Below are 144,179 nucleotides of genomic sequence, written 5' to 3' on the forward strand. Positions count from 1 at the left end.
AGTTTACTCCCTTCCTGCTGACCCAGTGGCATACCTACCATAAGGCTGCAGGTGCTCACAGCCCCAGGTGTAACTATGGCTAGGGGTGCCGCTGTGATACCCGGTCACTGTGTTCTTCCACCTGGGACCTTTTTTCATAGTTTGGGCAACATTCGGGAAATAGCAGCAGGCAGTACATGGGACTGTACTACTTCCTGCACTAGATGTAGCACCCCTCCCCCTTCCTGTCCCATGGGCAATGTGTTTCCTTGCTCTCTACACACTGCCTGCAGTGAGTGAATGTGCAGAGCAGCAGGGTGAGTAGAGAGAATGATTGCTGTGCTGCAGCTGGGACATTAGCAGAGAGAGGTGGCACAATGTGTTTAGTGCTTCAGAAGTTGCCTGTCATTAGTGGTCGTGTGTACTGGCTGCCGTAATACCAGAGTGCCCCAGACTTTTGATTATTTATCCTGATCAGAGTAATTAATTAATGGGGCAGGGCAGTCTCCTGTTGCAGAAGCCAGTGATACAGGTGCTGACAGCTGATTTCTGTAGTGAGCAGAGAAGCAAGCTTCAGGCAATTTAGATTATCTTAATTGTAGGTAATCTTATATCTTTTCCCAGGTCCCCCTCCCACCCTGTTGTCTTCCCCATGACCCTTTCCTCTTTTAAGATTTTAGTGGCTTCTTTTAACAGCCTGGCCCTGCCAAACAGCACTGGTGATGTCTGCAGTCCTGGTGAGAGGTCTTCCTGCCATTTGTCCTCTCCCACCAGGCTCTCTGTCTTGTGCCTCTACCTCCTTATCCCCGTTCCCTCCTCCTATGCATACCCATTTTTCGTATGTCCCCCTTTTCTGACTGTCCTCAGAGGAGCTCACAATCTAACCATACCATAGTCATTGTCTAATGTCCTACCATATTATTATTGTGTAGTTATATAGCTGACATCTTCTGCAGCACTGTATAGAGTGCAGAGTATCACAACGGTTAGCACATTCTGATGACTAATTTCCCCCCAAAATCCCCCACAATTTGCAGCAACACGTTTGGGGCCCCGACCCGTCAACCCTCACATTAATTTTTTGGGTGGTTGGGGGTTGGGGGGGGGGGGGGGGGGAAGGGGGGGTAGCTTCTTTTTTTATTCACTTTTTCACTATTTGTGTAAAAAAAAGTTTAAACACATTTTCACATAACATTCTGAAGTTACATGTTGGGAAGCCCAGAAATTCCGACTTTAAATTTAAAATTGCTAAGTTCCAAAGCAGAATTTGGGATTCTGAATTCAGCAGCTCACACTTGTTGCTAAGGCTTACTACAGCAGGCAGCAGGTGCGTAATAATAGACCCTGCAAGGGATGCATCTGCAGGGGGCCCAGAAGTCACAGGGAGAGACTGGCAACTAAGTGCAAGGAGAGAAAAAAACTTTCTGCTCTCTGCACAGTTGTTCTAATGACTGCATCTGCTCGGCCACTGTTAAGGAATCATACAAAGTTTTGTAGACAAAGATTTGTAAACAGTCCATATTCAATGTGCAGGGGGAGGGGGAGCCCATCCAAAGTTTCACAGGGGGGCCCAGTGATTTCTAGTTACACCCCTGGCAGGCAGAATATTTTCTTTTGCATTATAAAAGCCTAAATGTCTCTAAAATGTTCACACATATTTTTATGTGCTTCTTTCACCAAGGTGATGCCACTGATGAGGAGAAGGTCCTGTCTAGAACCATCATGGGATACTGGGCAAACTTTGCACGGAAGGGGTGAGACAGATCTTCTGGCAGTACCATCCAAAATGTACCTTCCTAAGTCTCCGCCTCTTCAGTACTACCTTCATCACACAAATACCACAGTTTAATTTTAAGTTACAAAGATCCTTATTTTATACTGTGAAAAAGCATCATGTGGCCCAGGGGCACCTTAACCGCCTGGCGGTACAAGCGGCGGCTTGGAGAGGCATGAAAGAGGTAGGCGCTGCCGCGGGGGAGACTGCGGCTGACCACCGCTACTTTCAGCTGCGCTGCTCCTTCTGTCCTGTCATATGCAGGGATCGTGGTTTGTTTACACCACGTGCCGCCGCCTCTATGCCCGCCCCCTCCCCTCGCCCAGCCAATGGACAGGAAATGCAGTGAAGCACACTGCTTTCCATGTCACTAGCTCCCACCCACTCCACCTCCTTCTCATCGTCTGCCCCGCCCCCTCCACAGCAGCAGCCGCACGGTTTATGTTCTGCGTCCGTGCGGTGCTGCCTCTAACTCCGCCCCCCACCTCAACCACCTCAAGGCAACATGACTATCCGGCTGGCGCTGGTAGATACTGGGAGACCACCGAGACACTGACTGTGTCTCTTTCCCCCTCTTGGCTCTGCCGCTGCGGGTGTGTGTGCGCGTGCATCCCCCGCCTTCCCGTTCCCAAACAAGTGGCTGCAGTCTGAGTGCAGGCAGCCTAAGATAAGCTGCATCCTAGGAAAAAAATAAATGTATTTAAAAAAGTGGAACTGAATTTTTGCACAGGTCAGAAGGAAACAGACAAATGCACCTTGTATCACCCTGTATATATGTATATGTATATATATATATACAGAGCTGGGACAAGGTCCTCCAGCACCCAAGGCTGAGACACCAAAGTGCGCCCCTCCATCCCAGCCGTGACACACTGACTAAGGCTAAGAGGCACCCCAGGGCCCCCAACACCTTAATCTCTAGTTATCTGGCTTGTAGTCACTTCCATGTATCTCCTTTCCCTATTTCTTTCTGCTTCAAACACAATTAGGAATGACAGCTGAATGAATTGTGCGCCCCCTCCTACACTGCGCCCTGAGGCTGGAGAGCCTCTCCAGCCTATGCCTCGGCCCGGCCCTGTATATATATATATATATATATATATATATATATATATATATATATATACTGTATATATACTGTGTATATATATATATATATATATATATATATATATATATATATATATATATATATATATTCAGTATTTATATATTCTCCTGTTTAATCCGCCTCATTTGTTTTTAATGCACAGGATGTTAATAATATGTCTGCTTTCCTTTCATGAAAGCAGGAAGTAGAAACAGTGCGGATTTATTTTTAGATTTGTGTCACCTGTAACAAAGAAATGTTTTTGTTTAACATGTACCAGAGACGAGAAGCATCTTTGGTACAATACTTACCTGAGGCTTCCTTAAGCACCATTAGGGCCGCTCATCCCTTGCCATCTCCCTGGGTGACTCCTGTCACCCGCAGTTGACTGGCCGAGTCACACTCCGTTAGGCGAGCTATCTGCGCTTGCGCAGTACAAGTACAGTGCAGAGCATACCTGGTGGGGCCGCATATGTGCGATGGAGCGCGACTTACCCATATTTTCAGAGAAAACTGCAGGTGACAGGAGTCACCCAGGGAGACTGCGTGGAACGACCAGCCCTAACGGTGCTTAAGGAAGCCCCAGGTAAGTATAGAACCTGAGACTCGTCTCAGGTTTAATGTAAAGGTTCTTATGCTGTCGCATATCTTTAAAGAGACTCCGAAGCGACTTTAAAAATATCTTTTTACCTTATATTCAACATATATACATAGGGCATGTTTGCACTTGCTAAAACGCCGCTCTCCCACGGCTGAACGAGGGGTCTTTACCCCCCAAATCCCCTCCGTGGTGCCCGGGGAGTGCTTCCGTGTGAGGCAGGGCTAATGGCCACAGCCCTGCCTCTCAGCGCTGATTGCCGCCTCTCCCCGCCCCTCTCAGTCTTCCTTCACTGAGAGGGGCGGGGGAGAGGCGGAGATCCGCCGGCTGATAGACACGCATGGAGGCAGAGCTACAGCCATTAGCTCTGCCTCCATGAGCAGCAAAATCTACGACCAAGTTGGTAGTGGATTTTGCAGGGGGTATTTAGGGGGTAAAGACCCCTTGTTATGCCGCAGGATAGCAGCGTTTTAGCTGGGGCAAACATGCCCATGTTGACTATAAGGTAAAAAGCAATTTTTAATAACGCTACAGAGTCTTTTTAAGAGCAGAGAACACTTTAAAGTGCACCAGCGATCACGAATTACGTTTTTTTTACTTACCCGGGGCTTCCTCCAGCCTCATAAGCATGGATGCGTCCCTCACCATCCTCCATTTAGCAGTAATCCGCTCCAGTATTCAGCTCAGTGACTTCAGCTGGGGTCTTCTGCGCATGTGCAGAAGGTCCACGCATGTGCAGAAGACCCCGGCTGACTGGAGGGCAACGGGAGGACGGTGAGGGATGTATTCATTCTTAAGAGGCTGGAGGAAGCATAAAACTTTGAAATTTGTGATCTCTGGGTCATTTTAAAACAGCCCAACAATGTCTTATAGTTAGCCTTCATAGTGCAGGGGTCAGTAAACTGTGGGTAGTGGTAAGCTGTGTCTGGAGGCTATGAACTGTCACTGGGGGTGTAGTGAGCTGTCACTAGAGGTAGTATAATGTCCCCCGTCGCTGAGTGGGGCCCCCTGCAGATCAGTGTCGCACTCGTCCTCTGTTATGAGCGTGGCAGTGCAGTAGCCACACAAGCACGGCCGCACATGTGCAGTAGCATGAAGCCCACGGCTCTGGCTTACTGCACATTCGCAGGCGTGCTTGTGTGGCTACTGTGCAGCCATACAAGCACGCCTGCGAATTAGCATGGGTGTTCGAAACAGTTAGCACGTGAAGTGCCGTTGGCGGACTTTTGCGCGTGCAAAGTGCCGCGATTCGCGCGATCACGGACTTTTGCGTGCGCCGCAAATTGTGCATGCAAAAGTCCGCGATCACGCGAATCGCGGCACTTTGCACGCGCAAAAGTCCGTCAACGGCACTTCACGTGCTAACTGTTTAAACTTTAGAACACCTGTGCTAAACAGTTACAGGGGCGTAGGAATAGACCCTGCAGCCCCTGTAGTTGCAGGGGGGCCCCTAGCAAGTCAGGGGCCCGGAGGAGGAAAGGCTGTCACCACCGGCGTACCTACCGGGGATGCGACTCTCTCAGCCGCAGGGGGGCCCGGCCGCCCGGGGCTGCTCTGGGGCCCGCTCACTGTCCGTGGGGGGAGCGCTGCTCTGGACCCCCCAGCAAGGTGCTCAACTGGCCGCAGCGTCTAATAGACGCTGCGCCAGTTCATTCCCCGCAGCCCCGCTCCACCAGCAGCCTGCATAGTCTCCGGCAGGCAGAGCAGGGCTACGGCAAGATGGCCGCCGAAGAAGCCCTACACTGGAGACTTTGTGTCTCTAGTACAGGGCTTCGGCAGCCATCTTGCCGTAGCCCTGCACTCTGCCTGTCAGCGCGGGAGATGTGCTGCAGGAGGACTCGGGGAGCTGCGAGCCAGATGCCGGGAGAGGAGAAGACTTCTGTCAGGTAAGTGAATTGTTTTTTTTTCACAGGTGCATTTTTTTTTCTAGTGTCTGCTGCCTACATTGTGATTTTCAGGTGTCTGCTGCCTACATTGTGATTTTCAGGTGTCTGCTGCCCACATTGTGATTTTCTGGTCACTGCTGCCCACATTGCGATTTTCTGGTCACTGCTGCCCACATTGCGATTTTCTGGTGTCTGCTGCCCACATTACGATTTTCTGGTGTCTGCTGCCCACATTACGATTTTCAGGTGTCTGCTGCCCACATTATGATTTTCTGGTGTCTGCTGCCCACATTGCGATTTTCTGGTGTCTGCTGCCCACATTACGATTTTCAGGTGTCTGCTGCCCACATTACGATTTTCTGGTCACTGCTGCCCACATTGCGATTTTCAGGTGTCTGCTGCCCACATTGCGATTTTCAGGTGTCTGCTGCCCACATTGTGATTTTCAGGTGTCTGCTGCCTACATTGTGATTTTCAGGTGTCTGCTGCCCACATTGTGATTTTCAGGTGCCTGCTGCCCACATTATGATTTTCTGGTGTCTGCTGCCCACATTACGATTTTCTGGTCACTGCTGCCCACATTGCGATTTTCTGGTCACTGCTGCCCACATTGCGATTTTCTGGTGTCTGCTGCCCACATTACGATTTTCTGGTGTCTGCTGCCCACATTACGATTTTCAGGTGTCTGCTGCCCACATTACGATTTTCAGGTGTCTGCTGCCCACATTATGATTTTCTGGTGTCTGCTGCCCACATTATGATTTTCTGGTGTCTGCTGCCCACATTGCGATTTTCTGGTGTCTGCTGCCCACATTACGATTTTCTGGTGTCTGCTGCCCACATTACGATTTTCTGGTGTATGCTGCCCACATTAGGATTTTCTGGTGACTGCTGCCCACATTGCGATTTTCTGGTGACTGCTGCCCACATTGCGATTTTCTGGTGACTGCTGCCCACATTGCGATTTTCTGGTGACTGCTGCCCACATTGCGATTTTCTGGTGACTGCTGCCCACATTAGGATTTTCTGGTGTCTGCTGCCCACATTACGACTTTCTGGTGTCTGCTGCCCACATTACGACATTCTGGTGACTGACTGCTGCCCACATTAGGATTTTCTGGTGACTGCTGCCCACATTAGGATTTTCTGGTGACTGCTGCCCACATTACGATATTCTGGTGACTGCTGCCCACATTAGGATTTTCTGGTGACTGATGCCCACATTGCAATTTTCTGGTGACTGCTGCCCACATGGCGATTTTCTGGTGACTGCTGCCCACATTGCGATTTTCTGGCCCACATTACGATTTTCTGGTGAACACTGTCCACGTTACGATTGTCTGGTGAATGCTGTCCACGTTACGATTTTCTGGTGAACGCTGCCCACATTACGATTTTCTGGCCCACATTACGATTTTCTGGTGAACACTGCCCAAGTTACGATTGTCTGGTGAATGCTGTCCATGTTACAATTTTCTGGTGAACTCTGCCCACATTACGATTTTCTGTCCCACATTACGATATTCTGGTGAACGCTGCCCACATTACGATTGTCTGGTGAATGCTGCCCACATTACAATTTTCTGGTGACTGCTGCTCACGTTACTATTTTCTGGTGACTGGTGCCCACATTACGATTTTCTGGTGAACTCTGCCCACATTACGATTTTCTGGCCCACATTACGATTGTCTGGTAAAATGCTGCCCACTTTACAATTAATTTACAGTGAAACGCTGCCCCATTGCGATTATTTGGCACCTATGGGGGGGCCCCATCCAAATATTCGCAGGGGGGCCCAGTGATTTCTAGTTACGCCCCTGAACAGTTAGCACCGCTTTGTGAATCAAGCCCGTTATGTGCATTTGATCTGTGGGGACATATCTGCATTTGATCTGTGGGGGATGTGTTATGTGCATTTGATCTGTGGGGGATGTGTTATGTGCATATGGTCTGTGGGGAACATATCTGGATTGGGTCTGTGGAGGACATGTTATGTGCATTTGATCTGTGGGGGACATATCTGGATTTGATCTGTGGGGGACATGTTATGTGCATTTGATCTGTGGGGGACATGTTATGTGCATTTTATCTGTGGGGGACATGTTATGTGCATTTGATCTGTGGGGGACATGTTATGTGCATTTGATTTGTGGAGGACATGTTATGTGCATTTGATCTGTGGAGGACATGTTATGTGCATTTGATCTGTGGAGGACATGTTATGTGCATTTGATCTGTGGGGGACATATCTGGATTTGATCTATGGGGGACATGTTATGTGCATTTGATCTGTGGGGGACATGTTATGTGCATTTGATCTGTGGGGGACATGTTATGTGCATTTGATCTGTGCTGACACATCTGTATTTGATCTGTGGGGAACATATTAGATATAAAACATGAAAAGTATAGAAAAAAGATAAAATGTGGAACTTAATCATTATAGTATAATATAGCGTGTGAGTGTGTTTGTGTGGGTGGGGGAGATAAGGGTTGGCACAATGGGGAGGGGTGGTCGGCGCGGGGAGGGGGGGCGCCACAGGTTTTCCCGCCTGGAGTGACAAAATGGATAGAGGCACCCCTGATGTGGCCATGAGGGTAGTACAGTATTATCCGGAACTCAACTAGCCACCAGCAGTCTCAACCAACCAGCACAAATCGCCGGCAGTACTCACAGTGGTGAAGGCCACCTTCTTAGGCTTTTTTTAGGCTCTGCTATGCTTAAAGTCTGAGTTCCATATCTCCCCCAAAGTCAATATACTTCCAATTACTGTAGTTTAACATTTAATACAGCGTATGGTATTACCACAAGTACTATACCAGCTAGGCCTATTTTTAACATTGAGTCTCAAGCAACCTGAAAGCACACTTATCTGTCATCAGCCGATCCCCGTCGGTGTTGGATAACCGAGACTCTACTGTATTTTTCTTGCTAAGTATGTAGTGTCAGGAGCTAATGATATAACCCCCCCCCCCCTTCCTTCCTCAACAGGTAGAGTACGCTATCTCTTCTTCTGTACATAAAACCACAGGTGTAACTATGAGCCAAAGCCAGACTTGTGGCCCTCTGCCTTAGGGACTCTTGCCCCAGGGGTATAAATGGACATGGAAACATATATTCACATAATGAACAATGTACAGTATATACACTGTATGGACATATGGATGTTTAGTTATTCAAACAACTAATGCTCTGCCTGTGAGTTCCCACTGAATTTCTCCTTCCCCACATTGCACACAGTCCCTCTCTGTGTTCCATTCCTTGATGCACAGTAAGTACCAGTGTTTAGCAGTCATAGCGAGAGAGAGGAGCACTATAAATTAAAAACCCAATAAAAGGTTCATCAAAAACTGCCCAAACCCCCCTCTGTTACCACCACCTCTCTTTGGCTATTAGCAGGAAGTTTGGAATCAGGATACTTAAAAAAACTAAAAGGACAACCGAGAGCCACTGATGGTTTAGTATGTTAAAACAAACTGGCAATGTAGTAGAAATGATACTCACAAAACTGGATTGCCACTGATGTTACCACTGTAAAGGTAGGTGGGGCCCTCAAGCCCGACCCCACTCAGGTTAAGACGTTGCTCTCTGTAGATGATAAAATCACGATGGGGTAACACCCCTCCACCAAGGGTGGACTAACAGTGCTTTAGTGATTTGAAACAGAGGCACCACAATAAAATAAAAAACATTAAAACAAGGGAGGGAGTGATGGACTTACCTCCCCATAAAGGACTCAGGTATTCGGTACCCAATAAAAAATTATTTAATTCTGTACTCCAATAAATTGCAACGTATTTCACAGGCGTTCACCCACTTCATCAGGCAGTAGGAAGGAGCAACTTATCTGAAGTTCATCGCAAGTAAGGTGCCTCTGAGGATGATTTGAATCAGGATGTGTAATGATCTGCTCAGCTGCCTGTGCAGGCAGGCAGCTTTTTGACCATTGTTTAGGTTTGCATGCTGCAGGACTCTGGAAAGAAGAGCTTCTGTCAGTTTTGCAGCTTGTGCTTGCTGAGGAATTTGCATACGTTGTCATGCAAATTGCCTGGCCACATTCATTGGAGGCGTGTACTATAAGTACTATGTGTTTCCCACAATGCTTGGCTGGTCATAAGGAGTCTTCCTGTGAAACACTCTGGAGAGTGTCAGCCATGCTCTTTGTTTGAAGATCAGCTTAGAGTAATTCCTGGAAACTGTGCTAGGCAGGTTCCCTAGTGCAGTTAGGATTGTTTATCTGTTTTATTTGTCTGTTGCGATTGTCCTGTCCCAATGGTGGTCGACAGGAAATCGTTCTGATCTCTGTTCTTGGAGTAAAGCTGGTGCAGCGGTTGCTACCAGCTATCTCTTCTGTTCTGTCTCCTTGGATCGCGCTAGCCACTTTGCGCTAGCGTTGTGGATCCTTCTGTTCTGTCTCCTTGGATTGCGCTAGCCACTTTGTGCTAGCGCTGTGGATCCTTCTGTTCTGTCTCCTTGGATCGCGCTAGCCACTTTCCGCTAGTGCTGTGGATCCTTCTGTTCTGCTACTCTGTACCTGTTAAGCTTGGGGGTGTAATCTCCACAGTCAGCATACAACACATAAGCTGACGTGAAGGAGGTACACACACCAGCACAAGGAATCAGGATATCCCCAGTTTAGTGGAGGAGAGGACTGACTCCAATAGGAGATTGTGGTGCACAGAGCCGGTGCAGATCTGAACAGCCACAAACACTTTCGTAATAACGTCTCAGCGCAAAGTAGCGCTGAGCGCATAAACCAGGACTGAGGAGATCAGGACAGGTAGACAGAATGAACGCTTGCTAGCTAGCGATTACTTAGCGACAGCAAGCGTCCAAAACCAGACAGACTGGAATGAGGCAGCCAATGCGTTGCGGCGATGGCGTGCCTCACAAAGACAGGACAGGAGAGACAGGAAATAGCAGGATCGAGATAGATGAACGTAACACAGATAAATATACAATAAGTATGTTTTCCTAGCGTATTACAATTACAGCTATCAATGAAACTATTCGTAACGTCTGACTAACATATGTATATATTGGCAATGAACCGATATATGACATAAGCAGGAACTCTGACTAAGACTGAAGTAATACAGGGAACAGGACTCAGAAGGATTCGCTATCTCTTCGCAGAGATGAACGCAATCCACAAACAGGACCAGGAACAGGATTCAGAAGGATTCGTTATCTCTTCGCAGAGATGAACGCAATCCACAAACAGGACCAGGAACAGGATAACTAGCTCAGCACGGGTGTTCACGATACGCGCAAACTACCAAAACGTGCTGGAAAACTGACTAACTGAACATAGGAAATAAACAGTTCGTGTACGTATATATCAGCGACACTGATATATTAACGTAACACGAATACAAGGAAAATAACAAAATGCGCAAGTATGCGTATATATTGGCGATGAACCAATATATGACACAAGACAAGCAAGTAGCAATTTCTAGAACAAGAGCAGAACTAGGGGGACTCGCTGACCCCTTCGCAGGAGTCAGCGCAGTCCACACGGACCAGGAACGAGGTGGGGCACGAGCAGAGTAACAGATAGAGTCTGAAACTATGATAGCCCATGAGGCATTGCAGGAAGCAGTTCTTTATACTGAGGTCATCCAATGGGAGCAGACCTGCAGATTCCCACACAAGTGAATGGTAATTAATCACAGGCTGATAGCAGGAAAAGGCAGACAATGATATGCAGCCTGCAGGAAAGGGACCGCCCCTCCACTGCAGCAGACAATGTTTGTTTACACAAAAGCATATTAAACTGTCATTAACTTCAGAGCGACTGCAGATGGAATCAGCAACTAGTTTAAGTGCAAACCAAACTATGCAAGCAAATGCATGTAATGACATTAGAACTGCTTGGTTTGCAATACCACTGCAGTCAGCAGAAAACGCTGCAGAAGCGATCATAACAGTACCCCCTCCCTTAAACGCGGCCTCTGGACGCCTATGAAAACTGACATATTTCTCCTGAACCACCCAAACCAAAAAATCAGAAGTGGGAAATCCAGCAAACTGATCTGACTGAAAATTCATGAAGGTCGGATCCGTCCGACAAAACCAAATTCCCGAATCAGTCTCACCAAAACTAGACCAATTGGAACCAGAACCTACCGAACCATGCCCGTCAGTACTACAAGCCTCAGTGTGATACCCATCAGAACCACGACTTCCAGAGAAAAGCCCCCAGAAACTCTCTGAGCGATACCCACCGCCTTCTCGGGACTGTCCAAAAACGCCAAAGCCTTTACAATGCCCACCGGAACTGTCCCCACCAACACAAAACCCACCGTTGAACCAGTCCAAGGTACCAGGACAAGTTTCCTCAGAGATCTCCCAGAACACTTGGAAGCTCCAAAGAGATCCCCACAGGTCAGAACGCCCCTTAGGTTCACATGGAGAACCATCAAGAACCCCTATGGAACCCAGGGCAACTCTAGAGTCAGGGTCACAAGGACAAACATCAAGATCAGGGTTTTTAGGGACCAGAACCATCTCCGGGCATGCAGGCCAACCGGCAACATCAGAACATGTCTCCACTAGGGAAGCCTGTGAGCACGCCAACACAGACACACTTGGGCATTCTGGCATACGAAGCACATCTGGGCACACTGGCACAAGAGAGACTTCTGGGCATGTCAAGGAACTGCAAACCTCAAAGTCAGTCAAGGTAGGACCGAAACCAGGACTGGGCAAAAAAAAATCATCATGACTAGACTTCACAGTTACTGGATTGTCACTAAAAAATGCAGGATTAGACTTAGATGTCTCTGATTCCAGCAAAGTTATTAACAAATCATGTTCAGGGGCATTTACAAGACAGGACAAATCTTCTGATGTATGCACCGAACTAGACAGGGTTCCCATAACTTCTTCTGGACTAGACAGAGACTCATCAAATACACTGGATTGGAGCTCATGAAGGGCTGCAAAACAAGTCAGTAGTGCAGCAATCCCCACTGAACTAGGCAAAACTGAGTAACTCACTGGACAGGAAGGGGACTCAGGAACTTCTGCCACACCGGCCAGAGAACCAGAATTTTCCAGGATACAGGGCTGGGTTTCAGAAACACTCATTAACCCGGACTGAAATTCTGAGATTTCTATTATTTTTTCCAGCGAGTCAGAATTATCCATGTTACAGGGCAAGACTTTTGAAACATTCAGAGGACAGGGCTGGAGTTCCTCGGCTGTTACAACACTGGAGAGGGACTCAACAACATTGGTTAAATCAGACTGTGTACAGGGCAAGGTATCTGACACACTTGCTGACGAGGACAATATTTCAATGGCTTCTGCTTCGCTGGGCAGAAATTCATCAAGTTTTATTAGAGCAGACTGTAATTCCAAAACAGCTGCTAGACAAGTGAATATTACTGTAACACCAACTGAGGTAAGCAGTGCCTCAGACTGTTCTGCTAGAGGGTTTGAAGTATCCCAAGTACTGGGTGAAGCATAAGACTCTGTGACCACAGCTTCACTGGACAGGATCACCGAACAGTCCACACTGCAGGGCAAAACCATGGAAGCACCTGCTGGACAGCATAATGATTCTGTGACCTGAGTTTCATTGGAGAGATCTACTGCACAATTCATGGTACAGGGCAAGTTCACTGGAACATTTTCTGAACACGGTAATAATTCTGCGATGTCGGACTCACATAGCAGACGCTGTGAGTTATTCATGAGACTAGAGTGAGGTGTAGAAACAGGAAGATCAAAACACAATGTTTGCGCATCTAAATCACCATTCAATTGTGAAATTGGAAAATTCAGATGTTGGGGTTCTGAGATTTCTGGACAGGATTGCTGGGACTCAGAAACTGATGTAGTGCATCTATTGGCATCTGCTGGATCAGACAGGAGTTGAACTTTATTAACACAGGTAATTTCTGCAGAAGTATTTGCAGAGACAGGCAAGATTTTTCTGGTGTCTGTTTCACTAAACAAAGACTCATGAGTACTGGCTAAGCTGGACTCAGAAGTCAGCAGGACCTCTGGGTCCTCTGCTGAGAAATTTGTGCATGGCAAGATTAAGGAAGTATTAGTAATTTCTGTCTTACTGGGAAGTAACACTGAGTTATCCATGGTACAGGGTGGAATTACAGGAACTTCAATTTCACACAAAAGGAGCTCTGAATCACTCGCTGAATCAGCCAAAGGTGCTGAAGCAGGCGAGTCCTCAGGAACTGAGGAAGTGGAACAATCTCCACTAGACAGTGTGTCTTCCCTGGTATCAACTGATTGAATCGCATAAAAATCGTCCAGAATCATTCTCCACACATCGATCAATGGAGCCACAAAGTCATACCCACACACACCGGTTTTTATTAGGTTATAGGCAGACTGAATGCATGCATTCAATACTAATTCACTCTTTGCACTGTAAAACTGACAAAATGAACTTGCATCTTTCTTCCATTCATAGACCAGGGCTTCCATCTCTCCTTTCTCAAATGGAGGATCCCATGCATATTTAACAGCTGAGCATTCCGGCTGATCATAGTTTGCAAATGTGTTAGTGGCAGAAACATACATTGGGTTATTTAGCAGGTGATTGGCCGATTTCTTATTCCTAAGGATCTCCAATACCTGTAGCAAGTATTGAACTGTAGTGTATGCAAATTTCCCTTGCTGCACGAATAAATTGATCTGTTCAATACTCTGTAATATATCTTCATAATCATATTCAGATAATTCATTTAAACAAGAACTTTTATTTTCCCTGGCTAGCAATGAAAGTTCATTAGTAGTTTCATAGGTCCATTTGACTCCCCTGAATGGTGACTGAATTTCATTATCTACTACTGGCGGAGTCTCATTACAGATCTGATGCGCAGTCGCCAAGGGCAACGACTCCGCTGATTGTAACGCTTTTCTTTTGGAGCGTTTACGTTTGGCTTTAGACCCTGCTGCCTTAGCAGAAGAAAAGTTATCAGAACAATTATCTGCTTGCTGATTATTTTTGTAGGCAGTAGAAGGAGCAGCTGATTGACAAGCTGCCAGGAGCTTATCAAAAGGGCTAGGCAAATCGGTTTTGCGCAGCCAGTTATGGATCACAAACGCTAGAAATTCCAGTGGTCTTTCTTTTAAATTGGTATGATCCAAGACATCGTAGGCCCACTGAAACAATCTTCCCTTAAATAAAACATAAACTAGCTGGGGGGCCCACGTTGAAACAGGAGTAGCCTGGAGCTCAGGATTGGCCAGGAACCTGGCACATTCAGAAAAAAAATCATTTTCTGTTTCAGAATTGAGCTTCTCAAATTTCTTAAAGGTACAGGAACCATAACAAACAGTGTCATTTTTGCTGGGAACCCCCCCCCACAATGGGGATTGGTAATGGGGCTATCATAATGTTAAGCTTGGGGGTGTAATCTCCACAGTCAGCATACAACACATAAGCTGACGTGAAGGAGGTACACACACCAGCACAAGGAATCAGGATATCCCCAGTTTAGTGGAGGAGAGGACTGACTCCAATAGGAGATTGTGGTGCACAGAGCCGGTGCAGATCTGAACAGCCACAAACACTTTCGTAATAACGTCTCAGCGCAAAGTAGCGCTGAGCGCATAAACCAGGACTGAGGAGATCAGGACAGGTAGACAGAATGAACGCTTGCTAGCTAGCGATTACTTAGCGACAGCAAGCGTCCAAAACCAGACAGACTGGAATGAGGCAGCCAATGCGTTGCGGCGATGGCGTGCCTCACAAAGACAGGACAGGAGAGACAGGAAATAGCAGGATCGAGATAGATGAACGTAACACAGATAAATATACAATAAGTATGTTTTCCTAGCGTATTACAATTACAGCTATCAATGAAACTATTCGTAACGTCTGACTAACATATGTATATATTGGCAATGAACCGATATATGACATAAGCAGGAACTCTGACTAAGACTGAAGTAATACAGGGAACAGGACTCAGAAGGATTCGCTATCTCTTCGCAGAGATGAACGCAATCCACAAACAGGACCAGGAACAGGATTCAGAAGGATTCGTTATCTCTTCGCAGAGATGAACGCAATCCACAAACAGGACCAGGAACAGGATAACTAGCTCAGCACGGGTGTTCACGATACGCGCAAACTACCAAAACGTGCTGGAAAACTGACTAACTGAACATAGGAAATAAACAGTTCGTGTACGTATATATCAGCGACACTGATATATTAACGTAACACGAATACAAGGAAAATAACAAAATGCGCAAGTATGCGTATATATTGGCGATGAACCAATATATGACACAAGACAAGCAAGTAGCAATTTCTAGAACAAGAGCAGAACTAGGGGGACTCGCTGACCCCTTCGCAGGAGTCAGCGCAGTCCACACGGACCAGGAACGAGGTGGGGCACGAGCAGAGTAACAGATAGAGTCTGAAACTATGATAGCCCATGAGGCATTGCAGGAAGCAGTTCTTTATACTGAGGTCATCCAATGGGAGCAGACCTGCAGATTCCCACACAAGTGAATGGTAATTAATCACAGGCTGATAGCAGGAAAAGGCAGACAATGATATGCAGCCTGCAGGAAAGGGACCGCCCCTCCACTGCAGCAGACAATGTTTGTTTACACAAAAGCATATTAAACTGTCATTAACTTCAGAGCGACTGCAGATGGAATCAGCAACTAGTTTAAGTGCAAACCAAACTATGCAAGCAAATGCATGTAATGACATTAGAACTGCTTGGTTTGCAATACCACTGCAGTCAGCAGAAAACGCTGCAGAAGCGATCATAACAGTACCGGGATCGCGCTAGCCACTTTCGCTAGTGCTGTGGATCCTATCTCTCGCTTGTCCCTGTTTTCGTGTGTCTGTCTTGTCTGCTATGAACGCTTGCTGGAGGCTCGGTGAGGTAACCGTTAAGCAAGCGCTCGCGTCCTCTGTTTCATGTTTGTCTGTCAATGGTTAGTTAGGCGTGCTTGTCTCTGTTGTGCGTAACACGCGGAGACCGCGCACGAACGCGTGCACTGTTGCGAATGAGTGCGGTGTTCGCGTTCAGCTAGCGTTTGTTATTTTCCTTATCTCCTCATTGTATGATTTGCTGTGCCTTTGCTATCCTCGTATTCTCTTCTGATCTGCCTTGTGTCACTTCTGGCAATCGCCTTTCTTGCGGTTGCGTTTCTGTTTCGTATCTGCTGTTGTGTGTGCGCGGTCGCGGGGTGGCGACTAGATTGGCGCACACACATACAATCTGTCCCTTTGCTCGTTCTCATTCGCAATCGCTTCTCTTGCGATTGCGTTCTGCGCTTCGTACAATTCCTGTCTGGCATTTGTGGAGGTACAGAGGATTGGTTCCTCTGCACTCCCCAGCGCCATCTGCCGACAGGAATTTACCTCTACGGGTGCGTAGCACCTTTTGCTGAGTGCCTGCAATTATACGCTTGTGGAGGATCTCCGCCGTATCAGCGCACGCGTTGTGCGCTGCTCACGGAGAAAGTTCCACAATCGTTACAGGATGATTGGCTTCATAATGTCACTTGTGGCCGTTTCTTAAGATCCTGCAAAACAATGTATATTTTTCCCAGAAGTATAAGCCATGGAGAAGTCATACTGTTAAATGGCAAATACTTATTAGTGTCCTGTAATACAATCTTGCTTGTTAACCCGGGATTTGTTTCGTTTTGAACAGAGATCCCAATGGGCCAGGCCTGCCAGAGTGGCCCCTGTATGATGAAGATGAGCGTTATCTGGAAATTAACTTGAAGCAGAAGGCATCTGCCCGGCTAAAGGAAGACAAGTATAAATTCTGGACGGAGATTCTTCCTGGGAAGGTCCAGAAGATGGATCACACAGAGCTGTAGAGCTACCCACCATTCATCCTCTCTCTATCTTTCTCTGGATCTCTCCCTTCAATCTGTCTGCTTCCTCCACTTGTTATTTCTTTTATTTCTGTTTCTTCCTGACATCTGACCACAAATAAGTTAGATCCATTGTTGTGTTTGGTAGTCAAGGAGGCAGGATAACTGAAACGTTTATTTGCCAGATTCACCAGCTATCTACTCACACAGTGTCATCTCTGCATATCTCTAGCCAGGGCAGGACAGGAAGCAACAACCCACAGCAGTATAGATACTCATATGCAGTAAAACAACTACAACAGATGTATGTACCACACCCATCACTGATGTATTTCAGTCTTTGGATGTTGGTGGCCATTTAAATTGCGTAACAAATACAATGAGTTCAATAATATGTCAGCGCTGGAGTGACGGCACCAGACACATATTGCCCAAGCATCAGGCACCAAAGTAAGGCCTCGTTTACATCTGCTGCGCTGAAAAATGTGTTAAAGCGCGCGGTAAAAAACGCATGCGCTTGTGCGTGCTTTAGTGCGCGTTTCTGTGCGTTGCGCTGCGCTTCTTTAAAGCACGTTTTGCTTACTGTAGCAGCAGCAGTTGTCAATAAAACTTTGTTTTTGTATGTGAATGTATTTTTTTCTCCAATTAGGGGTAAAAAACGCATGCTCTTCTATGCGCTTGTACACGCTTCTATGCGCTAAAAAGGCGCACCCATTCACTTGCATTGATGTGCGCTTTACAGCTCAGCGCACAGAAATGCATGCAGCACTACGTTTTTGTAACGCTGCTCAGCGCAGCGCATAGATGTGAACCACCTACATTTAGTTACATGAAAAATCAATACCTTGCTGAACGCACAGGGCAGTGCGCTGTGGAAAGCGCACAGAAACGTCCCTGATGTGAACGAGGCCTTACACTCCAGTCAATGCTATGTCAGCCCTGGCAATGTTTGCATCAGTCAGCATGGGCTATAGACTTCTTCATTAGATGTAGTGATGAGAACGAATTCCACATAATTTTTATTTCACATTGTAATTCACAATTACTTTGCAATATCGTAATGCACAATTTTGGGAAAAATCGTTATTGATTTTGTTTGTAAACATAATCAGGAACCTTAATTTTGCATAATTTTGCTGTCGTCACTTTTTCAAACAGACCTTGTAGTTTTTAAGAAAATGGATTTTAAGAATGCAAAGGAAAAACGTTTTTTAAACTGTAATTTTTCTGAGTTTAAAAAAGATTTCTTCTTTGCATTTTTAAATTGGATTTTTTTCAAAAACTACAAAGTCTTTTTGAATTCTTTTTTTTTTTGCCTTATTCCGACAATTCCCCCTAACAGATGTAACCATCTCGGTAAAGATTGAGTGTATGGGAGCTTAGCTGCTATTAACAGCTAAAATGGGCACAGAATTAAAGAGAACCTGAACTGAAATTAAAAAGTCTAAATAATCATAAACAGCTCATACTTACTTTCTGTGTAGTCTACTTCTCAATCTCTCTCTCCTCTCCTGCGTCCTGTTTGTCCACTGTGATCAATGGCATTCTCCGTCCACCATTTTAAAAATGGCCATTAACCCATAACAGCTTCCTGGTCAGCACACTGTGATATCACCCACTTGAGCCTTAGGAAAACATGGACATTACCTTGCACATTCAGTTGTAACTGAAAGCTGATGATATATAACTGACAGCAACGGGTATATTTCAGTTCTGAAAATTTTTTGGCAGAACTGGAAGTGATCACTGCAAGAAAAAAATGGTGAGCTTCTGAGAGGAACTGATGGAGGAGGTAAGTATGTAATACACATTTGCAGCTATGTCATGTGTTTATATGATATAATTTTACTCGTTTCAGGTTCCCTTTAAGCAAAAATTACCTGATATTACGCACAATTGCAAATGGATTACACAAAATCAATTGAATGTCCAAATCCTAATTACGTATGTCCGTAATTGTGAAAATGTACACTACATTTTCGTAATTGTTAAATGTAGATTACAATTATCACTAGTTAGATGTACTAGCCTAGGTGAACATTTTAGGCATTTACAGCTACATTTCGGGGGGGGGGGGGGTTGCCTTAGTTTTTTTGGAGGGGTGGAATAAAGGGGAATTACAGTTAGTGCAGGGTAGATTGCTAGAAGGCATAGAAATCAATAATCAATAAATCAATAATCATAATAAAGGTAGTAATTTACATTAGAGGATTTAAGGTAAGGTGGAGGTCAGAATGGTTTTCTGTGGTTACTTGACATCTGTCATGCCAGAACTAATGGTGACAGGCTGTCAGAGGTGATATGACGCATACTTCCTCTAGAAAACCCCTCTCTCTCTCTATGTCCAGGTATCCATAAACAGCCCCCAGGGGACTCTGCGACCTTCTCACCAAGCCTACCTATCCATAACGCTAACCTTGCTAACTCCTAAAAATCCCCCCTTAACATGAAGAGATTTTAATTTTCCCCTGGTGCTCAAAGCACTGTTCGCTTGTAACCTTTTTCATTTTTCTCCTTGGTATCTTTGGCTTTTTTTTTCTGCTTGTTCTTTGTATGTTTTAGTCCTCTATACTTTTCTATAAAATTAAAGTGCTACCATCATCTACATCCACTGGAAGAAGACATTGATCAGCAAGTGTGGTACTGACTGAATGAGAGACATGTACAATGCATTATGGGAGAAGGAATAAGTGCGCAACAAGTCCCCTGTCTGCCCCTCTTCTCCCAATGCTGTAGGGGTCCCTGAGCTATTCCAGAGTCAAATTATAATATCACTGTAAATAATCACCATTGCCTTCTGCTGCCTCCTGTCACCAAGTGATGGTAGCTTGTTCTCCATGGTCTTGTGAAAGGTCCATCACAACATCCAAGAGGCACCACTCTTACCTCATCTGCTATCATGACAACTTCTCAGCCCTGGAAATAAACTGTGGAAGCACAGAAAGAAGCTTACTGCTGACCATCTGTCATCTTCAGAAGATCCACCAATCACATATGGCAATGGGCAACCCTTGTCCTTCCCCAATGACATGTGATTTTATATGTTTTGTTTTGTTTCAAGTGTGATCTATAAATATAAACTTTGGTATACTTTGATCTTGTGTAGTTTTTAGGGAACATACACAGATTTAATTTTGCTAGTCCAATAGTTAGTCCAATTTTACCAGATACTGGTGCTTTTCTGTATGTGGTACCCAGTATATAACAGTACATAGACGATTGACTGGTTGGATTGGTCAACTCTCCCTCTCCCTAAGTGGATTGGTTAGCTCTTCTTGTTTATCAGAGAGGTATGAAAGAATAGATCATGATGTGTACATAAAACACGCCTCTTTCACCCGTCTGGCCCGCCTTTGTATCCTATTTACCTCCTCTGCCTCTCAGATCTCGCACATTTGCGCCTGAACCGCTTCACTACAGTCCTCAGCAGCGAGTTCTGAGAGTTGGTAACAAGACAGGGTATATCACCTGGCGTCAATGACACCTGGCCTATAAGACGACCCCCAACTTTCAGAACATTTTCAAGGGTTAAAAAGTAGTCTTGTATGTCAGAATATACAGTAAGACACAGGGGCGTTCCTAGGGTCTTCGGAGATCGGGGGCACCTGTAGGCACAAGGTGAAAGGCAAAAAAATGGGCGTGGCCATACAGTGGGTGGGCCAAATTTACATGAACTGAGCAGCGGTGTAAGCTACAGATAACGGGCCTGCCCATCAAAATATTGGATGGAGCCCCATGTCCTTTATTTACAAGACACACAACACAAATAACATTTATATTTCTCCTTGCGGACTCAAAGCGCCAGAGCAGAGCAGCAGCCACTAGGGCGCGCTCTATTGGCAGTAGCAGTGTAAGGGAGACTTGCCAAAGGTCTACTACTGAATTAGTGCTGGCTTACTGAACAGGCAGAGCCGAGATTCGAACCCTGGTCTCCTGTGTCAGAGGCAGAGCCCTTAACCATTACACCATCAGCCAACTGCTGATGGCTTAGATAATTTACAATCAGTATAGGCATAGATCAAAGATGTATATGCACATACAATTTTGATTGGTCAATCACTGACCAATTTTCCCACCCCCATGCAGTAAGTGGGCCAACAGACAATGAATTTAATGAATAGAGCTAAAATTGGCTAATCAAAATTGTATGTGTGTACCAGGCTTTACAGCTAATACTGTACTTACTGAAAGTAGCAGGAATCAGCACACACTGCAGCTACTTTACTATCAGTACAGGTACAGAGTAACAGCTTATACTGTACATACTGGAGGCAGCAGAGATCAGTACACACTGCAGCTAGTTTACTATCAGTACAGGCACAGAGTAACAACTTATACTGTACATACTGGAGGCATCAGAGATCAGCACACACTGCAGCTAGATTACTATCAGTACAGGCACAGAATAACAGCTTATACTGTACATACTGGAGGCATCAGAGATCAGCACACACTGCAGCTAGATTACTATCAGTACAGGCACAGAGTAACAGCATATACTGTACATACTAGAGGTAGCAGAGATCAGCACACACTGCAGCTAGATTACGATCAGTACAGGCACAGAGTAACAGCTTATACTGTACATACTGGAGGCAGCAGAGATCAGTACACACTGCAGCTAGTTAACTATCAGTACATGCACAGAGTAATAGCATATACTGTACATACCGAAGGTAGCAGAGATCAGCACACACTGCAGCTAGTTTACTATCAGTACATGCACAGAGTAACAGCATATACTGTACATACCGGAAGTGGCAGAGATCAGACACACACGCACACAGGATGGGGGAGTGGCACACACACACTAGGGCACAGAGAGAGGTAAAGAACAAACACAGGATGGGACACAGAGGCATACACACAGGCACAGATAGAGGCACACAGCACATGCCCACAGTTTCCATACTACCCCAATTTATACACATACACACACACACACACACACACTCTCTCTCTCTCTCTATATATATATCACTCTTCTCTGCCCGCACACACACTGTTCACAGCACAGCATACACCAGAGGGAGGGAGGAGAAAGGGGGACCTGGGGGAGGGAGAGTAAGAGAGAGAGAGGGGAGAACATCAGAAGGAAAGCAAGACGGACTGACAGCCAGAGGGAGTGCACTACCTCCTCCTTCTCCATGCAGTCTTCAAGATGCTGCTTACTAGCTGCCGCTGCATCCTCCTGGCTGGCTCTGGCTGTAGTCTGTGTTCTCCCCCTCTTCAGTCTGCAGCTCTTGCTCTGTCCTTGCTGGGCTCCTCACAGAACAGGCACAGCCACCGGCCAGTCAGTCAGCGCTCCTGGGCACAATGTAGGCTGCAGAGATGCATCCTCCCCACCTCCACACAGACTGCTCCATCGATCCATGACGTGCCATGGTGCCCGCAGCCCTCCTCTCAGTGAATTTGTGTTGGCTGCACGCAGAGCCGGGACAAGGTCCTCCAGCACCCAAGGCTGAGACACCAAAGTGCACCCCTCCATCCCTGCCTCCCCAGCCATCACACACTGATTGCTATTAGAATAATAGGAGCCCCAGGGCCCACAACCTCCCCAACACCTTAATCTCTAGTTATCTGGCTTGCAGTCACTGCCATGTATCCCCTTTTCTTATTTCTTTCTGCTTCAAACACAATTAGGAATGACAGCTGAATGAATTCTGCGCCCCCTCCTACACTGCGCCCTGAGGCTGGAGCCTCTCCAGCCTATGCCTCGTCCCGGCCCTGGCTGCACGCTCCTGCTCCCCATCAGCTCCAGCAATACCTAAACGCGCTGCATTCAAAAGTTGCTGAGAGGCGGAGCTTCAGCGTGGCTGAGTGACGGAAGTCACAGGGAGAGGGGGCAGAGCGGAATGGCGCTATAGTACTGGCCACTCGGGAGGCAGGGAGCCAGGCGGAGGGAGGTCGACTCGCCATATTGAGGTGGAGAAGTGGCAATGGCACCTGCAGTGTGAGGCGGGCTGTGGCTGTACGGCAAGACGAGCTGGCGACATGCAGGGGTCAGCGGGTGTCGGGCTGGCAAATTCAGTCTCCACTACACATGCAGGGGGTGGAGTTACTCGCGCTAACACGCTCACTCCAGCCTCCTGCCTCTCAAACACGCTTGCAGAGTCCTGATTAGACAGCGTGAAGCCTGTGAGTGCACCGCTGGCCACAAGTTCCGCCCACAACATGGCGGCCGCCGTGTCGAGCCGTTCGCTCGACACGGCGGCCGCCATGTTGTGGGCGGAACTTTTGGCCAGCGGTGCACTCACAGGCTTGGCCGCGCTGGCCAATATATTGGGGGCACTCAAGCTGGGCACCCCAGAGACAGGATTAGGGGCACCCCAAAGGCATAGCCGTGGCACAGGCCACGGTTAAATGACCCTAGCGACGCCCCTAGTAATACATGTTACCATAATTAAAATCCACATTTTATTTTACCATTTGTCCCAGTTATTACACAATTTAAATTATGTCCTTATCACAATGTATGGCACAAATATTTTATTTGCAAATAACGGTGCATTTTTTCAGTTTTGCGTCCATCATTATTTATAAGCTTATAATTTAATAAATAATAGTAATATACCCTCTTCTCATGCATATTAAAAAAAAAGTTCAGACCCTTAGGTAACTATTTATGTTTTGTTTTTTTTTTATTGTAATTTTTTTTTTTATTAAACAAATTATTTGGTTATTTTTGGGAGTGTTGGGGGTAAACAGTTAATTTTAAATGTAATAAATTGTATTTATTTAAAAAAAAAATGTATGTAGATGTAGTTTTACTATTTGGCTACAAGATGGCCACAGTCCCCCCAAAAATTTTTGTCCTGTAAGTGAGCGCTCTCGCTTACAAGATGTGAAGGGAGGACGGGAAACTTTTTTTTTTCTTCAGAAAGATCGGGGCTTCTGAAAGAAGCCGTCGGTCTTTCTAACAGGGACTTAACCTCCCAGGCGGTAAGCCCGTACTGGGCACGGGTGTTCCCATTCACTGATCTCCGGGCTAGTAGGCGGTGGCACGGGAGTGCGCAGCAGCGCTCCGATGCACAGTAGCAGCCTTTTAGACGTAGTAGCTACATCTAAAAGGCAAAAATGGTTAAAGGACTTACGAGGCGAATTGCTTAAAAAAAGTTATGTACCTCATTGCTAAAGCAGACCTCAGGGCAGACGAACAGCACCTTCCTTTTCACTATCAGGTGCTTTATCCTTCTAATCCAGGTTACATTGCAGCTCCCGACCCTCCTCAGGGTCGCCCGAGCAGAATCGCCGCTTTAAAAATCTAACTCCTGCGCAGCTTGCATAGCCGTGGCTGCTCAGGATTACAGCCCCGCTCGTGTCCGCCCTCACTCCGTGCGCTCTATTATACGTCATGTGGGCGGCTCCACATGACCACCCACATGACGAACTACACTGCCAGCCAGCCGCGCCCCCTCGACAGAGAATACAAGCGCTGAGCGAGCAGGTACTCACTCGCTCAGCGCTTGTATTCTCTGCGGAGGGGGCGCAGCTGGCTGGCAGTGTAGTTCGTCATGTGGGTGGTCATGTGGAGCCGCCCACATGACGTATAATAGAGCGCACGGAGTAAGGGGGGACACGAGCGGGGCTGTAGTCCTGAGCAGCCACGGCTATGCAAGCTGCGTAGGAGTTAGATTTTTAAAGCGGCGATTCTGCTCGGGCGACCCTGAGGAGGGTCGGGAGCTGCAATGTAACCTGGATTAGAAGGATAAAGCACCTGATAGTGAAAAGGAAGGTGCTGTTCGTCTGCCCTGAGGTCTGCTTTAGCAATGAGGTACATAACTTTTTTTAAGCAATTCGCCTCGTAAGTCCTTTAAAGACTTAAAAAGTAGCTTTGAAGTTTTATTGTCTCTGCTCAATGACAACAATTTTTATGTGTCTCAGAGCTAAAATATATGAACTATTGACTTTTTTTTATCTATCCTTTGCACTCAGAAGCTGTTCTCTTACAGGAAAGAGTTCCTGGAAAGACAAAAGAGAAACTGTCATTTACATACCTGAATATTTAACTCTTTCATGCAGATAAAGGAACACAACTTAATTATTTGCATGCTTGCCACTTTACATACACATCTCATGTACACTTTAAGGTTTAGCTAGAGTTCTACTTTAATAGCTGGGAACTGTCATCTAATAAGGAAGATCATTTCGAGCATTCACAGGCCATTCTATCTCTATGAAAGGAAACTTCTCTCCTTTAGTTGGAGTTCTTTGTCTCATTCTACACATTACAACTCATTGTTTGTCTCAGGTTGAGGTATCATGCTCAGATTTGTATTCACAGAGCACCTGTGGCTTATCAGTTCATAGATAGTACTTTAGACTGTATTTCTGCTGACCTGTTCGGGTCGTTTCAGTTTAGTGGGATACTGGGTGCGGCTTTTGCATCCAGTAGCCAATGGCAACACTCCCAGATCTTTGTGAGTTTTATAATCCTTCTCCAAATACGACAATCAGCGTGTACAGCAAGTGACTGGGCTGGACTCCTGGGAGGGGTAACATTCGTGCTGTAGAAGGGTGAACTGAGCTCTGGACAGAGAAGGAAAACAACACGGACAGCATGAAGTTCCCAATTCCCTTCATCATAATCGGCTTACCTCTGCTGGTAATAGGTGAGAATAAACCTAATAATAAATAATTGCTAAACTTGTTTAGAGGAGAAGAGGGCTATAAAAAGTCTGATGAAGCAAAACCAAATAAAGCAATACAGCATAATGCAAAATCACAGCAGTGATTAATAAAGTCCCGTCTCTCAACCGTCTGCAGGCTGCAGTGTTGCCTTCTAGAGGTATTTAACTCCTTCTAATCCAACCAATCCAATTTAGCAATCAATCACGTCCTCCCAGCACTTTTTTTCTGCTCTATGGGGGGAAGTGAGGGGATACATGGATGATTGCTGGATTGGTGGAGAGGGAAGAGCTGGAGGGGTTCAGAGGCAACCCCCTCCGCGTGCACAGTAGCTCCGCCCTCATTGCACACACCACCATAATTACACTATTATGCGGCACAGCCTGGTGCCGGATGGGATCAAAGTGCTGGAAAAGGCCAATGTTGGACATAGTCCAATCCAGGATTGAAAGGGGTAAATGATAAAGTATACTTTTAAATACATGCAGAGGCATAGCAATAGGGGATGTAGATTATTACTTATGAGCAGAAATTATGCCTATGCGTAATTAGGCATCGTAATTTGAATTTGCGCATCGTAATGCAAAATTTTGGGGAAAAGCGTAATTAGTTTAGAAAAGAACGCATTCATTTATCCATAATTTACATGTAATTTTGTGCTGAGCTTGGTGGTGAATAGCAAAGCCTCCATACATGCTATTGCTACCGAAATTACTACATAAGTTAAAGAGAATCTGTACTCCAAAATTCTTACAATAAAAAGCATACCATTCTATTCATTGTGTTCTCCTGGGCCCCTCTGCTGCAATCCTGGCTTGTAATTGCCATTTTTATCCAGTGTTTACAAACAAAACACACAGCAAGTGATAGCTGAGAGGATCTCAGTATGCGAGTCATACAGAGTGTGCAGGAGGCCTGGAGAGGGTGTGCATAGCTTCTATCCAATCACAAGCAGCACAGCACATTCCAGCCTGACTGCCTGAGCCCGACAGAGCCGACAGAGGAGAGAAGATTAGATCATATAACCGAGATAATACAGCCATTGTGCAACTAGGAAAGGCTGCAGTTAGACAGAGCACATTAGAACAGTTATAGGAACTTATAGGATAGAAGAAATAAGGATGAACATTTTGTTACAGAGTCTCTTTAAGGAGAAAAAGTGGGTACAAGTAAAAAAAAGAATTTTTCAAAAATACAAAACTGTCATTATTGTGAGTTTAAAAACCATTTTCTTTGCATTTTTAAAATTGATTTTATCAAAAACTACAAGGTATTTTTGAAAAATTATTTTTTTCTACTCGTACCCACTACTCTCCTTGTCATATGTAGCAATATTGGTAGCAATAGCATGTATGGGGGCTGTGCTATTCACTGATAAACTCAGCACGAAATTAGGTGTGAATTACGCAATGCTTATACAAAATCAATTGAATTAACAATGAGTAATTACAGTGGCGTAGCTACAAACCTCTGGGCCCCGATGCGGAATCTGGATGTGGCCCCCCCCCCACGGCAACAACAGCCCCCCTCCCCCGGCAACACCCGACGCACACACATATCCGAATCCCTATAGCCAGCTATAGGTCCCCCCAGTATAGGTAGCCAGGCATAGGTACGCCAGTATAGTTGCCCCCGGTATAGGTTAGCCAGGTAGGTGCCTCCAGCATAGGTAGCCAGTATAGTTGCCCCCAGTATAGGTTAGATAGGCAGGCGCCGCCAGTACAGGTTAGCTAGGTGGGTGCCTCTAATATAGGTAGCCAGAATAGTTGCCCCCAGCATAGGTTAGATAGGTAGGTGCCCCCAGTATAGGTTAGTTAGGTAGGTGCCTCCAATATAGGTAGCCAGTATAGTTGCCACCTGTATAGGCTAGCTAGGTGCCCCAAATACAGGTTAGACAATTAAGTGCCCCCAGGTTAGATAGGTAGGTGCCCCCCAGTATAGGTTAGATTAGGTAGCTGCCCCCCAGTATAGGTTAGATGAGGTAGGTGCCCCCCAGGATAGGTTAGGTAGCTGCCCCCCAGGATAGATTAGGTAGCTTTCCCCCAGGATAGGTTAGGTAGGTAGCTGGCCCCCCAGGATAGGTTAGGTAGGTAGCTGGCCCCCCCAGGATAGGTTAGGTAGGTAGCTGGCCCCCCAGGGTAGGTTAAGTAGGTAGCTGCCCCCCCAGGATAGGTTAGGTAGCTGCCCCCCAGGATAGGTTAGGTAGCTGCCCCCCCAGGATAGCTTAGGTAGGTAGCTGCCCCCCAGGATAGATTAGGTAGGTAGCTGGCCCCCCAGGATGGGTTAGGTAGGTAGCTGGCCCCCCAGGATAGGTTAGGTAGGTAGCTGGCCCCCCAGGATAGGTTAGGTAGGTAGCTGGCCCCCCAGGATAGGTTAGGTAGGTAGCTGGCCCCCAGGATAGGTTAGAGTAGGTAGCTGCCCCCCCCGGATAGGTTAGAGTAGGTAGCTGCCCCCCAGGATAGGTTAGGTAGGTAGCTGGCCCCCCAGGATAGGTTAGGTAGGTAGCTGGCCCCCCAGGATAGGTTAGGTAGGTAGCTGGCCCCCCAGGATAGGTTAGGTAGGTAGCTGGCCCCCCAGGATAGGTTAGGTAGGTAGCTGGCCCCCCAGGATAGGTTAGGTAGGTAGCTGGCCCCCCAGGATAGGTTAGGTAGGTAGCTGGCCCCCCAGGATAGGTTAGGTAGGTAGCTGCCCCCCCGGATAGGCACGGAAGCGCTGTAGGCGGAACTCACCTCCGTCCCTGCGCCGCTGGTCTCCTCCCGCTCTGTATAGATGTTGTTACACACTGCTTCCTGTTTAGCCGGAAGCAGTGTGTAACAGCAGATCTATGCAGAGCGGGAGGAGACCAGCAGCGCTTGGAACGCAGGCAGGTGAGTTCTGCCTACAGCGCTTCCGTGCGCTGCGCACTCTGCATCTGAGGGGGAGGGGGGGGCCCGGGGAGAGGTCGGACTGCCCTCCCCACGGCTGCAGCTCCCCCCTCCCAATAACGCACGCAGGGATCCCATCTCCGAGTCCAAACGGACATGGGCCCCCCGGGACCCTCCCCCGCCTCTTCAGGAGCCGGGCCCGGTCGCCGAGGCGACCGTTGCGACCACAGGCCCTACGCCCCTGAGTAATTACGTATAGGCGTAACTGCAAAAATGTATGCGTAATCGTAATTAGTTGATTACGGTCATCACTAGATGTTATGACAGCACCAGGGTCGCTGAACCTGAAGGGCCCACATGGAGTTCTCTTCCAGTCGCTGCAATAGCTCTTTACTGTTACTATGCTGTATAATAATGACCTATATACTGTACTGCATACATAATGGGCATCTTCAGTACTCTTTCTGGGGGGGGGATGTTGCCGATTGCCTGCGCACCATATGAGCGTGGCATGTTTGCAGAAGCTATCAGTACTGTATCCTCCAGTCATAAGTAAACAAGAGTTCACCATCTTTCAAATGTTTTACGTATCAGGACACAATGCTGGGTACACACAACTTCCAATGATGTTAATCTGATGATTATTTCCAACCTGTCCAAACTGTTTCGATAAAGGGATCGATTTTGTGAAGTTATTTGTAAAAAAATGATCACTTTATCAATCGGGAGCAGTTTGGACATGTACACCCGGTACAACTTCCTGTCAGGTCACCTGTCAATTGGACGGGAAATTGCATCGTGTGTACCCAGCATAATACGAAATCACCTGTCCCCTCATTAGCCCTTGTTAGGTCTTCAAATGAGCTAAATACAACTTCTGGTGAATAACAACGCAAAAAAAATTACACTATATCAGCATTATTTATCAGGGGTTAACTTGTTAACTGTTTTCTTAAAGGGGAACTTCAGCCTAAACAAACATACTGTCATTAATTTACATTAGTTATGTTAATTATAATAGATAAGTAATCTAATTTTTTACCCACCCTGTTTTAAAAGAACAGGCAAATGTTTGTGATTCATGGGGGCTGCCATCTTTTTGGTTGAAAGGAGGTGACAAGAAGAAGGAGACACAGTTCCAACTGTCCTGTGTCCTGATAACCCCTCCCAGCTGCACAAGCTAGGCTTCAAATGTCAAATTCAAAATGTCAAAAAAAAAAAATTGCACCAAAACAGCAGAACGAGAGCAACAACATCAGAAATCCCATCATGCTTTGCACAGCATCAGGGGAAAAAGCCCGGGCAGTTTTCTTCTGTGTAGCTAAAAATGAGGCTTGGATAAGAGAAACAAAGTTCTGATGCTGTGAAACTGTTAAAGAAACACCAAGCCTTTTCACTTCTGCTGAGTCGATTTTTAGTCCAGAGGTTCACTTTAAATAAGGACCAGGGGTGGTTTGCCTGATCTGTGCTGCGTGGACTCTCCAGCCCGCAGCACAGATCAGGATTATGCCAGGGCGATCAGACTTGCCCCCTTTTTTCCCCACTAGGGGGATGTCCTGCTGGGGGGGTCTGATCGCCGCCAGCTTGCTGCGCTTTGCGGGGGGGAGGGCTCTTCAAAGCCCCCCTCCGCAGCATTTTCGGCGGTCCGTCCCTCTCCCTCCCTTCCCCTCTGAGTGGCGCAGGACGGATATGTCCTGCACATTGTAGGATAGGCTTCAGCCTATCATATGCCGCAGCGCCGTATGATGTAAACAGCGGGGATTTCTTCCCCGCGTGTTTACATTTTGCCGGCGAGCCGCGATCGGTGGCTCTCCGGCTGTTCACGGAGACACCCTCTGTGAACTGACATGGAAAGCGGCCGTTTCCATGGTAAACCACTTTAGACCTGCCGACGCCTATGGGCGTTAGCTGGTCGTTAAGTGGTTAATGAAGTCATTTTTTCTGCTCCAAAATCATTGGTATATGAACACTCATCATCAAGCAAAGTCCAAATGAAAACTTATCTGTCATGGTTGACCTTAACCAAGTTTTTACGCTTTTTGTGGAGTTAAATGACCTTTCTAACATAGAGGTTGCTACAGCTAAGGTTAGAGCAATCAGAAAGGTTTGGTAAACAAACAACCTCCCAAAAAATCAGTTCAGTTCAAAATGCGGAAGCCTGGGGCGTAACTAGAGAGGAGCAGCCTCTACAACGTAGGGGGGCCCAGAGCTGTGGGGGGTTCCATCTACTAACCTTCCTTTCCTCCAATACAGGGCTCTATCCTTCGGATCAGGTGTTTTGTAACTACGCTTGTTATAGGTGTAAAAGTTATTATTAGCCACACTTGTTTTATGAAGTTGGAAAGATGGGCCCCCAGACTGTGAGGGACACCAAGGTAGGCAAGTGAGGGGTGTGAACATTGAGAGGAAAATAAAAATGTTGTTGGGGGGCTCCTTGATTTGCAGTTACACCCCTGGCGGAAGCAGTGAACCTCTAATAAGGAATTAAAAAGTGACCTTCTTACGTCAGTAGGTGGAAGCCTCTGGATGCTCCGGCAGCTTGACTGATCCTCCGCGACCCGCTACGCTGCTGGCCAGGGTCCTCTTCATCTTTGTGGCCAAGCTTAGTGATGGGCGAACACCTGGATGTTCGGGTTCGGGCCGAACAGGCCGAACATGGGCCAGATGTTCGGCATGTTCGGCCCGAACCCCGAACTCAATGCAAGTCAATGGGGACCCGAACATGCCGCAATATGGCCCCCCTATGGGGTCGCAGGCATAAGGGGGGAGCATGCCCCGATCCCGGGGGGGGGGTCAAAAATTCCCCCACCCCCTCCGCTAGCGCTCCCCCCTCTGCCCGCTTCCCCATAAAAAAGTTGGCGTAAAGTTAAATATTACCGGTGGTGGCTGCTGCAGTGGCTGGCTGGCAGTGGTGTGAGTGAGGACTAGGAGAAGGAGTCCGAGTATGACGCGTTGAGGCCAGGCAGCGGGCGGTTCAGCGGTAGTACTCTTGTGGTACTTCCGCCCTTTCTCTGACCTCACGTCCTCTACGTGATGACGCATACGAGGGTACGCGTGACGCGTACCCTCGTATGCGTCATCACGTAGAGGACGTGAGGTCAGAGAAAGGGCGGAAGTACCACAAGGGTACTACCGCTGAACCGCCCGCTGCCCGGCCTCAACGCGTCATACTCGGACTCCTCCTCCTCATTCACACCACTGCCAGCCAGCCACTGCAGCAGCCACCACCGGTAATATTTAACTTTACGCCAACTTTTTTATGGGGGAGCGGGCAGAGGGGGGAGCGCTAGCGGAGGGGGTGGGGGGAATTTCCGACCCCCCCCCGCAATCGGGGCATACTCCCCCCTTATGCCTGCGACCCCATAGGGGGGCGGTATTCGGCCGAACAGGGCCCTGTTCGGCCGGGCATTTAGTAGTTCGGGCGAACCCGAACGGTTTGGCCGAACACCATCAGGTGTTCGGCCGAACTCGAACATCACCCGAACAGGGTGATGTTCTGCAGAACCCGAACAGTGGCGAACACTGTTCGCCCAACACTAGCCAAGCTCCCCTCCTGGTGAGAGCACGGCCGCACGGCGTAGGCGTTAGTGGGTTGGCGTCTGTGCAGTAACATATAGCCACTCATGCATGGAGAAAAGAACGTCCGGGAGCAATCTTCTTCCACTTGCAGTATTTGTTATTCAAAACGAGTTTATTGAATAAAGTCATGATAGAACAACTGTTACTGTACAACAACAGCAGGGAACACAGAGAAATATGAAAATATTGTATAGAAATTAGAAAATAGCATACAATACAAAAAATATAAGTATATCATACCCAGGGTATAGAATATAAATATATTGGGGTCAATTCACTAAGGGCTGTTGGGGGGAATGAGGTCAGTAAAATACTGTTTCCGGTATTTCACTTTTTTTTTTTTTTTACAAATTTACAAAGCTTTCCTAACATGGATTAAAAGTTCGATAATTTACCAAAAATGTTGCTTCAGTTCACTAAGCCCTTCTCGGTATGTCTTGCCAGCCATAGAGTTTCAGGCAGCCAGCTAAGTTTCCTCTCTCTGCATGTGCCGTTCATGTCAGTTTGTAAAGTAAAATGCCACCTGTATCCTGTTAGATGTGCATGTAGCCACTAGAGGTCGCACTTCTGTGTATCAGTATAGAAAGAAGAAAGCCTTTTTCAATGTCTCCTCCTTCTGCACTCAGATTTTTTGTTGTTATGTCCCGCCAGCAAGGGCATCGGATCAAATGGGTGAGAAGCAGGGCCAGGGACCAGGAGGCTCCTCCTATTGGCTGTCGGCTGTCTGCCTTGATCAGTGCTATTGCATGGTAATTGTTAGCTAACGTCCAGATAGGTCTTGAAAGAAGAAGATTTGATTTGCTTTACCAACTGCTCTGTACTTTGTGAATTGACATTAGACATGTGTGGTATCTACCCTACAAGTCGGTAATAGCTTTAGTTAACTGTTATTTGCTCAGGTGTTCGGTAAAAGCTCCTGTTTTCTGCATTACCGAATGTGCTTAGTGAATTAACATAAATATACCAAATGGCCTTTATGACAATACAAATCGCGACAGAAATCACTGTAGCAACCACTAGCAAAACACTGAGCATTTGCGACAACTTAAAGGACAATTTGTAACGTGCAGTGCATGCAGATTTGCACTGAATGCAGAATGTCACTGTTGTGGAAATACTGAACACCAAACCACGGGATAAAGGTGAAATAAAGTAAAGGTTTATTTACAAAAGTGCAGGATATGTACAGGTGAAAATGCAATTGGTGCATGAACATACATACAAGCGTATTTAAGCGACTGTACAAAATAACACTACGACTGCAAACAACTGGCAATACGATTGCAGTCGAATGTCTTGCGATCAGACATACAACAAACCAAATATACAGTATATACAGTGGTGTGTACACAGTGAACCCCGGACCCTGTCTAACTAAGCTAACTAACTAATATATATACACAATAATATACATTCAGGCATAGTACATAATGCAGCAGGCAATTGGAACGTCATACAAGCCAAGAACAGATACCAGGAAGTCAATCAAATATAATCGATAATAGAATAGTCAAGCAAGCCAATATCATACACCAGGGAGTCAAACAATCAGGTAACATGGATCAGGAAACAGGTAACAAGTAACAAGTATCAAGGTAACAGGAGCAGTGACCAGAACACAGGCTCTTGGGCTATCCACATCAATGAACTAGCAAAGATGTTCTGTTGGAGCTGGACTTATATATACTGCAGGATGGTCATGTGACAGCTTCAAATGCTGCAGAAACACAGTTCTTGAATACAGAGACCTCTGCTGGTGGGCAGAGGGAACTTCAGGAGGATTGCAAAAATGTTCTTGCTGAGAGAGGGGACATTTGCTGGTGAACAGAGGAAGTCCATGTAAAGGTTCACATATGTCATCAGCAGGAACAGATCGTGACACAATTGAAGCGAGAGAAATATGGAGGTTGCCATATTTGTTTCATTTTAAGGAATACAATTTGCCTGGCTGTCCTGCTGATCTTCTGCCTCTAATACTTTTAGCCATAGACCCTGAACAAGTATGCAGCAGAGGAGGTGTTTCTGACACTATTGTCAGATCTGACAGGATTAGCTGCATGCTCATTTCTTATGCCATTTAGACAATACAGCAGCCAAATAGATCAGCAAGGCTGCCAGGTAGCTGGTATTGTTTAAAAGGAAATAAATATGGCAGCCTCCATATTCTCCTCACTTCAGTTGTCCTTTAAGGTCGCCATATCCCTTAAACCAAATCTGTCCCCCTCCCCCTTACTTCTTGCTTTTAAATAAGTTGAGGACATGCTGAGACTGCAATCACATAAATACTACCTTACTAATTCAGGTACCAGGTACCCCATAATAACAGGAATGAAAAAAAAATCCATGACAGGTTTAAAGTGAACCTCCAGACTAAAAATCTACTCAGCAGCACTGAAAAGGCTTGGCGTTTCACAGCATCAGAATTTTGTTTTTTTTTCCAAAGTGTCATTTTAAGCTGCACAGAAGCTAAGCTCCGCCCTATCAAGGAAAACTGCCCGGGTATTTTTCCCCTGATGCTGTTCAAAGCATGATGGGATTTCTGATGTTGTTGTTCTTGTTGCTTAGCAACTGGAAGGGGTGATCAGGACACAGGACAGTTGGAATTGTGTCTCATGCTCTCTGTAACCACTTTCAACCAAAAAGATGGCTGCCCTATGAAATCACAAACATCGGACGTCCGCCGGGCTGTACTGCGCAGGCGCAGTAGTTCTGCGCCTGCGCAGTACAGCCCGGCGGACGTCCGATGACGTCAGCGCGCCGGCGTGGGACGCAGAAGTGCCGGGCCTTGGAGCGCAGAAGAGCCCGACCTGGCAGCCGGCCTGGCCAGGTCGGGTCGGCCACCGGAGACCACCGGGAGCCTGCGGAGCGGCGGCGAGGGCACCTCCTGCCTGCCACGGGCTGGAGGAAGCCCCAGGTAAGTGGAAATTGATTTTTATTTTTTAGCCACCCTCCCTGAACCTTCCCTTTAAACAGGGTGGGTACGAGATTATATTTCCTATCTATTTTAATTAACATAACTAATGTAACTTAATGACAGTATGTTTGTAGGGTCTCCCCAATCACCCAAAAAAAAGGTCCAATGCAAATGATTGATAGCGATTAGTGATGACCGAAACTTCTCACCTGCATAATTTCACATCATAATTTGCAATTACGATGCAAAATCATAATTTGGAATTATCTACAAACTCGTAATTAATTTACCGGTAGTTGTAATATGTAATATTGTGGAGCGTCTTATATGTTGAAAAATATGATACTATGCAACATAAGACCTAGGTTTAGAGAGCGAAAATCAGGGAAAAAATATATGCTAAACCTGGTGTGTCCATGTTCCAAGAGCGTCTTGTAGATGGTCTCCCCCAATCATTGTTCTCCTGTATACCCGTTTCCCTTTCTGTTCTCCATGTGTCCCCTTCTGTCCCCCTGTGTCCTCCCCTTCCCCCTTCTGTCCTCCTTAGCCCCGTATGTCCCTCTATGTCCTGCTTTGGTCCCCCTGTGTGTCCTCCTTTGCCCTGTGTGTCCCCTTCTGTCCCCCTGTGTCTTACTCCGGTCCCCGTGTCGTTCCCCCCCCCCCCCCCCCCCCCCCCCGCCGGGTCCTCCTTTGCCTCTTTATCCCCCCTTTTGTTCCCCTGTGTCGTCCTCCAGTCTCCCTGTGGTTGTAATTACCGGTACACAAAATTATAAATTAGCTATTACAAAAAAAATCATAATAATAAAAATAACCGCAATTACCAAAATTACACATATACTCATAATTATGCAAAATGTTGTTGAATTTTTTGCAATTATGATTTTGCCTTCTATGATCGTAAATATTCAAATTACGCAAAATTATTAAATTGACCATTACGATCATCGCTAATAGTGATTCTAAGACTGCTTACACCATCTCTGTTCTCTTCTGTTGTCAGGGTGGGCAGAAGAAAGGCCATTGGCACAAATAAAGTATGGGAGGCTTGAAGGGATAACCCTACCGGTGAAGGAAACCTCTAAAACTGCAGATGCTTTTTTTGGAATCCCCTTTGCAAAGCCTCCTGTTGGTCCATTAAGATTTAAATATCCAGAGCCCCCTGAGCCCTGGGAATCTGTCCGGGATGCCTCCAAATACCCCCTCAGGTACGTTACAGCCAGGGCTTTGAAGCCTTATGAGGATGTTAAATGCTCTTAGACTGCCATTATGTCTGATATGCTACAATTTCACACAAACACACAAAGTGCTATTGTTCAATGAAATCATCTGTTTCTGAAATAGTTCACTGAGCAATGTTAGTAAAATTCTGACCACTAGCCAGTGGCACACTTTTTTGGGTGCTAATTGACCCAAGGAAGAGGAAAATACCCAGGAAATGCGTTGTCATCTAACTTTACTGTGTGCAATAAACTTTTGAAACAAAACAAAGTCATACTGGATACTTTGAGACCTTCAGGACAGGTAATACCTCTCCATTTTAAACTGATTTTTATTATTTTATTATTTTGGGCGCCTCCACCAACCAGTATGTACCATTGGGAGGTTGTATTGTTTTTAGATTAGTTCTCGGTTTTTTGTTGGGACCTACCTTACTACCGGGAGTTCGACCATCTGAGGTCCCTCACAGACCCGTATGGGGGATTGAGTCTGACTACTCACTGACAACTCACAACAATTTTGGGGGGTGATAATTGACCTGAGGGAGAGGGAAATACCTACAAAATGCATTGTCATCTAACCTTACTGTGTGCAATAAACTTTTGAAACAATACAAAGTCATATTGGATACTTTGAGATCTTCAGGACAGGTAAGCCAACTATACCTCTCCATTTTAAACTGTTTTTAATATGGGCGCTTCCACTGACTAGTATCTACTGTTGGGACCTATCTTACTACCAGGAGTGCAACCATCTAAAGACCCTCACAGACCCGTATGGTGATGGGAAATCCACTACAAGCCTTATTGGTGGTTGTATATATTGGTTGAAATCTTTAATGTGTGAGTAGATTTAGTGACATGCTTGTTACAGGTCTGTGATCCAGATACTACTGCAGCCAAAGAGATCAGCAGGACTGCCAGGCAACTGCTATTGGCTGGATAGTGTACTGGTTAAGGGCTCTGCTGCTGACACAGGAGACCAGGGTTCGAATCTCAGGTCTTCCTGTTCAGTAGGCCAGCATCTATTCAGTGAGGAGACTTTGGGCCAGACTGCCTAACACTGCTACTGCCTATAGAGTATCAGTGGGAGACATTTATCAAGAGTGTTAGTAGGTTTTTTTAAATCTGCGCATAACTGTCTCAGACTTCCTAAAAAAAAAAAAATCACCTAATAGTGCAGATTCCTTCTTAAACTGTTGAATGAATAGGAGGAGCTAGGAAGGTCTCAGGCAGTGCAGTGTTTGAGGGAAATTACTGTTGCTGAGGTAACCAACACATCTGCTGTCAGCAGGCTCTGAGTGAGGGGAGAGGAGACCTTCACAAATCATGTCTAGCCTGCACAGCTGCATTATCTGGAGAACTGCTATGAAGCACTTCTTAATCTGCAGCAGTTTAGGGATGGATTTGCACTTTTCTTAACTGTAGTGCAGCCCTAGAAATACACGCTAAACTGCCGCTATTACGTAGGATTTGGAAAGTTTCTTACTATCATGCAGAGCAGTTCCTCTGCTGGTTAGAACAGTTTTTGGCCAGAGGGACCCCGAAGGGCCCTCCCTCAACTGCGGTATTAGCTCTCTATTGGTCCTGTGCTCATAATAATCACTTCTATAGATACTTTGAATAGTGGTAACTATTAACAAACTGTTCCCCATTCCCTTCTTGCACTTCTGACACTGTAGTTGCCATTAGCAGGTTTTGATGCAATTGCTATGTATAGAGTGCTTGGGGAGGGGGCCCCATTGTAAAACTTGCATCAAGGCCCACAGCTCCTTAGCTATGCCACTGAGTGTGGCCTAGTGGCTTTTGAGTCTGCCAGGACTGTGTCTTGTCTTGTCTGAAAGGAAATACATATGGTAGCCTCCATATCTTTCTCACCTCAGGTGTACTTTAACTCTACGATAAATGTGCCCCAAAGTATATAATGTGCAAAGAGGTGAGAGGTCTGTGTATGGAGGGGCGATCATCAGGTGATTTCAACAGACATGAGCATCTGTACTTGAATCGCTGTAGTAAAAGAAAGGATAAAAAGGAGAAAGAGCTCACTGTATGTATAGGCAAAGGCCCAATAGAAAGGTCTCACCTGATGTGGTGGGCTGTTGTTTCAAACGGGCTTTTTCGCTTCTGTTCCAACTTAAAGAGGAACTCCAGTGAAAATAATGTAATAAAAAAAGTGCTTCATTTTTTACCATAACTATGTATAAATGATTAAGTCAGTGTTTGCTCATTGTAAAATCTTTCCTCTCCCCGATTTACATTCTGACATGTATTACATGGTGACATTTTTACTGTGGGCAGGTTATGTAGCTGCTTCTAGCTGTTTTGGCTGTTAGAGACAGCTGTAAACAGCTATTTCCTGTCTGTGAACCTTGTTACATTGTAACAAACTGACAAAAGTACCGCGGTCCCAGAGCTTCTTGTGGGAGGGGTTTCAGCACAAAATCAGTCATACAGCGCCCCCTGATGGTCTGTTTGTGAAAAGCATTATATTTCTCATGTAAAAGGGGGTATCAGCTACTGATTGGGATAAAGTTCAATTCTAGGTTGGAGTTTCTCTTTAAAGCCAGGACCAGGCATTAGGCAATGCAATGGAGTGTATATCTCATCTATCCTCTGGTCTTTTGATGGCTTGTTAGTGTTTAAACTAAAGTCCAGTCAAGTTTCCACTGGTTGAATTTTGTGCCAGTAATATAACAGCACTGTGGTGGAGGACTGCTTGCAGTTAGTGCTGTAAGGTGGTGGTGCAGCCAGTAGTGTAAGCCAGATGGGAGAGTGGTACCAAGACAGACTTGAATGTGCCAGCCTAGCATGCCAGTACTTCTCAGTATGAGCGCAGAGGTCTCGGTAGTAAGGTTTGCAGCAGTTCTCAGCCGGGCTGGTGCCATGTTGTCACACACCACAGCTGAGCTGATGGAGCAGCTGCGACTCCGTAGCAGAGAAGAAGCAGTCTGCGGATGCCGCCACTGTATGTGAAAGTTAAAATGCAACCGAGACAATTCTCGGTATGAAAATACATACTTCCCTAAGAAGAATGCCTCTGGTCTGGATCCTATAGAGCTGTGATGGCTAACCTTGGCACTCCAGCTGTGACAAAACTACAAATCCCATCATGCCTTTGCCTCCCCAAATTATGCTTAGAGCTGTCAGAGTATTGCAATGCCTCATGGGACTTGTAGTTCCATCACAGCTGGAGTGCCAAGGTTAACCATCACTGCTATAGAGGCTTCCCACACCATCCTCCAGTCCCTCATTGCAGAGCGAGAACCTCCTACAAAAAATTATCTGCAAGGGCTTGTTGGAAGTCACATAGGGGCACACTGTAATAAAGTGCTTCAGTATTTAGAACAATAAGAAATTCTGAAATATTGTGTAAGAATCAAAGTATTTAAAGGACATGTATTGTGAAAAATTGTGAAATGTAAAATACATACATCTAAGCTGTACATGTCTCCTAGAGTAAAAGGTGCTATAAATTACTTTTTTCTTATGTTGCTGTCGCTTACAATGGACAGTAAAAAAAAACTAACCCTACAGATCTAGTTGGTTTTGGGCTAGTCCATCTCCTCATGGGGGATTCTCAGTATTTACTTTATTTTTTACAAATGCACTCTATGGAAAGGATCTGTACAGAGATGGTGGCTGGCATCCCTACTCACTTGCACACTATTTTGGCAGTTGGGCTGAGCAACTGCCATTCAGTAAAGGTTTAAAAATAAAGAAAACCCTGAGAATCCCATATGAAGAGATGGACTAGTCCAAAACCTCTCAGATGTCAGGTTTTTACAACTTACTGTAAGTGACAGTGTCATAGGAAAAAAGGTCATTTATGGTGCATTTCACTCTGGATCAAATGTACATTTTATACATATGCATTTTAAATATTACTTTTTTGGGATAGCGGTTCTTTAAAACTTCACCATAATATAAATTCTGAAGGACCTATGAAGTATATAAAAAAATATATATATATCTAGGAGTCACTTGGTGCAATAGCAGCTGCTGAGTTCAGTAAATTATAAATATCCCGTGTCCTCTGGGAGAAGATTGTGTTTAATTGGGGGGGGGGGGGGGGGAGGGGGGGGGTACTATCTGATTTTCTTCTGCACAACTGGGGGAAGAATTTATGGTAGTTTGCTCCCTGTATCTGTTCTAGAATAACGGCTTTCAGGAGGCTGAAGTCTACTTTATATGTGTTGAAAAATGTTTGGAATCGCTGTGTTTCAATTCGCCCTAAAGGATATTAGAACAGTGTTTATACAGTTGTTTCTGGAACGTTTGCTTGGTGCGACCTTTATAGTAGATATTACAGGGGCAGGAGAGTAGATAAACAACTCCTGCAGTTCAGAAAGCTGGTGACTGGCCATTGCACCGCAGGGTCCGTACAAAAGGATGGCTCGGTGAAGCTGGCTCCCTACAATCAGTACAAATAAATATTCCATCAACTAAAGTTAGTGCTTCATTTGGGCCCATTTGTACTGAAAAAAAATAAGATTTGTTTTGCTTTTGTTTTGAAGCTAATAGCAATTATTTCTTTCCAGGCAACGACATAACTCCACCCCCCTACCCCACCCAGCACACAGAATAAAGATATAAAAATGATACAGTTTTGTGCTGCAAAAATCACTGCTCTATATGTTGTAGTTTGAGATATTAAAGTTTTTTTTATAACAGTCAAAAGTTAACCTACCCCCTGCCGCCAACTATTGTACAGATCAAGACAATGCGGGGCTGAGCAGCCCATAAAGAGAAAGAGCACATGGACAGGACGAATGTTTGTTCACCAATCTAGTCTCGACCCTGCGACGGTGAACACACATCAGCAGAAACAAAAGTAGGAACGCGATCGCGAGGAAGGCGATCGCCAGAAGTGACACAAGACAGACTAGAACAGAACACAAGAGGAGCAAAGGCACAGCAAATAATACAATGAGAATGATAAAGAAAATAACAAACGCTAACTATACAACGCAACAGCGAACGCGTTTATTGCGCGGTCTCCGCGTGTTAAGCACAACAGAGACAAGCACGCCTAACTAACCACCGACAGACAAACACGAAACAAAGAACGTGAACGCTTGCTTAACGGTTACCTCACCGAGCCTACAGCAAGCGCCCGTATCAGACAAGACAGACAAACGAGAAACAAGAACTAGGCAGAAAGGATCCACCGCTCTTCCGCCAGAGCAAGTGTGATCCAAGCAGGAACACAGATCAGAAAGATCCACAGCCGCTAACGCTAGCAGCTAGTGCGATCTAAACTCAGGAACAAGAAAACAGATCAGAAGGATCCACAGCGCTAGCGCTAGAGGCTATTGCGATCTAGGAAGACAGAACAGAAGGATCCACAGCACTAGCGCAAGACGAGTGCGATCCAGGCAAGACAGAACAGAAGGATCCACAGCACTAGCGCAAGGCGAGTGCGATCCAGGCAAGACAGATCAGAAGGGGCTACCAGTAACAACCGCTGTTCCGGTTAGCACCCAGACACACAGAACGATCTCCTGTCGACCACCGCTGGGACAGGACAATCGCAACAGACAAACAAACAGATATGCAATCCTAACTGCACTAGGGAAACTGCCTAGTGCAGTCCCATGAATTACTCTAAGCTAACTTTAACAAGAAGTAGCATGGCTGACACTCTAGGAGTGTTTACTACAAACCCTGAAGGAATGACCAGCGAAGTACTGTGGAATCACATGGTATTTATAGAGCAAGCCTACAAAGGATGTGGCTAGGCAATTTGCATGACAAACGTATGCAAATTCCTCTGCAGCAGGCAGCAAGCTGCAAAACTGACAAAAGGTCTCTTTTCCAGAGACCTGCAGAATGCAGACCTGAACAGTGGTCAAAAAGCTGCCTGCCTGCGCAGGCAGCCGAGCGGATCATCACAGTACCCCCCTCCCCCCCTCTAGGGTCGGATTCCAGACGACCCTCTAAACTGATATTTGCAAAAAACTCTAACTGAAGACTCATGAAGGTCGGGACAGCCCGACAAGGCCCAATTCCAGAGTCAGTCCAGCCGAAATCGACCTCATCGGAAGCAAACGCCACCGAAACATGTCCATCAGTACTACCAGTCTCAGTATAACACCCATCAGGACTGTGAACGCCAGAGAAGAAGCCATTGACACCCTCCAGACAATACCCACCACCTTCCAGGGAGCGTCCGAAAATAGCAAACCTGCCACAATACCTGTTTGAAGTGTCCCTTACAACACAAAAGCCACTGTTGATCTTATCCAGGGTACCAAGCAAAATTTCTCCCGGAATCTCCCAGAACCTTTTGAAGCTCCACAGAGATCCCAAGAGGGCAGAACAATCACCAGGCTCACATGGAGAACTATCAAGCCCTCCTATGGAACCAATGACTATTCTGGATTCAGAATTACAAGGACACTGTAATGATCTGCTCAGCTGCCTGTGCAGGCAGGCAGCTTTTTGACCATTGTTCAGGTCTGCATTTTGCAGGTCTCTGGAAGAGAGACCATTTGTCAGTTTTGCAGCTTGCTTCTGCTGAGGAATTTGCATACGATTGTCATGCAGATTGCCTAGCCACATCCTTTGTGGGCTTGCTCTATATATACCATGTGATATCACAGACCTTCGCTGGTCATAAGGATTTAGTCCTGTGTAACACTCCTGGAGGAGTGTCAGCCTTGCTCTTTGTTTGAAGATCGGCTTAGAGTAATTCCTGGAAACTGCACTGGGCATGTTTCCTTAGTGCAGTTAGGATTGCTTATCTGTTTTGTTTGTCTGTTGCAATTGTCCTGTCCCAGCGGTGGTCGACAGGAAATCGTTCTGTGTGTCTGGCTGCTAACCGGAACAGCGGTTGTTACTGGTAGCCCCTTCTGTTCTGTCTCCCTGGATCGCACTAGCATCCTGCGCTAGTGCTGTGGATCCTTCTGTTCTGTCTCCCTGGAACGCACTAGCATCCTGCGCTAGTGCTGTGGATCCTACTGTTCTGTCTCCCTGGATCGCACTAGCATCCTGCGCTAGTGCTGTGGATCCTTCTGTTCTGTCTCCCTGGATCGCACTAGCATCCTGCGCTAGTGCTGTGGATCCTTCTGTTCTGCTACTCTGTACCTGGATCGCACTAGCATCCTGCGCTAGTGCTGTGGATCCTTCTGTTCTGCTACTCTGTACCTGGATCGCACTAGTATCCTGCGCTAGTGCTGTGGATCCTTCTGTTCTGTCTCCCTGGATCGCACTGGCCTCTTTTCGCTAGTGCTGTGGATCCTATCTCCCGCCTGTTCCTGTTTTCGTGTGTCTGTCCTGTCTGCTACGAACGCTTGCTGGAGGCTCGGTGAGGTAACCGTTAAGCAAGCGCTCGCGTCCTCTGTTTCATGTTTGTCTGTCGATGGTTAGTTAGGCGTGCTTGTCTCTATTGTGCTTATCACGTGGAGACCGCGCACTAACGCGTGCACTGTTGCGAATGAGTGCGGGGTTCGCGTTCAGTTAGCGTTTGTTATTTTCCTTATCTTCTCATTGTATGATTTGCTGTGCCTTTGCTACTCTCGTGCTCTGCCTTGCTGTAGCCTTGTGTCATGTCTGGCGATCGCACCTCTCGCGTTCCTACTTCATATCTGCTGTGGTGTGTGCACCGTCGCGGGTTGGTGACTAGTTTGGTGCACACGCATACAATCTGTCTCTGTGCTCATTCTCAATCGCCTCTCTTGCGATTGCGTTCCGTCCCTTCGTGCAATTCCTGTCTGGCGTGTGTGGTAGGGCAGAGGAGCTGTTCCTCTGCACTCCACAGCTCCCCCTGTCGACAGGAATTTCCCTCTACAGGTGCATTGCACCTTCTGCTGGGTTTCCGCAAATTATACATTTGTGGAGCATTTCCGCAGTGTCAGCGCACACGTCTTGTGCGCTGATCACGGAGAGAATTCCACAATCGTTACAGACACCCATCAAGATCAGGACTTTCAGGGACCACTTCTGGGCATGCAAGCAGGCAGGCCATATCAGAGCATGTCTCCACTGAGGAAGCATCTGAGCATGCTGGTAACCGAGGCACACTTGGGCTTTCTGGGTCACAGAGCACATTGGGGTACACCAGCACAGGAGAAACCTCAGGACATGTCGGGGAACTGCCAACCTCAGAGTCCGACATGACAAGACCAAAACCAGTACTGGGCAGAAAATCATCATGAATGGAGGACACAGGTACTGGTGTTTCAAAACAAAACTCAGACTTAAATTCAGAATTTTCTGTGACTGTAATATCACCATTGACTACCCATGAGTGAAGCTCCACAAGAGCTGCAAAGGTAGTCAGCACAACAGCAATGCCCACTGAAGTAGGCAAAACCTCAGATGGATCTGGGGGGCAGGAGGTATCGCCTAGAAGTTCTGCACCCTTTAGGAGGGACTTGGAAACCTCCAAAACATCAACTAAGACCTCAGAAATGTCATTTTCTAAGTTTTCTATGAAGTATTCTGAACTATCCATGTTACAGGGCTGAACATTAAATACCTCCTGCAGGCAGGGAAGATGTCCAAGGAATGGTTCCACCATAAGCTGAGACTGAATTTCATCATCATGAGCGGGATGTACAGGAATATTTACTGGAACACACACTGACTCCCTAACTTCAATCTCACTGCACCCAGAATTCTGCATAGCAGTCAAACTAGCTTGTAAGTCCAAAATTGCAGAAAAACAGGTGAGAATAGCAGCAATACCTAGACGAGCCTCTAGGGACACTGCAGGAGATTCTAAGCAAGGCCATACTGACTCATCCAGAGTACAGGGTGGAGAATCAGTACTTTCTCCAGGGCAAGAAAGGGACTCACAAATGTCAGTGCGAGTGGACATAATTTTGTTATTCATTGTACAGGGCAGGCTCAGAGAAACCTTCTCTGGACACAGCAAAGATGCTTCAGTGTCAGATTCGCAAACCCAAAGTGATGTCTCACTCTTAGACTCGGCTAACGATGTCGAATCCGAGGAGACAGAAAGCAAAATTTGCGAATCCAACATCGCAATCGATTGCGAAACTGGACATTCTGAAGACAGGGATTCTGAGGTCTCCAGGCTGGATTGCTGGATCTCAGAAACGCCAGCTGACAATGTGCTTTTACAAACATCAACTGAGTGGATTACACGTTGTTCATTCAAAATCATTTTCCACATACAAATCAGCGGACTCACAAAGTCATATTCACACCCCATTTCTTTTCTTAAGGCGGAAGCAGAAGTTATGCATGCTTTCAAGACAGACTCACTTCTGGCAATGTAGTACTCACAAAACGACTTTGAATCGATCCCCAATTCATACACCAGCACTTCTAGCTGCTTTTTCTGGAACGGGGGCTCCCATTCATACCTGACTAGGTCTGAGCATTCATACTGAGCAATATTAGAAGAAGAAGTTGTGACAACAACATAAGAAACTTTATTAGTCATATTAACCTTACTCTTGAACCTGCATAGTTTGGGAATTCCCCATAGCAAGATCATAGATGGAGGATCTTAAGGTAGTACTGGGAGAGGAAGATCTGTTTTTACATGACAAAGGATCCCACATATCATTGACAAAACCAACACACCCACGCCGATCACAATCGGCAGGAACATCTGAGAAACAGGCATCAGATCGCACAGATTCAACCTCCAAACAAACAGAAGAAACTCCATCAGAATTCACACAGGTGTACACAGTCGAGTCACACCCATTCATTACAGGTTGCACAGTGTCCAAACTCACTTGCTTTATCCCAGAAAGACAGGAATAATCATGTGACAATGGTGTCTCTTTAATGGAAGTAATTGGTTGGTGTGTGTGCAATTCGTCCAAAATAGTCTGCCACACATAAATCACCAGATCCACATCACACTCATCACATTCATCAGAATCAATCAAAAGGTACATAGAGTCGAGACAATCATTCAGGACATCCGCGCTTTTTGCGATATAAAAATCGCAAAAGGCTTTCCAATCAAAATCAAATTCCTCCAACAAGGCCCCAATTTCCCAAGAGGCGGTTCAAATAACCCAGTATCTAGATAATCTCCATATGGGTGGGGATCAGGGACGAGCACAGATCTTTTAACTGCTTTAATATAGTGTGCGATCCTACCTATAATAGGACCCACATATGCTTTCGTCTTAGACAATGACATCTGAAGCAAATCGAAGGTTCCCTCTGCCCTGGGAATTTCGGTTGGGCTGGTCATTCTGTAACGATTGCGGAATCGTTTTCGTGGTCAGCGCACGAGATGCGCACTGACACAGTGAAAACCTTCCACAAGCGTATAATTGGGTGAACCCAGGCTAGGTTCAATGCACCAGCAAAGGGCAATTCCCACCGGCAGATGGCGCTGTGGAGTGCAGACGAGTACAAACGCTGCACGGCCACAGATGCCAGATGGGGATTGTACAGATCAAGACAATGCGGGGCTGAACAGTCCATAAAGAGAAAGAGCACAGGGACAGGACGAATGTGTGTTCACCAATCTAGTCGCGACCCTGCGACGGTGAACACACATCAGCAGAAGCAAAAGTAGGAAAGCGATCGTGAGGAAGGCGATCGCCAGAAGTGACACAAGACAGACTAGAACAGAACACAAGAGGAGTAAAGGCACAGCAAATAATACAATGAGAATGATAAAGAAAATAACAAACGCTAACTAAACGCGAACACCGCACTCATTCGCAACAGCGAACGCGTTTATCGCGCGGTCTCCGCGTGTTAAGCACAACAGAGACAAGCACGCCTAACTAACCACCGGCAGACAAACACGAAACAAAGAACGTGAACGCTTGCTTAACGGTTACCTCACCGAGCCTACAGCAAGCGCCCGTATCAGACAAGACAGACAAACGAGAAACAAGAACTAGGCAGAAAGGATCCACCGCTCTTCTGCCAGAGCAAGTGTGATCAAAGCAGGAACACAGATCAGAAAGATCCACAGCCGCTAGCACTAGCGGCTAGTGCGATCTAAACTCAGGAACAAGAAAACAGATCAGAAGGATCCACAGCACTAGCGCAAGGCGAGTGCGATCCAGGAAGACAGAACAGAAGGATCCACAGCACTAGCGCAAGGCGAGTGCGATCCAGGCAAGACAGATCAGAAGGGGCTAACAGTAACAACCGCTGCTCCGGTTAGCACCCAGACACACAGAACGATCTCCTGTCGACCACCGCTGGGACAGGACAATCGCAACAGACAAACAAACAGATATGCAATCCTAACTGCACTAGGGAAACTGCCTAGTGCAGTCCCATGAATTACTCTAAGCTAACTTTAACAAGAAGTAGCATGGCTGACACTCTAGGAGTGTTTACTACAAACCCTGAAGGAATGACCAGCGAAGTACTGTGGAATCACATGGTATTTATAGAGCAAGCCTACGAAGGATGTGGCTAGGCAATTTGCATGACAAACGTATGCAAATTCCTCTGCAGCAGCAAGCTGCAAAACTGACAAAAGGTCTCTTTTCCAGAGACCTGCAGAATGCAGACCTGAACAGTGGTCATCACAGTATGCTTTTTATTGTAAGAATTAGAGTACAGATTCTCTTTAACGCCTGGTCCTGGCTTTAAGTTGGGAAAAAAAGCCCAAAAGGCTGTTTGAAGCAAACAGCCCACCACATCAGGTGAGTCCTTTCTATTGTGGCTTGGCCCTTTGCTTATCTGTACAGTGAGCACTTTCTCCTCATTGTCATTTCCTAAGTGCAGAAAGAATGTTATTCTGGTGCTTTTGCTTGGAGGAGAACATCAAAATGGAAATGTGTGATAGTTCATATAAAATCTCAATAAGTGATTTCCACTGAGCAGTGTAAAAGATGGCAGGACATGGCTTTTAGTCTCGATTTTCTGCCAAGTAAAACAACAAATATGATCCTCTGTCCCAGTGTAAGGTCCTCTGAGACACAGAATGTGCAGTAATGCTGAGATATAACATTACTCATTAACCCTCATATATATGGATATCTGGGGCTGGAGTTCACAATCATAAGATAAGAAACACGTTTATGAATGTTGTATTGCTAACATGCCAGAATTATAATGCAGGAAGGAAGAATGGCCATTTTCTAAAAACCAGCTATGGAGAATGGACCATACTAAGAGAAAAGAGAACAAGGGGACCTCAAAGTTTACAAGAAATAGGCCTGTCTATAAACAAGTAAACCTGCGAGAAAACGCAGGAAAAGCCGCCGCGTGTTATGACAGCAAGGCGGCTGATTCCGCGTCCAACGCGGCGGTTTGCACGCGGAGGCGTGCGTCTGGTGACATGCCAGAACGCGGAAAAGCCGCCGCATGTACTGACAGCGAGGCGGTTGGTTCCGCATCCAGCGCGGCGGTTTGCACGCAGCAGCATGCCTCTGGTGTGGCTGAGTCTGTTAGTTCACACAGGTTTAGGAATACGCACGTGCGCGCTGAGAGGCAGAACTTTTATGACGGCCAAGAGGGGACCAGCTGACCAGGCTGGTCAGCTGACGCCAGAGCAAGTTTCTATTGGTCCATCACTTAGAGGTGGCGCCAGAGAGTGCTACACTATATATAGTTGCTGCTGGCCAGTCACAAGTTGTCTGCCGTTATGAACACTACGTGGAAGCACTCAGACCTTAGTCAGATCCTGCAGTGTGTTTGAACCAGGTGGACCTGGGAATTCACACTGAGCCAGATTACTTGTATTGTATTCTGTTTATGCTTAGACCAGTTCCAGGGTGTAGAGACCACGGACCTCACACCCAGACTAGGGAACCTGTGTTATCAATCTGTTATACATCAGACTAGTTCCAGGCTGTAGAGACCACGGACATCACACCCAGACTAGGGAACTTGTGTTACCAATTCTGTTATACATCAGACTAGTTCCAGGGTGTAGAGACCACGGACCTCACACCCAGACTAGGGAACTTGTGTTACTATTTTGTTATACATCAGACTAGTTCCAGGGTGTAGAGACCAAGGACTAGAGTTGGGCCGAACCTCCGATTTTAGGTTCGCGAACCTCGTTCGCGAACTTCCGCGGAAGGTTCGGTTCGCGTTAAAGTTCGCGAACCGCAATAGACTTCAATAGGGATGCGAACTTTGAAAAAAAAAAATAATTATGCTGGCCACAAAAGTGATGGAAAAGATGTTTCAAGGGGTCTAACACCTGGAGGGGGGCATGGCGGAGTGGGATACATGCCAAAAGTCCCCGGGAAAAATCTGGATTTGACGCAAAGCAGCGTTTTAAGGGCAGAAATCACATTGAATGCTAAATGACAGGCCTAAAGTGCTTTCAAACATCTTGCATGTGTATACATCAATCAGGTAGTGTAATTAAGGTACTGCTTCACACTGACACACCAAACTCACCGTGTAACGCACCGCAAACAGCTGTTTGTGTAGTGACGGCCGTGCTGGACTGGTGCGCACCATGGCGAGAGTGCAGGTTTTGGTGGCTTTAGAGCCCATATGGTCGCCTGGCTGATGTAGCTGAATGACAGAACAGTGACTGTCCAGCTGATCAAATTTGGTCTGACCACAATGAGGCAACGACCTTATTATCGTGGGTGTGCCCCCCGAGACACTCATCTAGGCGCCGGTCATTGCTTCATTGTGATACGCAAGCCCCTTCACCACGGCAAGGTAATGATCACGAAGGGGAATGGGCGCATGTACATGCCTTTTCTTTTGTTGTTGCAGCTGCCCGCAGTGCAGCCAGAAAAATTAGGCAGTCATGTACACGCACCAGAAAAATTATTACAGCGGCCTAAAAAATTCAGCAATCCGCCTGGAGTCCCGGACCCTGTTGGTGGTGGCGGAGAAGGTAGTCAAGCGGCCTGCAGGCAGACATGCTGTGTGGAGGGACTGGGAGCGACTTAGTCTTCTTGGGGCAGGCCAGGCAGCCAGTCACACGGCGTGCAGGCAGAGATGCTGTGTGTGCGGGGACTGACTTAGTCTTGGGGCGGGCAGCAGCCCTCCGGGATCCATGCCTCATTCATTTTGATAAAGGTGAGGTACTTAACACTTTTGTGACTTAGGCGACTTCTCTTCTCTGTGACAATGCCTCCAGCTGCGCTGAAGGTCCTTTCTGACAGGACGCTTGCGGCAGGGCAGGAGAGAAGTTGCATGGTAAATTGGGACAGCTCTGGCCACAGGTCAAGCCTGCGCACCCAGTAGTTCAAGGGTTCCTCATCGCTGTTCACAGCAGTGTCTACATCCACACTTAAGGCCAGGTAGTCGGCTACCTGCCGTTCCAGGCGTTGGTGGAGGGTGGATCCGGAAGGGCTACGGCGAGGCGTTGGACTAAAGAACGTCCGCATGTCCGACATCACCATGAGATCGCTGGAGCGTCCTGTCTTTGACTGCGTGGACACGGGAGGAGGATTAGTGGCAGTGGTACCTTGCTGGCGTTGTGCCGTCACATCACCCTTAAAGGCATTGTAAAGCATAGTTGACAGCTGGTTCTGCATGTGCTGCATCCTTTCCACCTTCCGGTGAGTTGGTAACAGGTCTGCCACTTTGTGCCTGTACCGAGGGTCTAGTAGTGTGGCCACCCAGTACAGGTCATTCCCCTTGAGGTTTTTTATACGGGGGTCCCTCAACAGGCAGGACAGCATAAAAGACGACATCTGCACAAAGTCGGATCCAGTACCCTCCATCTCCTCTTGCTCTTCCTCAGTGACGTCAGGTAAGTCAACCTCCTCCCCCCAGCCGCGAACAATACCACGGGAAGGTTGAGCAGCACAAGCCCCTTGCGATGCCTGCTGAGGTTGTTCTCCTGCCGCTGTCCCCTCCTCCTCCTCCTCCTCCCCCAAAGAAACACCTTGCTCATCATCCTCTGAGTCTGACTCGTCTTCTGCATACGACTTCTCTTCTTCCTCCTCCTCCCCCCTCTGTGCTGCCGCAGGTGTTGAGGAAACAGCTGGGTCTGATGAAAATTGGTCCCAAGCCTGTTCCTGCCGTAACGGTTCCTGGTCACGCTCATTCACAGCTTCATCCGCCACTCTACGCACAGCACGCTCCAAGAAGTAAGCGTAGGGAATTAAGTCGCTGATGGTGCCCTCACTGCGGCTCACCAGGTTGGTCACGTCCTCAAACGGCCGCATGAGCCTGCATGCATTTTTCATCAGTGTCCAGTTGTCGGGCCAGAACATCCCCATCTTCCCAGACTGTTTCATTCTACTGTAGTTGTAGAGGTAGTGGGTCACGGCTTTCTTCTGTTCTAGCAGGCGGGAGAACATGAGCAGGGTCGAGTTCCAGCGAGTAGGGCTATCGCAAATGAGGCGTCTCACCGGCATGTTGTTTTTGCGCTGAATTTCCGCAAAGCGTGCCATGGCTGTGTAAGACCGCCTCAAATGCCCACAGAACTTCCTGGCCTGCTTCAGGACATTCGCTAAGCCAGGGTACTTTGCCACAAATCTTTGAACCACTAGATTCATGACATGTGCCATGCAGGGTATGTGTGTCAGCTTCCCCATATGCAAAGCGGCAAGCAGATTGCTGCCGTTGTCGCACACCACGTTGCCTATCTCCAGGTGGTGCGGGGTCAGCCACTCATCCACCTGTTTCTTAAGAGCAGCCAGGAGAGCTGCTCCAGTGTGACTCTCCGCTTTGAGACAAGACATGTCTAAGATGGCGTGACACCGTCTTACCTGGCATGCAGCATAGGCCCTGCGGAGCTGGGGCTGTGTAGCTGGAGAGGAGAACTGCCACTCAGCCAAGGAGGAGGAGGACAGCAAAGAGCATGTAGCAGGAGGAGAGGAGGTGGCAGGAGGCCTGCCTGCAAGCCGTGGAGGTGTCACAATTTGGTCCGCTGCGCCCTGTTAGCCAACGTTCACCACCAGGTTCACCCAATGGGCTGTGTACGTAATGTAGCGGCCCTGCCCGTGCTTGGCAGACCGGGCATCCGTGGTCAGGTGTACCCTTGACCCAACGCTCTTCGCAAGAGATGACACCACTTGCCTCTCAACTTCACGGTGCAGTTGGGGTATGGCCTTTCTCGAAAAATAAGTGCGGCCTAGCATCTTCCACTGCGGCGTTCCGATGGCCACAAATTTACGGAAGGCCTCAGAGTCCACCAGCCGGTATGGTAACAGCTGCCGAGCTAACAGTTCCGCCACACCAGCTGTCAGACGCCGGGCAAGGGGGTGACTGGCCGAAATTGGCTTCTTCCGCTCAAACATTACCTTCACGGACACCTGACTGCTGCTGTGGGCAGAGGAGCAGGAACCGCTCAAGGGCAGAGGCGGAGTGGAGGAGGGTGCCTGTGAAGGTGGAAGGGAGAAAGCGGCAGAAGCAGATAATGCACCTGATGGAGGAGGAAGAGGAGAAGGAGGGTGGCTTTGCTTTTGTGTGCTGCTGCTGCATTTGCTCAGGTGGCCATCCCATTGCTGTTTGTGCCTTTTCTCCAGGTGCCTTCGTAAGGCACTTGTCCCTACGTGAGTGTTGGCCTTTCCACGGCTCAATTTTTGTTGGCAAAGCGAACAGATGGCTTTGGTCCGATCTGAGGCACACACATTAAAAAATTTCCACACCGCTGAGCCACCCTGGGATGTGGGCACTATGGGGACCTCAGCAGCTGATGCTGAAGGGCAAGTTGGCTGGCTGTACATAGGTGGCGATACATGGTGCCGGACTCTGCCACCAGCTGTTTCTGACGAAGAGCTGCCCCAGCTTCTTTCAGCAACTTCTCTCCTCCTACTACTCTCTGACTCCCCCTCTGAACTGTCCCCCTCTTCATCTCCTCTATTGGGAACATACAGAGGATCCCTATTACCGTCATCATCGTAGTCATCCTGCCCAGCTTCGCTTGCCTCAGACAAATCCAAACTTGCACCATCAGTAGGTCCTTCATCCTCCTGACACGTTACATCCATAGTGTTGCCGCGTAACTCAGTCATATGAGCTGGTGAAAATTCATCTGGCTGTAACAACAATGGCTGTGCATCAGTGATTTCACCACTAAATAATTCTTGCGAAGTGTCAAATGCAGCGGAAGTGGTGCTAGTAGTAGCGCTGGTGGCTGAGCAAGATGAGGTGTTCTGTGTCGCTAAATACTCAACCACGTCCTGACAATCTTGGGAGGTGATGGGACGTGCCTTCTTCCGAGCACTGTACTGTGGGCCAGGTCCACACGAAATGACATTTACACGACCTCGCGCAGACCTGCCGGGTGGCCTTCCTCTGGCTCTGGCACTACCTCTTCCTCTACCTGTTTTGTCCATATCGGGTATGCACGGAGTGGTATATCACACTGCGTGCACTCACGTAGGTAGGTGGGTTCACTTAACTGCACAGGTATGCGCACTGATGCGGTGGGTTCACTGAACAGAACAGGTATACAGTGGCGGGTTCACAGAACAGGTATGCAGTGGCAGGTTCACTGAACACAACAGGTATGCAGTGGCGGGTTCACTGAACAGGTATACAGTGGCGGGTCCACTGAACAGAACAGGTATGCAGTGGCGGGTTCACTGAACAGGTATACAGTGGCGGGTCCACTGAACAGAACAGGTATGCAGTGGCGGGTTCACTAAACAGAACAGGTATACAGTGGCGGGTTCACTAAACAGAACAGTTATACAGTGGCGGGTTCACAGAACAGGTATGCAGTGGCAGGTTCACTGAACACAACAGGTATGCAGTGGCGGGTTCACTGAACAGAACAGGTATGCAGTGGTGGGTTCACTGAACAGGTATACAGTGGCGGGTCCACTGAACAGAACAGGTATGCAGTGGCGGGTTCACTAAACAGAACAGGTATACAGTGGCGGGTTCACTAAACAGAACAGGTATACAGTGGCGGGTTCACAGAACAGGTATGCAGTGGCAGGTTCACTGAACACAACAGGTATGCAGTGGCGGGTTCACTGAACAGAACAGGTATGCAGTGGCGGGTTCACTGAACAGGTATACAGTGGCGGGTCCACTGAACAGAACAGGTATGAAGTGGCGGGTTCACTGAACAGGTATACAGTGGCGGGTCCACTGAACAGAACAGGTATGCAGTGGCGGGTTCACTAAACAGAACAGGTATACAGTGGCGGGTTCACTAAACAGAACAGGTATACAGTGGCGGGTTCACAGAACAGGTATGCAGTGGCAGGTTCACTGAACACAACAGGTATGCAGTGGCGGGTTCACTGAACAGGTATACAGTGGCGGGTCCACTGAACAGAACAGGTATGCAGTGGCGGGTTCACTGAACAGGTATACAGTGGCGGGTCCACTGAACAGAACAGGTATGCAGTGGCGGGTCCACTGAACAGAACAGGTATGCAGTGGCGGGTTCACTAAACAGAACAGTTATACAGTGGCGGGTTCACAGAACAGGTATGCAGTGGCAGGTTCACTGAACACAACAGGTATGCAGTGGCGGGTTCACTGAACAGGTATACAGTGGCGGGTTCACTAAACAGAACAGGTATACAGTGGCGGGTTCACAGAACAGATATGCAGTGGCAGGTTCACTGAACACAACAGGTATGCAGTGGCGGGTTCACTGAACAGAACAGGTATGCAGTGGCGGGTTCACTGAACAGGTATACAGTGGCGGGTCCACTGAACAGAACAGGTATGCAGTGGCGGGTCCACTGAACAGAACAGGTATGCAGTGGCGGGTTCACTAAACAGAACAGGTATACAGTGGCGGGTTCACAGAACAGGTATGCAGTGGCAGGTTCACTGAACACAACAGGTATGCAGTGGCGGGTTCACTGAACAGGTATACAGTGGCGGGTTCACTAAACAGAACAGGTATACAGTGGTGGGTTCACTGAACAGGTATACAGTGGCGGGTCCACTGAACAGAACAGGTATGCAGTGGTGGGTTCACTGAACAGGTATACAGTGGCGGGTCCACTGAACAGAACAGGTATGCAGTGGCGGGTTCACTGAACAGGTATACAGTGGCGGGTCCACTGAACAGAACAGGTATACAGTGGCGGGTTCACTGAACACAACAGGTATGCAGTGGCGGGGTCACTAAACAGGTATACAGTGGCGGGTCCACTGAACAGAACAGGTATGCAGTGGCGGGTTCACTGAACACAACAGGTATGCAGTGGTGGGTTCACTGAACAGGTATGCAGTGGTGGGTTCACAGAACAGGTATGCAGTGGTGGGTTCACAGCACAGGTATGCAGTGGTGGGTTCACTGAACAGGTATACAGTGGCGGGTCCACTGAACAGAACAGGTATGCAGTGGTGGGTTCACTGAACAGGTATGCAGTGGTGGGTTCACAGCACAGGTATGCAGTGGTGGGTTCACAGAACAGGTATGCAGTGGTGGGTTCACAGCACAGGTATGCAGTGGTGGGTTCACAGCACAGGTATGCAGTGGTGGGTTCACAGAACAGGTATGCAGCCAGACAGGAACAAGTTAAGCCTAACTAATCTTTCCCTGAGAGACAGTCTGCAGCAGCTCGCCCTACTCTCACTAACGCAGGCAGCACACGAGTGACCGTAATGGCCGCCGCTGCCTGCCTTATATAAGGGGGTGGTGGGGCTCCAGGGGCTAGTGTAGCCTAATTGGCTACACTGGGCCTGCCGACTGTGATGTAGAGGGTCAAAGTTGACCCTCCATGTGCATTATGGGGCAAACCGAACTTCCGCAAAGGTTCGCCTGCGGGACGCGAACGCGAACCACTGAAGTTCGCATGGAACCGTTTGCAGGCGAACCGTTCGGCCCAACTCTACCAAGGACTTCACACCCAGATTAGGCATCAGGTATGCAGTGGCAGGTTCACTGAACACAACAGGTATGCAGTGGCGGGTTCACTGAACAGAACAGGTATGCAGTGGTGGGTTCACTGAACAGGTATACAGTGGCGGGTCCACTGAACAGAACAGGTATGCAGTGGCGGGTTCACTAAACAGAACAGGTATACAGTGGCGGGTTCACTAAACAGAACAGGTATACAGTGGCGGGTTCACAGAACAGGTATGCAGTGGCAGGTTCACTGAACACAACAGGTATGCAGTGGCGGGTTCACTGAACAGAACAGGTATGCAGTGGCGGGTTCACTGAACAGGTATACAGTGGCGGGTCCACTGAACAGAACAGGTATGAAGTGGCGGGTTCACTGAACAGGTATACAGTGGCGGGTCCACTGAACAGAACAGGTATGCAGTGGCGGGTTCACTAAACAGAACAGGTATACAGTGGCGGGTTCACTAAACAGAACAGGTATACAGTGGCGGGTTCACAGAACAGGTATGCAGTGGCAGGTTCACTGAACACAACAGGTATGCAGTGGCGGGTCCACTGAACAGGTATACAGTGGCGGGTCCACTGAACAGAACAGGTATGCAGTGGCGGGTTCACTGAACAGGTATACAGTGGCGGGTCCACTGAACAGAACAGGTATGCAGTGGCGGGTCCACTGAACAGAACAGGTATGCAGTGGCGGGTTCACTAAACAGAACAGTTATACAGTGGCGGGTTCACAGAACAGGTATGCAGTGGCAGGTTCACTGAACACAACAGGTATGCAGTGGCGGGTTCACTGAACAGGTATACAGTGGCGGGTTCACTAAACAGAACAGGTATACAGTGGCGGGTTCACAGAACAGATATGCAGTGGCAGGTTCACTGAACACAACAGGTATGCAGTGGCGGGTTCACTGAACAGAACAGGTATGCAGTGGCGGGTTCACTGAACAGGTATACAGTGGCGGGTCCACTGAACAGAACAGGTATGCAGTGGCGGGTCCACTGAACAGAACAGGTATGCAGTGGCGGGTTCACTAAACAGAACAGGTATATAGTGGCGGGTTCACAGAACAGGTATGCAGTGGCAGGTTCACTGAACACAACAGGTATGCAGTGGCGGGTTCACTGAACAGGTATACAGTGGCGGCTTCACTAAACAGAACAGGTATACAGTGGTGGGTTCACTGAACAGGTATACAGTGGCGGGTCCACTGAACAGAACAGGTATGCAGTGGTGGGTTCACTGAACAGGTATACAGTGGCGGGTCCACTGAACAGAACAGGTATGCAGTGGCGGGTTCACTGAACAGGTATACAGTGGCGGGTCCACTGAACAGAACAGGTATACAGTGGCGGGTTCACTGAACACAACAGGTATGCAGTGGCGGGGTCACTAAACAGGTATACAGTGGCGGGTCCACTGAACAGAACAGGTATGCAGTGGCGGGTTCACTGAACAGGTATGCAGTGGTGGGTTCACAGAACAGGTATGCAGTGGTGGGTTCACAGCACAGGTATGCAGTGGTGGGTTCACTGAACAGGTATACAGTGGCGGGTCCACTGAACAGAACAGGTATGCAGTGGTGGGTTCACTGAACAGGTATGCAGTGGTGGGTTCACAGCACAGGTATGCAGTGGTGGGTTCACAGAACAGGTATGCAGTGGTGGGTTCACAGCACAGGTATGCAGTGGTGGGTTCACAGCACAGGTATGCAGTGGTGGGTTCACAGAACAGGTATGCAGCCAGACAGGAACAAGTTAAGCCTAACTAATCTTTCCCTGAGAGACAGTCTGCAGCAGCTCGCCCTACTCTCACTAACGCAGGCAGCACACGAGTGACCGTAATGGCCGCCGCTGCCTGCCTTATATAAGGGGGTGGTGGGGCTCCAGGGGCTAGTGTAGCCTAATTGGCTACACTGGGCCTGCCGACTGTGATGTAGAGGGTCAAAGTTGACCCTCCATGTGCATTATGGGGCAAACCGAACTTCCGCAAAGGTTCGCCTGCGGGACGCGAACGCGAACCACTGAAGTTCGCATGGAACCGTTTGCAGGCGAACCGTTCGGCCCAACTCTACCAAGGACTTCACACCCAGATTAGGCATTGTTTGATATCTGTTATGACTTATTGCTTTCCTGACTACTCCTCTGATCTCTGATTCGGTACCTCGCACATCTGATACTGTGTTGCCAAACCCTGCTTGCCTTGGATACCGAATCAGCCTTCTGTCTATGTACCTTATCTGACCGTGTGTTGCCGACCTGGCTTGCCCGACCTCGAGAGCTATCTCTACTATTAAGAGATAGTTTCCAGATCACTCAGTGACATTTGTCTTTATTGTCATGTCACTCACTCTCTGGACCTTCCTTCTTCCAGCCTGACTCCGCCCCTTGGGGAGTCTCAGGCTACTGGAAGGTTTCCTTATCTTTAGAGCAGTATTGCCCATACTGTCTCTAATTTCCTGTGCTATACTCAAAGTACTACTTTTACACCAAACACTCACATTATCCAGGTGTCCACAGGTTAGCAATATATCTGTATTATCGGTGATTCTGCAGATCATTAATAATCAGGTATATATCTGTATTCTTGGTGATACTGCAGATCACCAATAATCAGATTCTCTCTGCGTGCTGACACCGATCATTACAAAACCAGATTAATTACTCAAAAATGAAAGTTTTGGAAATGATTTGATGGGGGTGGGGGTAGGTTGAAGAGAGCCTGCTCAACGCCACGTATATATTCAGATGTGTGTTTTTATGGGGCTAGTGATACCATTTCCCCCCTGGAATAGCTCTGAAAGACTCTGCCTACCCATCTTCTGCAGCCCACCAACCCATCCCTGATCAATAAGAATGGCTCTGCCCACCCACTCCATTCCACCAACCAATCCACGACTGATCAATAAGAATGACTCTGCCCACCCACCCCCTGCTACCCACCAATCCACCACTGATCAATATGAACGGCTCTGTCTACTACATGCCTCCCAACAACCCACCACTGATCAAGCTTTGCTAACCCACCCCATGCCTCCCACCTACCTATTGTTGATCAATGAAAATGGGTCTTACCACCCCATGCCCCCCACCAACCCACCACTGATCAATAAGAAATGCTCTGCTCACAAGAGATGGCCTGAACTGGTCACCGGCGGACAGTTCATGGCAAACACAGCGTATTCGCATTTGGGTCGACAGGCAAACACATGGAGTGTTAAACCCGCCTCCTCTTTCAAACTGCACACACACACTGTGCTGGAGTTTTTAAAGGGGGGAAGGCTGCCGTGTGCCTGCTAACTCTGGGGTGAGGGGTCAAATTTTGCCAAAATTTGACTGCTATTCCTCCCTCCTGGTCCACCTTCCCCCTCTATAAAATCTCCAGCACGGCAGCCATTTTGCACTCTGCCTGTGTGCTGTGTGAAGGAGTGTAGGGAGAGCTGTGCTGCTGACAGACAGGGATAGCGTTAGTTAGGCCTGTGTTTTGTGCGTTCAGTGCAGTATCTTGCTGCCTGCTACTACAGCGTCCTGATCAACCACCAGTAGCCCTTAAGGGCTGGTTTATTGGTTTTTTCTGCTATTGTTATATTGCAGTTCTGTTGTCTGCAATGTATTCATGGCCCTGGAGCAGAGGGGGCCCAGATGGTACTTGATGTATTCAAAAATAAATTTCTTGTGTTCCTTCACCCTATGAATTTGTCTCAGAGCCCATGGACTATATGCAGTGCAGATTGCATGATAATTTAAATTGCCCAATTAACTCATATCCTTAACTCATATCCATATGGCATGGCTCAAGAATGCCTACATCTTATGGCCCCATGAAAATTTTGCTGTGGGGCCCCATAATCACTAGCTACGCCACTGATTCCACATCTCATGGGGCCTAAAGCTCCTCATCAGATCAATGGACCAGCAATCAGTTTCCATGAAGCAGAACATGAGGGTAGGGCCAGATGATCATATTTTAGCAGCCCTGTTTGGTTCCTCAAAGTAGATCCTCCTGAAGTTCTTTGAAGATATATGCATGTGTTTTTCGGAATTTTACTACAGGGTTCAGTATAGTAACAAAGTGACTGAATGGATCTCTGTCTGTACCGGTAAATAGAAACATTTGAGGAATGCTTTCTGTCATTTCACCATTTCAGCTGTTTGCAGAACCTTGCTATCATGGATGGATTTTCAAGCGTCTTTAAAAGCTCCTTCCAGATGCCCCCTGTCTCTGAGGACTGCCTGTACCTCAATGTCTTTACTCCAAGCAACAGGAGACCAGACTCAAAGTTACCTGTAAGTTTTGCACCACAACTGCTACTGACTCTACAAGCCTAAAATTATAGCTCCCAACTGTCCCTCTTTTGGAGGGACAGTCTTTCTGTCCCTCTGTCCCTCTTTCTTCCTCATTGTCCCTCTTACAGGACTCATTTGTTGCCCAATGCCATACTGTGCATGTGCAGGGCTGTGAGGGGCATGTGTGCATGCACTGACATGTGCGAGGAACAGAGTCGTGGATGCGGCCAGGGCCACCTAGGATTTAGGCCAAGGCCACCTAGGCCATGGCCTAGGGCACCACAGGAGGAAGGGCACCAAAGCAGCAGGCTAAACTGGTGCAGCATTTGCAATGCAGGGAGATCAGCGCCTGTGCAGCAGCCACCTTGCTCTCTGTGCACGTTTGCATTGTGGCCGGCGGCTATGTTCTTGGGCAGCATTGGAGACGGATGGGAAGAGGAAGCTTCTGCACTGGAGACGAGCTTAGTAATGAGTGACACTGATGGCTACTGCGATGTAAAGACGAGCTGGCTAACTATACAGAAAGGGGGAGGGAGGGAGGAAAGGAGGGAGGAGTCACCTGGCTACCTATACTAGAGGGAAGGGGGAGGGTTCATCTGGCTACCTATGCTGGAGAGAAAGGAGGGAGGAGTCGTCTGGCTACCTATACTAGAGCGAAGGAGGGAGGGGTCATCTCGCTACCTATACAGAAGGGGGGGGGGGGGGCTGGTGACAGTGGCCCTGTTCATGGAATGGGCATAATTACTAGTTTGCTACAATTCAGCTTTGCATGAGCAGGAAGGAACTCCCAAAGTGCCTCACTTTGCTCAGTAAGGCCTTTTCAACTCTGGGCACTGTTACAAGGAGATGGTATGCAAAACAGGAAGAAGAAAGAAGTACACGTGCACAGGACCCCGGCAAGTGTGTATTCACCCCGCCGCTGCGTCCCCCCACCCCCCACTTGGCTCTCTATACTGCAGGCACCTATCCTGGCTACCTATACTCCGGCCACTACCTATTCCTGGCTACCTATACTGTGACCACCTATTACTGGCTACACCTATTCCTGGCTACCTATACTGAGGCCAGCTTTTACTGGCTACACCTGTTCCTGCCAACCTATACTGTGGCCACCTATTGCTGGCTGCACCTATCCTGGCTACCTATACTGCGGCCACCTATTACTGACTACCTATTCCTAGCTACCTACACTGCAGCCACCTATTATTAACTACCTATTTCTGGCTACCTATACTGCATGGCAGCCCCGTTATGTCTCTCACTTCAGGTTCCCTTTAAATATGAAAATTATGTCAGTTATGGTATAGTCCCCTATGGTTATGGTATAATCCCCTATGGTTATGGTATAGTCCCCTATTCACTGTTACTACTAACGCAGGAGAGTGAATTAGGGCTGTAAATATAAGTTTATTTAAGTACACACATCCATCTTTGATTGGTCAATTTCTGCCCAATTTTACCACCTCCGTGTAGTATGAGGGCCAACAGATTCTGAATACTATCAACAGATCGTGCCGGTAAACTCTCATACTACACATGGTAAAATTGGTCAGTGATTGGCCAACCAAAGTTGAAGGTGTGTACCAGGCTTTAGCCTCGTTACCTGAGTAATTTTGTTTATTTCCTGGTGTCAGCTGTAAACATATTTGTGTGTTTTGTTGTAGGTAATGTTCTATATACACGGGGGTGGACTGTTGGTCGGAGGAGCCAGTATGAATGACGGATCTGCTCTCAGTGCCTATGAGAATGTTGTGGTGGTATCCATTCAATACAGGCTGGGGATTATGGGATTTTTAAGGTAACACATCCAGTTTAAAAAGAAACCTGTTCGAATAGAAATCGAGGAACTGACATTCCTCAGGTTGTTACCACAAGAGCAAGTTTGATGAGTTTTTTGCAGGCTTCAGTGGCATACCTTGGTAATTTGACACCTGGTGCTGGGTATTAAAAGACACCCCCACCCAAAAAAAAGGAAAGGAGTGAGTGTGGCATGCTAAGCATGCCACGCCGGGGAATGCCAGGTAATAGGTGCCCCCAGTATTGGTAATATAGTGTCCCCAGTATAGGTAGCATAGTTTCCACCAGTATAGTTGCCCCAGTATAGGTAATATAGTTTCCACCGGTATAGTTGTCCCAGTATAGGTAGCTATTATAGTTGCTCCAGTAAAGGTAGTATAGTTGCCCCCAGTATAGGTAGTATATTTGCCCCCAGTATAGTTACCCCAGTATAGGTAGTATAGGTGGCTAGTATAGTTGCCCCAGTATAGGTAGCATAGTTGCCCCAGTATAGGTAATAGTATCGTTGCCCCCAGTATAAGTAGTAGTATAGTTGCCCCAGTATAAGTAGTATAGTTGCCCCAGAATAGGTACCATGGTTGCCCAAGTATAGGAAATAGTATAGTTGCCACCAGTATAGGTAGTATAGTTGCCCCTGTATAGGTAACTTGTATAGTTTCCCCCAGTATAGATAGCATAGTTGCCCCAGTATAAGTAGTATAGTTGCCCCCAGTATAGATAGCATAGTTGCCCCAGTATAAATAGTATAGTTGGCCCCAGTATGGATAGCTTGGAAGGAGGGGCCGCAGGCACAGCATTGGGTCTCCTCCTTCCACACTCTTCCCCCTCCAGATAACAGATCAACGGCAGACGCAGCAGGCACAGGAAATTAATCAGGTTTCGGCTTTCAATCTGGAGTCAAGAAGGAATTCTTCCCTTTTAAAGAGAACCTGAGGTAGTAAGATGGGGGAAATGGGACACAGAGGCATGTTCTCTGCCTCATGACATGCCTCTGTGTCCCCACACTGCCGCTCTCTGCCCCCCCACCACCACCACCACCTGGATGCTTTCCTTGCATTGAAGGACATCCACGGCTATAATTATTAGGTAAGTCCAAAAGAGTTGATCCAGGGATTTATCTGACTGCCATCTGGAGTCAAGAAGGAATTCTTCCCCCTTAAAGAGAACCCGAGGTGGTAAGATGGGGGAAATGGGACACAGAGGCATGTTCTCTGCCTCATGACATGCCTCTGTGTCCCCACACTGCCGCTCTCTGCCCCCCCCCCCACCACCACCGCGCTATAGCCCCCCCCCCCCCCCCCCCCCCCCCCCCCCCCCCCCGAGATTGGCTATATTATTTGTCGCCATCTCAGAGGTAAACACAGGGAGAGGGGTTCCCTGTTCAAAATGCCTGCCAGGTGCGTTCATGCAGGGTTTCCAGAGCTGTCATATGTGCAAATTTAGGATGGTGTTCTTTTTTTATTATTATTTTTTTATTTTTTTCCCGGTTGAACTTGATGCACGGATCTCTTTTTTTCAACCATACAAACTATGTAACTAATAGTAGTCATGATTACGAAAAATGCATGCTAAATTTGGAATAAGCGAAATTAGAACCTATACGATCACTCGTTCTAAATCATTATTTATTTATTTTTTACCACAGTACTGAAGATGATAAGTTACCTGGCAATCTGGGGCTTATGGACCAGGTGGCTGCCCTCCACTGGGTGAAGGAAAACATTGCAGACTTTGGAGGGGACCCCCAGTCTGTGACTATTTTTGGGGAGTCTGCCGGGGCGATCAGCGTTTCAGCTTTGGTAAGTTCTGGTGTAACCCGATTTATCCGTTAGCACTGGGCTCCAGCTGAGAGGAATCACCAGACACTGACTCAGATAAAATGATCAAAGATTTATTAGTGACCTAACAGTGGTCGTAGTTGCAATCAACCTGTAACACTTCAACAGCACAATACACCTCCTTTGCACATCACATGTCAAAATACACAATATCCTAGTCTTCACAGCCGGTGCACCGGTAAAAGCTGCGAAATAAAATGGTTAAGTTACATACAAATTATATATGAAAGTTGAGCTACAAAGGTCTTCTTGTACAACCATCAACCACTTTACAGCATGTTTACTTCACAGTACCATTATTGGGGAATGGGCTGGGAAAGGGGATGGTCTACTGAGCAATTCAGTTCCTATACAGTTCTCAGCCCCTTGCAGCCAAGTCCAAGCTATATTGCTCAGCAAAACCTTGGGGGAACTCGTAACAGTTTTGAAGATGGTACTGAACAGTTTCAAAGTTTGTTGAGTGATCCCAAAAAGGATGTTCACTTTGCTCAGAAGATCTCTTAAACTCTTTACCCTTGGTAATATCCCATCAAACCCACTTTACACTTAGCACCACCTGTCTGGATAGGGCCTCCTCCCAAAATAACAAATGAAATAAAATATAAATCAAATAATAAAAAGGATTAGAAAAATAAAGGTAAACAAAACAAAATATAAAAGTGACCAATGCACCCAGCTATACCACCTAGATCAACCTCCCACAATATAACTTTCTTTTTGTGCACTTTGACTTTTAGGCTGAATGAGCTCTAATTTAGAGTTGTTGTAAAACTTGTACTCCAAGTAAGTTGACTCTGTATCTTGGTCAGATGTAAGTTCACTTCTCACTGTAGCACACTTTAGTATCACAAGACGCAATGTAACTCCTCCTCCTCCACTTATCTTCTTTATACTGTTAGGTTCTCTTTAAGACTGTGTACTCAGGTAGTATGCATAAATCACACTTTGGTTCACTTCTTGTATCAAACTCTCAGTAACACTTCAGAACACAGCACAGAATAGCACATGAACTTTAACTCTTGACTGGAATTGAACTTGACAGGAACAATGTCTCTACATCAGAACTTAATGCAAGGGGGTGGCTGTGTCAGCTCTGCGGGATACTTATGGAGGCTGTTAATGTCTCTTAGTGACAGCAAGGCCTTCACACTCAATACACTTTATATAATCCGCAGATTCCTTCACTCTTGCATCAACACTAAATCATCAACACAAGGTCTCTGTATCTTTAAAGCTTTTGCACACAAGCAGTCTTTAGTAACAGTACTTTGAACAGAATTGGCCTCTTCAGGTTGTGGGTTGCTATATTTCTATCTCAGCAAGCCTCCACTGAACACTGGCTACTAACTGAACACACACTGCAATTTGTAGTTGGCTCTAAGGCCCATACTCATCTGGCTGCCGGATTTCCTTGCTGTCCAGGCTAGCTCGGATGTGCTCCGTGCACGTTGCCTCTGGCCTCCGGTCACTGTCTGGGCCGGTTGCCGCTGTCTTACTTGCATCCGCTGTGGCCTCTCTACTGCCGCCGGGTCCCCTTTTAGCCTCTGGGGTGACTGCTGTGGCCTTTCTCCTCTGTGCCTCTCTCCCGTGTGCTCCGCAGCCTCCTGACTCTCCAAGTTCCTCCACACAAGCCAGTTCCCTCTGGCTCAGCCTCTCCTGCCCTGCCCCTCCAGAGCACCGAAAGGGACAGAGAGAGGACAACCAGCTGCATGACAACCAGGTAAGAAATAGTGTTGTCATTATGCTGGTGCCACCTCTGTCACAACCTTTGCTGTCTCTTTTCCCTGTGTGCAATGTTTAAAATTTTCAAGAAAGAAGCTCCATGCAGCTGTGCAAGCCCCGCCCACTACCACTGCTAAGCCCCACCCACTGCTGACATGAAGCTACGCCTGCTTCTGACTCAAAGCTCCGCCCATTGCCATAGGTAAGTTTTTTGCCCAGGGCTATTTGGAGTAGAGAGGCAGCTCAGTCTCCCAACATCCTCACTGACTTCTCCCTTCCCTGCACCCTCACTGACCTTTCCCTCCCCCTGCACCCACACTGAGCTCTCTATCACCCAGTACCCTCACTGTCTCCCTCCCCAAGCAAACTCATCAACCTCTCCCTCCCCTAGCTAGTACCCTTATTTACCTCTCCCTACCCTAGCACCCTCACTGACCTCTCCACCTGCACCCACACTGACCTCTCCCTTCCTCAGCGCCCTCACTGACCTCTCCATTCCCCAGCGCCCTCACTGACCTCTCCATTCCCTAGCCCCCTCACTGACCTCTCCCCCTGCACCCACACTGACCTCTCCATTCCCCAGCGCACTCACTGACCTCTCCATTCCCCAGCGCCCTCACTGACCTCTCCATTCCCCAGCGCACTCACTGACCTCTCCATTCCCCAGATCCATCACTGATCTCTCCCTTCCCCAGCGCCCTCACTGACCTCTCCATTCCCCAGCGCCCTCACTGACCTCTCCCTTCCCCAGCGCCCTCACTGACCTCTCCATTCCCCAGCGCCCTCACTGACCTCTCCATTCCCCAGCGCCCTCACTGACCTCTCCATTCCCCAGCGCCCTCACTGACCTCTCCATTCCCCAGCGCCCTCACTGACCTCTCCATTCCCCAGCGCCCCCTCACTGACCTCTCCCTTCCCCAGCGCCCTCACTGACCTCTACATTCCCCAGCGCCCTCACTGACCTCTCCATTCCCCAGCGCCCTCACTGACCTCTCCCTTCCCCAGCGCCCTCACTGACCTCTACATTCCCCAGCGCCCTCACTGACCTCTCCATTCCCCAGAGCCCTCACTGACCTCTCCATTCCCCAGCGCCCTCACTGACCTCTCCCTTCCCCAGCGCCCTCACTGACCTCTCCATTCCCCAGCGCCCTCACTGACCTCTCCCTTCCCCAGCGCCCTCACTGACCTCTACATTCCCCAGTGCCCTCACTGACCTCTCCCTTCCCCAGCGCCCTCACTGACCTCTCCCTTCCCCAGCGCCCTCACTGACCTCTCCATTCCCCAGCGCCCTCACTGACCTCTCCCTTCCCCAGCGCCCTCACTGACCTCACCATTCCCCAGCGCCCTCACTGACCTCTCCATTCCCCAGCGCCCTCACTGACCTCTCCCTTCACACTAAATGATCTCTCTCTCCACCAGCACTAAAACTGACCTCTCCACCAGAGCACACATTGACCTCTCTCTCCACCAGTGCACACACTGACCTCTCCCTTTAGCAGCACTTTCACTGACCTCTCCCTTTCCCAGTGCCCTCAATGACCTCTCCCTCCCCAAGCAACCTCACTGACACTGACCTATTCCTCTCCCAGCCCCTCACTGACCTCTACTAGCACCCTTAATGACCTCTCCCTTTCCCTGCGCCCACACTTGTCATAAGTATTTACTTATGTCTCTACATACATTTGGAGAGCAACCTAACATTGGAAGGTATATGTAATTCCCTATACTGGAAGCTAAGTGGCATTTAGGTACTTTACAAAAAAATGGGCGGGGGGTGGGGGGGAGGTTGGAAGGCAATCAAAATTTTGCTATGGGGCCCCATGACTTCTAGCTACGCCCCTGTCCCCTAGGCTAACATCTAAGGCGAAATTTAGCCTTAGATGCTAAAGTTACCATACACATAGAAATACATCAGCAAAACTTTGGCAGTGCTGATACAGGTACTGGCCAGATTATACCTGTCAGCCATTTATAAAAGGGAAGCAAAGGCTGGTTGTGTTGTGCCACAAAGGATAAAATATTCTTTAAAAATATAGAATACATATAATATAATGATACTGTCACAAATAATTCGAGTTTTCTATTCTAATTAGCAAATCAAGTCGGAAAATCAAATCCCCAAATAGCAGGAGTCATTGGAATAATCCAACATTATTAACCCCCTCCCACCATGGGACAATGTGCTGCTCCATAATTGCATCAGGAACTTGATTTCCCTACAGTACATGATTTGTTTATTAAAAAAGCACAAATTATTTTTACAGTATACATTTATAGTTACTAAATTCAAAGAGCCATTTTATTTATTTATTTTTGAATGTTTGCCATAGTGCCCCTATACGTGAAAGCAGCTAATTTTGGCACAAAGTTTCTATGTGGGGTTTCATTCTTATGGGATTACAGGTTCATATGCAGGAGATGCTTGGTTTGGGTTAGGCAGCAAGAAGAGGGTTAATATTATAATTGGGAGGTAGGGTTGGGCATTTGGAGGGGCTTATTATTATTGAAGAGGATCAGTTCATAATTAGGCCCTTCGTTTTCCTGTCTTTCTTTCTTCCTATTGCAGTTACTGTCTCCGCTGACCAAGGGGCTGTTCCACAAAGCCATCGCTGAGAGTGGGGTCATGCTAATGCCCAGTATGGTGGCCAACAAGCCCGAAGATACTCGTTTCTACCGAGAAGTATGTTTTTCACTCCTATCTTATGGAACCTCTTTGCTGCGAGCCCTGCAGACAAGTTCTAGTGATGGTCAGGTCTATGAGAACTCATGGAGAAGCATGTGATTTGTTTGATCATGTGATAAATTTGCAAAGCTCTATTTTGCAGTGATCACATCCTGCTTTAGCACATGATCACGACTAGTAAATCAGAGACTTGCCAATATGTCACCTGACCAAACTGATCACATGCTCCTTCTCCAGGAGTTCCCCCAGACATGACATCACTACAGAAAACCTGTCACAGAATTTTTAGGCAACCTTAAAGGACAACTGAAGTGAGAGGTATATAGAAGCTGCCATGTTTATTTCCTTTTAAGCAATACCAGTTGTCTGGCTATGCCACTGATCCTCTGCCTCCAATACTTTTAGCCATAGACTCTGAACACACATGCAGCAGATCAGGTGTTTCTGACATTATTGCCAGATCTGACAAGAATAGCTGCATGCTTGTTTCTGGTGTGATTTGGACTTTACTGCAGCCAAATAGATCAGCAGGGATGCCAGGCAACTGGTATTGATTAAAAGAAAATAATAAATATGGCAGCCTCCATATTCTTCTCGCTGCAGTTGTCCTTTAAAGTGATATGTTGTATGATGAGATAAGCATGTAATCCTCATTACTATGCTCCAAATCATGAGTCCCCCACTGCAAAGCTTTGATGGGGCCTCGTAGTATTCACACTAATTATCTTGGTGACCCACAACAACCTGCAGGGGTGATAAAAAAAAAGTGTCAAGCCATCATAATCGTTACACCAGTGACGTGTTGCCACAAAAACACCTGATCTGGAGGCTGGACCCCTTTATTGGAGGGAGGGAGGGTTAGCATTTAACCTCTTGAGGACTGCAGGGCTAAACCCCCCTAGTGACCAGGCCATTGTTAGTGAAATTGGCCACTGCAGCTTTAAGGCCGCACAACACAGCACACAAGTGACCCCCCCCCCCTTTTCTCCCCACCAACAGAGCTCTCTGTTGGTGGGGTCTGATCGCTCCCCCCATGTTTATTTTTTTTTAATCAATATTTGTGTTGCTGCTTTTTTAAAAAAAACAAAACTGTTGCTTTAAACCCCTTCCCTCCCTCCCTCCCACCCCACAGCCGGCCAATTACGGTGATCGGCTGTCATAGGCTTCTGCCTATGAGAGCCGATCGCTCTCTTGTCCCCCAGGGGGACAGCCATGTCACACGGCTGTCCCCAGTGCAGCGCTGCTGCTGATCGCAGCGCTGCACAGAGTAAATAGACGGCGATCACGCCGTCTAACAGTCTCCAGAGCGGCAATAGCCACTCGGTGACTGAAGTCGGGGCGGAGCTCCGCCCCTCAAGCAGGAGATGCGCGCGCACCCTGCGCGCAATCTCCTGCAAATCCTAGCCCCAGGACTTTACGCCAATCGGCGTTAGGCGGTCCTGGGGCTGCCGCCGCGCCCACGCCCATTGGCGTGACGCGGTCGGAAAGTGGTTAACCTCCTTGAGGGTTATCCCGAGCTGAGCTCAGGGTAACCTGCGCAGGAGGATTGCTCAGGCCCCGCTGGCCCGATTTTCACAATTTTTTTAATTACACGCAGCTAGCACTTTGCTAGCTGCGTGCATAAGTCGATTGCTGCCGATTCGCCGCTACCCGTCACGCCGCCCCCCCCCCCAGACACCTTGCGCAGCCTGGCCAATCAGTGCCAGGCAGTGCTGATGGGTGGATCGGGATTCCCTCCGATGTCCCGACGTCGGCAACGTCATCCCACCCGATCGCCATGGCGACAGGGGAAGCCCTGCAGGAAATCCCGTTCCCAACGGGATTTCCTGCTTGCGCAGATCGCCGGCGGTGATCGAAGTAGGTAGGGGATGCTGCTTGTCAGCGGCTATCATGTAGCTAGCCCTAGGCTAGCTACATGATTTTAAAAAAAATAAATAATAAAGTGCTGCGCTGCCCCCTTGCTGCAGTAATTGGAACGGCAAGGGGGTTAAGGCCCCTGTGCAGGTGCAAGTGCTGTTCCCCTATAGTTATGCCACTGTTCCTGAGCCGAACTACAGACTATTCAATCCTTATTCTCTCCCTGATCCCAGATAAGAGTTTATAAAACTTATGACGAGGCCGTTCTGCCCATGATACCAAGTGAGGCGACTTCCTCAGGAGGCAGAAGTCTGGGGGCAGCACCAGGCAGAAACAGGAAGTGAGGAGTGCCTGGCCAATCTATACTGGGGGCAACTGTACCTAGCTACCAACACTGGGGGCACCTATAATTAGCTACCTACCTATACTGAGGGTGTTTTTTTTTTTGGGGGGGGGGGGGGGGTTGAGCTCACTGCAGCTATAACGTGCAGTGCAAATTGTCAGGTGCTGTGCGATCATTTTAATTCCGGGGGGGGGGGGGGGGGCACAAGGTTGCCTCAGGCAGAAAAAAGTCTAGAACTGGCCCTACTTCCTTACTTCTGAGTGGCTGTGGGAAGCATTTCTTACAAAAGGGAAGATGGAAAAAGTGAGACGACAATTTCAGTAAGTTATTACTCATGTTATGTACAGGAGAAGGAACGCCTCAATTAAAGCGGAATATAACCCTGCATTTCAACTTTGCTCTAAAATATTATTTACAGCATATTATATGCAAAAAGCATTTTTTTTTTACTAGACCAGCATTGGAAGGGTTAAACACAGAGGTTTAGAGAGATATGCAGAAGTTCAGATAGATAAATTCTATTTAGTTGAATGTATCTATTGATAAATGACACACTTTTGGCTGTCCTCCAAGCTCCTTCTCAGTGAGAGAGAGTGAGTCACATACAACACTTAGATACATTTATGTAAACAAAATGTATCTATTTCAGCTTCGGATGTGTCTGCAGAAATCTCCAGGAACTTTAAAGGGGAACTGAAGAGAGAGGTATATGGAGGCTGTCATGTTTATTTCCTTTTAGACAAAACCAGTTGCCTGGCAGCCCTGCTGATCCTCTGCCTCTAATACTATTAGCCATAGCCCCTGAACAAGCATGCAGCAGATCAGGTGTTTCAGTGGTTCAGACTTATAAGTCTGATCTGACAAGACTAGCTGCATGCTTGTTTCTGGTTTTAATCAGATACTACTGCAGAGAAATAGACCAGCAGGGCTGCCAGGCAACTGGTATGATTAAAAGGAAATAAACATGACAGCCTCCATATACCTCTCTCTTCAGTTCCCCTTTAAAGCCCTGTGTAACCCTTCCAATGCTGGTCTAGTAAAAAAAAATATGCTGGTTGCATATAATATACTGTAAATAATGTTTTAGAGCAAAGTTGAAATGCAGGGTTATATTCCGCTTTAAGAGGAAAAGCAGACACCAGTGAGAGCCAATTATTTTTGTATTTATTTACATTTAAAATAATTTACTTGTTAATCTCATGTGTGTGAATACATATTTCTGTTCCCTGGTAGATGGTGTCGGACCTGTTCGGCTGTAACCTGGCCTCATTGGTGGAATGCATAAAGTTGAAATCAGAGGATCAGATCTTGGATGTTGCTAGAAGAATGGTATGGTCCATCCTTTAGAGATATGCTGTATGTTTTATGACTATTATGCTTTATGTAAAGCTCATCTTCGAGCAGCGATACACATCTACCCTCTGATATCTCAGGCAATGCTACCTTTGTCAAATGAGGTTCCTGCAGCTAAACATCTGGGTTTCAAGGAAAAGGATGGAATGTTTAAGGCTAGTTTCACAACAGCAACCAGTGTTTTGAATGTGTTGTGATCGCATGATCACAACACAACGCTAAATACAGGATTTGTAGATATCTGTGATAATGATAGTTAATGAGCCTTCATGTAATTCTTGGCTGCAAATCAAATCTTAAAGAGAACCAGAGACAAATAAAACAATAGATTTATACATACCTGCGGCTTCCTCTAGCCCCATCAGCCTGGATCACTCCCACGCCGCCTTTTTCCACTGCTTCTATCCACCGGTACCGGGTCCCATCATTTTGGCCAGTCAGGGCCAGTCGAAGCAAGCGCAGTGCACTCTCTCCGAGTCCTGGCTGTGGGAACGTACAACTGGCCGCGTCCGGCGGAAGTGACAGGACCCGGTACCGCGATAGAGGCGGCATGGTAGCGGATGGGGCTGGAGGAAGCCCTAGATATGTATAAAATCTTTTTCCATTTTTCATCCTCATTCGTCTCTGGTTGCCTTTAAGTGAGGCTCTCTAGCGCTCTTTCTGTGGCGGAAATATGTATTGCAAGCAACTGTACTGAAAAAAATTGCTTACGCGCATGCGCACCGTAAGGCAAAAAATATCTGTGGCACCACTGGCTTACCGAGACCTGGCTGAATGACGGCATTCCTGACAACTCCATTGTGGTGCCAGGCTATGACCTTCTCTGCTCTGACCATGACCAAGCACTGTCTGGGAAGAAAAGAGGCGGCGGCATATGCTTCTACGTTAACACCCCCTGGTGCTCCAGTACCACCACCCTCAGTATAATCTGTTCCCCTGATGTTGAGTTTATAGCCATAAACTGCAGGCCTCAGTATTCCCCCAGGGAGTTCACCTCCATCGATCTCTAGGGGTCTATATCCCCCCTGACGCAAACACAAAAAATGCCCTGAGTGCACTCAGCAACAGCACCACCAAGTGGGAAATTGCCTTCCCAGAGGCCCTCTTCATCATCCTGGGAGACTTCAATAGCGCAAACCTGCATCAGGAGATGCCCTGCTTCAAGCAACACATCTCCTGCCCCACCAGGAACCGCAACACCCTGGACCATTGTTACATGACCCTTAAGAATGCGTACAAGGCCACTCAAGGTGCTGCACTGGGGAACACCGACCACAGCCTAATCCACCCGATCCCCACCTATAGAAGGTACCTTGAAACTACAAAGCCTGCCTTAAAGACCGTAAAAAGGTGGACAGCTGAGGCTAAGATGGAGCTACAGGCCTGCTTTGAATGCACCGACTGGTCGGCCCTAGAGGCACCCTCCCTGGAGGAATGGGCAGAGAACATCACCTCCTACATCAGCTTCTGCGAGGAGATGTGTGTCCCATCAAAGACCTTCAAGATCTTCCCGATTAACAAGCCGTGGTTCAACAGTAAGCTGCACTGCCTCCGGAAACTCAAGGAGGTGGCGCACAAGCACGGCACCCCAGACGAGTTCAGGGTTTCAATGAACGCCCTAAGTCGTGAATTGCGCGTTGCAAAGAGGGCCTACTCTGACAAGCTGGGTCACTTCCTCCAGTCAAACAACCCACATGAGGTGTGGAAAGTCCTCAGAGCAGCTACAAACTTCAACCCCCCCCCCCCCCCCCCCAGCATGCGACCCCCAGCACCTTACTGTCGGTTTGAACACCATCCCAAGCAGCTTGCTAACCCAGCACCCTCAACAAAGCCCTCCCCGAAGGTCCAGGTTGACCTAGTGCCAGTAGTGGGTCCAGGAAGCAGATGTTTTCCATCACCTCCGCAGACTCAATGCCAGGAAAGCAGCCGGCCCAGGCGGCATGTTACCAACTTGCCTGAGAACCTGCGCAGACCATCTGGCCCCCACGCTCACCTCCCTTTTTAATAGGTCACTGGCGGAAGGCAGTGTCCCCTCCTGTCTCAAAAGGTCCACAATTATACCGGCCCCAAAAAAGCCTGGCAGCACAGAACACAACAACTTCAGTCCTGTCACCTGTGGCCCTCACCCCCATAGTCATAAAGATCCTTGAACGTCTGGTTCTTGCCCACCTGAAGCGCCTCGCCAGTCCCCTCCTCGATCCACATCAGTTTGCATACATGGCCAACAGGTCCGTGGATGACGCCATCAAAAGACCAAACCTACGTTAGGATCCTGTTTCTGGACTTTAGCTCTGCATTCAATACAATCTGCCCAAACATTTTGATCGGCAACCTGGCACATCTCGGAGTCAACTCCACACTCTGCGCATGGGTAAAGGACTTCCTCTCAAATAGGATGCAACAGGTGAAGCTTGGTAACTGCTTCTCCAGTGTGAGCACTACCAACACAGGTGCTCCGCAGGGGTGTTTTCTGTCCCCTCTACTCAGGGGCGTAACAATAGGCCCTGCAGCCCCTGCACCCGCTGGAGGGGTGGCAGCATGAGGGGAAAGCCTTGCCCACAGTCGGCGGAGAGAGGGGAAGTTCCCCCCCTCTCCCTCACCTCGGGGCTCTCCCCTCTGCGCTCCCCTCCAGCTAGTTATCGTGTGTAGGCAGCGGGCAGCAGCGGCGGCGGCAAGATACATACCTTCTTCCTTGCGGTCCATCGCAGCCTTTTCGCTCTAGCGGCTGACGTCACTTCCGGAAGTGACGTCAGCCGCTAGAGCGAGAAGGCTGCAATGGAACGCAAGGAAGAAGGTATGCATCTTTCTGCCGCTGCTGCCCGCTGCCCACACATGGTAACTAGCTGGAGGGGAGCGCAGAGGGGAGAGCCCCGAGGTGAGGGAGAGGGGGGGAACTTCCCCTCTCCCCGCCGACTGTGGGCAAGGCTTTCCCCTCATGCTGCCACCCCTCCAGCCCCCCAAAACCGGCCACGAGCGGGGCCCCCCGGGGGGGGGGGGCGCTCTGAAATTCTGCAGGGGGGCCCTGCCTCTGTTCTCATTGTACACCAACAACTGTACCTCCTCCACTGACTCCGTAAAGGTCATTAACTTTGCCGACGATACCACTATCATTGGGCTCATCGGCGAGGCGGGGGAACACGATTATCGCAGCGAGATAGAGAGAATCTGCAGCTGGTGCGAGGTCAACAAGCTCATCCTTAACGCAGCCAAAACAGTGGAACTGATCTTGGACTTCAGGAGACACCCCCCCCCTCCCCCACACACACACACACAACAACCAATCTTTATCAACGAGATTGAGGTGTCCAGGGTTTCTAGCATTAGGTTCCTGGGAACAACCCTAACAAGCGACCTAAGGTGGGCACAGAATACCACCAAAATCCAGAAGAAGGCTCAGCAGAGACTATTTTTCCTGCGCCAATTGAAAAAATTTGGTATGCCTTAGGAGCTGCTGTCCAGCTTCTACACTGCCACTATTGAAGCTACCCTCTGCTCCGCCACTATTGTGTGGTATGCAAGAGCAACCGCCAGTGATAAGTATAAGCTTCAAAGAGTTATTAGCTCAGCGGAAAGGAACATTGGCTCTCCTCTGCCACCTTTAGACCGCCTCTACACCACTAGAATGAAAACAAGGGCTAACAGGATCTCCCAGGACCCGTCCCACCCAGGCTTTCGCTTCTTTAAGCTCCTTCCATCGGGCCGACGTTACAGGACCATCCGCCCAAGGACTAACAGGCGTAGAGACACCTTTTTCCCCAAGCAGCCCTCCTGTTGAACTCCTGCCTCTCGTCGGTACGCTAGCCGCATTCAGGTCAAATTAGCCTGGCCGAGGCACAATAGAGCCCGGGCCAGTAAATAACCCAGGTGTCACCCTGGTGCACTTCTTGCTAGAACTCTACTCAAGGTGCTGAACGAAGTCACTTATTTCTTGAGCAGCACAATATCCAAACCCAGAGGACTTCTGCTCATGAGCCAACCGCACATTGTACTGCATCGACAGTTAAAACTGTGTGTTACTTGCCTGTCTTGTTTGTATTATTGTTATTGGCTTATGCCTGTCTTGCTTGTATTATTGTTATTGTCTTATGCCAATCTCTGTCTTTGCTCTGTTGCCACTGCCATGTGAACCACAACCAATTCTGGGTACGACCTCGGTCGCACTTGGTGAAATAAAGATTCTGATTCTGGTTCTGATCAGGTACGAAATGTTCCATAGACTTACATTGCCTTAGCGTTACCCTGCGGTAAAAACGGGTAATGCAACGCAATGAAAACGTTCTAGTGTGAAAGGGGCCTTATTCATGGCCATTGTCACAGGTACACCATAGGTCCCAATTGTCCCTTTTTCAAAGGGACATTTCCTCTTTGGGAGTCATATGCCTATTTCTTCTTCCCTCTTTAACCTCCCTGGCGGTGCATTTGTGTCTGGAATTATGAGTAAAAAGCGGTACATTTTTTTAGAATTTTCGGCCTCCATTTCTTATATCATAATTTACCAAAATATGACAGAATAAAAGCCTGGTAGACATTCTGCATATAAATAAAAGACTAGATTTTTAAATTTTGTGAATTAATTAAATTTATGAAGACACTTAAACATTTTTAAACTGTACAAATAAGAGAGTAGTCAAAATCAGGGCAGAGGTTGTGCAGGCGGCAGACAGAAAGTAGTCAAAATAAGGGCAAAAATCGGTAACAGTATGGCAGAAGCACTTAGCTCAGAAGCAGCTGGGAACCAAATGACTATATTGTTACCATCCTGTGCTTTCAAATAAGCTTTTCTGCCATCTCTGCCATGGCAGTCAGGTGACACAGGGAAGAGATCAAATTGCAACTTGTGATTAGAGACAAATGAGACTAAACTCTCTCTATATATACATGTACATACAAACATGTACATACATACATGTGCATACATACATACATACATACATGTACATACATGAACGTACATACATGTATGTACATGTATGTACATGTATGTATGTACGTACATGCATGTATGTACGTATATGTATGTATGTATGTATGTATGTATGTATGTATGTATGTATGTACATGTATGTACATACATGCATGTACATGTATATATATATATACAGATACACAGGGCGTTTCGCTCTTTACTCATTACTTTTGGACCTGAACATCTTCAGGTGCACTTTAAAAATTAGCCCCGCCCCCACCACGTGATGTCACGATGCCCCCGCCGTCGTGCACTGATTGGTCGCCAAGTCCCCGGAAGAATAGAGGGGACTTGGGAATCCCGGCGGCCCAAAAAATGAAAAAATGCACGAAAAGGTTCGGGGGGAGAAGCCTAGGTCCCGCTGGCAGCGGGACCCAGTGCTACAGAGCAGGAGTCTGATTTTTGACAGCCTGACCTGAGCACGGGCTTACCGCTGCGCACATAGAAATCACAGCCCGTGCTCACGTCGGGCTTACCGCCAGGAAGGTTAAGGACTGATTTACAGATCTATATAAATATATGTATTATTCTACCTTAAATGTTTTATGATAGGGATCTGGTTTCCTGAATTTCTTATCTCAGTTCCCTGAAAATCAGATTCTGGCAAACCAAGAAGAGATAATGGGTCTATTGCCTCTCTTTACAGGGGAAGTTTTACAACTTTACATAAGTAAAGTGTAAACACTTTCCTGACAAACCTTCTACAGACACACTTTGTTTTCTAAGAAAACTCAAACTTAAGGGGAGCTCTGGAGTAAGCCTTTGTGCACATAGTTTCATGTGAATGGCAAATCTGTCACAGGCTGCCAGGCTCAGTTCACACCACAGTCCACACACAAAATCATAATGTTTTCCATAATAGAAATCAATGAATAAACAGACATTTCAATGCATCCACTGTTACATATATGACCCATTCAGACTTGTCTGTTTTTAAGGCCTCTTTCAGGTGGGCAGCTGACAGGAGGTGACTTCACCCACCCCCACCACTGGTCAATGAGTGTGTCTGGGGAGTGTGTTTGGGTGGAATGTGCGTCTCTAGGTCTATGAGTGTAGGAGGGTGCTTAGTTTAAAGATGGCTACACACACTGTAACCACTGTACTCTTGCTCTTCCTCTTCTCTCCTCCTTTTAGTAGACTATATTTTACTCAATGTACCTCATGGTAATTCGAAGATACGGCTGTAACAAATGAAACAATATTTTTCTCTTCATGCAGCAATTCTTACCATTTCCAACCAATGTGGACGGTGTCTTCTTACCCAAACCGGCAGAGAAGATAATGGCCCATAAGGAGATGCATAGGGTTCCTCTCCTGCTGGGCGTGTGTAAACAGGAGTTCGGCTTTATGTTGCCTCAGGTGATTGGCTCTAGCAGTAATTGTTTATCAGAATTAGGGATGTGCACACAAATGTCCTCAAATTCCAATTTTCACATCTGAATTTTGGAATTTCAAGTTGAAAATTGGAAATGAGAATTCCACCATCTAAATTCTGAAAGTCTCATAAAATTACTTTGCATAAGGCACAAACCGTTTCCTGCAAACTAGTGAAAAATGTCTACTAAACATGCTCACATGTAGATTTCCCAACCTGATCTGATGACCATAATCTGCCCAAATCAGATAAACGTTAATAGGATATGTTGGGGCAAAAGTCACACTAGATTTGTTGAGCAAAAGGAGTGGTTCCCTCTGCAAGCACTTTTATAAGCACTTGGAATTTGAAAAACTATTGCTAATTTAAAGAGACACTGAAGCGAAAAAAAAATTATGATATTATGATTTGTATGTGTAGTACAGCTAAGAAATAAAACATTAAGATCAGATACATCAGTCTAATTGTTTCCAGTACAGGAAGAGTTAAGAAACTCCAGTTGTTATCTCTATGCAAACAAGCCATTAAGCTCTACGACTTTCAAAGTGGAGAGGGCTGTTATCTGACTTTTATTATCTCAACTGTTCCTGGACTATTTACTTTTTCTCTGCCAGTGGAGAGGTCATTAGTTCACAGACTGCTCTGAAAGAATAATTTTGAATGCTGAGTGTTGTGTAATCTGCACATATTATAGAATGATACAATGTTAGAAAAAACACTATATACCTGAAAATAAAAATATGAGAATATTTTCTTTGCTGCTAATCTTCTAGTAATTATTCATAGTACACAACCAATTCACTATATCATTTTTTTTTTCGCTTTAGTGTCTCTTTAATTCTATGTGTGTGTGTTCTCACTTGAGTGATGTAATTTTTGTAAAAATCCTCGATCAGGCGGCCAAGTTGCTGCACCATCCCATTCCATAAAATTATCAGTGTGTAGGCACCCTAAATCAGGCCCCACATATCTCGCTCAACTTCCAACAACCGGACAAACTTGACTGATATTTCACTAGCCAATCAGCAGGCACTTCATAGAGGGAGTTTGTTACAATGTTCAGCTGTCATCATAGGTTTTGCTGTGACCTTTTTATTTGCGCTTTGTTGGCAGATCCTGAAATTGCCGGGCACAATGTCAGGAATGGACAGGAGCACCGTGCAGCAGGCACTCAGCGGCCTACACTTGCTGGTAAGTTACATGTATCCCCCACTAGTGGAAGCAGGGCCAGGATAAGGTCCTCCAGCTCTATAATAATTTAAACATTCGCTTTTCTCCTGTTGGACTCAAAGGGTTTAAATCTGCGTAACCACCTGGAGATTTTCCCGACGACCGGCGATTTTCAAACGCCGCGCAAGGTGGGTACAGGCGCACGATCGCGAAAGTCGCCTAGTGTCGCGCTGATGATGACGGACCGATGGACGGATCTCAAATAGGATATTTGAGATCCCTGACGACACCGCGCAAAGTGCCATGATCATGGAAGTCTTGCTCACGCTATGGACAGTTGTCAAGGGGACATCGTGGGAGCCATCAGGCGGCGAGTATGAAGCTTAAGAGCTGCAGAAACGGAGGGCGTGATCAGTAAACCACCCGGCAGTGCCAAGTGGCGGTCGTAAGGTGGTTAAAGAGGAACCTAACTGAACATAGCTTAATGAAAAAAAAATATATTTTTAATAATATTACTTCATAAATGATTTAGTCAGTTTTTGCCCATTGTAAAATCTTGCCTCACCCTTTACATTCTGCAATATATCACAGGTGGCAACATTGTTAGTGCTGTCAGGTGCATCACTGCGGAATGTTTGTTTATTGTGTGTTCTGAAGTCAGAAGATACAACACCAGAGGCCATATGCAATTCACCTTTTCACCTGTGTTTTCTCCTAGGTGATATTTTCAGAACTTGTCATAAAATGCCTTCAAAAGCCACCAGCAAGCAAGAAAATACTAAGAATAAATTTGATAGCATTTTTTCACCAACATTTGGGTACTTTTTCAATTGTAAAATGTTGAAAAGTTAGTTTAAAGAGAAGATAGAACTCAGGAGGAAAAGTTAATTGCATATGGGCCCTGGTCTCCCAGAATACTCTGGGAGTAGAATCCTGCTTAGCTAAGCAGCCTAGGCTAAAGATCCCTGGGAGGGCAGGGCTACATACCAATATACAGCAATATATAGATACAGGAAGTATTTCTGATGTTGAAACCAGAAAAATGACCATAAGGGCCCGCTTCCACTAACCGTCGCGATTCCACAGAGTTTCCCCGTACATGAATCGCACGGGGAAACTCTGCCATAGGGGAGACTGGCTTTGCCGGCGAATCGCTTGAAGTAGCGATTCGGCAGGTACTAGCTGCAGAATTCGCTGCGGAGGCTGCGAATCCCATAGCCGTGCATGGCACGGCTCATGGGATTCGCCTGCAATCCCGCCCACCCGCTCAGTGACGGCGCGCGTACGCACGCCGCACTAGTGGAAACGAGCCCTAAAAGTGGGTGTCCTGAATGATTGACCACATACTGCTATATGTCACTAAGTTTTATTGTTTACTTACAGAGTTTGACCCCAAAAATGCTGCCGCCCATCTTGGATGAATATCTCACCGGAGTCAGCGATCCCTTTGAGTACCGCAACCGATTTCTGGACATCTGCGGAGATATAGTGTTTGTCATGCCTAGCCTTAGGACCGCTAAATATCACCGAGGTGAGGATAGGGCTGGGCACCAGTGCGGGACCTTTCATAACGTTCTTCAGTTTATATTATTTCTATTTCTAAGAATAGATGATGATCATCATATACTGTAAATGGTCAATGAAATCATTAAGGATGAAAGGGTCAGAATTATTACATTAGAAAACAGAAAGTTTGACTCTTTAGGAAATCTGTCTGCAAAAAGGGTTGCCACCTAGCCGGTTTTTGGCCGGCACAGCCGGAATTTTCATCTGCCGGTATGTAATTTGTACCAGCACGTCATTTGCCGGTAAATGCATCAGCTGAGCTGACCCGCAGTTCTCTTCTGTTCCATTTCCCTAATTAGATTGGCTGCTATACCACTGCCAGCCAATCATGATTGAGTATAGCTCCACCCACCCGGACTGCAAATTGTTACCTTAACATGTTCTGTTACAATAAAATCCAGTACATTAGTGTGCAGACAACATTGTAAAGCTAAAAAAGTACAAAAGTTATGAAATACATACCATTGTATGGGCAGAACATTCACATGCAGCAATGCAGTGCCATTAACTATGCAATCCCGCAGCCAATCAATCTTTTTTGAAAAATGGTTCAATTCCATTAATTTGATCTAATTGGTTAGCGGGAATTCGTCCATTAATGGGCATGACCGATCGCTTCTGATCCATTACCACAGCAATCGGAAACAATTGGCTGCAGGATTTTACTGTTAACCTCCCTAGCGTTCTGAACAAGCTAGGCTCGTCCAGAGACGCTGGAGGTCACCGCTCAGGCCCCGCTGGGCCGATTTGAATAATTTTTTTTTAAACACGCAGCAAGCACTTTGCTTGCTGCATGCCTCACCCGATCGCCGCCGCCCGCCGCCGATCCGCCGCTACCCGCCGCGATGCAGGGCCCCCCCAGGCGAGACCCCGTGCGCTGCCTGGCCAATCAGTGCCAGGCAGCGCTGAGGGGTGGATCGGGTCTCCCTGTGAGGTCACGACGTGCGTCGTCATGGTGACGGGGGAAGCCCTCCTGGAAATCCCGTTCAGAGCGGGATTTCCGGACAGGTGATTGCGCCAGCGGGGATCGGATGGGTGGGACGGAAGCCGCAGGGAGGGGGGAATCATGTAGCTAGCGCTAGGCTAGCTACATGATAAATGAAAAAAAATTTTTTTGCATAAAACGTTCCCAGCAGAATGCCAGGCAGGTTAATGACCACCATTAGACTGAGCAGTTCTGATTTTGCACAGCACTGAGTTTAGTTAATTCTGATGATTTTGCTTCTATTGCAGACTCGGGAGCTCCTGTCTACTTCTATGAATTTCAGCACCGCCCGTCCTTGTTTGACGGTGTCAAGCCCGATTTTGTGAAGGCGGACCATGTGGATGAGACAATCTATGTGTTCGGAGGACCCTTTCTGAGGGATGGTGTTTTGCTTGCAGGTGAGTGCAGCTACATGTGAGCAATCAGCCGCTACTCTGGCAACTCAAAAAACTTTGCAGAGTGAGTGCGGCTACATGTAAGCACCCAGCCACTACTCTGACAACCCAAAAGACTTTGCATAGTGAGTAAGGTTCTGTTCCCACTAGAGCAGAGAACGGAAATTTTTTGTCCGTTCTCTGCTCATCGAGTGAACTGCTCCTGTTTTATAAATAGGAGCTGTTCACACTTGTCCCTCTGCAATGGATCCGGGAGATCCATTGCAATAAGCGGACCGCATTTCTGTACAGTCCGTGATAATCCCGGGCAGGTGGATGCGTTCACCATATAGTCTATGGGGGAGCACATCTGCCCCAGGCTACAGCTGGACCACGGCAGACATTACATTGTCCGCTCTTACTGGTCCAGCACAAGTGAGAACCGAGCCTCAGGCTTGGTACACACATAAATCTGCACATTTTCGGTTAAGTCCTGTCTTGTCCTGTCAGCTGTGCATCAGTTTTCTATCAGTATTACCAGACAGGATTGGAACTGCACACATTTTATGCGTGACCACACCCACAGAAAACTGATACCAAACGGACAGAACAGGATTGGCCTGGACTGGACATATACACCTTTTATGTGTGAACCAGGCCAAAGATAACTCATACAAAACTGATGCCAACTGTCAAAAACTGACAGGACAGGGCTGTACACCCTTGTATGTGAATCCAGGCTTGGGTGGGTGTACATAAAACTCAATTTTCATACTCGCCTCCCGTGTAGTCTATTCATCAATCTCTCTCTCCTCTCCTGCATCCTGTTTGCCCACTGTGATCAATGGAAATCTTCATCCTCCATTTTGAAAATGGCCACTACACTATAACTGTAATATTGCTACTTGAGCCATAGGGATACATGGACATTACCTTGCTCATCAGTTGTCCTTTCAATTATAACTGACAAGATAAGCATAATGATCCGCACCACCTTCAGTAAAAGTCCTTATTTATTGTAAAATAATAAACATTTAAAAAGCAGAACAGCAGGGCACGACAGTCCACTGTTTCAGGCTATTGCCCATCCTCAGGTTGCCCAATAATAAACTTTGCTTGTTCAGACAACCAGTTATATACATGCAAACATCCAATCAAAATCAGTAAACAAATGAACGGACCTGATGGGGAACATCCAATTTAAATACTAGATACATGCCCCCATCAAGGTAAATGAATATAATTGTTCACAACATGTCAAATATATAATAAACTTATGGATATCCACATCGTATATTGCACTGGTCTAAATCACATATAAACATTACCTTTATTAAAATGAAGTCCCTGGATTATCCAAAACGGGGCAGCCAGAATCCATAAACATTCCATTATTTACATAAATGTTAACTCCTCCTTGTTGCCATCCAAAATCACCAATCATCCGGCAGAAACTTGAAAAAACATCAAAATAATTGAACAAAAACGAAACCGGCTAGAAACGCCGACCAGTAAGGGAATCCTTCTCAAGTCACGTGTGTCCCATGACGCTATCAACCAATAGCATCCAGGTCCTGTTCCCCCAGTTAGTTACGTCCGCAATCACGCCCCACCTAGGGGGGGCGGAGCCAAAATTGTAAACAAAAAACGCCGACCAATAGATCACCCGGCAGGATCCGCCCCTCGAGTGTATCACTATCACGGGAGGGGAAACGCACATACAAAGTGCGTATAGAGTACGTGCTAGTAACTTAGCAACAGTAAACAAAGGCGGCGACCAATCGATCGCCAGACCATACACACCCCCCGTGGTACCACCACTCAGAGAGATGTATCAGAAACCCGCTCGTAGAGAATGAACAAGCCGGCGTGATCATTGGCTACAGGCTAACAGCGCCGACCAATGATTCACAATGTTGTGATCCGCCTCTCTCCCCTGTCTAAACAAAGGGAAATGTCAGCTAGGAGAGCTGCCCACCGGTCAGCGGCATATGAACCAGCCGCAAACCAGAGAGCAGCCCCACCACAAGTTGTGTTCAGCAATCTTAATAGGAAAAAGTTAACACCTCATAAAAAATACTATTAATTAGAAAAAAAATACTATTAATTAGAAAAAATCCTTTTTTTGGAAAACTTTTTTAGAAAAGACCTTTATTTAGAAAAAACTTTAATTTAGAAAAATTTCTTATATATAAAAAAATGGATCCTGGCCAGCCCATAAAGGATCAATTCACAGGGGATATACCTACCATAAACTGACAGGACAGGGCTGTACACCCTTGTATGTGAATCCAGGCTTGGGTGGGTGTACATAAAACTCAATTTTCATACTCGCCTCCCGTGTAGTCTATTCATCAATCTCTCTCTCCTCTCCTGCATCCTGTTTGCCCACTGTGATCAATGGAAATCTTCATCCTCCATTTTGAAAATGGCCACTACACTATAACTGTAATATTGCTACTTGAGCCATAGGGATACATGGACATTACCTTGCTCATCAGTTGTCCTTTCAGTTATAACTGACAGCAACTGATATATTTCAGTCCTGACAAAATCTTGTCAGAACTAGAAGGAATCGTTGTAAGAAGAAAATGGTGAGCTTCTGAGAGGTACTGATGGCAAGGTAAGTACCGTATTTTTAGGGCTATAAGACGCTCCTAGGTTTAGAGGACAAAGCCCGGGGGAAAAAATTTTGAAGGGGCATCTTGTGTATTATGCCTTCTTTGTACCTCATGCCCACTTGTAGCTCTTGTGTCTCCCTGTGTCCTCCTGTGTCCCCATGTGTCCTCCTCTATGCCCCTTTGTATCTCTCTTGTGTCCTCTATGCTCCTTGGTGTCCCCCTGTGTCCTCCTCTGCATGGGCACAGTACAGGGAGTCCGACATTGCGGCGGGTTGGAGGTTCATATTGGCAGGTGTTCACAAGTCATGAACTCCCCGCATTTTGACTATAAGACGCAGTGACTTTTTTCCCCACTTTTGGGGAGAAAAAGTGAGTCTTATAGTCCAAAAAATACAGTATGTAATATTTGCAGGTACATCATGTGTTTATTTTAAATAATTTTACTCAGTTCAGGTTCCCTTTAAGAGCTGGTTCGCAGGGACAGCTCCTCATTTTGCCGTATCCAATCGTTTTTCTGTTACAGTGTGAAAAGCGTTTGGCAGTTTCCTGTTGTTTCTTTTTTGCATTGTGTTTCAGCCTAGGGGGGCTGTAAACGCTGCCAATACCAGAAGTTACATGTGGCATCTGAGAAATCTCAATTGACTGCATCGCTTGACTTAGGCCTAGTTCACATTATAAATAGTCAGCGAAATCGCAAGCACTGAGTGCTTTTGTGAGCGCTTTTCCCTGCGCTTTGCAGAGGGATTTGCGCTTTTCTAAGCGCTTTTGTTTGGCGATTTTTTTTCTTTCTGACGACAATCAGTGAAATCTTTGACCTGGAACTAAATGAATACAATGTATTTATTTTAAAAAATTACTCGCCAAATCGTTTTTCAAATAGTTTTTCAAGTATTTCCCTATACTTTGTACTGAAGCACAAACGCTCAGGAAATGGTGCAGGAGCCGCGTTCGTGATTGGAAAGAAAGCTCATCGCGCATGTGAGAATACTCACACTAGGCAATATTTCTCAAGCGCTTTTAAAGCGATTTTAAAAATCGCCAGCGCTTTTCAAAATCGAAAAGCGTTCACAGTGTGAACAAGCCCTAAACAACGGCAAGTGATGGTAAACTACATGAGATGACCGCATCCATTCATTTCAATAACAACGCAATCACAACGCAGTGGATCCCAAGCAGTAGGCGCCAGAGCCGAACACTGGCAGACGTCCATCTGAACTGGCCCTACAATGCTCTGTAACCAACAGAACCAGATTTTAAGTAATCCCTACTCAATGAGATGCAAATAATTTTGAGTTGATGCAGGATTATGCAAATTTCATATATACCAATGTATGCATCTTGTAAATGGACCAATCAAATCCTGCCAAGGTGGAATTTTGACCGGTGGATTTTTAAGCTGTATACATTTGCATAATCATGCATCAACGCGGAACCCCATCTGCATCTGATTGACCCTACCTAGTTATAAGGCGAGATGATCAGAGAGTCTCTCAGGGTTTCAATGTCACAATGAGAGATTGGTAAAGAGTGGCACGTAATCGCATTGGATGCATTTCAGGCCTATGAAAATCAAATGTGATTGCTGTTAGTTTTGACTGGCCCAATTGAAATTTGTATTATAATTTGAATGCAGGACAGAATTTGTAGCATATTATTGACTAGTCATAATGTTCAGCAACATTAATCATTTGTCTTTCAATGAGCTGACTTCATGGGACTCTCATTGGTTGACAAGGTGGCAGAACACCCCACATGACCGGGCGTTAATCTAGTTTGTGGGACCCAGCAGGAAACCTCATAGGGAACAGTTCTCTAATCACAGCACTCCTACAGCACAAAGCGTTGTGATTGGCTGAATAGTGTGGGCGTAGTTTACTACAAACTATTGGAAACCTAGAAGTTTGAAAGGGTGCCGTCCACCCAATCACATTAGAGGAATTTCCCTATGAGGTTTCCCGCAGTGTCCCCTAAACTAGACTAAAGCACCCATGACTTCTCTTAGTTTTTCCATATGAACATCTTTACAAGTTGATTTCATATGTAACCACTGGAAAAGCTGACATATTTTCTTCTCCGGAAGGTAATGCCACTGCGGAGGAGAAGGCTCTGTCCAGGACCATCATGGCGTACTGGGCCAACTTTGCACGGACTGGGTAAGAAAGCATTGTGTAGAATCATGATCATCATCTCCCTTCTGTCTGGCCTCCTCTCGGGAACCGGGTCCCTGCACTTCCGTCAGTCGGCTCCAGTCTGATGCAAGAGAAATGCGCTGTTTGCGTATCTCTCCAGCAGCCGCTGGAGAGATACTTAGAGGGCGCACTTCTTCTGTGTAGACTGGAGACGACTGATGGAAGTGCAGGGACCCGGTTCCCGAAGTTGCGGGCAGCGGAGGATGGCGGAGTCGGAGCAATCCGAGCGGATAGGGTTGGAGGAAGTGCAGGGACCCGGTTCCCGAAGCTGCGGGCAGCGGAGGATGGTGGCATCGGAGCAATCCGAGCGGATAGGGTTGGAGGAAGCTACAGATATGTATACATCTTTTTGTTTCATTGAGCTCTGGTACACTTTAAGGCCGGTTTTACACTGGATGTGCGCGATGCGGTGTGCAGAAATTAGGCTTCGTAGGGCTAATTTGGGGGGAAATAATAAACCATGTTAATTTGAATCACAGTAATCTTTGTTTTGCTTGAACAGTGATCCCAATGGACCAGGCTTGGCAGAGTGGCCCCGGTACACTAAAGAGGAGCGGTATCTGGAAATTGACTTGAAGCAGAAGGCATCCGCCCGGCTAAAGAAAGACAAGTATAAATTCTGGACAGAGACCCTTCCCATGAGAATGGAGATGGGGGATCACACAGAGCTATAGACCTTCCGCCCCTACATCTTCTCTCTATAGCTCTCTGTCTCTCTTCTCTCACTTTGGCCTCAATTCACAAAGCCTTAGCGCATTCGGTAATGCAGGAAACAGCTGATTTTACCGATAACCTTGTCAAATGCCAATTCACTAAACCTATTACTGCACTGAAAAGTAATAATACCGACTAGTGAGGAAAATTACCAACGTGTGTGGTAAATACCTCAAGAAATGACAAGAAATTGCAATTGACAAAGATTAAAGCATACGGTAAATCAAGTAAAAGCGTTCTGTATTTATCTCCAGCTCTGAACACATGGTAACTCATAATCTCCATGCGGTAACAAAGACATGTAACAGCCAATAGGAAGAGCCAAACAGCCAATAGAGAGAGCCACACAGCCCTGCTTCTCACCCCATTTGACCAGACACTCTGGAGGGCGGGACATCAGAACAGCAGAGCAGGAGAAGGATCATTTAAAAAGGCTTTTTCTGCAACCCTTTAGATGTGCATATCTGTATACTGGTATACAGAAGAGCTCCCTCTGGGAAAAGGGATGCCAGGGATGCACTGGACAGAATACTGCCAACTCATGCACACCACTATGGGAAGACTCACAGCTTCCTGCCTGACCTGCTCCACAGCTGGTGAGACTCAGGGCCAGTGCACACAGAAAAACCGCTAGCGGAACCGCCAACGCTTAGCGGTTTTTAAAGCGGTTTTCAGAGTGATTCTAGGCATGTGCAAGCAGATTTTGTAAACATGCCTAGCGTTTTTTGGAGCGTTTTGGTGTAGCAATTTTTATATTTTGTTACAGTAGAGTTGTAACTGAACAGCTACTGTAACAAAAGTGCTTGGGAAATCGCTCTGATCTAGCGTTTTTCAGAGCGTTTTTCCACTTTCCTATACTTTACATTGAGGCAGAATCGCCTCAGAAATCAGCAAAAATAGTGCAGGACCCAAGTTTGCGTTTTGGGAAAAAAATCAAATCGCTCTGGTGTGCACCATCCCATTGAAATACATTAGCCAAGTGGTTTTCAAACCTCAAGCATTTTCAAAAACACTCAGAACCGCTCTTGGTGTGCACCAGCCCTCAATCAGCAGGGCTTAATGAATTTAAGCATGCTTTTTCAGTAGATTGCTAAACCTCTACCGAATGCGGTATTTTACTGACCTAAATTAATTTACCGAACTGCCCTTAGTAAATTGAGGCCTTTGTCATCTGTCAGTTTCCATCTCTGCATCTCCCTCTGTCTCAGTCTCTGCCGCCATTTCCCCCATGCATTTCCATGTCTGCAAGTGTAATTACGTTGGTGGTGACTAGGTTCACTGGCCGTTTCTTTTCTTTTCAGTCTGCTAGCGGCAATCGCCACTGGCAGACTGTTGATGGAGCGGAGCAGAGCTCCGTCACTTAAGCGGGGATGGGCGAGCAGCCCCTGCAAAACACTCCCCCAGGAGGTTTTGCAGGTGGTGGTCGTAAGGTGGTTAAAGCCTCCGACAAACTGGAAAATACTCAGAATAATTTTGGCAGCACTTTTTCACCAGCTTGTTGGTACTTTTTCAATTGCAGAGTGCTGAAAATATATATTTAGCCAGAAGATGAAAAATGATCTCCTAGGAGAAAACTTAGGAGAAAAAGTGGATTGAATGGGGGCTATGGATTGTTTAGGAGTAAAGGCAATAGTTAGGGAAATGTCAGTTAAGCCTTGATTTGAGGTTAGGTTAAATCACTTCAATGGGGTAACTGGTAATTGGGGTCAAAGTTTGGTGCCATGATCCAGAACCAAGTACCTGTGCTGAAGAGTAAAGTTGGCCATACATCACTCGATGTGCCACCAGATTGACCATTAGATAGACCCCTCTATCAGGTGGCCGTGTTGTGGTAACAATTCTATCACTAAAATTATCAGATGGAAAGGACAATCGACCAACAAAATTGAGTAATGTATGTGCACCCTAAACCATTAAGCTGTACAGAATCATAAGCATGCATCAATGCAGACAAGCTACTTGTCAGCAATTTTGGGTGGGAGAGGGGGGGGGTGGTTCAGGGCCGGTCCTGGACTTTCTGCTGCCTGAGGCAAAGATCGTGAAGGCGCCCCCCCCCCCCCCCCCCCCCGGCCGATACCCTACCCCCTCCACCTTTCCTTAAAACAAAATTAAGGAAGACAGCTTCAGTTTCACACTGGATCTGCTGGTGTGTATCCCTGTCTGTCTCCATCTGCTTGTTCTCCCTCCTGTCTTTCTAGGCGGAATTAAGCCTGATACACACTTTCAATTACGATTGGCCAATCATTGACAAATTTTACCAACTGCCTTCATGTAGTATAAGGGATACCTACATAATCTGCTCATAGTGTGCAATATCTGCTGCCCAGCCTCATACTACATGACGCAGGTGGTAAAATTGGTCAGTGATTGGCCAATCATAATTGAACGTGTGTACCAGGCTTTAGCCCTCATCTTAAAAGTGGATGTGTTAGAGGATTTAAATGAATCATGTATAATCCAGGGAGTGGGACCGAGTTGGTTTGCTGAGACAGTGTGTTGGTTTGGTGTGGAGAGGAATCGTGACGATTCCTCTCCACACGGTGCACCTGACCAAACCAACACACTGTCTCAGCAAACCAACTCGGTCCCACTCCCTGGATTATACATGATGATTCATTTAAATCCTCTAACACATCCACTTTTAAGATGAGGGCTAAAGCCTGGTACACACGTTCAATTATGATTCAGTCGTCAGAGTCTATGCCACTGATTCACCACCCTGCTGCCAGAGATCATCTCAGAGACGTAAATAGTTGGAGCGCAGACAGACCATGCTTTCATGCCTCCTTCCTTATCTTTCCTCCCAATCCAAACCTTCAGTCAGTCCCACTGGCAATATAGCTATATACTGTAGCTAGCCTAGCCAGCCCAGGTTGTAAGTATGGTGCAGTGCAGACCTTGCAGTTGGTGAAGCCTGCTGCTGCTGCCCCCCACCTGTATGTCCCCGACCTGACCCCTTTTATTATAGCAGCAGGCAGCCAGTACAGACAGAGACACAGACAGACATCATCATTATCATCACATAGCAAGCAGTAAAAGAAAATTAAAAATAAGGGAATCCACGGCCGACCAACCGTGAAAGAAAGCCTGAGAGGACTGAGGCAGGCAGCAAAGTGACTCACCGGGGATGGGGTCTGGCGGCGGCGGCGATGGCGGAGGGCAGGCATCGGGCATTCAGCATGATCCATCCTGCACTGGCAGGCAGGGGACAGACGGCTGCGGCGGGCATGCTCCATCTCGCGCTGGCGGGCAAGGCCGGTGAACAGTGGCGGCAGGCTCATCATCGTCGTCGTCACGGTCACGGCGGCGCTCAGTGACCGTGACTGACACAATCAGGGACAACAGGGCAGGCGGCAGCCGTCGCCATCATCATCTAGCAGGCCGCTTTTGGAGAGGCCGCAGAGCTCGGAGTCGTCGGACTCAGAGGCCGGCGGCATAATGGTGGGTGGCACGTGGCAGCAGAACTGGCGTGCGGTCTGCGGTGCACAGCCTAGTTGGGAGCGGGCAGGGGGCGGGTCCCAGCCAGAACACAGTGCGGGCGGGCGGGTCACTCACGGTGTGTGCAGGCATGGAGGCGTCACAGGAGCAGGACTTGGACTTCACTGCAGAGTCTGCACTGCAGCCTGCAGGCAAATTGAGGAAGTAGCCAATCAGGCGGGCCGGGCAGCGATAAACCAGCACTTGCTCTCCTCTCCAGTCCGACTAGAAGGCGGCAAGAGCCAGGCGCAGTCACTTCCTCTTTATGCCTGGTGCCGCCCCTCCCCTTCCTGCTGCCTGAGGAACCCACCTCACCCTGCCTCATGGGCGGGCCGGCCCTGGGTGGTTGCAATGGCCAGGGGGGACCTAATGGAGAGAAGGTAAGAAAAAAGGATACAGAGCTTTGGGATGAAATCCCCACCATGCCTCTGTGACCAAAGAATTGAACGCATTCTGCCTTGAGGCATTTTATTGATAAGGTGTGAGAATATCACCTAGGAGAAAGCATGAATTGAACAAGGGCCCATAGCCTTAACTATCACCCCTGACCTAACACTAGTCTTCCTTCCCAATCTATTTCTATCACTAAACTTCAGTCCTGACCCTTGGGAAACTCACCTTGCTTTCTGATTGGACGGCGTCTGTCACATGTACTGTATATCAGTTTAGGGGAAATGTCCCCAAAATTTTGCTCTGCTTATATTTCAAAGTGAAAATTACACTTTTAATAAAATAAACTCATTTTTGTATATATTGCTAGAAGTAAAGGCAAACATTTATTTCTGCTTGATTATTTTGTATTTAAGTGCATGGAAAACAAAAGTACATTACATGACCATACATGCATAGATTTCTGCCCAATGTGGGAAACGGATCAATCCCCCTCTGATCTGAATCTGATCAGAGAGGTCAGGGGCGTAACTAAAAATCACTGAGCCGGTGGGCCCCTCTGCAAATCTTTGGATGGGGCCCATCTACACCCCCCACCCACCTTGCTTTCTGCACAGGTAAACTGAGAACCAATGTTATGCAATTGTCTGATGCACACTAGAATGTGTTTTCCCCATGCAGATAAAAACAGCAGTGAAGCACTGGGAGCATTTTCTCTATCAGTTACAATCGCTTATGTGATAAAACGTGCATGTTTTCACACATACAGACACATGGAGCTTGGTTCACTAAACCGTGATAACTCATATCACCGGTGTGCGGAAAACACATACAGAAAATCAACAGATGCGTGTGCTCCAAGCCTCAGCTTATTACACTCACCCTGTCCATCTCTGATGAAGCATAACTGGCTCTGAAGACTTCTCCAGCATCACTACAGTACAGAGCACTTGTGGAGGGGTAGAAAGGTTGGGGGATGGGTGCTGTACACAAGACCATGCTGCACACTGAATAGGGACTGTCTACAAATCTTTGTCTACAAAACTTTGTATCATTCCTCATCAGTGGCTGAGTAGATGCAGTCATTAGAACAATTGTGCAGAGAACAGAAAGTTTTGTATCTCTGCAACCTTAGTTGATAGTCTCTTTGAGGATAGGGTAAAAACCTATCCCCCCCACAGGGCCCCTTAAAGGGCTTCTGGACCCCCCTGCGGCTGCATCACTTGCAGGGTCTATTGTTACGCCCCTGGGAGAGATATTAAATCCCCTACATAAATATGGCCACAGATTTTCAACAGATTTAACCATGAAACCAGGAAAGGATGGCTCTGATCCATAATCAGTTTACCACTGAGGGGTTTTTCCCCTTGTGGACCAGAGCAATTTTCACGTGTTAGCGCGCCTCCTTTTCATTCGCCAATAACTTTATCACTACTTATCAAAACAAAATTATCTATATCTTGTTTTTTTTTACCCCACCGATTAGGCTTTCTTTGGGTGGTCCATTTTGCTAAGGATTATTTTATTCTAAATGCATTTTAAATGCACGGAAACGTGCGGGAGCACACGCAGGGGCGAGAAATGAACTGACATGTTTTGGAATAGTCCATCTCCTCATGGGGGATTCTCAGGGTTTTTCTCAGGGTTTTCTTTATTTTCAAAAGCATTTCCTGACAGTTTAAGTGCCAAAACAGTAAGATACCAGCCAGCCTCCCCAAACACTTGCACACTATTTTGGCAGTTAGAATTAGCAACTGCTTTTGCAGGAAATGCTTTTGAAAACAAAGAACACCCTAAGAAACCCCCATGAGAAGATAGACTAGTCCAAAACCTCGGTTTTGTCAAATTTTAACTCTTACTTTATTCGCTGGGGTGGTACTTTAACCACTTCCCAACTGAGGGGTTTTACCCCCTGACCACCAGAGCAATTTTCACCTTTCAGCGCTCCTTCCATTCATTCGTCTATAATTTTATCATTACTTATCGCAATGAAATAAACTATATCTTGTTTTTTCCGCCACCAATTAGGCTTTCTTTAGGTGGGACATTATGCCAATAATAATTTTATTCTAAATGTGTTTTAATGGGAAAATAGGAAAAAATGTGGGAAAAAATGTATTATTTTTCAGTTTTCGGCCTTTATAGTTTTTAAATAATGCATGCTACTGTAATTAAAACCCATTAAATGTATATGCCTATTTATCCCGGTTATAAAACCGTTTAAATTATGTCCCTATCTCAATGTTTGCCGCCAATATTTTAATTGGAAATAAAGGTGCATTTTTTTCAGTTTTGCGTCCATCTCTAATTACAAGCCCATAGTTTATAAAGTAACAGTGTTATACACTCTTGACATAAATATTTAAAAAGTTCAGTCCCTAAGGTAACTATTTATGTATTTTTTTTAAATTGTACATTTTTTATTTTTTTTTAATTACAAAAAAAAAAAATTGGGGAGTGTGGGAGGTAAGGAGTTAATTTTTTGTGTAAAACTAGTTTATTTGTGTGTAAACAATGCTTAGGGTGTAGTTTTACTATTTGGCCACAAGATGGCAACAGTAACTTTTTGTTTCATGCGACCTGCAAGCGTCCTTCCGGACGCTTGCAGGAAGTAGAAAGAGGCTGGGACTTTGTTATTGCTCACAATGATCGCGCTGCTCAGCCGAGCGGCAGCGGATCATTGCGGGGCTTAGATCAACGAACGGGAATGGATTTTCCCGTTCGTTGATCTCTGGGCGAGCGGGCGGCGGCGTGTTTACTAGCGGCGGGCGGCGTGTTTACGAGCGGAAGCGCGGGCAGCGGCGGGAGTGCGCAAAGTACGGATTTCTCCGTCCCTGGGGGTTAAAGGATGGAAAAAGGGACGGAGAAATCCGTACGGGCGGGGGTAAAGTGGTTAATTATCGCAAAATTCTTCCCTAAACACCATACATTGTGAACTGAAGAGTATGGAGGCTGACATATTTATTTCCTTTTAAACAATACCAGTTGCCTGGCAGTCCTATTATGGCATCAGTAGTGTCACCACCCTGAAACAAGCATGTGGCTAATCCAGTCACATTTGAGTGAGAGCACCTTATCTGTATGCTTGTTCAGGGGCTATGGCTAAAAGTATTAGAGGTAGATAATCAGCAGGACAGCCAAGCAACTGATATTGTTTAAAAGGAAATAAATCTGTCAGCCTTCATATTCATATCACTTTCACCTCTGATTTCCTTAAAGGAGTCATCAGCAGTGATGATTGTAATCAGCTAATTACGCGAAATTTCACATTTATGCTTATGCGTAATTACAATTTGTAGATTCAATTGATTTCATATATTCACTTGATTCGTATTTTCGCCTAAAATGTCACGTAATTTTCACACAATTTTATGGCGACCTTGGCAGTGAATAGCAAAGCCCCCATACATGCTAGTGACACCAACATTGCTACATATGTTAAGGAGAATAGTGGGTACAAGTCAAAACATTTCCAAAAACACCTTGTAGTGTTTGAGAAAACCGATTTTAAAAATGCAAAGAAAAAGTGGTTTTTAAACTAAAAAAATTACAGTTTAAAAAACATTTTTCTTTGCATATTGAAAAACAATCTTCTCAAAAATTACAATGTCTTTTTGAAAAATTCTTTTTTTTTGCCCTGTACCCACTATTCTCCTTAACATGTGTAGCCAATTTTGGTAGCAATAGCATGTATGGGGGCTTTGCTATTAGCCGCTAAAGTCGGCACAACATTTTGCGAAATTGTGCGAAAATTACACAAAAAATTATGAAATAGTTCTATTACATACGAAAGGAATTACGATTTTCCCTGAAATTTTGCATTACGATTACAATACGTAAATGCGAATTTCGATGCAAAATTTTGCATAAGTGAACTTTTGGCCCATCTGGCTGATCATCAGGCATATTAAGCTAGCACAGATCTATTTACAGGGATTCCCCCAGCCCTCGACGAAGCTCCGCTCCCAGCCGCCGCCCCCCCCCAACCCCCGGGGTCCTCGCCAGTGCAGAAGCTAACCTTGCCAGGTCAGCATCTACTGCGTCTGCGGGAGCGCCGCTGTCAATCACTCGCACGTGGGTTGGAGTGTTCTGCACAGGCTGGGAGCGGAGCTGTGGCGAGAGACATATCGGCTGCAAGGGTCTGGAGGAAGCCCCGGGTAAGTAGATCTGTGCTAGCTCAATATGCCTGATAATTCCTTTATAGAAATCGAATGTTACGCCCTGACCCTGCCCTTTTTATTTCTAAGCGGCCAAAAAACTACTGTTTACAATGTTACAGAGCCAACATAAAGAAAATGAAAACAAAAGCAAAAAAAAAAAAAAAAGAGAAAGAAACCAAACATAAATAAACAAATAAAACAGTATAAATTGGGAGCAATCAGCGCCACCTTGTGGCAGGCGGGAAAAATGACATGCTAACAGTTGTGACTGAAGAATGATTTTATTACAATAATAAATGTGCGTTCACAGCACCGTTAAGGAACAGCATCCACACTGCTTATAAAAACAACTTTGGTGTCCAATGAATATGTTATGATGTCCCTGTGTCTCTGAGTAGTCCCTTCCTGTATAATGAGATGCTGAGGAATCAATCCCTGCTGTCTGGGAACTGACACAATGGGAGATGCATTCATTATTCTATTCATGGGGAAGAGGCCAGCTGAAATGTCCATACTGATTTTTAGGAAAACTAATAATTTCCATAGCTAAAGAAAACCAAGAAGCTGTTGTGCTTAAAGAGAATCTGTATTGTTAAAATCGCACAAAAGTTAACATACCAGTGCGTTAGGGGACATCTCCTATTACTCTCTGTCACAATTTCGCCGCTCCCCGCCGCATTAAAAGTGGTTAAAAACAGTTTTAAAAAGTTTGTTTGTAAACAAACAAAATGGCCACCAAAACAGGAAGTAGGTTGATGTACACATAGAAAATACATCCATACACAAGCAGGCTGTATACAGCCTTCCTTTTTAATCTCAAGAGATCATTTGTGTGTTTCTTTCCCCCTGCAGCTATCTTCCACTGAAGTGTCAGGCTGTTTCTTCCTGCAGAGTGCAGACAACTCTGCCTGTATGTAATTCTTCAGTATGTGAAAGCCCAGCCAGCTCAGAGGAGGATTTATCCAGCTTGTAAAAGATAATAGAGCAGAGAGAAGCTGCACTAATCTAAATAACACACAGGCAGTGTGCAGAGAGGGGCCTGGAAGGGGGAGATGCATCACAGAACCACAACACTGAAGAACTTGGCAGCCTTCCAGACACAGGCTGACAAGTCTGACAAGAGAGAGATAAGTTGATTTATTACAGAGATGGTGATAGTAGAATGTGCTGCAGTAAGCCAGAGCACATTAGAATAGATTTTGGAACTTGTAGGATGGAAGAAAACCGGATGAAATTTTTGTTACGGAGTCTCTTTAAAGGGTACCTGAACTAACCTAAAAAGAATGACTTCGTTGCTCACCTAAAAAGAGGAAGGGCTCTGGATCCCATAGCATAGACCAAGCCTGTCCAAAGTCCTGCTTGGGGGTCAAGTGCGGCCCAACAAACTTTTTCTGGTGGCCCCTAAAACTCTCTACAGTTGTTCATTCCATGCGGTCTGTAGGCTGTAGCTGAGGTGCCGCATGCAGGGGCCACTGTGTGTCGCTGCTCTGCCTCCCCCTTTGCTTGTCTGTAGGTTATCATCCGCCTCTGTAGCAGTAACAGCCACTGATTAGCAGCTGCCACTGTGCCAGCAGCAGTAACAGCCACTGATTAGCAGCTGCCACTGTGCCAGCAGCAGTAACAGCCACTTATTAGCAGCTGCCACTGTGCCAGCAGCAATAGCAACCACTGATTAACAGCTGCCACTATGTCAGCAGCAGTAAAAGCCACTAATTAGCAGCTGCCATCGTGCTAGCAGCTGTAACTGCCACTAATTAGCAGCTGCCACTGTGCGAGCAGCAGTAACAGCCACAGATTAGCAGCTGCCACCGTGCCAGCAGCAGTAACTGCCACTGATTAGCAGCTGCCACTGTGCCAGCAGCAGTAACAGCCACTGATTAGCAGCTGCCATTGTGCCAGCAGCAGTAACAGCCACTGATTAGCAGCCGCCACTGTGCCAGCAGCAATAGCAACCACTGATTAACAGCTGCCACTATGTCAGCAGCAGTAAAAGCCACTAATTAGCAGCTGCCACCGTGCCAGCAGCTGTAACTGCCACTGATTAGAAGCTGCCACTATGCTTGCAGCAGAAACTGCCACTGATTAGCAGCTGCTACTGTGCCAGCATCAGTAACAGCCACTGATTAGCAGCAGCCCTGTGCTAGCAGCAGCAACAGCCAATGATTAGCAGCTGCCACTGTGCCAGCAGCAGTAACAGCCACTGATTAACAGCTGCTACTGTGCTGGCATCAGTAACTGCCACTGATTAGCAGCCGCCACTGTGCAGCTACTGATTATCAGCTGCCATTATGTCAACAGCAGTAACAGCCACTGATTATCAGCTGCCACTATGCCAGCAGCAGTAACAGCCACTGCTTAGCAGCTGCCACTATATCAGCAGCAGTAACAGCCACTGATTAGCAGCTGCCACTATGCCAGAAGCAGTAACAGCCACTGATTAGCAGCTGCCACTGTGCCAGCAGCAGTAACAGCCACTGCTTAGCAGCTGCCACTATATCAGCAGCAGTAACAGCCACTGATTAGCAGCTGCCACTATGCCAGAAGCAGTAACAGCCACTGATTAGCAGCTGCCACTGTGCCAGCAGCAGTAACAGCCACTGATTATCAGCTGCCACTATGCCAGCAGCAGTAACAGCCACTGCTTAGCAGCTGCCACTATATCAGCAGCAGTAACAGCCACTGATTAGCAGCTGCCACTATGCCAGAAGCAGTAACAGCCACTGATTAGCAGCTGCCACTGTGCCAGCAGCAATTAGGCCTCGCTCCCATTGTGTTCCGATAGCGTGTCCGTTTACGTTGGCAGTTTTTGAGGCAGTTTTTTTTCCTTTCCCGGCGCTTGAGTGGGCAATGGATTTTTGTTAAAAGCACTTTTCTAAGCGCTTTTCCAGAGTGTTTTTTTTTATTCACTCCCTGACGCAAGTGGATAGCATGTGAAAGAATGGTGTAGACACTTTTAGGGGGCTTTTGAAAAATCGTCAGCGCTTAAAAAAGTCCAAAAGCGCCTCTAGTGTAAACGAGCCCTAACAGCCACTGATTAGCAGCCACCACTGTGCCAGCAGCAGTAACAGCCACTGGTTAACAGCTGCCACTATGCTATCAGCAGTAGCAGCCACTGATTAGCAGCAGCCTTGTGCTAGCAGCAGCAACAGCCAATGATTAGCAGCCGCCACTGTGCAAGCAGCAGTAACTGCCACTGATTAGCAGCTACTACTGTGCCGGCATCAGTAACAGCCACTGATTAGCAGCCGCCACTGTGCCAGCAGCAGTAACAGCCACTGATTAGCAGCCACCACTATGTCAGCAGTAGTAACAGCCACTGATTAGCAGCTGCCACTATGTCAACAGCAGTAACAGCCACTGATTAGCAGCTGCCACTATGCCAGGAGCAGTAACAGCCACTGATTAGCAGCTGCCATTATGCCAGGAGCTGTGCCAGCAGCAGTTAGGTCTCGTTCCCATTGCGTTCCGATAGCCTGTCCGTTTACATTGGCTGTTATTGAGGCAGTTTTTTTCCTATCCCGGCGCTTGAGTGGGTGATGCATTTTTGTTAAAAGCGCTTTTCTAAGTGCTTTTCCAGAGTGTTTTTTTTTATTCACTCCCTGACGCAAGTGGATAGCATGTGAAAGAATGGTGTAGACGCTTTTAGGGTGCTTTTGAAAAATCGTCAGCGCTTAAAAAAGTCCAAAAGCGCCTCTAGTGTGGACGAGCCCTAACAGCCACTGATTAGCAGCCACCACTGTGCCAGCAGCAGTAACAGCCACTGATTAGCAGTCGCCACTGTGCCAGCAGCAGTAACAGCCACTGATTAGCAGCCGCCACTGTGCCAGCAACAGTAACAGCCACTGATTAACAGTTGCCACTATGCAAGCAGCAGTAACAGCCACTGATTAGCAGCTGCTACTGTGCACTGTGCCGGCATCAGTAAAAGCCACTGATTAGCAGCCGCCACTGTGCCAGCAGCAAAAGCCAAAGATTAGCAGCCGTCACAGTCCCATTAGCAGTAACAGCCACTGATTATCAGCCGCCATTATGCCAGCAGCAGTAACAGCCATTGATTAACTGCCACTGTGCTAATTGCACATGGTATATGGGTTATTTCAAATAGAAATATATTTGACAAAATGTCACAGGCAGGGCCAGACTGCCCATGCTGCCGCCTGAACTGTGTGTGTCAGGCAGAATCTTCAAGGGGCAGCAAAAACTTACAGCAATCAGCAAAAATGGCAATATGGTCTTTGGCCTAATAAGTTTGGACACCGTCACCACAAAGCCTACCGGTCCTCTTTGCGCCCCCTTGTTCCAAGCCGACCCCCTTTGAAGTAATCCAACTAAAATGCCTGAATAGTGTAGTAGAACGCAGCGTGACCAAGCATCCAGCCGTTGCCCTCTCCACCTCGGTGCCTGCCACCCCATCTCCACTCCCACGCCTGCCATGGTTGCCTGGATGTTGGCAATAAACTAGGAGCACTTTACATTCATGGCGTATGGTTCGCAAAAGGGATACAATAAATTACGATGAATAAGGATGCACTTTTTCTCCCTTGTACAAAAATGTCACACTAAGCCTTCAGTAGCCCTTGGATGGGTCCAGAAGTACTTGTGTCCGCAAGTACTTCCAGAGACAAGTGGATCCGTACTGCGTACTAGTGCATGCTCGTATGTGCGCAGCATGGATGCGCCTGTCTTCGGAAGCACTTGGGGATGTGAGTACTTCCAGAGCTATTCGCGGACAACTGAAAGCTTATTCCAACATTCTACTCAGATTACTTCAACAGAAGCCCGGCACTGACAAGACGTAGAGAGGACTCGGGAGGCTCTATGGGATCCAAAACCTTCCTACTTTTAGGTATTCAAGTCTTATTTCCTAGGTTGGTTCAGGTTTGCTTTGAGAAAACTTCCCCATGAACACAAACAATTCATAGGGAGATTCCCTGCAGTCACCAGCCAATCACAGACCTCTCATTCCAGACCTGGATTTACAACTCTTGATGGTCAGTTGGATCCGGCAGCGTTGCCATTTTCTCAGGGAGGGTCTCTGTCCAGAAAGTGAACCTCTTGCCTTTTAGTCTTGTAGATGCTTTTTGCTTCACACCAATTTCTAGGTAACCTTCATCTTGGTCGTATACTGGCCACTGTGCCACTCCTGGTCCGTTGGGGTCCCTGAAGATTTAAAAAAAAAAAAATAGAATCAATTAATGGTCAATGGTCTGTAAACAAATACACAAGAAACATTTTAAAGAAGGCCTCTATGCTAAGCAAAATATTTTGTGAGGTTCCTAGTTGAACCTTTTTATGACTTTGTTTCCATCTTTGAAGTGATGGAGAATATGCTGCTTTCATATCCACTTTCTAAAACAGCAGGCTTAGGAACTAAGAAAATGGGAATATTGGTGGGTGGAGGTGCCCAAAATTATAAGATAATCTATCCTATAGATCTCAAAGTAGCCAACTTGGTATTGTTTCAAGAATGTATTGCACACAGTAGGGTCAGACAACACATTTCAAGGGCATTTCCTGCTTGTTTGGGTCAATAACAAACACAAAAAAAGTGCACCTTGAGACATGCGAGTCTGAATGAATACTCTTGCTAGCGGCACATTTTTGTGGTTGTCAATGACCTGAGGAAGCGGGAAATACCCATGAAATGTGTTGTGTGACCCCCTACTGTGTGCAATAAACTTTTAAACAAATGCCAAACCATTTTGGGGTGCGTGTGTGTGTGTGTGTGTGTGTGTGTGTGTGTGTGTGTGTGTGTGTGTGTGTGTGTCCCACTTGCATTATATACAGCCCTGTCAGTCAGTCACGGCTGGCCTTTGACCCCTTGGTAGTATAATTACTACTGTGCCAGGTGCACATTATAATACCCATCACTGCATATACCTACCTGTTGATCACTTCAGTGCACCCACCTACCTACGTGAGCGCACGCAGTGTCACTGTGACTGTCCGGTACCTGTCTGTGTGTGACAGGTGCACATTGTAATATCCATCACTGCATATACCTACCTGTTGTTCACAGTGCACCCACATACCTACGTGAGCGCACGCAGTGTCACTGTGACTGTTCGGTACCTGTGTGTGTTTGACAGGTGCACATTTGTAATACCAGTCATTGCATAATTGTTCACAGTACCTGTGTGACCGCACGCTGTGTAATATACCACTTCGAGCATACCTGTTAACTGCACCTGTGTGACAGCTGCACATTGTATTGTAATACCAGATCTGATGAAGGTGAGCATTCGCCGAAACGCGTTGTGACGCTGCCAGCATGCTTACATCCCCAGGGCCAGCCACCCCCGTCCTTTCCATCTGGACCAAGACCACCGCAGGCCACGGTGGTCGCAGAAGGCAGCTCCCCCAGGGTTCCAGGACAGGGCTTTGCCCACATGTGATATTCCTATATACACCTACTGTCTAGTAAGTGCAATTTGTTTTATGCTTATTCAGTGAAATAAATCTGGTTTTACACTATGGAGCGCTCCTCCGCTTTCCATTTTTACTGCATATACCTACCTGTTGTTCACAGTGCACCCACCTACCTACGTGAGCGCATGCATTGTCACTCTGCCTGTCCAGTACCGATCTGTGTGTGACAGGTGCACATTGTAATACCCATCACTGCATATACCTACCTGCTGTTCACAGTGCACCCACCTACCTATGTGAGTGCACGCAGTGTCACTGTGCCTGTCCGGTACCTGTGTGTGTGTCATTGCATAATTGTTCACAGTACCTTTGTGACCACAAGCTGTGTAATATACCACTCCGAGCATACCTGTTAACTGCACCTGTGTGACAGCTGCACATTGTATTGTAATACCAGTCACTGCATACCTTTCACTGCATCTGTGACTGCACATTGTATTATACCAGGCAGTCAATGCATACCTTTCACTTGAATGGATGGCAGACTTGCCCTCCACAACAGATTCTCGTTAAAGGATTTAAAATTGATTTGTCTCATATACAGCAGGGCCTCAAAAGTCCTCCTGTATTGTTACTTTTTGTCACTACCTCAGGACTACCTTGGATGTGTGGTGGTAGCCATTTCTCAGGCTTCAACCCCGGACCAGAATCGAACCCTGACTCCCCGACCGTACGCTTTCTTTAACAATGGTAGAGAAAAAACCATTGACAGTATGAGCAGCGATGGACTACTGGGTGCGCAGGCTTGACCTATGGCCAGAGCTGTCACGATTTGCCATAAAACTTCTGTCTTGCCCTGCCTCAAGTGTCCTGTCAGAAAGGACCTTCAGCACAGCTGGAGGCATTGTCACTGAGAAGAGAAGTCGCCTAAGTCACAAAAGTGTTCAGTACCTCACCTTCATCAAAATGAATGAGGCATGGATCTTGGAGGGCTACTGCCCACTCGAAGACTAAGTTAGTCCCCACACACAGCATCTCTGCCTGCACACCGTGTGACTGGATGGAGAAAGCCGATCTCTGTCGGCCCGCTCTACTGCGCAGGCACAAGTCTCCTGCGCCTGCGCAGTAGAGTGGACCCGACAAGATCGGCTATTTCCGCCTATGTCCGTGAGGTGAGCCGCAACAGGGCCCCCGCTGGAGCCAGGGAAGGTAAATAAATCAGCGCGTATTAGCTCTTGTCAGGCTTGTCGAGGGTGGATTGCTTGAGACTTCAGGGGAGCCAGCGCTGGATTGCCTGCAGCTACAGGGGAGGAAAGGGGAAGCCCCATTGGGACCCTAGGGCTTCCCCCTCCCGAGGTGAGTACCCCCCAGGGGAACTTTTTTTTTGTTACAGGTTCTCTTGAAGATGTGTCCATATCTTGCTCACTACAGCAAAAGATAAAAAGATATTGTCCGCAGCCGCCTTACCCATTCCGAGCAAAGTTGGCCCAGTATTTCATCACAACCTTACTTAAGGCTTTTTCTTCCTCCGTGAACGTGCCTGCACAGACAGAAATAAATCCTTCATGCACACAGTGTAAGATTAATAACTCCAAATCTGGCGCCATCGCTTACACCTAAAGCCATAGTCATACTGGCCACAGAGATGGACTTGTTCATTGCAATAGACACATTAACACTCAGCATTTAGCAGTAGACTTGGTCACTAACAACACAATTTGGTGAATAATCGTTAATGAATGATTATTCATATGAGCAATCGGAAATGATCGTTTGGGACCACTAATGGATGAAAATCTCCTGGCCATTCGATCAGATTGACGGGATCAATCTGAAAATCGTTAAGCAAATTGTATTGTTAATGCCCACCTAGGCACCTGTGACATAATAATGGCTGCCCAATCACCTGTTCATGGGAGAGGCCGTTCAGCCCCCGAGCCATGACAAAAACCTTTCAGAGACCTGTGACATCACAATGATTCACAAAACGCATTAGCTCATAACTGACGTAAATGATACGTCTATCTCATGATTAAAAACATTTTCCTGTTAAATTATCTCACCTTACTTATTAACTCACAATTTATCTCTCCTTAAATGACTTAGCTCATGATTTATCTCTCCTAATCTAACTTATTTCAGCAAGCTCATGGTGCTGTCATTAATACCCTTACAACCACCAGCAAGTACAGACACACACACACACAATGCTTTAAGCGCAACCCGCGACTGGCCTGACCTACTTCATGTCCTAATAACACACTCCTCCCATCACAACCACTGGAAGATTAGCACTGAACACACCATGTGTAACTTACAATTGAATATCTGGTTATCAGGTAGGAACGGTCCTCCGACCACATATAGCAGCTCATCTCCATGGTCAGATCTGACAAAGTCTGGCTTTGTATGGTGGAAGAGGGGAGGCCGATACTGGAACTCGTAGAGGAACACAGGATATCCAGCATCTAAGATAAAAGTAAATAATGATGGATGGAAATGTTTCACTTGGTGCACTTCTGTTCTGTTGCCGCAATGCATAAAGCCAGGAAATGTTAGAGAACTTAAAGGGGAACATTAACCCAGGGCTGAACTTCATCCCAATCAGTAGCCAATACCCCCTTTCCCATAAGAAATCTTTTTCTTTTCTCAAATAAATTATCGGGGGGTATGTATGGCTGATATTGTGGTAAAGCCCCTCCCACACTATGATGTCAGGACCTTGGTCCTGTCAGTTTCCTGTTTGTGAGCCTCGTTGCATTGTGGGAAATTATATCTTTTTCCAACTGCCAAGCAAGCAGCATCTCCCTCTGTGCATAGAACTCTCAGTAAGGCCTGGTGCACACCAAGCCTTTTTGGTAACGTCTTCAAAACCGCTGCCGCCTGTGAAAATGCTTGGCTAATGTATCTCAATGGGATGGTGCGGTTTTTAGCAAAGCCCATTGTGGCTCCTGCAGCATTTTTGCGGTTTGCAGATGCATTTCTGCCTCAATGTAAAGTATAGGAAAAGCTCAAACCACTCTGAAAAAAGCTAGATCAGAGCGGTTTTCCAGGCGTTTTTGTTACAGTAGCTGTTCAGTAGTGTCCAGTGAAAAATGGCGCCCGTTAAATAATGGCGCTCCCTTCTGCCCGATATTAGTTTAAAACGATATTTATCATTTTAAAGGTTAAAATAGTGCAGACCTTTTGAACGAAATTTATCGTTTTAAAACTTGTTTTTTTTTTGTCCTGCCTGAACGATATTTATCGTTTTAAGCCCTGCTTTGCTGCCGTTTGGAAAATGTCTGCCCGCCGACTTCAAAAAGACCTTATAGTTTTTGAGAAAATCGATTTTGAATATTCTCCTTCTGACTGTGGGGAAATTAAACGCCCGCCGACTTTAGCGGTTAATAGCGAACCCCTTTAAATGCCAGAAACACCAAATGTGTAGGAAATGTTAAGAAGAACAGTGGGAACAAGGAGAATTTTTTTTTTTCAAAAAGACCTTATAGTTTTTGAGAAAATCGATTTTAAATGTTCAAAGAGGAAAATGTATCTATTTAAATCGCGGAATGACATTTCTGCGGGGAAACAATTCCCGCCGACTTTAGCAGTTAATAGCAAAGTCCCCTTAAATCCTAGCAACACCAAATTTGCAGGCTATGTTAAAAAGATACTGGGAAACAATATTTAAAAAAAAAACAAAAACATTTTTTTATTTTTTTTTAAATTTAAATTTTTGTGTCATGTTCTGAGTGTGGGAAATTTTTTGAAAAAACCACGTGGGGTCCCCCCTCCCGAGCCTCTGTAACCCCTTGTCCCCCATGCAGGCTGGGATAGCCAAAATGCGGAGCCCCGGCCGACTAGGGCTTCGCACCCTGAGCTATACCAGCCCGCATGGTCCATGGTATGGGGGGGCTCTGGGGGGGGGAGGGGCAGCCAAGCCTCCCCCTCCCCCCCCCCCCCGGAGCCCTTGTCCAATCCATGGACAAGGGGCTCTTCCCCGCCTCCCTTGCCCCAGGTGGAGGCGGGGGCGACGACTCCCGGGGGGGGGGTTCATGGTGGCATCTGGGAGTCCCCTTTAAGAAGGGGACCCCCAGATGCCCACCCCCCTCCCAGGAGAAATGAGTATAGGGGTACAAAGTACCCCTTACCCATTTCCACAAAGGGTTAAATGAAATAAAAACGCAACAACGTGAAAACTCCTTTATTGTTCTAAATTAACCACAAATACTTACCTGTACCTTTAAGAAAAAAATCCCACGTCAATTAGGTGCCACGACAGTATCCTCCATCTTGCGACCTTCTGTTACATGTTGATTGAAGTTCTCCGACGCCACACACGCCGCCCCCGCCGCACTGCTCTTAGCTATACTTAGTATAGCTTAGAGCAAAAAGCATCTTTAAAACGTGGCTCCAATGACCCCCATTGGTTTCTTATCAGACCAATGGGGATCAGGAGGATCCCCATTGGTCGATGAGGAACCAATGGGGAGCCTTGGAGCTAAATTTTAAAGATGCTTTTTGCTAAGCTATACTTAGTATAGCTGAGAGTGCGTCTATATAGACGCATTACCGCTGGCTCCCGCCGACCTCCCTGCGTCTCACACCTGTCACCCTCACCCATGCTGGCACCCATGGGTGCATTGGGTGCCAGCATGGGTGAGGGTGACAGGTGGGGGGAGGCAGGGAGGGCAGCGGCAGCCAGCGGTAATGTGTCTGTATAGACGCGTTCTCAGCTATACTAAGTATAGCTAAGCTAAAAGCATCTTTAAAATTTGGCTAAAGGCTCCCCATTGGTTCCTCATTGACCAATGGGGATCCTCCTGATCCCCATTGGTCTGATAAGGAACCAATGGGGGCCATTGGAGCCACATTTTAAAGATGCTTTTTGCTCTAAGCTATACTAATTATAGCTGAGAGCAGTGCGGCGGGGGCGGCGTGTGTGGCGTCGGAGATCTTCAATCAACATGTAACAGAAGGTCGCAAGATGGAGGATACTGTCGTGGGACCTAATTGACGTGGGATTTTTTTCTTAAAGGTACAGGTAAGTATTTATGAAGATCGCAAGATGGAGGATACTGTCGTGGGATCTAATTGGCATGGGAATTTTTTCTTAAAGGTACAGGTAAGTATTTCTGGTTAATTTAGAACATTAAAGGACTTTTCTCGTTGTTGCGTTTTTATTTCGTTTAACCCTTTATGGAAATGGGTAAGGGGTACTTTGCACCCCTATACTTATTTTTCCTGGGAGGGGGGCAGGCATCTGGGTTCCCCTTCTTAAAGGGGACTCCAAGATGCCACCATGAACCCCCCCAGGGAGTCGTCGCCCCCACCTCCTCCTGGGGCACCGAAGGTGGGAAAGAGCACCTTGTCCATGGATTGGACAAGGGCTCCGGGGGGGAGGGGAAGGCTTGGCCGCCCCTCCCCCCGAGAGCCCCCCCATACCATGGACCATGCGGGCTGGTATAGCTCAGGGTGCGAAGCCCCAGTCGGCCGGGGCTCCGCATTCTGGCTATCCCAGCCTGCATGGGGGACAAGGGGTTACAGAGGCTTGGGAGGGGGGACCCCACGTCGTTTTTTTCAAAAAATTTCCCACACTCAGAACATGACACAAAAATTTAAATTAAAAAAATAAATACATTTTTTTAATTTTTTTTTAAATATTGTTTCCCAGTATCTTTTTAACATATCCTGCAAATTTGGTGTTGCTAGGATTTAAGGGGACTTTGCTATTAACTGCTAAAGTCGGCAGGAATTGTTTCCCCGCAGAAATGTCATTAGCGATTTAAATAGATACATTTTCCTCTTTGAACATTTAAAATCGATTTTCTCAAAAACTATAAGGTCTTTTTGAACAATTTTTTTCTTCATGTTCCCACTGTTCTTCTTAACATTTCCCTACACATTTGGTTGTCAGAACTGCAAGGGATCACGGTCAGAAGAAAATGGTGAGCTTTTGAGAGGAACTGACAGGGAAGTAACTATGTAATGTTCATTTGAAATTACCTCATGTGTTTATTTTAAATAATTTTACTAGTTCAGGTTCCCTTTAAGATACAGATCCAGAACAAGGATGCAGGTCAGGTGCTTTGACTTTTGTTTGACCACACTGGCTTGTTTCAGGCATGTTATGTAGACTAGAGTTGGGCCGAACCTCCGATTTTAGGTTCGCGAACCGGGTTCGCGAACTTTCGCGAAAGGTTCGGTTCGCGTTAAAGTTCGCGAACCGCAATAGACTTCAAACTTTGAAAAAAAAAAAAAAATTATGCTGGCCACAAAAGTGATGGAAAAGATGTTTCAAGGGGTCTAACACCTGGAAGGGGGCATGGCGGAGTGGGATACACGCCAAAAGTCCCCGGGAAAAATCTGGATTTGACGCAAAGCAGCGTTTTAAGGGCAGAAATCATATTGAATGCTAAATGACAGGCCTAAAGTGCTTTAAAACATCTTGCATGTGTATACATCAATCAGGTAGTGTAATAAAGGTACTGCTTCACACTGACACACCAAACTGTTCACTGAACAGAACAGGTATACAGTGGCGGGTTCACTGAACAGAACAGGTATGCAGTGGCGGGTTCACAGTACAGGTATGCAGTGGTGGGTTCACAGAACAGGTATGCAGTGGTGGGTTCACAGAACAGGTATGCAGTGGTGGGTTCACAGAACAGGTATGCAGTGGTGGGTTCACAGAACAGGTATGCAGTGGTGGGTTCACAGAACAGGTATGCAGTGGTGGGTTCACAGTACAGGTATGCAGTGGTGGGTTCACAGAACAGGTATGCAGTGGTGGGTTCACAGAACAGGTATGCAGTGGTGGGTTCACAGTACAGGTATGCAGTGGTGGGTTCACAGAACAGGTATGCAGCCAGGGACAAGCTAAGCCTAACTAATCTTTCCCTATGAGAGAGAGTGTGCAGCAGCTCGCCCTACTCTCACTAATGCAGGCACACGAGTGACCGTAATGGTCGCCGCTGCCTGCCTTTTAGTAGGGGGGGAGTGGCTCCAGGGGCTAGTGTAGCCTAATTGGCTACACTGGGCCTGCTGACTGTGATGTAGAGGGTCAAAGTTGACCCTCAACGGTGCATTATGGGGCGAACCGAACTTCCGCAAAAGTTCGCCTGCGGGACGCGAACCACGGAAGTTCGCATGGAACCGTTCGCAGGCGAACTGTTCGGCCCAACTCTAATGTAGACACCACTGATGCCAGGAAGGTAAGCGGGAGGGTAACAGTAAAAAAGGGCGCAGGAGGCTAGTGGACAAATCGGGCGCCGCCATTCACTCCTATAATAATTATCGTTTAATGGGCGCCGAACAGGAAAAAAGGGCGCCCGAGAATAATAACGTTTTCCAACGGCGCCTGAAAATTTTTCATGTTTTATAACTGCTTGTGATGATTTACGTTTCTTATTTCAATAAAACATTATTTTAAATGTTATCCCTTACTGTTTGTAAAACATTATTATTCACAAAACAAAGCGATCAGTACGTAATGTAAATTGTAATATATTTTATCCCTTACTGTTTTTAAAACATTCTACACACAATACAGTGAGCACTAAGGAGGGTCTTAGGTTTAGGCACCAACAGGGTGGTCTTAGGTTTAGGCACCAACAGGGGGGTCTTAGGTTTAGGCACCAACAGGGGGGTCTTAGGTTTAGGCACCAACAGGGGGGTCTTAGGTTTAGGCACCAACAGGGGGTCTTAGGTTTAGGCACCAACAGGGGGGTCTTAGGTTTAGGCACTAACAGGGGGGTCTTAGGTTTAGGCACCAACAGGGGGGTCTTAGGTTTAGGCACCAACAGGGGGGTCTTAGGTTTAGGCACTAACAGGGGGGTCTAGGGGTTAGGGGTAGGTACAGGGAGGGTTACTTAGGCACCAACAGGGGGGGTCTTAGGTTTAGGCATCAACAGGGGGGTCTAGGGGTTAGGGGTAGGTACAGGGAGGGTTACTTAGTAATTTTTTTTTAAACGTTATTATACGTTTCACTATTTAAACGGAAGATTAACGTTTTTACAATTGCCGATTTAATGCACATTATTTAATGATTTATAACTTTATAAAACATTAATTTTAAACGAAATACAGTACAATACATTTTTAAACGTTATCCATGCTTATCGTTTAAAACCCTTTTTTCCCAGTGCCCCTTTTTAACGTACGCAGCGGGAGGGCCGTCTGTAACATGGCAAAGGCCGCACAGCCGCCTGTAACACGCAGAAGCCATTCGCCAGCCTCCTCGCTATGGTCAAACAGTCTAATCTGACATTTCAGCGGTTGATCAATGATCTATATTATTATAAACCTCTTGTAACTTGAGACTAGTTCAGCTCACAAATAAGGTTATTGAGTTCCTTTGCCTAAATGCATGAACTGCAGTGCCAATGGCATAGTGGGAAGTTATTTTTTTAGCTACAGTACCAAGCTCATCTTAGTATGCAAATAACAGAAACCTTTCTGTTTCAGATAAGATAAGGACACCATGACCAGAAGGTAATCGAATTCCATTTCTCTTTGAAGAGTCTACACAGTGATGTAAGCCTGTAGTCTAGATGATGAGGGACAATAAGTTGTGGCAGTACAGAGGGAGAATTAACACTGAGCTGGGTTGAAAAAAAAAAAAAAGTAAATACCTCACGCCTTTGGAATTGCTTTGCATGGGTAATGGTATACTTAAGAGATCCCTTGCTACCAATTGTTAATCTTTCATGATTGATGGGCCTCACAGTTGAAGGATAATTGGGAGTCTGATCTCGGGGTTTGCTTCACTGATGATCAATGGCAAAACATCCTTAAGGTGGCCATACACTGGTCGATTTGCCATCAGATTCGACCAACAGATAGACCCCTCTCTGATCGAATCTGCTTAGAGAGGGATTGTATGGCCACCTTTACTGCAAACAGATTGTGAATCGATTTCAGCCTGAAACCGATCACAATCTGTGGAGCTGCCGCTGCTGCCCTCCCCCCCCCCCCCCCCCCCCGCATACATTACCTGTTCCGGCCGGCGCGAGTCCCCGCTGTCACCGCTGTCTTCTTCTCCGTGCCGCTCCAGACCATTCCTGCAGCTACTGAACTTCCTGTCCAGGGGAAGTTTAAGCAGTAGAGGGCGCTCTACTGTTTAAACTTCCTGCCGGGACAGGAAGTTCTGTGTAGCTGCAGGAACGGTCTGCAGCGGAGCGGAGAAGAAGACAGCGGTGACTTGCGCCGGCCGGAACAGGTAATGTATACCCGCTGCATTGCATCGAGAAAAATCTTCCGCATGGATGGGTCTACGGGAACGATCGATTTTGGACGGAAATCGATCGTTCTGTCAGCGGTGTGCGCGGCGATTTCACAGCCGTTTCAATCACTGTGATCGAAACAATTGTATATCGGCGGGAAAATCGTTAGGTGTATGGGCCCCTTTATGCTCAACCTGGAATCATCCATTTCAGCTAGGGTCCAGGAATCTAATTATAAAATACTTAGTAGATGGTATCTCACTCTGACCAGACTCCACAAAATTTACCCAAATGTTGACTCCTTGTGCTGTAGATGTGGCTCGGATCAAGGCATACTATTGCATATATTCTGGTCTTGCTCTCGGATAGTTCTCTTTTGGGAGGCTGTTCAGAAGTACATCAAAATACTCACAGATGGAGAGCCTAATCCGGATCCGGCTGCTTATTATTTGCTACATCATACAAAAAAGCCCATAAAGAAATTAAAAAAATCTCTAGCTAAACACCACATTGCTCGCCATTGGAAGTCTACAGTCCCCCCCAACAATCTCTGAATGGTTTGTAGAAGTACAGATGATTAGTATGATGGAGTCTATGACTCACTCTATATACGGCCGAGAAGAGACTTCTAGTCAGACATGGATACATTGGAACATATTTGTAGAATCTCAGGAATATAAAGATGCCTTGGCCAGGAACTGAGTCTTCCTCCTATAATATATATATATATATATATATATATATATATATATATATATATATATATATATATATATATAAACTAGGGATGGGACGAGCCACAATTTCTTCGAATCCGAATCCGGATCCGAATCTAAAAAGGTTCTCGAATATCTCGAACCTTTCGAATCCCGAATCTAACGAATCCTGCACATAAGAATTGTGCGATCCATGGTATAGTTGCCAGCAGTATAGGTACCCAGGCATAGGTGCCCGCAGTATAAGTAGCTAGGTAAAGGTGTCTTCAGTATAGCTAGCAAGGTATAGGGGCCTTCACTATAGGTTGCAAGGTATAGGGGCCTTCACTATAGGTTGCAGGGTATAGTGGCCTTCATTATAGGCAGCAGGGTATAGTGGCCTTCAGTATAGGCAGCAGGGTATAGTGGCCTTCAGTATAGGCAGCAGGGTATAGGGGCCTTCAGTATAGGCCGCAGGGTATAGGGGCCTTCAGTATAGGCAGCAGGGTATAGGGGCCTTCAGTATAGGCAGCAGGGTATAGGGGGCTTCAGTATAAGCAGCAGGGTATAGGGGCCTTCAGTATAGGCAGCAGGGTATAGGGGCCTTCAGTATAGGCAGCAGGGTATGGGGGGCTTCAGTATAGGTAGCAGGCTATGGGGGGCTTCAGTATAGGTAGCAGGCTATGGGGGGCTTCAGTATAGGTAGCAGGCTATGGGGGGCTTCAGTATAGGTAGCAGGCTATGGGGGGATCCAGTATAGGTAGCAGGCTATGGGGGGATCAGTATAGGTAGCAGGCTGGGGGGCTCAGTATAGGTAGCAGGCTGGAGGGCTCAGTATAGGTAGCAGGCTGGGGGGCTCAGTATAGGTAGCAGGCTGGGGGGCTCAGTGTAGGTAACAGGCTGGGGGGCTCAGTATAGGTAGCAGGCTGGGGGGCTCAGTATAGGTAACAGGCTGGGGGGCTCAGTATAGGTAGCAGGCTGGGGGGCTCAGTATAGTTAGCAGGCTGGGGGGCTCAGTGTAGGTAACAGGCTGGGGGGCTCAGTATAGGTAGCAGGCTGGGGGGCTCAGTATAGGTAGCAGGCTGGGGGGCTCAGTGTAGGTAACAGGCTGGGGGGCTCAGTATAGGTAGCAGGCTGGGGGGCTCAGTGTAGGTAACAGGCTGGGGGGCTCAGTATAGGTAGCAGGCTGGGGGGCTCAGTATAGTTAGCAGGCTGGGGGGCTCAGTGTAGGTAACAGGCTGGGGGGCTCAGTATAGGTAGCAGGCTGGGGGGCTCAGTATAGGTAGCAGGCTATGGGGGGCTCAGTATAGTTAGCAGGCTGGGGGGCTCAGTGTAGGTAACAGGCTGGGGGGCTCAGTATAGGTAGCAGGCTGGGGGGCTCAGTATAGGTAGCAGGCTGGGGGGCTCAGTGTAGGTAACAGGCTGGGGGGCTCAGTATAGGTAGCAGGCTGGGGGGCTCAGTGTAGGTAGCAGGCTGGGGGGATCAGTATAGGTAGCAGGCTGGGGGGCTCAGTATAGGTAGCAGGCTGGGGGGCTCAGTGTAGGTAACAGGCTGGGGGGCTCAGTGTAGGTAGCAGGCTGGGGGGCTCAGTGTAGGTAGCAGGCTGGGGGGATCAGTGTAGTTAGCAGGCTGGGTGGGCTACCTTACCTACACTGCAGTAGGTAGCTGGGTCATATCCTCCTCCTCACGCTCCCCGCAGCCTCCTCCGCTCGCCCCCCTGCATAAATAAGCAGAAGCAGCCTCTCACCTCCAGCGTGGAGTGCAGTGCAGCAGACTTCACTTCCTAGTTCCCCCTAGTGGCCGCCTGACCGGCTCTTACTGATGACGTAGTAAGAGCCAGTCACTAGGGGGAATAAGGAAGTCTGCAGGAGGTCTGCCGCTCCGGAGTCCGGGCTCCACGCTGGAGGTGAGAGAGGCTGCTGCTTCTTATTTATGCGGCGGGCGAGCGGAGGAGGCTGCGGGGAGCGTGAGGAGGACATTTGCGAGCGGGGAAAGCGGCGGGTGCGCGGCGATGCAGCGTCGGGATTCGGCGGATTCGGCGAGCGGAAAATGGCGTCGGGATTCGAGTCCACGAATCTCGAATATTTCCTAATATTCGAGGGATTCGTGGATTCGCCGGATTCGTCGTCCCATCCCTAATATAAACCCTTAGGTGTTCAGGCTTCAGCAAAGTGTCTGAGCTCACATTATTTGGCATGATGGAGGATGGGCTACATGAGGGGACCAGTGGTTTTAATGGGCCTCGCCGCTACGCTTACCTCTGTGATACCTGGCAATCTTCAGTGCCGGGATAAGAAAAGCCAAATCAGCACTCAGTTCCAGAAGGCGGTCTCGAATTTCAAAGGGGTCATTCACATCATCAAAATATTCCTTCATCACAAGAGGAATGAAGTCCCGAACATCACTCTGCAAATACGAGGGGGGAGCTCTTCTTAAAAACTAAGAAACTATTTCAGCAAAGAATAGAAACAGCAGTAGTCTATGACCTACATAGTCAGATTTGACCATACCTATTGTACACCAAGGTGCGCTTAGCATGCAGCTAGATTTCCTTCCTGTTTCCAAGGATGCCCAGGGTCTTCCAACATCCTAGCAAGTGTCACGACACACCCCTACTTATCCCGTTGGAACTTCAGTGGGGGTTGGTGCAGTGTATTACCTTCTCCAGCATCAGGTCTGGCTCATCATACTCTTCCCTGCAGCCTTCACTCTCACTCCATACTGGTCTTCTTACACGCTGCATGAAGGTCACATGACGTGCAAGAAGACTCTGAAGAAGTCATGAGTGAGGGCAGTGGCCACAGAGAAGTGGTGAATGATCTGGGCCCACCGTTGGAGAAAACAGCATAGTGGTCCCCCGCCCACCTCTGTGCTTCTCTGAACTAAGGGTAAGAATAGTAAATACCAGGCAAATGTAGGAAGAAGGAGGTGGGTGGTATTGGAAGAAATATGGGCCCCTCTATGACTCCATACCCACCACAGCTACTGGTGCTGCTTCTCTGTTAGTTACGTGAGTAGGGATGGTCAGAAATGCAGATTCTATGGAGTCCGAGGAGTCTTTTTTTTTTTTAAGGGGGGAGGGGTATGTTTTGCATTTTCCGATTAGCCAAATACTTCCGAGTTGACTCTGCATTCTCTGACTGGTCCAATGCTTCCAAGTTCTGTGACTGGGCCAAATTTACAGAGTTGCGGTAATGTGGTATTTCCAATATCTGTTTTCTGATCGGAAATGCCGAGATTTCAACTACACAAAATCCGAATGAGCATCCCTATACACTAGTACTAGTAAGGCCCCTGGTCCAGTTATTACTACTGCTTTGTAAAGTAAGAACTGAGCCTTCTTACCAGAAGAGGAAAGTTGAGTAAGTATCGCTCAGCCGCGTCCTTATCCATCCCTTCCACTAATCCGCTGAGATTTTGAGACTGACCACCAGAAACAGCAAAAACAAAACAAACACAACATTAAATGAGCTGAGGAACTTCCATACTGGAGCAAACATTGGAAAAGAAATTGAATTTGTTTTGTGCAGACAGGAAAATAAAATGTAAGTAAATTATTTTATATTATTCCCTTTAATTTACTGTGGACTATATTTTTTTAATTGTTAGTTATATTTAACTTTTTTCTACAATCTTTTAATGCACCAGTTCTACCTACTTAAAGAACACCTGTATAAAGAAAAACGTCCCCTTGGGGGCACTTACCTCGGGAGGGGGAAGCCTCTGGATTCTAACGAGGCTTCCCGCATCTTCCGGTGTCCCGGAAATCTCCTTCTGCAGCCCCCCAACGTGCTGAAATGTAAATATTTACCTACTGGTATCCTGCGCCGGCGCACTAGCCGCTCTTCCTTCGGATTAAGACGGAAATAGCCGAACCCGATCGATCGGTTCTACTGCGCAGGCGGGAGTCCTTTTGCTCCTGCACAGTAGAGCAGATACAATCGGGCTCAGCTATTTCCACCTAACCCGAACAAAGAACCACTACTGCGCCTGCACTGGATCCTGGCAAGGTAAATAAATCAAGCCTTGTCAGGCTTGTCGGGGGAGGATTCGAGTGAGCCTAAAGGCCCATACACACGTCCATTTTTTGCGAACGACGGGTCGTTTGAACGACCCGTCGTTCAGTCGTTCGCCCGCTAAATCGGGCGTGTGTACAGACTGTCGTTCGCGTGATAAGAGTTAGTTTGAGCGATCCGCCCGGTGAATCGCTCAAACTCACTTATCACGCGAACGACAGTCTGTACACATGCCCAATTTAGCGGGCGACCGACGGGTCGTTCAAACGACCCGTCGTTCGCAAAAAACACACGTGTGTATGGGCCTTGAGGGACCCTGAGGACATTTTTTTTTTTACACAGAGTCTCTTTAAAGAGAACCTAAGGCATAAAAAAGTAAATACTTATCTAAGGAGAGGGAAGCCTCTAGATCCTTCAGCGGCTTCCCAAGCTTCCCACTGGGCCGCTGCCACTGCCTGCGACCCTCCTTATCATCGGGACCATGTCCCTCTTCAGAGCATGGTCGAACCTGCCCAGTACCACCGAGCTGCTCAAGCAGGACGCCTCTGGCTTACTGCAGACATGCAGCCATACTTGTGCAAGCGCAGTATTGCCACACTCGTGCCTGAAGAGGAATGTTGTTACATAGTTACATAGTTACATAGTTATTTTGGTTGAAAAAAGACATACGTCCATCGAGTTCAACCAGTATAAAGTACAACACCAGCCTGCTCCCTCACATATCCCTGTTGATCCAGAGGAAGGCGAAAAAACCCTTACAAGGCATGGTCCAATTAGCCCCTAAAGGGAAAAATTCCTTCCCGACTCCAGATGGCAATCAGATAAAATCCCTGGATCAACATCATTAGGCATTACCTAGTAATTGTAGCCATGGATGTCTTTCAACGCAAGGAAAGCATCTAAGCCCCCTTTAAATGCAGGTATAGAGTTTGCCATAACGACTTCCTGTGGCAATGCATTCCACATCTTAATCACTCTTACTGTAAAGAACCCTTTCCTAAATAAATGGCTAAAACATTTTTCCTCCATGCGCAGATCATGTCCTCTAGTCCTTTGAGAAGGCCTAGGGACAAAAAGCTCATCCGCCAAGGTATTATATTGCCCTCTGATGTATTTATACATGTTAATTAGATCCCCTCTAAGGCGTCTTTTCTCTAGACTAAATAAACCCAGTTTATCTAACCTTTCTCGATAAGTGAGACCTTCCATCCCACGCATCAATTTTGTTGCTCGTCTCTGCACCTGCTCTAAAACTGCAATATCTTTTTTGTAATGTGGTGCCCAGAACTGAATTCCATATTCCAGATGTGGCCTTACTAGAGAGTTAAACAGGGGCAATATTATGCTAGCATCTCGAGTTTTTATTTCCCTTTTAATGCATCCCAAAATTTTGTTAGCTTTAGCTGCAGCTGCTTGGCATTGAGTACGATTATTTAACTTGTTGTCAATGAGTACTCCTAAGTCCTTCTCCAAGTTTGATGTCCCCAACTGTATCCCATTTATTTTGTATGGTGCTAGACCATTAGTACGTCCAAAATGCATGACCTTACATTTGTCAACATTGAATTTCATCTGCCATGTATGTGCCCATATAGCCATCCTATCCAGATCCTGTTGCAATATGACACTATCTTCCTGAGAGTTAATGATTCTGCACAATTTTGTATCATCTGCAAAAATAGCAACATTGCTCACTACTGCATCTACTAGGTCATTAATAAATAAATTGAAGAGCACTGGACCCAGAACAGACCCCTGTGGGACCCCACTGCTAACAGTCTCCCATTTTGAGTATGATCCATTGACCACAACTCTTTGTTTTCTGTCCATTAGCCAGTTCAATATCCATGAACAGAGACTCTTCCCCAGTCCTTGCATCCTCAACTTTTGCACCAGACTTTTGTGGGGAACAGTGTCGAAGGCCTTTGCAAAGTCCAAGTATATCACATCTACAGCATTCCCAATATCCATATTAGCATTCACTACCTCATAAAAGCTGAGCATGTTAGTCAAACAGGACCTGTCTTTAGTAAACCCATGTTGATGCTGAGAAATAAGATTATTTTCTACTATGAAGTCATGTATAGTATCTCTTAGTAACCCCTCAAATAGTTTGCATACAACTGATGTTAAACTTACAGGTCTATAATTTCCTGGATCAGATTTTTTGCCCTTCTTAAATAATGGGAAAACGTGGGCTGTACGCCAATCCACTGGGACTCTGCCAGTTGCAAGAGAGTCACAAAAGATAAGATAAAGGGGTTTATCTATAACTGAACTTAATTCCCTTAGGACCCGAGGATGCATGCCATCCGGGCCAGGTGCCTTGTCTATTTTTAATTTATTTAGTCTTGCCTTCACTTCTTCCTGCGTTAAGTATTTAATATTACAGTTAGAAGATTGAGACTCTTCCGCCTCTGTAGTTTGCAACAGTGCTGTTTCTTTTGTGAAGACAGAAGCAAAGAAAGCATTTAATAACTCTGCCTTACCTTGGTCATCCACCATTGAGTTCCCATCCTCATCCTTTAGGAGTCCTATACAGTCAACCTTTCTTTTTTTAGAGTTAATGTACTTGTAAAACTTTTTTGGGTTAGATTTGATATCCTTAGCGATTTGTTTTTCAGCTTCAATCTTTGCCTGCCTAATTTATTTTTTACAATTTTTATTGCACTCCTTATAATTGCTTAGTGCAGCCTCTGTCCCCTCCTGTTTTAAGACCTTATAGGCATTCTTTTTCCTCTTCATTTTATCTTTAACCTTTCTATTCATCCATAGAGGCCTTTTTTTATTCCTAGACATTTTGTTTCCATATGGGATATACATACTACAGTATTGATTGAGTATAAGTTTAAAAGCTTGCCATTTCCCTTCAGTGTCTTCCCCTTGTAGTACATTATCCCAGTTCACCAAACTTAATGCCTGCCGATACTCGGATATCCTAGCTCTTTTTTCACTATTCGAGCTCGAATACGGAGCTTGAATAGTATTAGCTATCCGGGCTGTGCTATCCGAGCGCACTCGGATAGCAAGCAGCTATCCGGAGATATCCTAGCTATCCGAGCTCGAATAGCGTCACCAGCTCGGTTAGCGTCATGTCAGACGTCACCTCGAGTCCTCACAAGCGAATCAGCGGGCTCCCAGCCCTCTGACTGCAGCCAATCACAGAGGGGGAGCCTGGCCAAGCCCCCCTCTATAAATAGCGGGCGCCATGTTGCCTCACTCGTCCTGCTTGCGACTTACTTACTGACTGACTGTACTGAGAGATTGCTCCAGTGCTTTTTGTCTGTGTGCAAGTGCATTTATTGTGTTCTAAACTAAGCGTTTTTACACTCCAACACTTGATATTCAACTGTATTGCTTTGTATTGTAGATCGATTGTATTTTAGGCAGTTTAGTTTGTGTGATTAGGGTCTAGGGAGGGAGACTGTCACTGCTGCGGCTGCAGCCAGCAGCTAGACCCTGTGCCTAGGCAAGGCAGCCTGCCCTGCTCTGTGCTCTAGTCTCTAGTTACCTGTGCTCTCACCTGTCCTACTCTACTGTACTACTTCTGTGTTAGATAGATTTGTACTATTTTGTAGTTAGCAAGGCCCAGCTTTACTGTTATATACCTGTCCTGTATCTGCTCTCTGTAATCTAGTCACACCTGTTCTATTATTTAGCTAGATTCTTCTATTGTTTAGTTAGTACTGTAGTGTACTCTAGTCTGTGTATAGGGACCCTCCGTCACCGCGTTACCTAGGACCTTTGTGTGCACAGTGCACGTCTGCGCTGTCCGCACCCTCTCGTTAGTGCTACACCCGTCCTATTTGTTTATATTACTTCTATTGTGTATTCGCTGACTTGTACTGTACTATAGTCTGTGTATAGGGACACCGTCAGTCAGCGTCAGCTAGGGTCTTTGTGTGCGCACTGCGCACTCTCTCGTTAGCGCTACACCGATCTCTGCTGTAGAGTACACCTGTCCGTCAGCTCACACACCCACCACCAGTACCACCCCATTAAAGTACCCCACTTGTCCCACCCGCCTATACATAACTTTTTTTTTCCATTTGTATAATATTAAAAATATACGATGTCTGGCACTGGCAGCCGCGGTTTGGGCAGGGGCAGCAAGGGCATCGGCAAGAGAGGAGGTCGTGGTTGTGGCAGCCGCGCCACCACCACCACCATGCGCAGTTCTGCGTCTGCACCAGTAGCTATTCCGCCATTAGCCACTGGCCGTGGACGCCTTGGCCACCCAACAGCTGGGAGTCACGCTGCAGAGACACAGCAGCAGCAGCAGCGTGTGGCGCAGATGTTCCTCCCACCGCCAGGTCGTAGCCGTCCTATTGAGGAGAAGGACGCAGACTTTGTGGTGTAACTGATGGTGGATGAGCAGGCCACCATTAGCTCTGGAACCGAGTCCTCCACCCCCGCCACCACTCCTGTTCGCAAGAGCAGCAGCAGCGGCCCAGCACTGCCTGGGGGGAGGAGGAAGAGTGCAGTTCTCCAGCCCCAGCGGGCAACAACAGCACCCTGTCACTCAGCAGCACCTTCTTGTTATCCCCAAGCACAGCGGGGCTATGGAGTGCTGTTGCGGCAGAATTGGAGGAGGAAGAAATGCTGATGGGCACTTTGGGGGATGATGCTTTGGACAGTCAGACAGTGGTGACTGTCCCTCAGCCCATGCATGCAGAAGGGGAGTTTGTGGGGTCATCCCAGCAGGACATGTTTGCGGAGGGGGAGGATGATGATGACAGGGTGAAGGACAGAGACTGGGTGGCAGATCCTGAGGATGTCATCAGCTCTGAGGAGGAGGAGGAGGATGCGTCTATGGGCCTTGCTAGAAGGATCAGCATCGCAGGCATAGGCAGGATCAGAAGGGGGCGTGGTATGCAGGCCACACAGGGTGCTGATCCGGAGGCGGAGAGTTCTGCCAGTGCCACCAGCTGCACCAAGAACCCCCCCCCCCCCCAACCACCACAGGGAGACCATCGGCAGCAGCACCTTCCAGCCAAAGGGGCAACTTCACCTCCCCAATTTGGAGTTTTTTCACCCTGCCATATGTGGAGTGCAAGTATGCCACCTGCAACCAGTGCTGCCAGCAGCTCAGCAGAGGGATGGAGCCCTCTTCGTACGGCACCACCTCTCTGGTCAACCATCTGGCAGGGAAACACTTCCATGAGCATGAGGAGTTCATGAAGTTGAAAGAAGCTGGCAGTGGCAGACCCGCCACCACTGTGAAGCCGTCGGCAGCAGCCACCCGCCCTCCTCCACCTCCTCCAGCAGCACCAGCAGGAGTGCGTCAGCAACGCACTGCTCCCCCTCCCTCTGCAACTCCTGCCGTCGACAATGAGGCCTGTTCTGGCAGCCAGTCCTCAGTGGCCTCCTCTGCTTCCTCCAGTGATTCCCGTGCCAGCAAAAGGCGTCGCCAGACCCTGCTCAGCGACACCTTCCAGGAGGTGGTCAGGGTTCTGCCTCCCAGCAGCCGTCGCGTGCGTCAGCTGAACGGCTTGCTGGCATGGGCCATGTGCTCCCAACTCCTGCCTTATTCCCTTGTGCAGGAGGTCAGCGACATGCGTGCGCTCCTGATGTGTGCAGCCCCCGATTGGCCAATCCCCAGCCGACATTATTTCGCACGCACGGCCATCCCTGCACTTCACCGCTCTGTGATGGCCAATGTCGGGAGAGGGCTGGATCACGCGGTGGGTCAACGGGTCCACATCACCATGGACTCGTGGAGCAGCCGGTTTGGGACAGGCCGCTATCTGTCCTTCACCGCGCATTGGGTCAGCTTGGTGGAAGGGGGTGAGGAGGGGGGAGCAGCATCGGGCACTGTCAGAGCAGCAACAGCAACAACGCAGTGGGTGGTGCCACCATGCAGGGTCAGCGGAATTGCAGCAGGTTCCTCTGATCCGCTTCCATCCTCCGGCACACCAGCTCAAACCCCCGCCTCAGCAGCAGCGTGAAGCCCCGCCACTGCCAAGCGCTGCTGGAATTAGTCAGCTTGGGGAAAACCAAACTGATGGCGAACCATGTCCTGGCCAAACTCCGAGAGCAGGAGAGGAATTGGCTGACCCCCAGAGGCCTCAGAGTCGGAGAGGTGGTGTCCGACAATGGGGCAAACCTGGTTGCTGCAATCGGCAGGGGAGACCTGACCCACATCCCCTGCCTGGCGCACGTCCTGAACCTGGTAGTCCAAAAGTTCCTGCGGACCTACCAGGGGATGTACCGACACCTTGAGGTGGCAAGGAAGGTTGTGCGTCATTTCCGGCACTCGCCTGCAGCCGCAGCGAGCCTGGAATAGATGCAGAAGGAGCTGCACCTGCCACAGCACCGGCTCACGATCGATGTTCCAACTCGCTGGAACTCCACCCTGGCGATGTTGGAGCGTCTGGTTGAACAGAGGCAGGCTGTCAGCCAGTACCTTGCACTAGCAACAGTTGCCTCCATCACTGCATTATCTCCACGGAGGACTGGGGGCACATGCAGCAGGTGTGCTCAGTCCTGGCACCCTTCCTGCAGGCCACCAACATGGTAAGCAGGGACCATACAATGGTGTGCGAGTGGGTCCCCTTGGTGTGTGTGCTGGACAGAGCCCTGTATGCACTGCTGGAAGAGGGAGCGGTAGCCTTGGACCAGCAGGAGCTGCAGGCAGCTTCACAGGCCACCTCTGAGGAGGAGGGCTTGGAGTTGGTGGAGGTCCCTGACCTTGCTGCTGATGAGGGAAAGCAGCAGAGCGCAGCTGGACTGGTGAGGGGGTGGAGAAAGGATGAGGTGGAGGAGGCAGAGGAAGAGGAGGACAGCACTGTTGGCTCTGGGGCTGCCGATGATGTGCCAGCAGACGTGGCCAGACTCTTCCCAATGGCAGCGCACATGCTGAGGTGCCTGCGCAAGGACAAGATGAAGCAGAGGGAGGACATCTGGATCTGCATGATGCTAGACCCACGTCTGAAGGGGAAGCTCAGCCAGTTCCTGCCGGCAGGAGGAGACCGTGCGCAACAAATGAGGGATTTGCAGCTGTCCCTTGTTGAGCGCTTGGAGGAAGCCTTCCCTCAGACATCCACCCCCACTGTCCAGCCAGCACAGAGGCAGCAGCAGGTGCCTGCATCCACCAGCAGCAAGCGCACGCGCACCACAGTCCTGCTGTCTCTGACCAACGAGCTCTACATGAGTGTAGAGCTGCCAAGGACTAGAGAGGAGGTGCCTGCAGCAGCATCCTTCTCCAGTCACAGGCAGCGCTTGACCCGCATGGTGGCTGATAGGGATGCTGATTTGGATTCCGCGGAAATGCAATTTCCGAAATTCCGATCGGAAATTGCATTTCTGCATCAGAATGCGGAAATCGGCAATGCAAGTGCCGTAGGCGGATTTCCGCCGGAAATCGTGTCCGGGTTGAAAACTGTGCTGTCCCAATTGTGTATTGGACACAATGTGGGCTTCACGACCGCTGTCTGGAACCTCATGCTGTTTATTTACGGCCCTGGTACCACCGCTAGGAACCAGGGCCTATTATGTCTCGCTGCCTGCCCTCCTGCCTGCTGCCTGCCAGTCTGCCACACACTCAACCTCCTCATGCTGCCTGCTGCTGTATTTCTTCCTGCTGTCTGTGTCTCCACTGCCAGGGAACACATTGAAAGGTGTTGCTGCCCATGCGCCACCAGCTATTACGCTCAAAAATAGCTGCCTGCATTATTTTGAAAAAAAAATTGTAATTATTTTAGAGGTGTCCGGGTTGAAAACTGTGCTGTCCCAATTGTGTATTGGACACAATGTGGGCTTCACGACCGCTGTCTGGAACCTCATGCTGTTTATTTACGGCCCTGGTACCACCGCTAGGAACCAGGGCCTATTATGTCAGTTACATCACATTGCCTGACACACCACTACTCCTCCTCCTGTAGCTGCATTGAGCTTCTGCTGTCTGTGTGCTGCTACCACTGCCAGGGAGAACAGAAGAAGAACTATTTTCTGCTGGCAGCCTGCCACCTGCCCACCCACTCTCCTACCAGCTATTACCACACTACAAATTGCAACTACTTCCTCCTCCTGCTGATGTCTGTGTTTTACCACCGCCAGGGTACACAGAAAAAGGCGCTGTGGCTTGCAATGTGCCACTACCTACCTATTATGCCATCAACACAAATATAACTATGGTGTTATTAAAATAAAATATTTCCACAAATGAAGTAAAAAAAAATATTACAAAAGAAAGGAAAAGAAGAAGAAGAAGAAGAAGAAGAAGAAGAAGAAGAAGAAGAAGAAGAAGAAGAAGAAGAAGAAGAAGAAGAAGAAGAAGAAGAAGAAGAAGAAGAAGAAGAAGAAGAAGAAGAAGAAGAAGAAGAAGAAGAAGAAGATATAGAAAAAGAAGAAGAAGAAGAAGTAGAAGAAGAAGAAGTAGAAAAAGAAGAAGATATAGAAGAAGAAGAAGATATAGAAGAAGAAGAAGATATAGAAAAAGAAGAAGAAGATATAGAAGAAGATATAGAAAAAGAAGAAGAAGAAGAAGAAGTAGAAGAAGATATAGAAAAAGAAGAAGAAGAAGAAGAAGAAGAAGTAGAAAAAGAAGAAGATATAGAAGAAGAAGAAGAAGAAGAAGATATAGAAGAAGAAGAAGAAGAAGAAGAAGAAGAAGAAGAAGAAGAAGAAGAAGAAGAAGAAGAAGAAGAAGAAGAAGAAGAAGAAGAAGAAGAAGAAGAAGAAGAAGAAGAAGAAGAAGAAGAAGATATAGAAAAAGAAGAAGAAGAAGAAGTAGAAGAAGATATAGAAAAAGAAGAAGAAGAAGAAGAAGTAGAAGAAGAAGAAGTAGAAAAAGAAGAAGATATAGAAGAAGAAGAAGAAGAAGAAGAAGAAGAAGAAGAAGAAGATATAGAAGAAGTAGAAGAAGATATAGAAGAAGAAGAAGAAGATATAGAAGAAGAAGAAGAAGATATAGAAGAAGAAGAAGAAGAAGAAGAAGAAGAAGAAGAAGAAGAAGAAGAAGAAGAAGAAGAAGAAGAAGAAGAAGAAGAAGAAGAAGAAGAAGAAATAGAAGATGAAGAAGAAGAAAATGAAGAAGAAGAAGAAGAAATAGAAGATGAAGAAGAAGAAGAAGAAGATGAAGAAGAAATAGAAGATGAAGAAGAAGAAGAAGATGAAGAAATAGAAGATGAAGAAGAAGAAGAAGAAGATGAAGAAGAAGAAGAAGAAGAAGAAGAAGAAGAAGAAGATATAGAAGATGAAGAAGAAGAAGAAGATATAGAAGATGAAGAAGAAGAAGAAGATATAGAAGAAGAAGAAGATATAGAAGAAGAAGAAGAAGATATAGAAGAAGAAGAAGAAGAAGAAGATATAGAAGAAGAGGAAGAAGAAGAAGATATAGAAGAAGAGGAAGAAGAAGAAGATATAGAAGAAGAAAAAGATAATTGAAGAAGATACAAGAAGTAGAAGATAAAGAAGATTCGAGTAGAAGAAGATATAGAAGAGGAAGAAAAAGAAGAAAATATAGAAGAAGAAGATATAGAAGAAGATGAAGACAACGTAAATGAAGACTTCCAACTTACAACCATTTTGGACACACTTTCTCATGCAAACACTTTTCATGAAGTTAATTTAATATTTTTGATACCTTTTTTATAACTACTACATCACCACATAATCACTTGATGTTTTTCTTCATAAAAAAGGTGGTTTCATGCATCATTGACCTCCAATACAAGTTTTAAAAGCTATTTAAGGCCAGCTCAAATATTTTACTCGAATACAGACTCAAATAGTGACATTGGATATCCGAGGTCGAATCGGATATTCGAATATCGAACTTCGAGTGAATTCGGATAGTTTACTATCCGAATTCAACCAAACTCAAATAGGATAATGAGGTATCCGATCAACACTGGTGCCCATATATCTAGCGATGGGCAGATCGACCGAACAATAGATCTCTCTCTGATCCAATCTGATCAGAGAGAGATCTCTTGACTGCCAATACTAAACAAATATATTTGTCCAGTGTATTTGTGGAGAGTGCACCACCAGTTTGTTACTAAATGATGCATATGTGGTATCATTTTAACCGTGAAGAGTTGTAGAATAAATTTTAGTGTGTCCTAAAGCTTGGGCACACTTCACATAAAAAATGGGTAGGGAAAAACTCAATCCAACATAAAAATGTAATTTTCAACAATATGATTAAACTTGGGAAAGTCTTAGCAAAACTACAAGAGACATATGTGGTAACATTTTAAAGGGATACTGTAGGGGGGTCGGGGGAAAATGAGCTGAACTTACCCGGGGCTTCTAATGGTCCCCCGCAGACATCCTGTGCCCGTGCAGCCGCTCACCGATGCTCTGGCCCCGCCTCCGGTTCACTTCTGGAGTTTCTGACTTTAAAGTCAGAAAACCACTGCGCCCGCGTTGCCGTGTCCTCGATCCCGCTGATGTCATCAAGAGCGCACAGCGCAGGCCCAGTATGGTTTGTGTCTGCGCAGTACACTCCTGGTGACATCAGCGGGAGCGAGGACAAGGCAACGCAGGCGCAGTGGTTTTCTGACTTTAACCTCTTGACGACCAGCTAACGCCGATTGGCGTAAACTGGTCGTCTGCGGGTTACCATGAAAACGGCCGCTCCATGTCAGTTCACGGAGGGTGTCTCCGTGAACAGCCGGAGAGCCGCCGATCGCAGCTCTCCGGCAAAATGTAAACAGGCGGGGAAGAAATCCCCGCTGTTTACATCATACAGCGCTGCTGCTCAGCAGCGCCGTAAGGCAGATCGGCGATCCCCGGCCTCTGATTGGCCGGGGATCGCCGGCATATGACAGGCTGAAGCCTATCCTTCAATGCGCAGGACGGAACTCCATCCTGCGCATTACGGAGAGAGGGAGGGAGGGAGGTAAGGAGGAAGAGGGCGGAAATGGCTGCGGAGGGGGGCTTTGAGAAGCCCCCCACGCAAAACGCAGATGGCCGGCGGCAATCAGACCCCCCCAGCAGGACATCCCCCCAGTGGGGAAAAAAGGGGGGTAGTCTGATCGCCCTGCTGCACTCCTGATCGGTGCTGCGGGCTGTAGAGCCCCTGCAGCACCGATCAGTGAAAAATCCATTGGTCGGCAAGTGGTTAAAGTCAGAAATTCCAGAAGTGAACCGGAGGCGGGGCCGGAGCATTAGGGAGTGGCTGCGCCAACACAGGATGTCTGCGGGGGACCATTAGAAGCCCCGGGTAAGTTCAGCTCATTTTCCCCCGACCCCCCCTACAGTATCCCTTTAACCCCGATAAGTTGTAGAATGGAGTTTAGAGAGTTTTAGGGTTGAGGCCCATGTCTTGTGTATTCTTTTTTGTCACAAACAATCAAAAGCAATTACATTTTCACATAATCTGTACCAAATAAAAAACTTATAAAATGAAAACAAAGTGACAGAATATAAGAGAAAATACATGTATTGTTACCTTAGGAACTTGGCTTTTTAAATATGAATGCCATGCGGGTATATTACTATTAGTTTTGCAAATAAGGGAGCCATAACATACTTGGCGTAGGGGCACAAAAAGTATAAATCCAGCCTTGGTGGGGACAGAAATATAACATGAAAAAGGTTCTACTGTGCAGCATAGCTAAAGAGCAATGGGTCCCTTTGCAAGTTTTACATGGGGCCCCCTCAAGCACTCTATACAGAACAATTGATTTTGAGCACCAAAATCTGCCATGGTCAGCCAAAGTGTCAGAGACATGTAATCTGGGGAGAAGAACAGTAAGTTCATGATTACCACTATTCAAAGCACATATAAAGGTAAAAATTACTAACATAACATGGAAAGCTAATTCAGTGGCTGAAGGAGGGCCCCTCTGGTAAAGGGGACGGTCACAACCCATGCACCTCCTATTGCTAGGCCACTGGTCCTACCACTTCCCCATCTTCTGGAGTTTCCTTGTATAGACTCAGCTTGGACAGTCCCTGTATTCGGGGACGCCACAGATGTCAGCACTCTCACCTTTGGAATCATCCAGCCAAACTCCTGGTCATTCAGTCCGATGATGTACGGGACGGCGTTCATGTCCCCAGCAACCAGCAGCTCTTCCACCGGATTGGGTAGGACATGTCCATCCACACAGATTGGTAAAGCTAACAGTGACTAATGTGAGTTAAAGCAAAGGACAATGATTATTCTGTAAGCAGGGCATAAACATGTGACTATGGGCTCAATTCACAAAGCCTTATCGCACTCATTAAAGCAGAAAACAGATGATTTTACTGAAGATTTTATGAAATGTCAATTCACTAAGGCTGTGACCGCATGAAAAACTGAAATTACCAACCAATGATGTATATTACCAAGTTGTGAGCTAAATACCTCAGTAAATGTGAATTCACAGAGATTATATCACATGCGGTAACACAAGTGAGATGTTCGGTGTCTCCAGCCTGGAGCTGTCAGTAAATGTGAATTCACAGAGATTATCGCATGCGGTAACACAAGTGAGATGTTCGGTGTCTCCAGCCTGCAGCTGTCAGTAAATGTGAATTCACAGAGATTATCACATGCGGTAACACAAGTGAGATGTTCGGTGTCTCCAGCCTGGAGCTATCAGTAAATGTGAATTCACAGAAATTATCACATGCAGTAACAGGCACGTGCAGAGGGGGGTGCTCTGGGTGCCCAGGCACCCCCCCCCCCTTTTTAAAATCAGCAAAAAAGGCCCCTCTGATCACGCAAAATAAGCCATGCCCCCTACCGCGATAAGCCCCGCCCACCCGCGAGAAGCTCCGCCTCCGCCTGGGGCACTTTCAGGTGAAGAGGCCTGGATAGGAATCCTAGTGTGGCATACTGACCTCACCCTCCACCAAGGACCCATACTGACCTCTACCTCCCTAAGCACCCATAGTGACTTCTCCCTCACCCACAGGGACCTCTCCATCCACCTAGCACCCACAGTGACTTCTCCCTCCCCAGCACCCACAGTGACCTCTCCATCCACCTAGCACCCACAATGACCTCTCCCTCCACCTAGCACCCACAGTGACCTCTCCCTCCACCTAGCACCCACAGTGACCTCTTCCTCCACCTAGCACCCACAGTGACCTCTCCCTCCACCTAGCACCCACAGTGACCTCTCCCTGCACCTAGCACCCACAGTGACCTCTCCCTCCGCCTAGCACCCACAGTGACCTCTCCCTCCCACAGTGACCTCTCCCTCCCACAGTGACCTCTCCCTCCCACAGTGACCTCTCCCTCCACCTAGCACCCACAGTGACATCTCCTTCCCCAGCACCCACAGTGACCTCTCCCTCCATCTAGCACCCACAGTGACCTCTCCCTCCCCCAGCACCCACAGTGACCTCTCCCTCCACCTAGCACCCACAGTGACCTCTCCCTCCCCAGCTAGCAGTGATCCTGCCTACCCCAGCACCCACACTGACCTCTCCCTCCCCCAGCACCCACAGTGATCTTTCCCTCCCCCAGAGGCTACCCTCCTGTCCCCTGCAGCACTTACAGGGACCTCCCATCCCAAAAGCAGCGCCCACACTGATCTCTCCCAACACACAGCATCCACAACTACTCCCTCCTCCAATAACTACAATGACCTCTCCCAGCACCCACAGTGACCTCCCCTTCCTCCAGCACTCATACTGATCTCTTCCTTCCACAGAACCCACAGTGACCTACCCTTCCACCAGCACCCACACTGACCTCTACCTCCCCTAGCAGCAACTATGCCATTCATAGCAGTACCCACAGTGACCTCACACTCCCTGCACCCACCGCAATACCACCAAAATTCAGCACCCACATTACACTCAACCAGTAACCCCCACTATAGCAAGCACCCAGTACTTGCACCAAGCAACTTTCACCTAATACTTATATCCGACCTCCATATGGCACTTAGTACTTGCATCATTCACTCTATAGCTGGCACCCAGTACTCACACCCACTTGGCACAGTACTTGCACATTATCTGAACTCACATAAACCAGTACTAGCACCCAAAGTACCTGCACTCAGAATCCACATGACACACGATGCCCACCCATAGCTAGCACCTAGTGCAGGCAATGCACCAAGTATTCGCACCAATGTACCTGCACCCAACACCCACATGCTTCATCTGCAGTAGTTCCAGTTGCACTAAGCCTCCACTTGGTGCCCAGCACAAACACCAAACACTCACATATGACATCCAGTACTTGCACCCAGAACTCACAAGGGCTTGAGTAACTGCAATCAACACCTACATGATGCTTGACACCAACCCATACAGCTAGAATGCACATGACACCCTGTGCCAGCACCCAGATCCCACATGGCACCCAGCTTCTGCATTTAGCACTCACATGACAACAAATACCGCACTAGCCAGCACCCATTACCCAGATGTTACCATGTACTTGCTCCCAGTACCCACTTGGCACTCAGTATTTGCACCTAAGACCCACATGACACCCTATAACCCCCATAATCAACACCCACATGGCATAGTACTCACACAGCACAAAGTTCCAAAGCCATTATATGCACCTAGTATAGGGTGACCATATTTTGATTTCCAAAAAAGAGGACGATCACAACAGCATGTGGGCGTGGTCATGGGTGGGGCCAAATATACAAGACCTTAGCAGTGTGCTGTTCAACTTCGTGGGCATGGAGGGACGTTTTTTTTTTCCAGACCACATGGTCGAGGGCCGGCCAACCACAAAATGCAATCAGATTCTCAGAAGAATTTCCCACAAAATGCAATGAGATTGGCAGATTCCCCCACAAATGTGCGGACAAGGTATATGTCCGCAGTATAGGTTAGATAGGAATATGGCCCCAGTATAGGTTAGATAGGAATATGGCCACAGTATAGGTTAGATAGGAATATGGCCCCAGTATAGCTTAGAATCTCAGGCCCTTATGCTCCCACAGGCTGGCCACACAGCAGTGACTTCACTGCTAACTCAGGCCCTTATGCTCCCACAGGCTGGCCACACAGCAGTGACTTCACTGCTAACAACTCAGGCCTTTATGCTCCCACAGGCCGCCCACACAGCAGAGTGACTTCACTGCTAACTCAGGCCCTTATGCTCCCACAGGCTGCCCACACAGCACCAGCGTGACTTGAATCAATTTCACTGACACTGACAGACTGAACTCAGGGCTCAGGCTGTGCTGCTGAGCTGCTCCCACAGGTCACACACAAACAGCACCAGTGATCAGCCCAGCGTGAGTCCCACTGAACTCAGGCTGTCTCTGGCTGTCTCCACCCCTCTGCTCTGCAATTTGCTCTGTCTCAGTGGATGGGGCGGCTGGAGGTGGAGCAGAGCAGCAGGAAGGGATTGACTCACTGCCTAGCCCGAGGAAGAGCCGTTTGAGTCAGGTGCTGAATGAGATGAGCCGAACACTGGGAGCCCAAGCTGCAGAAGAACAGCTTGCAGAGAGAGAAGATCCACTGAGGCTGAGATGAGCCAAACACTGTGAGCCAGCGACAGAAGAACCACTTGCAGAGATCCACTGAGGCTGAGATGAGCCGAACACTGCAAGCCCACGCAGCAGAAGAACCGTTTGCAGAGAATCTCTGCAAATGGTTCTTCTGCCTTGGGCTCGCTGTATTCGGCTCATCTCAGCCTCAGTGGATCTCTGCAAGCAGTTCTTCTGTTGCTGGCTCACAGTGTTCGGCTCATCTCAGCCTCAATGGATCTCTGTAAGCTGTTCTTCTGCCACTGACTCGCAGTGTTCGGCTCATCTCAGCCTCAATGGATCTCTGCAAGCTGTTCTTCTGCCTCTGACTCGCAGTGTTCGGCTCATCTCAGCCTAAATGGATCTCTGCAAGTGTGTTCGGCTCTCCGGACAGATCAAATATCCGGGAGGACAGCCCGGACAGGTCTGAAAAAGTGGACCTGTCCGGGCAAAAGAGGACACATGGTCAGCCTAACCTAGTACCCATCCATGGCCAGCACTCAAATAGCAACCAGTACCCACCCTTGGTCTGAACCCATATGAGACTCAGTTCTCTCCCATGGCACACATCCAGACCACACATGGCACTCCCTACTCACTCATGTCCAACACTCACATGGCTCCCTGTACCAATTAGCACTCACATGGCACCCACTATTGTTTATCACCATCTGCTACTCATTCAGCACCCAATACAGCATAGCATCCACTGCAAATAAACACCCAATACAAACTGGACCTTGGTACCCACAGCAGCTTGACACGGACTGTACTTTGGCACATCGGCACCCACTGCAAATTAGCACAAACTGGACCTTTGCGTCTTACCACCCACTGCATCTGGGCACCCACTGCACCTTGGCACTTACTGCAGTTTTGCATCTACTAATGCTTAGCAACCACTGCATATTGGCAACCACTGCTTCTTTGCCTGAAAAGAAGCTTGGGTGCTGATCTAGAGGGACAGAGGTCCCAGTAATGAAAGGTGACTCCATGCCTACATCAGGCTCCACTGTGCCCACTCTAATAGTGCGCACCTATGACTGCTGATCTGAGGGTGGTGGCACCAAAGAAGTTGGTTGGAAGAAGACACAAAGTCTGCCTGATACTTCTATAAAGGTGTGTGTGTGTGTGTGTGTGTGTGTGTGTGTGTGTGTGTGTGTGTGTGTGTGTGTGTGTGTGTGTGTGTGTGTGTGTGTGTGTGTGTGTGTGTGTGTGTGTGTGTGTGTGTGTGTGTGTGTGTGTGTGTGTGTGTGTGTGTGTGTGTGTGTGTGTGTGTGTGTGTGTGTGTGTGTGTGTGTGTGTGTGTGTGTGTGTGTGTGTGTGTGTGTGTGTGTGGTGGGGGTGGGGGTGGGGGTTAAGACTGCCTAGTGCTTTCTGGAGAAGGGGTATTACATACACAATTTAGCACGATTTATCGATTAGGGCCCCTTTTTCAAATTTGAGCACCCCCCCTTGAGAATCCTCTGCACGGCCCTGTGCAGTAACACAAGTGAGATGTTCGGTGTCTCCAGCCTGGAGCTGTCAGTAAATGTGAATTCACAGAGATTATCACATGCGGTAACACAAGTGAGATGTTCGGTGTCTCCAGCCTGGAGCGGTCAGTAAATGTGAATTCACAGAGATTATCACATGCGGTAACACAAGTGAGATGTTTGGTGTCTCCAGCCTGGAGCTGTCAGTATCAATCAGCCAATCAGCCAATGCTATCTTTATCACATCTTTCATCCATTCTCCCTGCACTGCAATGATCCAGCAAATAACGCATGAAATACCGCATGAGGTACAAATCTTAGGCCAGGGTCACATTTAGCAGGATCGCATGAGTTTTTCAATGTGTTCTATGGGGACAACTCATGCGATTCTGCTAAGTGTGACCCTGGTCTTAGTGACTTCTCATGTAATTGTGTAATTGTTGTGCTTACACCTACATTTCCCCGATAAAATGTATGTAAAATTAAACCATTCCTGAAAAAAAAAAGAATGGAAAGAAAGCCTAGATTGTTCTGAAAAAAACTATTAATGTATCAGTTTGATGGCATAAGATATAAAAAGTTATTGCTTTATCAACACTGACACAGTCAAAGCAGCAAAATTGTCAGGAATCTCAAGGGGTAAAAGCCCGGAACCTGAAGTGGTTGGTTAAAGTGAATGGAAACCGCATTTAAAAAAATGAGACAGATACTTACCCAAGGAGAGGGAAGGCTCTGGGTCCTATAGAGCCTTCCCGCTCCTCTCCTGGTCCCCTCGTTCCAGTGCTGGCTCGCCCGGTAGCAGTATTTGACAAATTTAGTCAAATACTGCTTTATCCGACCGAAGGAGGCTTCAGAAGTCTTCAGGGAGCCTGAGTGCTCCTGAAGAAGGGCGGCCCTGTACTGCAACTGCACAAGCACGCTCTCTTGCACGCTCACGCATGTGCAGTATGGAGCCGCACGTCTTCGGGAGGACACAGCTCCCGAAGACTTCCAAATACCCTTTCGGGGGGTGGGGGGGATTGAAACGAGGGGGAGCCAGCACAGGATACAGGGAACCGAGAAAGGAGATGCAAGGCTCTATATGACCCAGAGCCTTCCCTCTCCTTAGGTAAGTATTTGCTTCATTTTTTTTAATGCGGTTCCCATTCACTTTAAGAATACAGGCAGGGGCCTTGGGTGCAGGAACATCCCAAGTATTGTAAACTGATATCCAGGCAACTCTGACATCCCCTTGAAGTTGGTGAGCACAAAGTATACACATATTATTTTATCTGAAAACTGAGACGGTGTATGGGCAGATCAACCAAGAGACACATCTCTCTCTGATTGAATCTGACAGGAGAGAGATTAGCTGCCTGTCCATACACGGCGGGCCGATTCCTGATCAATTTAAACATGAAATCTCTCAGGAATTAACCTGTAATGCTGCATCCTCCCCCCAATGCCCCCGGCACGCCCCCCCCCCCCCCCCCAGTGTAAAATGTGCCCCCTGGTGCCCTGTGTAGTATACTTTACTCATCAGTGTCCGTCCTCATACATGTGGTTGCCAGCGTAACGTGGACGAGTGTCACTGCATGGGGCACATTTTACACTAGAGGGGACAGTGCTGGGGGTTCTGTTGTGTTCATCGCTCGTCCCGATATCACACGGTGTTACTACCGTGCACCAGCAAGTCGGCCCTACATCTGGCAGCATGTCTGATCGATACATGCGACCAATTTCGTCCTGAATCAGTAATTCACTACATAGTGTAGCCAATGTCACGATGTAAATATACATAAAGGGTCAGAATTTAGAAAATACAGAATATTTTGTGTACAGTATTTTCTATTTTTTTCAATCTTTTTTTCTCCGCTCTCATGTTCCTTTTGTTCTGTTTTCCATTTTGTTCTCCACCTCTCACTATGGGACTGAGCCCACTAACCAGGGCCATGCAGAGGCTCATTGGGCCTGATTCACAAAGCGGTGATAACTCAGTTATCACGCCTAAAAGACTTTAGGCATGATAGCCTTTGCACCACACTGGTGAAAAGCCAGTTTAGGCGTGATAAGTTTAGGTGTGATAAGTTAGGGTGTGATAAGTTTAGGCATGCTAAGTTTAGATAAGTGTAGATAGCGTGCAAAGTCCCGCACACAAAGCAGCGCCATTAAACTCTATGCGAAATGCACCAGACTTCGCTAGCGCAAAACTTTTGATCAGCTGTGCACTGCGGTGCTAACGCAGTTGGTGCTTAAACTTATCATGCCTAAACTTATCACACCTAAACTTATCATGCCTAAACTGAGTTTAGGCGTGATAAAGGGCTTTTCACCAGGGTGCTAACTGTTAGCACCGCTTTGTGAATCAGGCCCCTTAAGTGGGGGATGCTCACATTTAAAAAAGGGGCCTCACAAACGCTCCTCCCCCCCCTCCCCCTCATTTCTGGCTATGGGGTATTGGTTGTCATGTGGGTGCTGAACACAGTTGCTAGGTGTCATGTGGGTTCTGGGTGGGAGAGGGTATTGAGCATCATGCGGGTGTTAATTGCAAGTACTTAGTGCCAAGTGAGATCTGGGTGCACATACTGGATGTCATGTGGGTGATGGGTGCAGGTACTGGGTGTGAAATGGGTGTGAATACCTGGTGCCATGCCTGTACTGGGTGCTGGCTATGGGTGGGCTTTGGGCGCCACATGGGTTTTGAATGCAGATACTTTGGGTGCAGGTACTGGTTAAGTGGATGCTTGGAGCAGATAGTGGGGGCCATGTGGAGGCTGTGTGCAGGTGTGAGTACTGGGTGCAATGTCAGACCTGGGTGCAGCATGAGTACTTGGTTCCAGCTATGGGGGGGAGGGGTGGATGTTGGGAGAAGTAGAGGTCAGTGTGGGTGCTGCAAGAAGTGATTGGGGGTGCTGGGGGAGGGATAGGTCTGTTTAGGTGCTGGAGGAGGTCACTATGGGTGCTGCAGGGAACAGGAAGCATACTGCTGAGGACAGGAAGGGGGCTGCTGGGGGAGAGGAAAGTCAATGTGAGTGCTGGGGGAAGGAGGGGTCAGTGTGGGTGCTGGGGGAGGCAGGATCACTGCAGTGCTAATGCTGGGGAGGGAGAGGTCAGTGTGGATCCTATGTGGAGGGAGAAGTCCCTGTGGATGAAAGGATGAGGGAGAGGTCACTGTGGATACTGGGGGAGGGAGAGGTCACTGCTGTCAGACAGACACTATCTTACCTGCTCCCACACAGCTGTGGAAATGGTTAAACTAGGATTCCTGTATGGCACCTCTATACTCCAAAGTGTCTCAGATGGGGAGGAGCTTTATGCGGGTGTAGTCGGGGCTTCCCACAGGAAGGGGCGGTGCTTATTGCTGCCTTTTTATGGGAACTTAAAGAGGGGGGTGCTTGGGCACCCAGAACCCCCCCTCACATTCCTGCCAATAACGCAGTTGTGTCCGCTTCTGTCTGCTTTTCAGCTTTAATAACATTTATGTGTAACTGAAAAGCAGACATAACTGTGTCAGTGGGCACAGGCCCTATTTATCTGTTCTCTGTTTGCATTTATCTTTCTATATTTTATTTGCAAACTATGATGCAACTATACACCCTCAACATTAAAGTCATCAAGTTTGGGGCATACAAATTACTGGTTTGATATCTGAAACAGAGAAAGGAAAAAGAGGAAATAAAATTATACAACTTTGATTCAGCTAGAAGGAAGTGTGCAAGAGCTAATCAGGACTGCCGATCTGTTAACCAACAATTGATGGTGTTACACATTTGCCAGTTAAACAGGATTTCCTACAGTATAAGGCTAACCTGCTACATTTCCACACTGCCCTTGCTGATGCTAAGCAAGAATACTTTACTAATCTCATCAGAGCACAAGCTTCCAACCCCCGGCATATTCTTTGCCACTTTCAACTCCCTGCTTAAACCCACTCCCCCCACCCTTTGTTTCCACCCTCTCTGCCAAGTATTTAGCCACCCACTTAACCAACAAAATTGTCTTCATTCGTCAGGAAATATCCAGCCTTCAATCCTCACCTCCCATCCAGCTCCTCCACCATCTTATCCTCCACTCACCTCATTCAGTCCTACTACCATTGAGAAAGTCAACCACCTACTGCAGACTTCCCATACCACTACCTCCCCCCTTGATCCCATCCCTTCTGACTTACCCTGTTCTCACTTCCCGAATTTGGCCCCAGTCCTCACTTCCCTGTTTAACCTCAGCCTATCCACAGGCACATTCCCCTCAAGTAGGCCACTGTACTACCCCAGCTCAAGAAACCCTCCCTCAACCCGTCTACTACCGTCCAAATACCGCCCTATCTCCCTCCTCCCCTTTGCCTCAAAACTCCTTGAGCGTCTGTTTCACAAACGCCTGACCCAGTACCTCAATGCCAACTCCCTGCTAGACCCACTGCAATCTGAATTTCGGCCTGCCCACTGAACTGAATCAGCTCTCACCAAAGTGGACAATGACCTTGACTTAGCAAAGGCTAAAGGCAAGTACTCCATTCTTCTCCTCCTTGACCTTTCAGCAGCTTTTGACACAGTGGACCATCCCCTACTCCTCCAGTCCCTCTAGTCCATGGGCATTCATGACCTCGCTGTGGCCTGGATTTCATGCTACCTCTCCAACCACACCTTCACAACCTCATTCAATGAGTCCTCATCCACCCCCAACCACCTCTCGGTAGGAGTCCCCCAAGGCTCGGTCCTTGGCCCCCTACTGTTCTCCCTATACACATCCTCCATTGGCAAGGTTATCTCCTCCATGGGTTTAATTATCATCTGTATGCAGATGACACCCAGATCTACCTCCACACCCCTGACATATCCATCACTACCATGGACAAGGTCTCCCCTCCTGCCTATCAGCCATTTCCTCCTGGATGTCTGCTAGGTTCCTCAAACTAAATCTGGGCAAAACGTAATTTATGATCTTTCAACCCTGGCCATCCCTGAACCTTCCAGATGTGAATGTCACTTTTAACCACACTACCATTCGCCCTACCTCTCAAGCCCTTGCATTTGAAGATCACATTTCACTCAAAGCTGGTCAATTATAAGATGTAACAATATAAGACAGGTGAGGTCACATTGTGGTCAGCATCCTACCATGGCATTACACATCTCGGTGATTTCTTCTTCAGTTTTCTCCATTAGGCAGTCTAACAGAGCATCGTAGGGACAGCCAGAGATATTAGCCACATACTGCAGAGGAAAACAGATTACAGAATTATTTCAGCTTTGCATAAAGTGAAAGTGAATCCCACACCTGAAACAAGCATGCAGATAATTGTGTCACATCTGACAATGATGTCAGAAACATATCCGCTGCATGCTTGTTCAGGGTCTATGGCTAAAAGTATTAGGCAGAGGATCCGCATGACAGCCAGGAAACTGGTATTGCTTAAAGGGAAATTAATATGGCAGCCTCAATAGCCCTCTTGCTACAGTTCCTTTAACCTCCTGAGCGGTATGGACGAGCTCAGCTCGTCCATCACCGCCGGAGGCTGCCGCTCAGGCCCTGCTGGGCCGATTTTCCTCAAATAAAAAGCAGCACACGCAGCCGGCACTTTGCCAGCCGCGCGTGCTGCCTGATCGCCGCTGCTCTGCGCCGATCCGCCGCGAGCAGCGGCGAAAGAGGGTCCCCCCAGCCGCCTGAGCCCTGCGCAGCCGGACCAATCAGTTCCGGCCAGCGCTAAGGGCTGGATCGGAGGCGGCTGACGTCAGGACGTCGGCTGACGTCCATGACGTCACTCCGCTCGTCGCCATGGCGACGAGGAAAGCCAAACAAGGAAGGCTGCTCATTGCGGCCTTCCTTGTTTATTCTGGGCGCCGGAGGCGATCGGAAGAACGCCTCCGGAGCGCCCTCTAGTGGGCTTTCATGCAGCCAACTTTCAGTTGGCTGCATGAAATAGTTTTTTTTTTATTAAAAAAAACCCCTCCCGCAGCCTCCCTGGCGATCTCAATAGAACGCCGGGGAGGTTAAAGCAAATCTAAAGTGAAAATAAACTTACGATATAATGAGTTGTATGTGTAGTATGGCTAATAAATAGAACAGGATAATAAATAGAACATTAATAGTGCTAGCAAAGCAAACTTATTTTCAGTTATATAGCTTTATTTATAACATTGCATCAGACTGCCACAGTACAGTTTAGAATCCACAGTCTCTAATTTAAGCTGTAAAACTAAGCAGAACTAATGACCCTTTGAACCTTCCTGCAGTAAAACCTTATCTCAAGCTGTCTCTCATTGTTTCTTGACAGTTTAAAGTGAACCAGAGAAAAATCACCCTCATGTATTTTACCATATATATCAATGGGAACATTAGAGAAAACACTTACCCTGCTCTCTGTTTCATTCTTCACTGCTCAGCCTGCTTGTTACCAGCCCTGATAAAATCCCCAACTGAGCAATCAGTCTGGCTTTGCTCAGGAATCATTATAGCGGAGTCATTATAGCAGAGCCAGAAGGGGGCAGACTCAGCTATAATGATTCCTGAGCAAAGCCAGACTGAATGCTCAGTCAGGGATTTTATCAGAGCTGATAACAAGCAGGCTAAACAGTGAAGAATGAAACAGAGAGCAGAGTAGGTGTTTTCTCTAATGTTCCTACTGATATACTGTATATGGTCAAATACATGAGGGTGCTTCATCTCTAGTTCACTGTAAGTGCTTCAGAAAACAGGACAGAGTTTGACCAAGGAACTTTTTCAACCAAGTTAGTCGACTAGCTCAGAGAAGCTCTTTTGCATAGATAGCAACTCTTCTTTAACTTTTTCTGTACAGGAAAACAGCATGATACTCTTTTCTTTGCTACTAACATTCTATTTAATATCTGTACTACACATAACGGGCTTGATTCACCAAGCGGTGCAAAGTGTTTGCACGCTGGTGAAAAGGCCCTTATCACGCCTAAACTCACTTTAGGCATGATAAGAAGAAACTCGCGTGAAGTTACCACGCGTATGCGCGTACGCGCGTAAGTGCGCGCGCAGCACCCGACGCTTCGCGCAAAGCTCCCATTAAACCCTATGGGACTTTGCGCGCGCGGTAACTTCGCGCGAAGAGCAGGAAAAAGCGGTGATAACTCAGTGGTGAAAAGGTCATCACGCCTAAAGTCTTTTAGGCGTGATAACTGGGTTATCACCGCTTTGTGAATCAAGCCCAACATTTGTTATCTCATAAGTTTATTTCCGATACAGATATGTTTAATGCAGTGTCTTTAAAGTGGCATTCAATCTCCCCAGGATTTCTTTTCAAAAAGTGGTTCAATTCATTGCAAATCATTTTCAAGCATTTTTTTGTACTTCCTTTTTTTTTAATATTGTATTCAATCCAGGTTACTGTATTGAATTCAATAGAAAAATAAAATAATGGCAGTAATGACAGTATTTGTATAGCGCCTTTCTCCAGTTTCCCGCCAGAAGTTGATGACGCTGTGTGACCCTGGCGTCATCAACAACGATCCCCAGGGAACATGTCATTGCCGAGGGAGAAGCAAATCTGCTTAGGGATATGGAAGACACTGGGGAAGCTATCGGAGGTACATGACAAGGGATCAGCACGCCAATGGTGAGTAAAAGCCGACACGAGTATAACTGGGAGGGAGAAGGCGCCCCAAAAAATAACCATGGATGTAATAAATATAAAATGGCTTACCTCTAACAAGAAGGGGCAACGCCAATATAGGAAAGAAATTTTAATAATCAGACACAAAAACGATAACGCGCCTAAAAGATTTTAAGCGCTCCAAGCTTTGCACCTTGGCTACCCAGACACGGCTTTATTTGAACGGAGGAAGCAGACTGTGCTCCGCGAAACGCGTTATCGTTTGTGTGTCTGATTATTAAAATTTCTTTCCTATATTGGCGTTGCCCCTTCTTGTTAGAGGTAAGCCATTTTATATTTATTACATCCATGGTTATTTTTTGAGGAGCCATCTCCCTCCCAGTGATATTGTTTACAGCCCCCTAGCCAGGCCCGGCCCTAGACTTTTTGCCGCCTGAGGCAAGCTTTAAAGAGATTGTCGCCCCCCCCCCAAGCCGTGGGTGTGAGGGAACGCCTGAGCTGGAGGGGATAGCGGGCAGGAAGGGGGTATTGGGCCTAGCGGCGGGGAGGGGGGTCGGACCCCCCTCCTCCCTCGCCTGGGTCCCCCGTCCTCCGCTCCCCTCCAGCTTTAAAAAGTTATGTCGCTGGCTGCAGCTATTGTAAGAGGCAACGGACGGGGATCACTCACCTCTTCCTCGTTCCAGCCTGCACTCCACTGATGTCACTTTCTGCTACGCCGCAGGAAGTGACGTCAGTGGAGCGCACGCTGGAATGAGGAAGAGGTGAGTGATCCCGCCCATTGCCTCTTATAGCTGCAGTCAGTGACGTAACTTTTTAAAGCTGGAGGGGAGCGGAGGACGGGGGACCCAGGCGAGGGAGGGGGGGTCCGACCCCCCCTCCCCACCGCTAGGCCCAATACCCCCTTCCTGCCCGCTATCCCTTCCAGCTCGGGCGGCCCCCCACACCCACGGATGGGCGGGTGCTGCCCCCCCAGGAGTGCTGCCTAAGGCAAAAGTTTCACCCCGCCTCATGGGCGGGCCGGCCCTGCCCCTAGCAGAGGTTGCTGTCAATTGTTTGTTTTGTGTACCCAAACATTTGTTTTTTCTGGAGTGCGACCCATACATTTGAAGACAAAGAACCCAAGTGGGGATGGGATTTTCTCACTTGTTTTTATACTGTGGTTACTGGTCTTGCAACCCACCTTCAGATGTAGCGAACGGTTCGCGGCGAACTTTGGGGGTTCACGTTCGCCTGGACCAAGCGAACTATCGCGAAAGTTCAATTCGCCCCATAATGCACTATGAGGGTCAACTTTGACCCTCTGCATCACAGTCAGCAGGCACATTGTAGCCATTCAGGCTACACTAAGCCCTGGAGCCCCCCCCCCCCTTATATATGGCAGGCTCCGGCGGCCATTAGCCTCACTCGTGTGCCTGCTAGAGACAGACTAGGGACAGCTGCTGCAGACTTGTTCTTCTAGGGACAGATTAGTTAGGTTCTTGGCTGCTTAGCTTGCTCCTGGCTGATTATTATTGCTTTTATAGCACCCCTCTTTTCAGAGCTCATCCTTTATTTTTTTTATTTTTTTCTGTGTGTCAAACTGACACTTTTGTTGCATGCACAACATTGCTAATTGATAGTGTGTGTGCCACTGCCAGCAGCCCAGTACATTCAGTGACTGCCTGTGTGTGTGACAGGGAGCTGCACATTGTACTATCCAGTACTGCATATACCCAGTACCTGTTGTGTTTACTTAACCCACCTCATCACTGCATATACCCAGCTTTGTGTTGAGTGAACCCAGCTCACTGCATCTAACTACCTGTTGTGTTGAGTGAACCCAGCTCACTGCATCTAACTACCTGTTGTGTTGAGTGAACCCAGCTCACTGCATCTCACTACCTGTTGTGTTGAGTGAACCCACCTTACTGCATCTAAGTACCTTTACTGTTCAGTGAACCCACCTCACTGCATCTCACTACCTGTTGTGTTGAGTGAACCCACCTCACTGCATCTAAGTACCTTTACTGTTCAGTGAACACAGCTCACTGCATCTCACTACCTGTTGTGTTGAGTGAACCCACCTCACTGCATCCAAGTACCTTTACTGTTTAGTGAACCCACCTCACTGCATCTCACTACCTGTTGTGTTGAGTGAACCCACCTCACTGCATCTAAGTACCTTTACTGTTCAATGAACCCAGCTCACTGCATCTCACTACCTGTTGTGTAGAGTGAACCCACCTCACTGCATCTAAGTACCTTTACTGTTCAGTGAACCCACCTCACTGCATCTAAGTACCTTTACTGTTCAGTGAACCTACCTCACTGCATATAACTACCTGTTGTGTTGAGTGAACCCAGCTCACTGCATATACCTAGCATCCCCCCGAGATGGACAAAATGGACAAACCAGGTAGAGGAAGAGGTAGAGGCAGACCCAGAGGAAGGCCACCAGGCACTGGGCAGGTCTGTGCGAGGTGGTGTTGCTGTGATTTCATGCGGACCTGTCCCAAAATACAGTGCTCAGAAAATTGTCAGGACGTGGTTGAGTATTTAACACAGAAGACCTCATCTCCCGCAGCCAGTGCCACCAGCGCTAATACAAGCACCACATCTGCTGCATTTGACACTTCGCAGGAGTTATTTGGTGGTGGTGATGAAATCACTGATTCACAGCCACTACTGCAACAACAAGAAGAAGGCGCAGTTACCCCACCTCATACGTCTGAGTTAGGTGGCGATAGTATGGACGTAACGTGTGAGGAGGGGAATGATGAACCACCTGAAGTTGGTGCAGTTGAGGAGGTGTCTGAGGAAAGCGAAGCTGGGCAGGAGGATTATGATGACGATTATACGGATGCCACGTATGTTCCCAGTAGAGGAGATGACCAGGGGGACAGTTCAGAGGGGGAGTCAGAGAGGAGTAGGAGGAGACGACTCCATGATAGAAGCAGAGGGAGCTCGTCCTCAGAAACAGCTGGGGGCAGTGTCCGGCGCCATGTATCGCCAGCTATGGACAGCCAGCCAACATGCCCTTCAACGTCAGCTGCTGATGCCACCGTAGCGCCATCACCCCAGGGGGGCTCAGCGGTTTGGAAATTTTTTAACATGTGTGCCTCAGATCAGAGCAAAGCCATCTGTTGTCTCTGCCAGCAAAAATTGAGCCGTGGAAAGGCCAACTCTCATGTAGGGACAAGTGCCTTACGAAGGCACCTGGAGAGAAGGCACAAACAGCTATGGCAAGAACACCTGAGGAAAAGCAGCACCAAAAAAAAAGCCACCCTCCTTCTCCTCTTCCTCCTTCAGGTGCATCGTCTTCATCCGCTTTCTCCCTTGCACCTTCACAGCCACCCTCCTCCACACCGCCTCTTCCCTTGAGCGGTTCCTTCTCCTCTGCCCACAGCAGTACCCAGCTGTCTGTGAAGGAAGTATTGGAGCGTAAGAAGCAAATGTCTGCCAGTCACCCTCTTGCCCGGCGTCTGACAGCTGGCGTGCCGGAACTATTAGCTCGCCAGCTATTACCATACAAGCTGGTGGAGTTGGAGGCTTTCCGTAAGTTTGTGGCCATTGGTACACCGCAGTGGAAGATACCAGG

General features: G+C 47.4%; 3 protein-coding genes across 6 annotated transcripts in view; 2 read left to right on the top strand and 1 right to left on the bottom strand.

The window, feature by feature from the left end:
• The window catches only part of LOC137538591 (fatty acyl-CoA hydrolase precursor, medium chain-like), a 65,993-nt gene extending 45,736 nt beyond the window's left edge, over positions 1–20,257 (top strand). The window contains exons 12-13 of the mRNA XM_068260859.1: positions 1,661–1,733; positions 16,993–20,257. Of these exons, the coding sequence (XP_068116960.1) occupies positions 1,661–1,733; positions 16,993–17,164 (245 nt within the window). The 3' untranslated portion in view covers positions 17,165–20,257. The remainder of the gene's footprint in view (positions 1–1,660; positions 1,734–16,992) is intronic.
• A 5,363-nt stretch (positions 20,258–25,620) lies between these two features.
• Positions 25,621–89,325, top strand: LOC137538543 (fatty acyl-CoA hydrolase precursor, medium chain-like). Its single transcript, XM_068260779.1, has 13 exons — positions 25,621–25,773; positions 36,147–36,351; positions 60,172–60,310; positions 61,975–62,108; positions 63,753–63,906; positions 68,234–68,347; positions 71,784–71,879; positions 78,088–78,228; positions 79,358–79,435; positions 80,798–80,945; positions 82,214–82,363; positions 87,041–87,113; positions 87,652–89,325. Exons 1-13 carry the CDS (start codon positions 25,722–25,724, stop codon positions 87,821–87,823), a joined length of 1,656 nt encoding a protein of 551 aa, XP_068116880.1. The 5' UTR covers positions 25,621–25,721; the 3' UTR covers positions 87,824–89,325.
• Positions 89,326–98,488: 9,163 nt separating this feature from the next.
• LOC137537693 (fatty acyl-CoA hydrolase precursor, medium chain-like) overlaps positions 98,489–144,179 on the bottom strand; it is a 138,766-nt gene continuing 93,075 nt past the window's right edge. For 3 of the 4 annotated variants that reach the window (XM_068259624.1, XM_068259626.1, XM_068259625.1), the window contains 7 exons: positions 138,141–138,236; positions 128,122–128,262; positions 115,507–115,584; positions 114,420–114,567; positions 104,578–104,727; positions 103,727–103,799; positions 98,489–101,050 (listed from right to left, as the gene is read on the bottom strand). In XM_068259624.1, the coding sequence (XP_068115725.1) occupies positions 100,867–101,050; positions 103,727–103,799; positions 104,578–104,727; positions 114,420–114,567; positions 115,507–115,584; positions 128,122–128,262; positions 138,141–138,236 (870 nt within the window). In that variant the 3' untranslated portion in view covers positions 98,489–100,866. The remainder of the gene's footprint in view (positions 101,051–103,726; positions 103,800–104,577; positions 104,728–114,419; positions 114,568–115,506; positions 115,585–128,121; positions 128,263–138,140; positions 138,237–144,179) is intronic. The other variant, XM_068259627.1, reaches the window with a different exon arrangement.

Source organism: Hyperolius riggenbachi, chromosome 11, assembly GCF_040937935.1.
Source record: "Hyperolius riggenbachi isolate aHypRig1 chromosome 11, aHypRig1.pri, whole genome shotgun sequence".
Lineage (NCBI taxonomy): Eukaryota > Metazoa > Chordata > Amphibia > Anura > Hyperoliidae > Hyperolius > Hyperolius riggenbachi.

What these genes read in the sequence shown, in the direction of transcription:
- LOC137538543 (XM_068260779.1), top strand. Translation starts at nt 25,722, where the DNA reads ATGAAGTTCCCAATTCCCTTCATCATAATCGGCTTACCTCTGCTGGTA. An exon ending in GCCTCCAAATACCCCCTCAG is followed by an intron (nt 36,352 to 60,171) that starts GTACGTTACAGC and finishes TCACCATTTCAG; the next exon opens with CTGTTTGCAGAACCTTGCTA. An exon ending in TCAGCGGCCTACACTTGCTG is followed by an intron (nt 79,436 to 80,797) that starts GTAAGTTACATG and finishes GTTTACTTACAG; the next exon opens with AGTTTGACCCCAAAAATGCT.